General features: G+C 47.5%; 1 protein-coding gene and 1 long non-coding RNA gene across 3 annotated transcripts; one reads left to right on the top strand and one right to left on the bottom strand.

Moving 5' to 3' along the window:
• Nucleotides 1–1,576: 1,576 nt before the first annotated feature.
• IL31RA (interleukin 31 receptor A) lies at nucleotides 1,577–81,412 on the top strand. 2 transcript variants are annotated; one of them, XM_051853449.2, is made up of 15 exons: nucleotides 1,577–2,967; nucleotides 24,421–24,509; nucleotides 29,573–29,690; nucleotides 33,937–34,118; nucleotides 39,949–40,100; nucleotides 48,653–48,830; nucleotides 56,956–57,035; nucleotides 59,213–59,429; nucleotides 63,256–63,438; nucleotides 64,710–64,811; nucleotides 66,516–66,662; nucleotides 68,793–68,933; nucleotides 71,359–71,452; nucleotides 72,533–72,614; nucleotides 74,359–81,412. In XM_051853449.2, the coding sequence occupies exons 2-15, from the start codon at nucleotides 24,452–24,454 to the stop codon at nucleotides 74,815–74,817; spliced, it is 2,193 nt and encodes a 730-aa protein (XP_051709409.2). In that variant the 5' UTR covers nucleotides 1,577–2,967; nucleotides 24,421–24,451; the 3' UTR covers nucleotides 74,818–81,412. The 2 variants fall into 2 exon arrangements, with proteins under 2 accessions (XP_051709409.2, XP_017200213.3); XM_017344724.3 differs by having other exon boundaries at nucleotides 48,671–48,830.
• A 3,369-nt stretch (nucleotides 81,413–84,781) lies between these two features.
• Nucleotides 84,782–86,431, bottom strand: LOC138845197 (uncharacterized). Its single transcript, XR_011382049.1, has 2 exons — nucleotides 85,380–86,431; nucleotides 84,782–85,088 (listed from the first exon to the last, which is right to left on the bottom strand). It is a non-coding gene; the product is annotated as an uncharacterized lncRNA (long non-coding RNA).
• Between the last annotated feature and the right edge of the window lie 14,626 nt (nucleotides 86,432–101,057).

Raw genomic sequence — 101,057 nt, forward strand, 5'->3', positions numbered from 1 at the left:
TACACCCTGCTCCTCCTCATGGAACCTCCAAGTCCCCCTGTTCTCTGCACACAAGACTTGCGCAGTCATTAGGTGCAGATTTCTCTCTGACCTGGCAGCCCATCCAGTCAACAGAGATGCATTTGTTCCCTGAGACATCCACCTAGGCGTCTTGATCCTGGGAGTCTGCGAGTGCCTCACTGTCCTATGTGGTTGCCCAGCAACCTCCCAGTCAGTCTCAAAGTCAGTGGGAACTACAGATTGTTCCCTCCACTAAACTTTCTGGATCACATGGATACACAAGTGCCACTGGTCCAATGTTGCTCTCTCCGTGCCACTACATGACAGTAGTGCCAAGAAGATGGTCTCCCGTCTCAGCCAGGTGCTGTGCATGTGCACAGTCTTCTGCAGCTCCCACCCAAACCCAAAACGGCGCTTACCCTTTCTCAGGCAGTGGGCACTGTTGTGGGGAGGTTGTGATGAGATGGGCATGGCCTCTCTACTTCTACTGAGTCCACAGACAACCACTAGCAACCACCAGCTCCCAAGGCTGCAGTGCAGACTCAGGCCACGCTCTCCCTCTGGCTGAGTCACCACAGCTGCGGCAGTCTGGTATCGCCTCCGTCTCCAAGCTGCTGCAGTTGTGCACCGTGTTTGTGTTTGTGCTGCGCATCTGCACCCTCCACACATCCACGGCATTCCTCTTCCTCTTGTAGGATTTCCAGTGTGGTTTTCTCTCCAGTTCTCCCCTGAGAATGCACTTCCTACACTTTTGTTTTGCTGTTTATCCCTAGCCTAGCACAGTATGTCATTCCCTAGAGTGCCATTTTGGAATCTGCAATACAGAATCTGCATTTTTAAACATGCTCCCTCCAGGTTAATGCCCATGACTCACTAGGGGCCAAACTGTGAACTGCAAATGTCTGGAGCAAATTGGTTTCAGCTGTTGAAACAATGAAAGAACTCTGGCCTCAGAATCAGCCCTTAAGGCACTCAGATCTGGCTGAAAAGCCCATGAGAGTATTTGAGGCATGGAAAACGAAGACACTCTGGAAAAAAAAAAACCTATATGAAAGATCTCTGTGAGTGAGATCCCAGTGGAAAGAACAGGCCATCAAAGAAGGAGGTACCTTTCTCTGAAGGGAGGAGACAACTTCCACTTTGACTATGACATTGTCTAAATAAGATAAGAGTTGGTGAACTCAAAAGGCCTCCATAGCCTTGGCAACTCTTGACAAGAGCCTAGGGTGATTACTGATGCCATAAACAAGAGTGTCAATTTGTTAAGTCAACAACAGGAGTCACTGTGCACTTACTCCTCATGTAGGATCTCTGTCCTTAGTGTGCTGTACATTGTGATTTAATGCTATAACTAGTACTCAAACCGTATTTTTCACTTTGTGTTTCTATGTGGGTGCAAACTGTTGAAATCTTTACTTAATATATGCTAAATTGATCTTCTATATATAAAGAGAATCAAAAATGAATCTTGATGTGAATGGAAGGGGAGAGGGAGCGGGAGAGGGGAGGGTCACAGGAGGGAGGGAAGTTATGGAGGGGGGAGTCATTGTAATCCATAAGCTGTACTTTGGAAATTTATATTCATTAAATAAAAGTTAAAAAAAAACAATGAAAGAAAAAATGAGTAACTGCTATGTGTGTCCATGAGTTCTCAATGATGTCCTTTAGGTTAAATGATATAGAAAAGTCATTTGGTGGTTGTGAGCTGGCTTTAATATTATTAAAATGCAAGTAATATTTTCCAGTATGTTTCTTAAAGAAACACTGAACTTTTAAAAAAATTATTTGAAAGGCAGACAGAGAGCACTCCCATCTGAGGGTTTCCTTCCTAAATGCCCATAACAGTCAGGGCTAAGACAGGCTAATCCAGATCTCCCATGAGGGTGGTGGGGATCCATCTACTTGAGTCATCATCACCTTTTGCTTCCAAGGCTGTGCATTAGCAAAAAGCTACAATTGGGAGTAGAACCAGGACTCAAACTTCGGTACTCTAATATTGGATGTGGGCATCTCAAGTGATGTTTTAACCACTACACCAAACACCTGCCCAAAAAACATTTTTGAAGGTTAATTAATGGGGCTAATGCTTGAAAGGCTTGTAGAGTTTCCAGAAAATGTATACTGCATTAGTGCTTGGCACAATAACGTAATGGAGTCCACTTGTATTTCCTTGAAAAGTTGTTAATGTGATTCTGTTAAATTTCAGGAAAGATTTCAGAAAACCCACCTGAATTTACCTTATTGGAAATGTTGTTCTTTGTGAAGTGGGGTTATAAGCACAGAGGTTTTGGCATTTTCCTCTGTTGAGCCAGTGGAATTCCAGCACATTCTGCAATGAGCCTGTTGAGCTCCCATATCATGGAAATTGGAGTGTTGGTTCTTGAGAGTTAGGAATGACTGGATTTTAACTCTCCAGTATAAGAGAATTATTCTTTGAAAATAAACCAGATTTTAATAATCTAATAGATGTTATCTACCAGAATGTTTGTTTATAGGATCACAAGTATCTTTTAAGGATATTGTAATTGCTTAACAGCCAGTAATTTCAACTATGTTTTCACATATCCTTCTCAAATGACCTTTCTCAGCTCTTCAGAGAATTAAGCCTAATGCTCTAATGGTATTCGTTATACATACTATTTTTCATGATATTAGTGAATGTTATGCATCTATTTTGGTACTAATTATGTTCCACTCTTGGCAGAATCATATATTTTCTTAATTCTTTTCTGTGTGTAATGATTCAGATGAGAAACCTAGGTAAGAAAGCCTGCCATTTAGGCTTACGGACTTGTTAGAACTCTCATTATTCATTTCCAGATTGTTGCATTATTAGTTCCTGCTTTAATTTTTAAAATAGGAAGAGAGAAGGAGTTTATTGAAGCTGTGACACACATCATTTGCAATCCTCATTTGAACTCTACCTCCAAAACAGTCTGAACTACATCAAAGAGCTGACCTTCTCAGGTGAGTGCTGCAGAAATAGGAGGGGTTTGTTGCAAGACCTTCATTATATGTCTGCAACAGACAGCACTGGCCAGGCTGAAGCCAGGAGTCAAGGACCCAGGGACTTGAGCCATCATCTGCTACCTCCTAAGGAGTACACTAACAGGAAGCGAGAGCTTGGAGCAGAGCTGGAACTTAAACCCAGGCACTCTGATATTGCAGGCTACATCTTTTTTTTTTTTTTTTTTTTTTGGACAGGCAGAGTTAGACAGTGAGAGAGAGAGAGAGAGAGAGAGAAAGGTCCTCCTTCCGTTGGTTCACCCCCCAAATGGCTGCTACGGCCGGCGTGCTGCGTTGATCGGAAGCCAGGAACCAGGTGCTTCCTCCTGGTCTCCCATGCGGGTGCAGGGCCCAAGCACTTGGGCCATTCTCCACTGCCCTCCTGGGCCACAGCAGAGAGCTGGACTGGAAGAGAGGCAACCAGGACAGAATCCGGCGCCCCAACCGGGACTAGAACCCAGGGTACCGGCACCACAGGTGGAGGATTAGCCTAGTGAGCCGTGGTGCCGGCCATTGCAGGCTACATCTTGCCCACTTTGTCATATGCCTACCCATTTTCCTATTTTAGTAGATGTAGGCTGTAGGGAGAAAAGGCATTCATCTATAGATGTATCTACAGTCAACTCCATTCTTAATTCTGAAAGGACAAGCAGACAAATACTCCCTCTAGCCTGCCTCCCACCAATATCCTTTCTTCCTAGCCTTCCTTTCAGAGTTAAGCTATTTTCAAGAGACTTCCTTGGGACCGGTGTGGTGGAGCAATGAGTAAAGCTGCTGCTTGTGACGCTGGCATCCTATATGCTAGCCCTAGTTTGAGTTCTGACTGCTCTACTTCTCACCGAGCTTCCTGCTAATGCACCAGGAAAGACATTGGAAAATGGCCCAAGTAGTTGGACTCCTACCCCCTTATTTAAGAGACCAGGATGGAGTTCCTGGCTCTTGGCTTCGGTCTGGCCTGGCCCCTGCTGTTGCCAATCATTTGGGGAGTGAACCAACAGATTGGAAATTGTCCCATGTTTATTACTTCCTCTCTTTCTCCCTGTGACTCTGCCTTTCAAGTAGATTTTTCCCCCTAAGGGGACCTGCAGCTTTCGTTGCCTTACTTTCCATGTGCTCCTCTTGCTGCACCTTCTCACCAGCTGCCAAAAGGTCACTGTAGCTGGGTGTAAGAAAAAACCTTTCAAGCAGAAAATGTACTTACTTGAACAAGATTTATGATCAAGAATTTGGTTGTTTTGGTAACAGAGACAAAGGTATAGACTACGCAGGTTGGGCTGGCGCCGCGGCTCACTAGGCTAATCCTCCACCTAGAGGCGCCGGCACACCGGGTTCTAGTCCCGGTTGGGGCACTGGATTCTGTCCCGGTTGCCCCTCTTCCAGGCCAGCTCTCTGCTGTGGCCAGGGAGTGCAGTGGAGGATGGCCCAGGTGCTTGGGCCCTGCACCCCATGGGAGACCAGGAAAAGCACCTGGTTCCTGGCTCCTGCCATCGGATCAGCGCGGTGCGCCGGCCGCAGCGCGCCAGCCGCCGCGGCCATTGGAGGGTGAACCAATGGCAAAGGAAGACCTTTCTCTCTGTCTCTCTCTCTCACTGTCCACTCTGCCTGTCAGAAAAAAAAGACTACGCAGGTCAACAAGAAAATAGAAAACAAAAACCAGGAGAGAAAAAATAAAAACGAAGTCATTGTTCAAATACAAAGACTAAAATATGGCAAAATGTTGAGTAGTCATCAGTGTTTAGGAAAAGGTTCTTTACAGTGGGATTACATTTACTTTCCTATAAGTGCAAAACACTGTACCTAAAAATAGGTAAAAATCAATTGTGGCTGGCGCTGTGGCTCAATAGGCTAATCCTCCGCCTGCGGCACTGGCACACCGGGGTTTAGTCCCGGTTGGGGCACCAAATTCTGTCCTGGTTGCCCCTCTTCCAGGCCAGCTCTCTGCTGTGGCCTGGGAGTGCAGTGGAGGATGGCCCAAGTGCTTGGGCCCTGCACCCCATGGGAGACCAAGAGGAAGCACCTGGCTCCTGGCTTCGGATCAGCACTGTGTCCTGCGCCAGCACGCCGGCCGCGGTGGCCATTAGAGAGTGAACCAACGGAAGGAGGACCTTTCTCTCTGTCTCTCTCTCTCACTGTCCACTCTGCCTGTCAAAACAAAACAAAACAAAAGAATCAATTGTATTTTATTTAACTTGTAGCATCCAAAATATCACCATGTTAACATGTAATCAATATGAGACTTTTACATTCATTTGTATTAAGTCCTTAGAATCGTGTGTTTATTGGATTTCCAGCACACATCTCAATTTGGAATTACTGTACTTGTGTTGTTCAGCAGTCATTGGCAGCTGTAGCTATCCCATTGCAGACCACTGCTCCAGATGCCAGAAACACTAACAAGATTTAACACATCATTAGGTAGTAAATTGTCATTTTTCAAAACGTCACTACACAAATATACTAAAAAGTTTAAAGTTACTTGTAGACTTTCTGATTTTTGTTTCCTTGTCACCTTCATTCTCCTCCTTTCATCCCAGAATGTAAGCTCTGGGACACACGAACATGTAGAAGTCACGGAGAAGAGGAGGCCTGAGTGATGGTGACTGAAACCACACCACAGGGCAGGAAGAGAACCAGAGTGTGGTGTGCTGGAAATAGGGGTGTCTTGGAGCCAGCAGATGTCAGTTTACCAGGGCTAGCTGTTGCATTTTCAGGAATTTAGTGAGCTAGTTGCCAAGTATGGCACTAAAATTCTACATAAACTGAAATAAGTTGTTTTCAAAGCAAAAGTAATAGTCAAAACTCATCTCTTAGGGCTGCTGTTGTGGCATAGTGGGTAAAGCTGCTGCTGCCTGCAACACCAGTACCTCATATGGGTGTCAGTTCGAGTCCTGGCTGCTTCACTTCCCATATAGCTCCATGCTAATGTGCCTGGAAAAGCAACAGAAAATTACCCAAGTACTTGGGCTCCTGCACCCTCATGAGAGACCCCAAAAAAGCTTCTGGCTTTGCCTTGGCCCAGTCCTGGCTGTTGCAGCCATTTGGGAAGTGACCCAGCAGATGGAATATCTCTGTCTGTGTCTGTCTCTGTCTCTCTCTTTCTCTGTAACTCTTCCAAATAAATAAATTCTTAAAAAAAAACCTCATCACTTCATTATTTCCTGACACTGTACTCCTACCTGTGCCATTAGAGTTATTTGTGTCTTCCAGATCTGCCTGGTAGAAATCCTATACAATGTGCATACTGTGTACCTCTTTCCAACTCAGTAGTGTTAGATTGCTAGTATGAATTGGCCATGGTAGGAGTATTTTACACTACAGAAGTCAACATAAGCAACAAATCAGAGCTTTTAAATTTTTTCTTGGCAAAGCTGGTAAGACATTACCGTGGAGAGAGTGGGCAATTGGGTCGAATGCCGCTAAGTTGAACTTAGCAACAGGAGGCTAGGTGCTGGTAAACACCTGGCTGTTCCACACTTCTACCAGGAATATTTCTCATTCATTTTGCACACTGACTGCTCAGTGACATGCTCTGCTAGAACCTGTTAGCGTCTTTCTCTCGTAAGCTTCTGGGATTCAGTTCCCTTGGGGTGGAATTAATGGATTCCATTTCCCATAGCACTTTATACACACCTCTTTGACAGTACTTGCTATTTTTGCTTATAGCACTTGACACATTTTTTTCCCTGGGCAGGGATCCCTCTTGACTCAGTCTTGTTTCCACAGTGTCAAGTGCAGGACCTGACATGGAGGTATATTTGTAGAACTGAATTGAAAGCTGAGTTCTCTGAGTTCTCTTGTTGTCTCTCTTATCCTCCGACCGCAGCATTGCTTATCCAGTTGTCTGCATTACGCGTTCCAGCCTGTCTTGTCTACTACTGTACTCTGTCACATACAGATCTGCTCTGTGTCTTCTGCTGCTGCTGCTGTCACCTGTATCCCCCATTGCTGTTACTCCTGCCTTGGTAATCTTGTTACAGTGTTGTCTGCGATCCTGAAAAATCACAATGCAAAAAAAATTAGGATTTTATAAAACATTGCTTGATTCTGCAGGAAGTAATGTTTTTTTTAAATAGTTTTCAGAAAGAGAAATTTTTCTGGAATGTCTTAGGAAGAGATAGTGGCCAGTGATAGGAAATATCTTTCTCACTCCCTGTTAAGTTTGCTGTGGCAAACCTTGAACATTGGCAGTGAATGCCCTCCTTTTGGTATTTCACTTTTTGTCTCTTTTTATTTATTTATTTGACAGATAGAGTTAGACAGTGAGAGAGAGAAACAGAGGTCTTCCTTCCATTGGTTCACCCCCTAAATGGCCTCTACGGCTGGAGCGACACCGATCTGAAGCAGGAGCCAGGTGCTTCCTCCTGGTCTCCCATGGGGTGCAGGGCCCAAGCACTTGGGCCATCCTCCACTGCACTCCCAGGCCACAGCAGAGAGCTGGACTGGAAAAAGAGTAACTGGGACAGAATCCGGTGCCCATATGGGATGCCAGCACCACAAGTGGAGGATTAACCAAGTGAGCCACAGCGCCGGCCCCCTATTTTTTTTTATCTCTTTAAAAATTATTATTTGAAAAGCAGAGGGAGACAGAACTTGAACCTGCTGGTTCACTTCCTCAAATGCCTGCAATAACTGGGGTTGGGCCAGTCAGAAGCCAGGAGCCAGGAACAGCTCCCAAGTGGGTGACAGAAACCCAAGCATTTGAGCCATCACTTGTTGCTTCCCAGGCTGTGCCTGATCAGGAAGCTGGACTCAGAAGCGCTCCAGTATGGAATGTAGGTTCCCAAGGGGCAGCTTAACTGCTAGGCCCCTGCCCCTGCCCTTGCCCTCTCCTTTTTAAAGACTGAAGATGATATGCCACAGCTATGCATTTTGAGTTGTTGCAACTATTGATTTTCTGTTGGATCTGTGCACTTCTGACAGGGGAGTGTTGACTGGTGGATTTTCTTCTATTTCTCCAGCATTTCTTTCAGGGTTTGCCTCCTGTATTCTGATGTTCTGTTGTTCGGTACACACAAACCCAGGACTGTCATGCTTCCTTGAAGAATCCCTCCCTTTAGTGGTATACAATGCCCCTCCTTTCCTTGCTTTGAAGCCTCCTGTGTCTGAAATTAATGCAGTTATTCCTGCTTTCTTTTGATTAATGTTATCATGGCTTATCTGTCTCTGTCCCTTTACTTTTAACCTAAATGTGTCATTATATTTAAAATGGATTTCTTAAAGATGGCATATAGTTGGATCTTGGATTTTTAAATTTACTTGAACAATCCCTGTCTTAATTAAAGTTGGTTTAATTTTAGACCATTGACATTTAAAAAAAATTTGAGAAGCAGAGAGAGAAAGGTCTCTTATCTATTGGTTTACTCCTCCAAATGCCCTCAACAACTGAGGCTGGGCCAGGCCAAGCCAGGAGCCTGGAACTCAGTCTGAGTCTCCTGTGTGATAGGTAATGACCCAGCTTCTTCCGCTTCCTCCTAGGGTCTACATTAGCAGGAAGCAGGCATCGGGCACAGAGCAAAGCTTGAACCCAAGCACTCTGATATAGAAGTCTTAACTCCTGCACCAAATACCTGTACCCAGACTATTGACTTTACGTGACGGTTGATACAGTTGGAATAGTAGATACCATATTTATTAGTGTTTTATATTTTTTTGCCTTATTCTTAGCATCTATTCCAGTCCTCTATTCCTTCACTGCTGTGTGTGTGTGCGTGTGTTTTAAAGATTTATTTGAAAGGCAGAGTGAAAAAAAGAAAGGCAGAGTGACAGGTGGAGAGGGAGATAGAGAGATAGATCAATTGATTGATCTGTTTTCCATCCATTCATTCACTCCCCAAGTGGCTGCAATAGCCAGCGCTGGACCAGGCTAATAACAAGAACCAGGAACCCTATCTTGGTCTGTAACATGGGTGACAGGAAGCCAAGCATTTGGGCCACCATCCACTGCCTTCCCCCCAAGTGCATTAGCAGGAAGCTCGATCAGAAGTGGAGCAACTGTTACTTTAAATGGTGTTCCAATATGGGATGCTGGCATTGCAAGCAGTGGCTTAACCTTCTAAGCCACAATGCCAAACCCTGCTTATGTGTTTATTTTTTATTTTTTATTTTTTTTGACAGGCAGAGTGGACAGAGAGAGAGAGAGAGACAGAGAGAAAGGTCTTCCCTCTGCCGTTGGTTCACCCTCCAATGGCCACCGCGTCTGGCGCACTGCAGCCGGCGCACCGCGCTGATCCAATGGCAGGAGCCAGGTGCTTTTCCTGGTCTCCCATGGGGTGCAGGGCCCAAGCACCTGGGCCATCCTCCACTGCCTTCCCTGGCCACAGCAGAGAGCTGGCCTGGAAGAGGGGCAACCGGGACAGAATCCGGCGCCCTGACTGGGACTAGAACCCGGTGTGCCGGCGCCACAAGGCAGAGGATTAGCCTAGTGAGCCGCGGCACCGGCCGCTTATGTGGTTTTAATTGATCGTTTTGCACTATTCCATTTTCCCTTCTTAACAGGTAAGTGATTTTCAGGCACTCTGATTGGGTTGCAGGTGTCTTAACCCTGGACTGTGAAGTTCACAAGTACTTTTAAGTATTTTCATTTTTCTTTTCATCTCACAAGGTGGTGCAGGGTGGTTGGAGGCTGTAGCTCGCTATGTTGCCTCCCCCATTAGGTTAGGCTCTGGTAAAATAGTTTCTCTGAGTGCAGACTTGCTATGTTAAAAACTTTATGATGCTTCAAAAAGTAACTGATTTTGAATACCAGTACTTGGGGTTTACTCAAGCAGGTCACCCTCATACTTTCTGGATTAAAACCAAAATTTAGTTTGGGATGCTTTTACATTCATAGGAAAGTTGAAAGATAACTCGGAGAGTCCCTGAATATCCCTTTACTCTGCTCCCCATTAGTATCATCTTCATTTCCACGGTGTATTTGTCAAAGTTAAACTGGTAACTGGTCTGTCACTGCTAGCTGAACTGTGGACTTTACTTGAATTTCACTAGTTTTTACACTGATAGTTTCTTTCCATCCCAGGATCCAGTGCAGGGCACCATTTTCTGTGAGTCATCTTACCTTCCTCGTCCCCTTTGGTAGGTGATGGTTTCCGTCTTTCCTTGTTTTTCAACATCGTGATCCTCTTGCGTGCGCTGACCTGGCGTCCTGTGCCATGTCCCCCAGCGCGGCTTGTTTGGTGTGTTACTCATTATTAGTCCGGAGTTAGGGGTTCCGGGAAGGAACGCAACAGAGATGAAGTGCCTCTCTTGTCACATCCTTGTGACATCCCTGGTGATGCTAACCTTCATCAGGCAGTTCAGGTGGCATTTGCAGGCTTCTCCATTATGAAAAACAATGGTTTTTCACTTTCCCTGCGCAGTTCTTTGGAAATGAGTCACTATAGCTAGTCCTCTCTCAAGTGGGTGGATGCAGGGATTCTAAACACCACTTCCTGGAGAAAGGTATAACTACAGAAACCATTTAGAATTTTTCAGAAAGTAAAATTTGTATCTATTTCCATATTATTTATATCATTATGAACTAACATATTCATTTTATACTTTGGATTATAGCCTAGTACCCATTAATTGTTTAAATTGTTCCTTTTTTTTTTTTTTACAGGCAGAGTGGACAGTGAGAGAGAGAGAGAGAGACAGAGAGAAAGGTCTTCCTTTACCGTTGGTTCACCCCCCAATGGCCACTGCGGCCGGCGTGCTGCGGCCAGGACACAGTGCTGATCCGAAGCCAGGAGCCAGGTGCTTCTCCTGGTCTCCCATGCGGGTGCAGGGCCCAAGCACTTGGGCCATCCTCCACTGCACTACCCAGGCCACAGCAGAGAGCTGGACTGGAAGAGGAGAAACCGGGACTAGAACCTGGTGTGCCAGCGCCGCAAGCAGAGGATTAGCCTATTGAGCCGCGGCGCCGGCCCTAAATTGTTCCTTTTCTGGCCATTGGTTCCTGTGTCCTTTGACATGCCCTCTCCTTTGATTTTCTTAACATTTCCCTAATTTTTGATGCTACACGATATTCCAGGCACATCTTGTTTCTTTGCTTGAATCTATCGTTAGTCATCTTTCCAAGGAACTCCTTTTAACTTAATTAACAATTTTTCTGTAAGTATTGCCATAGTAACCATCTTTGGAGGTATATCTCTGGAAAACTTTGTGAATATTTATTTTAGATAAATGTCTAAAAGTGGAGTTCCTAGAAAAGTCTTGTAAAATTCTTCCACTGTTTTCACAAGGAGGTGCTGCCTCAGGGACCACAACCCAAAGACCATTTCAGATGGGAAATCCTCTGCAACCATCAGTCTGTCTCTCTCATAACTGACGACCCATCTGTGATTTCATAACTTCCAAAACAAGCAGTAAGGAAATTTTAAAAAGAAAGCAAAGGCCTCATCCAAACTCTCTCATCACCCCACCAACTAGAGGTTGCCCCTTGTGAGAAGAAGTGGTGGATCTGTCAGATTGAAAGTGACACTTCCTGTTTCCTTGGTTGGGAATAGTGTCTGCTAATTTATCATTAATTTACTTTTTAAATGTACTTGCACTTCATATAAAGGTAATACGTGTACCTAGTTTTCAAAAAAGGCACTCCAGGACTTAAAATGAAAAACAGTAACCCAGTGCTTCATCTTCCCATCACTAACTCTCTTCCCAGAAACAGTCACTTTCAGTTCTTTCAGCTTTTTTTCTAGAGTTTATTTCCTGATTTATAAAGAACATGTTTATGTTTATACTGTAATTTTTTGACTTCTTAATTTTAGACATTGTCGATTGACTTCTTTCTGTGGCAAATAAGGACTTAACTCTCTTATCCTTAACACAAATGGTCTTTCTTTCTTTTTATTTATTTGACAGGTAGAGTTATAGACAGTGAGAGAGACAGACAGAGAGAGAGGTCTTCCTTCTGTTGGTTCACTCCCCAGTTGGCAGCTACGGCCAGCGCTGCGCCGATTCTAAGCCAGGAGCCAGGTGCTTCTCCTGGTCTCCCATGCGGGTGCAGAGTGCATCCTCCGCTGCCTTCCCGGGCCACAGCAGACAGCTGGACTGGAAGAGGAGCAACCGGGGATAGAACCCGGTGCCCATATGGGATGCCAGTGCCGCAGGCAGAGGATTAAGCAGGGACATCACTGATCCTTCTCTGAGCTTTCCAAAGAACTACAAAACTTTTTAAGATCAACATCTGTCAAATCCATCTGGTCCACTTCCGTCCCAACTCACTGGAACTCTCCCTGCCTCAGCCAACTCACTCCTCTAAGCCTGCAGCACTGTTGTCATCGTGGGGTCTCCCAGGTCGTCATTCTGGGAACGGTCTCTCTCCTATTTGAAATCTCCCATCTTTTGGTGCCTAACATTCCCTTTCTTTTGGTTTATGCTATTTGTGTAGTGCACATTTTTTCACAGTGTCTTGAATAAAGTTGCCTGTGAGGTACATTTCTTGAAACTTTGTATGTTTAAAAATGCCTTTATTCTGTCCCCCTTTGTTGATTATTTCATGGGTAGCACATCCTGGGTTAAAAACAGTTTTCCAGTGGAGTTAGAAAGGCATCGATCCCTTGCATTCTCGCTCTGGTTTTGTTTTTGTTTTGAGAAACAAAACGAATCTTCCAGCCTGCAAACACGCTCTTCAATTCTGGTGAATTTTCTCATGTTCTCCCTCTCATGATTCCTTCCATGAAGTTCCTAGTTCTCTGTTCTCTGTTTCTAGTCTTGCTAACCGTCAGGTGTTGGCTTTTCTTCTGTTCTGTCTTGCCTTATGTAGCAAATTTCCTCAACTTTGTTTTCTAAACTTTAAATTTCAGCTCTTATACTTTTGATTTCTATGGGTTCTTGTACTCAGATTTTATGAGTACAATGTTTTTCTTATTATCTGAGGCTCAATAGTTTCTCTGAGTGTTTAAATCATAGTTTCTTAATTTAAAAAATTTGGCTTTCTGCATTACCTCTTTCCTGTTTTTTTTTTTTTTTTCTCCAACTGTTATTGGAGTGGGTGGGAGGACTTTTGTCCATTCGGCTTGTGGGGTTGGGCAGTCTATTTCCTTTTCAGATTTTCAACCACTTTTCCTATATTCATTTTTTAGAAGTACAGTTAATTCTCCCTGTTCTTGGTAATTATTTTCTGTAACATTGCAGCAGACAGTGAATTCACAAATTCTGGATCACTCTTTCTAGCTGATGTACAGTCTTAGGTTCCTGTGAGCCTCTGGTCATAACATTTCTGTCTGTCTGATGTGTTTCTGTTTAAATAATAATGTATATGGTAGGCTCATCAACATCAAACTCATGGCTGATCACCATAACTCAGACCTCAATAAAATTATTTAACACATATATTTTCTCCCTGAGGCATATCACACAGCCCTCTTTTAAAAAAATATTATTTATCTTAAAGCAGATTTTTAGAGTGAGAGGGGAAGACAGATTTTCCATCTGCTGATTCACTCCCCAAATGCCTACAATGGCCTGGGCTGGACCAAGTTGAAGCCAGAAGTCAGAAGATAGGAATGGCTGGCGCTGCGGCTCACTAGGCTAATCCTCCACCTGCAGCGCTGGCATCTTGGGTTCTAGCCCTGGTTGGGGCGCCGGATTCTGTCCCGGTTGCTCCTCTTCCAGGCCAGCTCTCTGCTGTGGCCCAGGAAGGCAGTGGAGGATGGCCCAAGTGCTTGGGCCCTGCACCTGCATGGGAGACCAGGAGAAGCACCTGGCTCCTGGCTTCGAAGCAGCGTAGCTCTGGCCATAGCAGCCATTTGGGGAGTGAACCAATGGAAGGAAGACCTTTCTCTCTGTCTCTCTATCTCACTAACTCTGCATATCCAAAAAAAAAAAAAAAAAAAAAAAGGAACTTCATTGTGTCTCCCATATGAATGGCAGGGGCCTAAGTGGCACATTAGCAGGAAGCTCAACCAGAAGTGGAGCAGCTGGGACTCGAACTGGTGCCTGCATGGGATGCCGGTGTCACAGGCTGCCTCCTACCCTGCTGTGCCACAAGGCCAGCCTGCACACAGCCTTCTTGTGTTTAGGAATATCAGAGAGAGAGCACTTCAGTGCAGCTGTGCTTGGGCCATTTGAAACAGAGAAATTACTATCAAAAGACTCAAAAACGCAAAAAAAACTTGATAGGAAGAACACTTGTGACACTTGTGCACAGTATGAGAAGTCATGCAGGTAAGCAGAGCGTGGCCTTGCTTGCCCTCAGCTGGGAGCGTGTGCATCAGGAAACGCAGGCTTGACCTCTGCATGTGCTGTGGGTAGTGATCTGGGGTTTACAAAGCTCACCACGTATAAAAGCTCACAAATAAGGAAACAGTGAGTGATGAGGGATAACGAAGGTCTGTTGTACTTAACTGATATCTCAAAGTCCTGAGCCGTAGGAGAGTCTGGCACAATGGTGCTTGCTTTTTTTTTTTTTTTTTTTTTTAGATTTATTTATTTGAAATGCACCCAGAGAGAGAGAGAGAATAAAAGAGAGAGAGAGAGGTTGGTCTTCTATCTATTGTTCATTCCCCAAATGCCCACAGCACCAAGAAAGATCTGGGCCAGGCCAAAGCCAGGAGGCTAGAACTCCATCCTGGTCTTCCATGTGGATAGCAGGGGCTGAAGGGCCTGGACCACCATCCACTGCCTTTCCAGGGTGAGCTTTAGCAGAAGTTGGATTGGGTACTGAGTTCTGGAGACTTGGAACCATGTGGGATGCTGGCGTTGCCGTTGCCACTTAACCCGCTGCACCGCAGCACCAGCTCCTGTGCCTGCTTTGCTGTTGGCATCGCTTTTAGGGATTTTTAGGTTTGAGGTCTCTTTTCTTTACCAGTTCAGTTACCACTTGATTCACTTCTCACATTGCAAAAATATGCTGCCTTCTCTTACTTGCTGTTTCCTGGTCCCACTTGTTTCATTTTCTGGTTCTATACCTTTGCTCCACCTTACTCTATTGTTCATGAATTTTCTCAATGAGCACGGACGAGCATAAAGGCTCGACTGGCCTTGTCCTAACCAGAATTCTGTATGCTACACAGCACCTCAGTCAGGTGCTATACATATAATCCATGGTGCTAAGTATTGGTTGAGTAAATTAAGTGCTTATTATTACACTAATGTTTAGCTCTCCCATATGGTGCATTATAATGGGGTTAAAATATCTCATAGTCTGCTATGTAAAAGACTACATCTCTCTCCCCCTCAGATCTAGGGGAACATTGCCTGGGGAAGATGGGGAATGGGTGTAGTTTAGGTGGCATTTCTTTCCGGGGTGCCTTACTCACTTCCCTTGTCTACTTCTCTGTGATTTTGTCAGTTTGGAAAAGGATGACAAAGTGTGTTACTCAAAGGGATCCCAGAAGCTTCTTGTTTAGCCCATTGATTCACAGGAGACAGTCAGCCTGCCTTGTTCTCTTCCTGTTTTCCTCACCTTACTCTGAGTAGGTTTCTCAGTTGTTTTGTTTTGGCTCTTGTTTCCTTATATGTAAAATATAAATAAAAATACTGGTGCCATAGGATTGCTGGGATGATTAAATGAGATAATTGAAGTTCTTAGTACTATCCTGGGCAGAGTAAGAACTCCACATGTTGTTAACTCTCAGTATTATTAGTGGCTAAGCTGGAACTCCTGACTCTCAGTTAAACATGTGTCCCTTTAGACAGAAACAACAGCTACAGACCTCTCTTCAAATTAGCTACCAGGGCCGGCGCCGTGGGATAGCGGGTAAAGCCACCGCCTGCAGTGCCGGCGTCTCTCATGAGCTCTGGTATGAGTCTCAGCTGCTCCACTCTGATTCAGCTCTTTGCTATGGCCTGCGAAAGCAGTGGAAGATGGCCCAAGTCCTTGGACCCCTGCAAACACATGGGAGCTCAGAAGAAGCTCCTGGCTTCGGATCGGTGCAGCTCCGGCCGTTGCGGCTAATTGGGGAGTGACCCAGCAGATGAAAGACCTCTCTCTATCTGCCTCTCCTTCTCTCTATCTGTGTAACTCTGATTTGTAAATAAATGAATAAATCTTTGAAAAAAACAGATTAGCTACCATCATTTTCTGTCCCTCTTCTCCTTCCTTTTAAAAAGCTACTTGCATGTTGGCAAACTTCTCTTTTCATCCTTTTTCACATTTTAAGGATTTCCTCAAAAGAGAACTTTTGGTTTTGGCCTTTTCTTTTGATGGATCATGGTCCTTTTGGATGATGTATTCCTGTAAACGTGAGTGGCCTACCAGGAGCAGATGATTATTTATTTAGTTTTAGTTACAATAATGCAATTCATTTCCCAGCATCAGTGGGCAAGTACTATCTTGGCTTGGGCTGGGCTTAAAAGCAAAGGGAAAGCCCTCAGTCAACAAGAGAGGAAACACACACCCTTGTGATGATAAATTAAAGCCCGGATCTCCCTCCCTGTCCCTACTGGTGCTGAAGGGGACAGAGCTTTGAACCAGCTGGACTTCTGTGACTGCCACCTGCTACCTGACGGTGAGTGCCCACTTCCCGAGAAGCGGGGTAACCCAAACCTTCCCTCCCCGCCATGCAAGGATCTTTGTTCTGTTTTTATTTTTCAATGAAATTATGGATCTGAACGTATGACATGAATTGCTCCCTCATTCGCCTGAGTCTTGTAATCTTTTGGCAGAAAATATCTTAAAATATTTAAAAATATTTCTCTGGGCCAGAGAAAATTATCTCTGGGAGACGGAGAGAGAATCTCTGTGTGCAGCAATGCTTCCTGGCAGGAGAGCTGGAGGAGAGTAAATCCCTATTAGCTGCTGCATGACTTTAGTAGAAAGAACCTAGGCTTTGGCATGAGACAGCTGTGAGTTTCAAACTCATTTATGCCCCTTACAAACTACTGTTTGTGAATGCTTTAGGTGCTATCTGCATGCCTCAGTCTTCCTGTCTGTAGAATGGGGATCTGTGGAGGGACCAGATATCATCTGTGTGCCATAGTTAGCACTCCATAGGCTCCCCCGTGATAGCAGGATTGCATTTCTGCCAAAATTGGGTGTCTTTGACTTACGAAGATGCAGTTTCATGTGATTCAGTCCAAGATATAAAATATTACAAGTATCAACCTACATGTGTGAATAAATATTAAAAATCTGCCCCAAATACCTCAAAGGTGACAAGGATCAGGAGAGAGAACATATATGAAAGTGCTTTGTAAATCTAGGGCTGTTCCCACGCCTTCTACTATGATTACTGCAGGCTTGTTTTAAGTCAACATTTAAAAGAAAACGAGACCAGGAGAGCCTTTTATTAGATCAATAAAAATAGAGTTGTCCACCAAATTCTGCTCCGCGGGATGCAGTGAGGGACTGAGTGGGATTCAGGAGCTTGCTGCTTACTTCCAATCGTACGGGATTCAGTTTTCCAAGAATGGGCAGAGAAGAGGGAGTGAATTCTAGGTTTGGCACTTGGGCCTTAAGTTCAAGTACCTGTAGGCTCCTTTTTAAAAAAGATTGTACAGGAAGAGTGATGGGGCAGGGGAAGACAGAGAAAGATCTTCCATCTGGCTCGTTCCTTAAATAGCTGCGAAGTCAGGTTGCTTTAGGCTGAAACCCAGAGTGCCATCCAGGTCTCCCACGTGGGTGCAGGGGCCCAAGCACTTGGGCCATCACCTGCTGCCTTCCCAGGCACATTAGCAGGGAGCTGGATCAGAAGAGGAGCAGCAGGCACTCAAATCAGTGCTCAGATATGGGATGCCGGCATTGCAGGTGGCGGCTTAACCTTCTGTGTCACAACACCAGCCACATCTGTAGACTCTGAACACTGGGAGCAGGGAAGCAAGCAGCAGCCTCCCTCAGTGTCTCAGAATTCCTCACTGAACAGTAGGATTGGGGTTACAGTTTTACTGTACAGTGCCTGGCACCGGCTGGGTATCAGTAACTATTCTTAGTGGAGGCATGAATGGATGCATAAATGAATGAAAGTAGGGCCAACCCTGGGAAAATCACGAGGGCACATTTTGTGCAAGTGATACTGGATCATGCTCAGCCTCCCGGTGCAGCCTGGAGCGGAAGCTGACTTGCTGAAGAGCAGCCAGTGGATTGTCAGTGTAACAGCACTGCTCAGAGGAAGAGCAGCCACTCTCAATTGCCCTTGTGGTCATTTGAGCTAGGAAGGGAGAGCCAGGAATCCCCTGACCTGCTGCAGTTCCTGCCATCTGCTGGCAGAGGCCGGAGTTCCCTGTTTTGCTTCCTCTCCCTTGTTTGGTTTCTGGCCTCCACTGGGTAGCCGGTGATGACTGCTGGGATTTGTTTCCTGGCCTTCTACTCCTCTTTAAAGGCAGGGCACCACTGGTTACTTATGTAGCATCATTGTATGATACGATTCTTTTAAAAATTTATTTGAAAGGCAGAGTGATGCGTACCCACACACAGATCTTCCACTGGTTCACTCTCAGCTGGTCACAACTGCCCAGGTCTGGGCCAGGCTGAAACTAAGAGTCAGGAATTACATCCTGGTCTCCCATAAGGTGGTAGGGTCCCAGATTCTTGGGCCAACTTCTGCTACCTTCTCAGCTGCATTACCAGGAAGCTGGATCAGAAGTGGAACCCTGGGACTCCAACCAACACTCTAATATGAGATGCCAGTGTTGCAAGTGGTGGCTTACCTCACTGTGCCGCAACACCAGCCCCGTGGAGAGTCTTTAAAAATATCTTTATTTGAAAGGGGAAGAGAGAGAGTGAGTTCCATCTGCTGATTGACTCCCCAAATGCCTGCAACAGCCAGGGCTGGGCCAGGCCAGAGCCAGGAGACTAGAACTCATTCTGGGTCTTCCATGGGAGTGGCGGGGATCCACCCACTTGAGCCATCATTTGCTATCTCCCAGGGTGTGTATTAGCAGGAAGTTGAACTTAGAAATGAAACGCAGGTGTCGCAAGTGGTATTTTAACTGCTGTGCCACCATATCTACCCCCGCTCTCAGAGTCCTTTAGTCCAGCGTGGCATTCTCTCAGTATTGTTTGAGAATCCTGGGACGGCGCTAAATGCTGTATTCAATTTCAGTCCCACCAATGTGAGACGGCATATTTCTAGGACTTGACCGCTCTTGAAATTCAGTTACTCACAGCTGCCGTATTTCAACAGTCAAGGCTGCTCTGACCCAGGGATGCAGGGAGTGATTTATGATCTACCCCCCACTGACACCAAGCGCTCTGCAGATTTTTGGGGGGATTTCCTGCGGCCCAGATTTGAAGAGGCTGATTCAGCTCGTTTAAGCCTTCAAGATACCCATATCATGAAATGCATGAGAACCAGCCTTTCTCACGGCTGGAAGGCTCCGGGCCTTTCCTGCCAGGCTAGTCATCGAAGAACACTGCAATCAGAGCCGCAGTGGGGGAGGGTTTGGGTTTTGAGGTGCCTTTCGCCAAGCCTGCGGCGAGGCACTGTGGCTGCCCTGGAGGAGTGTTCAGCTCCAGTGACAAGAAATGCATCATTTCCTCCCATCCGTGGTGCTGGGGACAACTGCTGGCGTCTCGTCTTTTAAACCATCTGTGTTCTGCATTCTAAGCTGACCTCTCTGTTCTGTCCCAAAGTCTTCCATTTAGGACATAATTAGTTGAGTGGCTTCTTGGAACTAAATAAGAATTATTTTCCAGATCCAATGCTCTGAGATCACACTCAGGTTTCTTTGGCTGGGAGTTTCCAGTGAACTCAGCCCTTCGATGGCCCATTTGCCCAAGCACAGATTACTGGGGTCACCTCTGTGCGCAGGTTTTTTTCAGGCAGAATTCAGCTGGACTCACTCATCAGCTTCTGGGAGGCACCTTCCACGGGTTTGCATTCTTTTCCAGCAAGCAGCTGTTTTTGAGGTGGTTCCCCGGAGGGGAGAGGGAAAAGGGAAAAGCCCCTGGAGGATGGGCACACTGGTGGGGGGTCGGGGGATCATTACAGGGGCAACACTTGTTGGCTCCCCTCAATCATTAGCTCCTTTCCTTCAAGGCCCTGCATGCTCACTGCACTGGTATCATTATGGCACTTCCCATGTGATACTGGACATCATTTTTTGAAAGATTGTTTACTTGAAGGGAAGAGTTACACACACACACACACACACACACACACACGGAGAGAGAGGGAGAGAGAGAGAGAAGGAGGGAGGGAGAGAGAAGGAGGGAGGGAAAGAGGGAGGTAGGGAGAGAGGGAGAGAGAATGAAGGAGGGAGGGAGAGAGAAGGAGGGAGGGAGAGAGAGGGAGGGAGAGAGGGAGAGAGAGAGAGAAGGAGGGAGGGAGAGAGGGAGGTAGGGAGAGAGGGAGAGAGAATGAAGGAGGGAGGGAGAGAGAGGGAGGGGAGAGGGAGAGAGACAGAAAATGAGGGAGGGAGAGAGAGGGAGAGGGAGGGAGGGAGAGAGAGGGAAGGAGAGGGAGGGAGAGAGGGAGAGAAAGAGAGAAGGAGGGAGGGAAAGAGGCAGAGAGAGAGAAGGAGGGAGGAAGAGAGAGGGAGGGAGAGAGGGAGGGAGGGAGAGAGAGAAGGAGGGAGGAAGAGAGAGGGAGGGAGGGAGAGAGGGAGAGAGAAGGAGGGAGAGGGAGGGAGGGAGAGAGGGGGAGAGAGAGGGAGAGAAGGAGGGAGAGAGGGAGAGAGAAGGAGGGAGAGGGAGGGAGGGAGAGAGGGAGAGAGAAGGAGGGAGAGGGAGGGAGGGAGAGAAGGGGAGAGAGAGGGAGAGAAGGAGGGAGAGAGGGAGAGAGAAGGAGGGAGAGGGAGGGAGGGAGAGAGGGAGAGAGAAGGAGGGAGAGGGAGGGAGGGAAAGAGGGGGAGAGAGAGGGAGAGAAGGAGGGAGAGAGAGAGAGAGAAGGAGGGAGGGAGGGAGGGAGGGAGATCCTTCCCCATGTGGCTCAGTAGCAGTAACAGTCCGGACTGGGCCAGGCCAAAGCCATAGGCCTGGGACTCCATCTGGTTCTCCCATGTAGCTGGCAGGGGCTTAAGCACTTGGGCCATCCTTCTCTGCTGGGACCCTAACTGGCTTTCTGGTGAGGGACACAGGTGTCATAGACAGTGGCTTAGTCACTGTACCACAACACTTGTCCCATTGGCCATGCTTGTGTCTCTGCAAGGAGACCAGTGATTCTCAACCCCTTTCCTGCTCAGACCCACTTGAAGAATATGACATGGGAGTCATCAGAGACAGTAGCTCCTTCTGGTATTTGTACTTTGTGAAAGCACTGCTGTCATCCTCCCTGTCCTTTGCCATTTCCCCGTGTTAAAAGCCACCCAACTAGAATGAGCTCTTTGAAGTCAGAAACGGCTCCTTTTGTTGCCCATGTGCCCCCTGTGCCCCAGCCCGGGGCTGGCACAGTGCTGAATGACTGAGGGGCTGCTTGCAGTCACCACGTAATTTGTAGGCCAGGGCCAGACTCAGCCTCTTTCTAGAAAGCACACTTCAGCTGCTGCAGGGTTCCCAGCTTTGACTCTGGATAGGATTTAGTACTATTGACTTTATTTTCTTTTTAAAATTTCACCAATATTCTTATCATAAAGAAATCAAGAAATAATTATTAACTTAAAATACTTGTATATTATTTTATTCAATATTTAACATAAGATTTAAAATAGAAAACTACTTGTCATAACTTTACCCTTTGTATACCTAATTGTTCATTTATTCATTTATTGAGACCACCAACATCTTTTTGAAATTATGTATTTATTGGGCTGGCACTGTGATGTAGTGGGTAAAGCCACCACCTGCACGTCCAGAATCCATATGGGCTCTGGTTCGAGTCCCGGCTGCTCCACTTCTGATCCAGCTCTCTGCTATGGTCTGGGAAAGCAGTGGAAGATGGCCCAAGTACTTGGGCCCCTGAACCTGTGTGGGAGACCTGGAAGAAGCTCCTGGCTCCTGGCTTCAGATTGGCACAGTTCTGGCCATTGCAGCCAACTGTGGAATGAACCAGAGGATGGAAGACTCTCTCTCTCTCTCTCTCTCTCTCTGTAACTCTGACTTTCAAATAAATCTTTTAAAAATTATGTATTTATATTTTTTCATTTGAGAGAGAAAGAGCAATCTCACATCTGCCAGTTCACTACCCAAGTGCCCTCAACAGCTGGGGATGGACCAGGCTGATGCCAGAAGCCTGGACCTCAATTAAGGTCTCCCACATGGGTGACAGGAACACAAATATTGAGCCCCCTGGGGTGCTCATTAGCGGGAAGCTGGAATTGGAAGCAGAGCCAGGACTCCAATCCAGGTGCTCTAGTACAGTATTTTAACCACACCAAATGCCTGCCCCAGCGTCCTGGTTTTATAGAATCTTCACAGTTGGACTCCCTTTCTTTCCAATGTGCTCTTGGGACTCATAAATAACATGAACTAATAAAGCCAGAGGCACCTCTTCTGCCTAAGAGATGGAGAAAATTAAGACAACTTCTTGAATAATTGTACACAGAAGAGTGCTATTAGTATTACGATTGATTTTTAAAGACACACAGTCTTTGTCAAAAAATGTTTTTCCTTTTATGTTTTATACTCATTTAAGTCAAAGCAGCTATTTTTATAACTTTTATTTAATGAATATAAATTTCCAAAGTACGACTTATGGATTACAATGGCTTCCCCCCCATAACGTCCCTCCCACCCGCAACCTTCCCCTTTCCCACTGCCTCTCCCCTTCCATTCACATCAAGATTAATTTTCGATTCTCTTAATATACAGAAGATCAGCTTAGTATACATTAAGTAAGGATTTCAACAGTTTGCTCCCACACAGAAACATAAAGTGAAAAATAATAGATGATTTTTTTAATGATGATGAAATCAGATCAGACCTATTGTCATGTTTAATCCCAGTGAGAGTCCAGTTGGGAATTGATAATTTCTTTTTTTTTTTTTTTTTACAGAAGATCAGTTTAGTATGCATTAAGTAAAGATTTCAACAGTTTGCACCCCCATAGAAACACAAAGTGAAATATACTGTTTGAGTACTCGTTATAGCATTAAATCTCAATGTACAGCACATTAAGGACAGAGATCCTACATGAGGAGTAAGTGCACAGTGACTCCTGTTGTTGACTTTACAAATTGACACTCCTGTCTATGGCATCAGTAATCTCCCTATGCTCCAGTCATGAGTTTCCAAGGCTATGGAAGCCCTCTGAGTTCTCCGACTCTTATCTTGTTTAGACAAGGTCATAGTCAAAGTGGAGGTTCTCTCCTCCCTTCAGAGAAAGGTACCTCCTTCTTTGAAGACCTGTTCTTTCCACTGGGATCTCACTCGCAGAGATCTTTTTGCCAGAGTGTCTTGGCTTTCCATGCCTGAAATACTCTCATGGGCTTTTCAGCCAGATCTGAATGGCTTTAGGGCTGATTCTGAGGCCAGAGTGCTATTTAGGACATCTGCCATTCTATGAGTCTGAAAGCAGCTATTTTTTGATGAAAAGCCTACTGCTACTGAGTACTGGGAGGCACGAAGCTTGCTGTGGGGTAGCCGGGCTGTCATTGTTTCCTGGTGGCCTTTGCATTGTTACAGTCCCAGATTCTCTGTGTGCTTTTTCTACCTTAGGCCTTTTTCAATGAGTTAGTTCCAGTTGCTTTGTCTATGAAAAAATGTTATCCATCCAGAAATGCTGCATGTCAATTTTTCCAAGATGATTTATTTTGTCAAGTGTTCTCCCCCCCACCCCGCTTTCTGTCAAATGAAAATGTAGCATCATTTACTTTTTCCTGAAATGAGTTATTGCTTTTACTCCTACACTCTCCCACTCTCTGTGTCGCCTGGGATGAGATGAGGGGTCAGCAGTGTTTCTGCTCTGATTAGCAATCACATTCCTTAAGCGCTGCCCTCAATGCTAAGTCTTCAAGGAAGAAGGAGAGGAGCTCTACCTCTGGATGCTCCCTGCAGGATGGGAAGCCGACAGGTGGACTTCCAGGCACCCTCCTGTGTGACGGATGTGACAGGTGACACTGTGGCACAGACAACGAGCAGTGGAGCTGGGGCACCAGGGAGAGACTGACCACTCACGTCCATGTGGGAATTCAGAGGAGCTTAGCCTTGCATGAGTCTAGAAAATGATTCACTTTCCAGAAAAGGAAGAGAAGAGCATTACTGGCCTGTACAGAACATGGGGAAGGGAAATAGTGTGGTGTGAACCTGCGAGTTGTTCCATTTGGCTGGCCTGCTCAGAGGCAGAGGCAGTGGTCAGGGGATGGCCTCAGATCCTACACACTCATGGTACTTTCTTTCTGGACGATATTCTTGGTGGTCAGTACCCTTCCTATGTTAAACAGAGACTGGATTATGGACAAGAGGAGAGTGTACTGTAATAGCACATCTTTAAAATGCTGACTGGGGTTGATGGAGTAGTCATGAAGGGACCTGTATGATAGTAACCAACAAAATACAGTTCAGTAAAATAGGACCCTTCCTTACCCGTTCTCCCACCAAATCCCCAGAATCTGTTTGGCACTGGAGTAGGGTTGTGGAAAAGCACTGGAAAACTGACTCCTGGCCCGTGACACTTGCAGGTCTCTCCAAGCTTCCTGAGTCAACCTGGGGATGATGTGGACCTGGGCACTGTGGATGCTCCCTTTTCTCTGCAAATGCAGCCTGGCAGGTAGGGCAGCCTGGGCTCTTTGATGAATAATGTGTTCTTACTGCCTCCAGCAGGACACTGCAGCGTGAGGGGACACCTGGGCAGTGGGCATTCACAGATGGGTGTGGTAGGCGGTTTGTGAACACCTGGAGTGTGTGTGTGTGTGTGTGTGTGTGTATTCATGGGTGTTCATGTATACTCTTGCATATGTAAATTTGGTAAGATGACCTATCATATTTTTCAAAAGGCTGTATGATCACCAAAGGCTTTTCTTCATAGTTTGTGTTAATTTCTGTGGTCTCATATGACAAACACATGTAAATGCAAAAATATATAGTTTCACAGTTTCCCGTAAATTCCAAGGATTTAAGAAGAGACGATGAAACACAGTATTTCTGTAGTGTTCCGACTCGAGACTATGAGCCTGCCATCTCTGCAATACCTTGCAGGTCCAAGATTCCTTAATTCAGTCATGTTTTATAGTAAACAAAATGCGAAACCATAGGATAAGTAGGGGGCTGGGCACTGGGAAGGCAGAGAAGGCATCATGTTAGCTTGCTTGGGTCAGCACAACAAAAGTCCACAGACGGAAAAGCTTAAACAGCAGAAAGTCATCGTCTCACAGTTTTGGAGCCTGGAGGTCTAGTCCTCTCTGTCTCTTCACATGGCCATCCCTCTGTACCCACTCGCCCCTGCTGTTTCTCCTTCTGGTAAGGACTCAGGTTGGATTAGGACCCAATCTAATGGCCCCTTCTTTTTTTTCCCACAGTTTGGTCATTTTACTAAATGACATTAAATAGTCTTAAGTTTCAACTACTAAGCAACAGTTAATGGTGGAAACACAGATAATATACTGTCATACTTGAATGCTTGTCTTCAAAAACACAATTCCAGTCCTTATATATATTGGAAAACAACCTTAAAGGAAGAAGTGGCATCTTTCTACAGCACTTAAGATGCTCAATACAACACTGAAAAGCAGTATAACAGAAACAAAGGCAAGGTCTACACAGCTAACAGCTGCCTCGTAACTTCCTCGCCTGTTTAAGGGGCCTGTCTCTGGCTAGAGTCCTGTTCTGAGCTATTGGGGGTTAAAGCTTTAACATATGAGTGATGGGGGGTGGGCACAACTTAGCCCATAGGTCATCAAGAGGGCAGTCATGACCCAGGGATAGTGAGAAAGTCTCTAAGACCTGTGTCCCGGGATGGCCTGCGTGGCAACCCCTGGGGCACACCTGCGGCACTCAGGACTCTCATGGGCTTATGGACAACACTGCAGGCGGGCCTGTGGCTAGACCCATCATGGAGTCTCTCCCAGTCAGCCTCAAATCAACGGCTCTGCTTATGTGTATCCCGGCTCCTGTGGGGCCACCTGTTCCGCAGTTCGTCTTTTTCTATTACCTCTCTGTGGTTTTCTTGCCTCATTCTACACCATGTCCTACAAAAGTGGCTCTAGTTTCCACTGCATTTCCCATCTAAAATATCCTTCCCTTGCCCGCTCAGCTATGCTTTTCCTCTATTTCCAAATAGTTTTTAAAACACTAGCTTCTGAACACCTCCAGAGTGGTATGAGCACAGAAAGGAGACCGGGATTTTGCAGCTTTGGAAAACGCCCTCCTATGTATGGGAAATTCTCAGATAAGCAAGAACCCTCTTCTAATCTTTCTTAAAATGTTTTCCCTAATAATTCTAGAAATAGGGAATATTGTAATGGGTTTTTCATTTTTTTTTCTGCTTTTGAGAGTGTGGAAAAAAGTAGATAGGAACAAGTGACAACTTTAGCCTCAAGTTTTCCACTTTTTAAAAAATAGAAATCTCATTTTTGAACAATTTTCAATTAACAGAAAAAGTGTGAGAGTGCTGCTGAGTTTCTCTATGCCCCATATCCCCTTTCCTCCATGGGTGACATCTTACCCTACCCCAGTACCTTTCCCAAGATTAAAGGATTGATAGTGACACATTACTATTGATTATATTTAAGACTTTATGTATTTTCTTAGGTTTTCTGGTAATGACTTCTTTTGATTCCAGCATCCAATTCAGGGTGACATAAATGTCATGTCTCCCTACCGTCTTTAAGTCTGCGACAGTTTCTCCATCTTTCCTTATTTGTAATGACCCTGACAGTGTTGAGTATTGGCCAGTATTCCTGGATTTGGGGGTGGAAAATGGTGCCCTTCATTGCTCTGTCACAACTTTACACAATGGTTGGGACAGTCTTCTGGTGGGAAATTTAATCAAACTTAACATAGGCACACTGGCTGCCAATACGGGGAAAGACAGGGCAGCAGATGCGGAGGTCTTACCCAGTAGGCTTTAGCAGGTCCAGTGTGGAAAACCTCCAGAAAGCTGAACTGGAAACAGTAAAGTAAAACAATGAAGTAGAATGATTGTATAAGACCAAGAATATTCTGAAGAGACAGGGAAATGACTCTTGTTTCTTTGTTCTGTAGCTAAGAATCAACTTTGAATCTTGCTAAGACTGAGTGCAATGAGTATTAGTGAAGATTGGGGGATGGGTTACTACTGTATGATTATTTGTAAGAACATAATCAAAGGACTAAAGTCAGAGTTATGTGTATGCACACACACATTTGCCAATATCATGCTGTTAGAATACCACAGTTATACAAGTATTGGCATATATTAATACCATGCGAATACACATACTCATCTATCCTAACACACACCCTACACACCATTTTCCCCAATCCCCCACCTTCTTGCACACACCACAGATACAGTATACACTACAGACACCATACACAGCACACTTACACGTACACACTGCCATTATCTATTAGCTGATTGGTATGGAAGTCATTCTTGGGACATCATTGGCTGACCCTTAGTTCACCTTCCTGTGGGGTTTTGCATGCTGCCTGCCCTTGGCAATGTGAAGTACTGGGTCTGTTAATATTCTACTTATTGACCCAAAGAATCCTCAGGGAGAATTTCCAACTGTGTGGGCCCTTTGAGGAATATGTGCATGCTGTAGCCTCTAATCTCTGTGCGGTATGTGGTATTATTTGGATCAAGTCCGCTAGACTTTGGCCTTCTTAAGCATTTAGACTTGGCGATCACCCACTTTGTCATGATTTTTAGCACTCAGATAGCCAACATAGAAAGTCTTTAACTAAAATGCTGACTTATGACACAAGAATAGCAAGGCTCAAGTGCAGGAGTTGGAGGAAGGCAGCTCTTTTGGAAATAACTCGAAATGTGGATACAGCCTGGAGGCTTCTAGCTCTCCCTATCTCCCTTGTTATCTTCCTCAGGGGCTCCTCTACCCAGGTGGACAATGCCCATCTCATAGACCAAGTATATGAAAACAAAGGCACAGGTTTGGAGTCTTGAAAATAAAAAATGTCCTTCCTGTTATGAGGTCATACCACCGGCAGAGTTGAAATGTGGACAGCATTATCCAGATGTTCAGAGAAACACAGTATCCTTATTTTCTGTGATCAGCCTGATTGATGTGAGAAGTCTCCTCTCCGCTGGAAGGGCAGACGTGGCAAAGCAGGGCAGGCAGGGAGCAGCATTTAGACTTGTTACGTTGTCTTACTTTCTTCTGTTTTAGCCTCTTTGGGGTAGAAGCTCACTATTCCCAAGTCCCTGGCTCCCTCTCTGCTCCTCCTTAAGATGGTGCCCGGGTTTATGTGACGTCAAGGACTTGAGCAGGGCTCTTGGATCCCTGGGAATAAGTCATGTGTTGCCCTGTGGTCTTCCCTGGACATTCTGGTGTGCTCCAACCCCTCAGCTATGACTGCTGGGGGACGAACTGGCTTCCCTGGGCTTTGGGGCAGCATGCTGGCCCCTACTCCTGAAGTTCTGTAGCCCTCTGTGTATGGGATCTTCTCCCTCCTGGTCAAGTCCAGTCTCACAGTTTTGTCCCTACCCCACACCTTCAGGCAGACAGAAATTTCAGGATACCTGTATGCTACACTCACCTGTAATGGGGCTCACTGCAGAGCAACCTCAGGGCGACCTCCTGGCAGTTCGGACTCCCTGCCATACTGGAGCTGGTGCTGGGTGGCACATGAGGCTTCTGATGAAAGGCTTGCAACCCCCAAGTTCACCAGCTGAGACAGACTACAGCATGGCGGCTCTGTCACCCTCGTTGGCATGTTTGTCCCCCTCTGTCAAGAACACTGACACCTGGGTTCTTTGCCCAACTTTCCGTTCATTCCCTAGTCCTGCCCCATCATCCATATTTCACCTGCTAGAAGTGAGGAGTTTGTTCTTGCTGCCGCTCTGGTAAGGACTTCTGGGAAATATGTAAGGAGAACTTAAACTGCCTTCCTGTCTCACAAATACCTGTGTCTTAAGACTGTGGTCTCACCAAGGCTCAGAAAGAGAAGTTAGCTTGAACCTCAGAACTGAATAATGCCCTCAGTCTAAAACTGATATTATTTCTTAACTTTGTGTGTGTGTGCATGTGTGTATGTGTGTGTACGTGTGTGTGTGCATGTGTGTGTATGTGCATGTGTGTGTGTACATGTGTGTGTGTGTGTGTGTGTAAGAACCTCTTGGTCTTTTGGTGAAGCCTGTGGAACACTTAAAGTAAACATCTGCGTGGATCTGGGGAGCCACCTTCTGTTCAGACCCTCAGGATGGGGAACTATTGGCAGCAATATTTTTAAGATATAAAAATACAACTGAAAGTGCTTCCCAGATTTCCTCTGTTATACGATCTTCTGGGAAAAGAAAATTGCTGATGCGTAAGATTGAAGTATGAGATAGTTCAGGATTTTCTACTTTTCTTTCCCACTCAAGTCGTTTACTACCATTTTGTCTAGAATGATTCTATCATTTGATGCTTTACTTAGGAGTTCGCTATACTTAACATTTCTCTGGTAGTCCAGTTATTTTTGCCATCCAAATATTGATTTTGAGTAAGAATGTAAAAAGTGTTTTTGAAAAAGTGGAAATCTGGCTCTTCAAAGGGAATGATTAAAGAAATGGAGTAGGAATCTTTCCATGAATTAGGAAAACACACCCAGCAACTAACCAATAAATATGGCTTTTGATGAGCCTATATTCATTAAAATGTTTAATGTGACAATGTTTTGTGATTTTTTTAGCTCTGCCAGCTAAGCCTGAGAACATTTCTTGTGTCTACTACTATATGAAAAATTTAACTTGCACATGGAGTCCAGAGAGAGAAATCAACCACACCAACTACACAGTTACGAGAATGTAGTAAGTAGGAGAGCTTTTGTGTTATCAGGGGAGACAGAGGGAGGAGGCAAAGGTTCTGGACTCTTTCTGGAGTCAAAGCACTCATAGGGTAAAACAACCTCAGTTACATCTTGTGAGTAAACACTGGGTGGACTTTGGCTACCTGCAGCCATACTGAGAGGGTCTGCAGCTACCGAGAATGGGAGACGTGGCCACGCTGTACCTGCCTCCCAGAGCTGCCTGATCGGCCGGAGCGGTGCCCATAAGCACACTGGAGGATACTGTGTTCAACTCCATCCCTCTTCCTTCCAGGATGAGTTATCAAAACTGTTCATTCTTCCTGGATACAGACTTTGCAGGGCCATGAACTCAGAACTAAGAGGCGACTTACTTCAATCTGTTTTGGATTTGCCATGTAACCCAGGTCACAAAGTCTTCCACCAGGACAGATTCCCAAATTTTCCTCACTGCTGCAAGCATGCTTTCTTCTTCTTCTTTTTTTTTTTTTGGTTCAAAAAAATGTGTATTTATTTTGAAATTTTTAAAATATTTATCCATTCATTTGAAGAGTTACAGAGAGAGAGACAGAGGTCTTCCATCTGCTGGTTCACGCCACAGATGGTCGTGATGGCCAGGGCTTGGCCAGACTGAAGGCAGAAGCCAGGAGCTTCTTCCGGGTCTCCCACATGGGTTCAGGAGCCAAGTACTCAGGCCATCCTCTACTGCTTTCCCAGGCCATTAGCAGGGAGCTGGATCAGAAGTGGAGCAGCTGGGACTAGAACTGGTGTCCATATGGAATGCTGGCACTGCAAGTGGTGGGTTTACCTACTACGTCACAACACTAGCCTTGCAAGCATCTCTTTTTTGTTCTCTTTCTATTAAAATAAAAAAAAATCACAACTTTAAAAGTGTAAATGTAATGAAAAGTTAAATGTTTTATTGTAAGTTTTCTTTTTGAAAATTTGAAAATCACTCGTGGAATCCATCACTTCTTTCTTGTTCCCCTAGAAATAAGGAGCCCAGGCTGGGAACCAGGGTCAAATGATCTTTTGTTTTTCTGTTTGAAAAAAGGAGTCTATTGTCTCAATTTTTTTGTTTTAAACACAAGGTATCATGTTGTAAAGGAAGTCCACTTTGTTTGACAGTGAGAGAAAGGGAAAACGCACACAATATTCTTTGCAGCATGGATTACTGGGCATCAGCTGCTTTAAAATAGGGGTCAGCAAGCATTCTGTGCAGGACAAGACATTAGATAGTTTAGGTTTAGAAGAAGGTCAGTCAGAACTATTCATTCTAACTGCTCTAGATACTCTGGAAACCAATGGGCAATGTAACAAAACCTTATTTATTGACACTGAAACTTGAGTTTCATAGAATTTTCACATGCCACAAAGTATTTATCTTCTTTTTACTTGTATATTTTTAGCCATTTAGCAACATAAAAATAATTTTTAGCCTGTGGACCACTCAAAATAGAGATGGACTATATTTTACTCGCTGGCTAAAGGCCACTCACTCCTGTTTTGGAGAATAAGAATGATAAAGTTCCAATAACCCCCTGTCCAAGTGACTTTAACTCTCAGACTTACTGGTCTAGCCCCAGTGTTGACCAGGAATTTTTTTTAAGATTTATTTTATTTACTTGAAAGAGTTACAGAGACAGAAAGAGAAATGGAGAAAGGTCTTCCATCCACTGGTTCACTCCTCAAATGGCTGCAACAGCTGGAGATGGGCCGATCTGAAGCCAGGAGCCAGGAAATTCTTCCAGATCTCCCACATGCGTTCAGAGGCCCAAAGACTTGGCCCATCCTCCACTGCTTTCCCAGGTGCTGGGAGATGGATTGGAAGTGGAGCAGCCAGGACTTGAACTGGTGGCCATATGGGATGTCAGCACTACAGGCCAGGGCTTTAACCTACAGCCTACTGTGCTACAGTGCTGGCCCCAGTTATAAAATTATCAGTAGAATGAAAACCAGAAACCTTGGTAGGTGTACCCCTATTTCCTCTTACATAGGGATATTTTCACTGCTCCCATCTCTTCTGTGGCTCAGCTGGCCGTGTAGACTGGAAACCTACTGGGTGTGTCTGCCCTGGGGTCACCAGGCCTGCTGTTTTCTAGGACTCCTGCACTGCTGACAATGAGTTTGTGAGTTTATTGCCAAGAACATCTCCTCTAAGCAACATGGAAGGATTTCTCTGTAGTCGGCTCCGAGAGCGCGTTACGCTGGGTCAGTTGGTATAAGTGAAAACCTATAGGGACCCAGAACAATAATTTTCTGTTAGGGGAAGAAAAGGAGGAGTTGTGGATGCCTTCTTGAAGGTGGTAGTGTTTGAGCTGAGACTTAGAAGAGACGAAGAGGTGTGGAAATGGGGGGAGGGGGTCTCTCAAAGGCTACAGCATGAATAGCTGCAGAAATGGGACCAATACCAGAAATAGCACCCAACACTTAGCACTAGGAGCCTGACGTTTGTATTAGCTCATTTCATTCTCATGGCAGATCCATGTGCTAGGCATGTTTCCACCTTGATTTTGCAGCTGAGAGAACTAAGGCACAGAGAAGTTAAGGGACTGTCTCAGGTCACCTGGCTAATAGGGGCAGAGCCAGGAATTAAAGCTCGTCTTCTCCCAGAGCTCATGTTTGTAACCGTGACACACTGCTAACCGTGTAATAGCCTGTGACAGCCCTTGAACTTCTCTCAAGATCCCATGATTTCCGGTGCTCCCTCTCCCCATGCCTGCTATCACTGTCGCCTTGCAGACAGTGTTCCCAGCCTATTCCATCTCCTCCATAATCCTCAGGGCCCCATGGTCTCTAGCTGTGCCTGCCCATCTGATTCCTGCTAATATGAGCACTTGTTTCATTAAGTTACAGCTTAATAGCTTCATCTATCTATCATCTATCTGTTTTAATGAGTTTTCTGAATATATACCAATAATAAAATATTCAACCTGAAAAATATAAAGAATGCAAAATATCCCTCCAAGTCCCACCCAAAAAGGTAATAATTTTAAAATGTTGATGAAGGTCTCTCCAGATGTTGCTATAAATAGGTATATACGTGTTACATATATGTTTATATAACTGTGATCATTCTGTATATGATGTGTACATTAGTGTGCTTTTCATTACTGCTATAAGATACCCAAGGTAGGCTAACTTGACAAATAAAAGGCATTTATGGAGTTCATAGGTTTGGAAGCTGGAAAGTCCTAGATTGGGGAACCCCACAGGTTTAGACTCTGGTGTCATCATTGGGTGTTCATGCCAAGTATGGGAGATTATTATTACCAAGCAGGAAGCCAGAGTGAGTGTGGTCCCACAGTCCCTTCTGAGGGCACACTCCCCATTACCTAAGGATCTTCCACTAGACCTTATCTCTTTAAGGGCCTGCCACCAAACTGAGGACCAAGCCCCAACATTTGGGAGATAAACCATGGCCAAACCATAGCAGTAGGCATCTTGCTTCCTTCACCAACAATAGAGCCTGAACATCTTCCTGTGTCAATAAATACAGATGTATTCAAAAACATCATTTGAAATCCTATTTATGTATGTACTATCCTTTATTTTAGTATTCTTTATTATTTAAAAGTTTTTAAAAAGACTTATTTATTTGAAAGAGTTACAGAGAGAAAAGGAGAGAGAGAGAGAGAGAGAGAGAGAGAGGTCTTCCATCCACTGGTTCACTCTTCAGTTGGCCACAATGGCCGGAGCTGAGCTGATCAGAAGCCAGGAGTCAGGAGCTGCTTCTGGGTCTTCCACATGGGTACAGGGCCATCCTCTGTTGCTTTCCCAGGCATAGTAGCAGGAAACTGGATTGGAAGTGGAGCAGCCAGGACTCCAACTGGGATATCGGTGCTGCAGGACAAGGCTTTAACCCACTGCACCACAGTGCCAGACCCCGTCATTTTTAAATTTGAACATTTCTTTTTTTATCTTTTACTTTTTTAGAGAAAAAATTTACAAGGCTAGACTCTGGAATTTTTAGGGGATTGTTCATTGTTTTTTTCTTGCCAGTAAGAAATCCATTGCCAATGTAGCTTTTAATGGGCTTACAGGCAGGGGTGGGGAGAGGGCCATAGCAACTTAGGGAGTCATGGAGGAGGTAATTTTTACTGACATTTGGAGAAAAGGGCAATCAGATTCTGGACTATACAGTTCTCAAGATAAATCCAGAGTGAAACTAGCAAATACTGCTTGACATATTGAGTGTGGCTATGTTTCCAAACTGTTGTACTCATGTTGGATTGCTTTTTCCTTCAAAGCACATATGCAAAGAAAAAGGAGACTTGCAGGACCAACAGTTCTGCAAGTGAAAATCGGCCTTCGTGTTCTTTCTTTCCTCCAAAAGTGACAAATACAGATTATTTTACTGTTGAAGTGGAAGCAGAAAATGCAGACGGTATAGTGAAATCTTATGTGACAGAGTGGCACACAGACACCATAGGTAAGTGCTATTTAATATTAGAATATGCTCTTTACTGAAGAATTACTGCCTTTTAAAAAAAGAGACATCTATGGATTCAAGTATAGACTCAAACTCCAGCATATAATAGGTGCACATTTTGAATACATAGAAAATTTGTCATCTTAACAAAGGAAGCAAAGGAGGAAAGAAGAGAAGAGGGAGGGAGGAGAGAAGAATTGACCAAATAAGAGAAAATGAATGAGAAGCAAGACTTATCTTGCTGACTGCGATTTCCTCTTGCAATTTGTATCACAAATTGTACTTAAAGGAAGAAAAAGCTCCCCCAACCCAAATCATCACTGTTCTTGAAGGAAACAAATAAAAAAAATTTTAAAAATTGTTTCACTAATTCTATTTTGACCTTTTAAATTCTTCCAAAAATTTACTTCACCATATATATGTGTGTATATATATATTTAAGATTTATTTATTTATTTATTTATTTATTTGAAAGAGCATCAGAGAGAGAGAGAAGAGATCTTTCATCTGCAAGTTCATTTCTCTAATGGTTGCAATAGTCAAAGTTAGGCCAGGCTGAAGCCAGGAGCCAGGAGCCAGGAGCCAGGAACTGCTTCTGGGTCTTCTTCATGGGTGGCAGGAATCCAAGCAATTGGCCCATCTCTGCTGTCTTCCCAGGCACATTAACAGGAAGCTGGATCAGAAGCAGAGAAGCAGGAATTGAACAGTTGCTCTGATCTAGGACACTGCCTTCATAAGCAGCAGTTTAAGCCAGTATGCCACAATGCCAGACCCCAACATATAATTTTTTTTAATGATTTTATTTACTTATTTGAGAGGCAGAGTTACAGAGAGAGGGAGAAACAGAGAGAAAGGTCTTCCATCCACTAGTTTTTTTTTTTTTAACTCAGTTTTCATCCAGCCTGTTTTTTTTTAAATCCGAATAACTTTTATTTAATGAATATAAATTTCCAAAGTACAGAATATGGATTACAATGGCTTCCCCCCAATAACGTCCCTCCAACCCGCAACCCTCCCCTTATCCACTCCCTCTCCCCTTCCATTCACATCAAGATTCATTTTCGATTCTCTTTATATACAGAAGATCAGTTTAGCATACATTAAGTAAAGATTTCAACAGTTTGCTCCCACACAGAAACATAAAGTGAAAAATACTGTTTGAGTACTAGTTATAGCATTAAATCTCAATGTACAGCACATTAAGGACAGAGATCCTACATGAGGAGTAAGTGCACAGTGACTCCTGTTGTTGACTTAACAAATTGACACTCTTGTTTATGGCATCAGTAATCACCCTAGGCTCTTGTCATGAGCTGCCAAGGCTATGGAAGCCCCCTGAGTTCACTGACTCTGATCATATTTAGACAAGGCCATGGTCAAAGTGGAAGTTGTCTCCTCCCTTCAGAGAAAGGTACCTCCTTCTTTGATGACCCATTCTTTTCACTGGGATCTCACTCGAGGAGATCTTTCATTTAGGTTTTTTTTTTTTTTTTTTCCCCAGAGTGTCTTGGCTTTCCATGCCTGAAATACTCTCATGTGCATTTCAGCCAGATCTGCATGCCTTAAGGGCTGATTATGAGGCCAGAGTGCTGTTGGGACATTTGCCATTCTATGGGTCTGCTGTGTATCTCACTTCCCATGTTGGATCATTCTCTCCCCTTTTTGATTCTATCAGCTAGTATTTGCAGACACTATTCTTGTTGATGTGATCCCTTTGGTTCTTAGTCCTATCGTTGTGATCAATTGTGAACAGAAATTGATCACTGGGACTAGTGAGATGGCATTGGTACATGCCACCTCGATGGGATTGAATTGGAATCCCCTGGTATGTTTCTAACTCTACCGTTTGAGGTAAGTCAGCTTGAGCACGTCCCGAATTGCACATCTCTTCCCTCTCTTATTCCCACTCTTATATTTAACAGCGATCACTTTTCAGTTAAGTTTCAGCACTTAAGAAGAATTGTGTATTGATTACAGTATTCAACCAAAAGTATTAAGTAGAACAAACAAAAAAAATACTAAGAGGGATAACATATTAAGCTGCTCATCAACAGTCAGGGTGAGGGCTGATCAAGTCACCATTTCTCCTAGTGTTCATTTCACTTTAACAGGTTTCCTTTTTGGTGCTCAGTTAGTTGTCACCTATCAGGGAGAACATGTGGTATTTGTCCCTTTGGGATTGGCTTATTTCACTCAGCATAATGTTTTCCAAATTCCTAACAGGGATCACTTTTCAGTTAAAATTTAAACACCTAAGAATAATTGTGTGTTAATTACAGAGTTCAACCAACGGTACTAGAACAAAAAAAAGTACTAAAATGGATAAAGTATTACATTGTACATCAACCGTCAGGACAAGAGCTGATCAAGTCACTGTTTCTCATAGTGTCCATTTCACTTCAACAAGTTTCCCCTTTGGTGCTCAGTTAGTTGTCGCCAATCAGGGAGAACATTTTTAAATAATAATAATTTTTAAATAATAGTTTTAGTGAGTTGTAATTCACACATATAAAGCTCACCTTTTTTTTTTTTTTGGACAGGCAGAGTTAGACAGTGAGAGAGAGACAGAGAGAAAGGTCTCCCTTCTGTTGGTTCACCCCCCAAATGGCCGCCACGGCCGGCGCTGCGCCCATCCGAAGCCAGGAGCCAGGTGCTTCCTCCTGGTCTCCCATGCGGGTGCAGGGCCCAAGCACCTGGGCCATCCTCCACCGCACTCCCGGGCCACAGCAGAGAGCTGGCCTGGAAGAAGGGCAACTGGGACAGAATCTGGCACCCCGACCGGGACTAGAACCTGGGGTGCCGGCGCTGCAGGTGGAAGATTAGCCTAGTGAACTGCGGCGCCAGCCTAAAGCTCACTTAAAAAATATAAAATTTTATGGTTTTCAAAATCATTTTCACAAATTTGGGCAAACATCACCAGTGTCTAATTCCAAACATTCTCACAGCTTCATGGAGACTCTGCACGTCCATTAGTGATCAGTCTCTAGTTATTCTTCACTCTTCCCCCAACTCCTGGAAACCACTGATCTATTTTCTGCCCATATAGATTTGCCTATTGGGGACTTTTCATGTAAACGTAAGGATACAATATACAGCCTTTTGCATCTTCCTTTCTTTTTTTTTTTTTTTTTTTTTTTTGACAGGCAGAGTGGACAGTGAGAGAGAGAGAGACAGAGACAGAGAGAAAGGTCTTCCTTTTTTCGTTGGTTCACCCCACAGTGGCCGCTGTGGCCAGCACGCTATGGCTAGTGCACTGCACTGATCTGAAGCCAGGAGCCAGGTGCTTCTCCTGGTCTCCCCTGGGGTGCAGGGCCCAAGCACTTGGGCCATCCTCCACTGCACTCCCGGGCCACAGCAGAGAGCTGGACAGGAATAGGGGCAACCGGGACAGAATCCGGAGCCCCAACCGGGTCTAGAACCCAAGGTGCCAGCGCCGCAGGCGGAGGATTAGCCTAGTGAGCCACGGCGCCAGCCTCTTCCTTCTTTCATTTAGCATAATATTTTCAAAGTTCACTCATGTTACAACATGAATTAGGATTTCCTTCCTTTCTACGGCTGCAAATACTATTCCACAGGGTTGCTCTAGCTCATTTCGTTAGCCCAGACATGAGTTGATTGACGTCTGGGTTATTTCTACTTCTTGATTATTGTGATGTTTGCTGCTTTGAAAAATTGTATACAAAGTTTTGTGTGGACGTAAGTTTCAGTTCTCTTAGCTAGACATTGAAACTGCTGAATTACATGGTAACACTATGTTTTACTTTTTGAGTTCCTAATCTTTCACAAAATAGCTGCACCATTTAACATTCCTAGAAGCAATTTGCAAAGATCCTAATTCCTCCAGGTCCTCACCGATACTTGTCGTTGTCTGTCTGTTTTATTATAGCCATCTTAGTGGGTCTGCACTGGTGTCCGTCTCATTTGTGGTTCTGATTTTCATTACGCAGTGACTAAGATGTTGAGCTTCTAGCATGTGCTTTTCGGTCGTTTGTATATCTCCATGGAGAAATTTTCATTCACATCCTTTGCCCAATTTTAATTGACTTGTCTTTTTAGTGTTGAGTTTTAGGAGTTCTTTATATATTCACAGTAAAAGTTCTTTATAAGATATATGACTTGCAAGTATGTTCTCCCTTTCTGTGAATTGTCTTTTTAATTTATCGATGTTGTTCTTTCAAACAGGAAAACAAATGATTTTGATAACATCAGTTTTGTTTAAAAGATATGCAAGGAGCTGGTGTTGTGGCGCAACAGGTTAAGCCACTGTCTATGATGCTGGTGTCTCATGTACGCGCCAGTTTGAGTCCCAGCTGCTTGGCTTCTGATCCAGCTTCCTGCTGATGAGCCTGGGAAAGCAGCAATAGATGGCCCAATTACTATGGCCTCTGCCACTCAGGTGGAAGACCTGGATGGAGTCCTGGGTTCCTAGCCTTGGCCTGTACCAGCTTTGACCTATGTAGCTGTTTGGAGGATTGAACCAGCAGATGGGGTATCTCTGTCTCTTCCTCTCTGTCACTCTGCCTTTCAAACTAACAAATCTTTAAAAAAAAATAAAATAAAATGATGGAGCCAGTGCTGTGGTGTGGTAGGTTAAGCTTCTGCCTGCAGCACTGGCATCTAGTATGAGTGCTGGTTCATGTCCTGGCTGCTCCTCTTCCAATCCAGCTTTCTACTATGGCCTGGGAAAGCAGTGGAAGTTGGCCCAAGTGTTTGGGCTCCTGCACCCACGTGGGAGACCCAGAAGAAGCTCCTGGACCAGCTCCAGCTGTTGTAGGCATTTAGGGAGTGAAACAGAGGATGAAAGACCTAACTCTCTGTCTCTGTCTGTTACTCTACTCTCCAATAAATAAATAAATAAATCTTTTAAAAAAATATGCAACTATATACACAGAAAATAGCCTGGAGGGAAATACACCAAAATGTTAGTAGGTTTATCTCTGGTTGATGGTTTATAGATTATTTTAAGTTTTTCTTTGTGTTTTTTCTGTAGTATAAATTTTTTCTATAATGACCAGATACTAATCCTATAACCAGAAGAACAGCTATTTTCTTTTCCTTTTTAAAAAAATTATTTATTTGAAAGTCAGAGTTACAGAGAGGGAGAGAGAGAGAGAGAGGAAGAGAGAAGTCTTCCATCCGCTGGTTCATTCCCCAATTGGCTGCAATGGCTGGAGCTGCACCGATCTGAAGCCAGGAGCCAGGAGCTTCTTCTGGATCTCCCACACAGGTGCAGGGGCCCAAGGATTTGGGCCATCTTCTACTGCATTCCCAGGCCATAGCAGAGAGCTAGATCAGAAGTGGAACAGCTTGGACTTGAACCCGCGACCATATGGGATGCTGGCACTGCAGGCAGTGGCTTTACCTGCTACGCCACAAGAGCAGCTATTTTCAATGAAAGCAATTTGGGTTTAGAATGTTTGCAGTGTGCAAAGTAAATCAGACATTTTTTTCTAGTGAGTAGTTCTTCATCTAGGATCAACGCAAGGCAGGCCTGGGAGAGGGGAGCAGAGAAGGGCCACAGCCAGTTTCTGCTGCCGTGGTTTCCTTTTACCACCCTCTGCCTGGCACAGGATACTACAAGGTGAATGTGCAGAGAAGTTGCAGAAATCTGTCCTCATTTTATGGGACGTTGCTTGTGGGGAGGTGGGTGAAGTGGCATCCCCTTTGCACTGCCTTCCTGCTTCTGTCTGCATTGAGCAAGCCTAACACGTGCACTGTGTCTCCTTTCCAGGCTTCGTTTGTCTTTCGTGTTTTTCCAAAGTTGGGTGGATGTTATTAGCATTTGCTCATCTTTTTGTGAATATGAAAACCGTACAATTTTTATTTTCAGTGAAAACTGAACCACCTGAGATTTTGAGTGTGAAACCAGTTTTGGGCGTCAAACGAATGCTTCAAGTAAAATGGAAAGCACCTGCACAGGCTCCCGAACCACCCAATTTCTTATACAGACTTCGCTTCTGGGCCATCAATAGTACAAGTCGGGTAAGTTGTGCCATGAAAATGTTGTTAGAGGACCCGAGGAAGAGACTCATTAACAGCTGTCTTCGCGCAGGAATGGCCTTTTCACTTTGTACTTTGAAAACGCAAGAGAGATGATCAGGAGAACTTTGCCCCCCAGCTTCCCATTCAGACCCTCTAGAGAGGAAAGAACAGGGTTCTACCATAGGCGTTCTGCATCCTGAGCCCAGGGATGGGGTGATGACTGGGGTTGGCTGTCACAGAGTCTGTGGTCTGACCATTTTCTTTATTTTCTTTTTGTGAAGTAGAAGACACATTTACAGAAGCAAGCAAACCCTAACTATTGCATGTAACACTTTGTCATGAAGCCAGCACTGGTGCACAAACCACCTGCTTAGCTTTTCCAAGGATTGCCTCTCTTCTCCTCGGAGCTAGCTACTATCCTGATTTTCATGGGAACCACTTCTTTGCTTTTCATATAATTTCACCACTTAAGACTGCATCTATGAAAAATGATAGTTTCAGGGACTATGCTCCTGTTCCTTGGCCAAGGAAGTTCCCAGCAGAAATAGAATCCATATATTTTGTATTTGTGTGTATGTGTGTGTATGTTTGGCTTTTTCTCTCAATAGTGTGCTTTGAAGACTCATTCATGTTTAAAATTTTTTGAAGGATTTATTTATTTGAAAGGCAGAGTTAGAGAGAAAGATGGAGTTAGAGAGAAAGATGGAGATAAAGATGTCTTCACCCACTAGCTCACTCCCCAAATGGCTGCAACAACGGGGGCTGGGCCAAGCTGAAGCCAGAAGCTTCATTCGGGTCTCCCATCATGGGTGACAGGGACTCAAGCACCTGGAACACCCTCTGTTGCTCCCTCAGGTACATCAGTGGGAAGCTGGATCAGAAGTGGAGCACCCAGCACTCAGACCAAACCAGTGCTCATATGGGATGGTGGGGGCTTTACCCACCGTGCCACAATGCCAGCCCCAAGATTCATTCATGTTATATAGGGCTATAGTTTATACATCTTGATTGCTGTATAGTAATCCATGACTTTAATTTGCATTTACTTGAGTTTTAATGAGATTTTCATGTGCTTACTGGACATTTGGATTCCTTCTTTCTGAAGTACTGATTTAAATCCTTCACATTTTTTTTTCTATTGGGTAGTCTGATTTTTTATTTGACATATAGGCATTTCTTTTGTATTCTATTTATGTACTTTTATACAATTTACTTTTATTTTATCTGAGAGGCAGAGAGACTAGAGAGAGACAGAGATCTACTTGCTGGTCTCTCCTCTAGCCTGCAAATGCTTGCAACAGGTGGTGCTGGCCAATTAGTTTCTTGAACTGCCTCCCAGAGTTCTCATTAGTAGAAAGCTGGAGACAGGAGCTAGATCTGCGAATTGTACTCAGGCACTCTGGCGTGGGTTGCAGTTGTCTTAACCACTAAGCAGAATGCCTGTTCCCAAACTCTCCTTTGCGTGTGGCTATGTAAGCAAGTTTCTGCGAGTATACCTAACTACCATGGCATTCATTCAGCCATTTTCCTCTTGCCCAGGGGGAACCATGAGATTCTTCCCCTCGCTGGCACCCACAGGCACTGTGCCCTTTGCACTCTCTCCTCCTCTAGAGCTCTTTCAGAAAAGAATATGTGTCAAGTTTCATTGGTCATTGGATTTTGGCCACTTCTTTCAGTTTCCTTTCTAAACAGCAGTGGGACCATTGTCTTAGAACCAGACTCGTAGAGCATTGGACTCCTTGATTTGTAAGTAAGGGGACCCCTAAGCCAGGCAGTTCCCTGCATAGCACAAGCTCCCCTCCCCTCATATCGTACACGATGGTCTCCGTGAACCAGCGGGACTTCTGGGGTGATCTCCTGGCAAGCAGCCCTTGACTCCTTCTCCGTGTCTGGGCCCAGAGCCAATGCAGGCTCTGGTGTAGGACTCGACAAGAAAACGAAAGTGACTGAAGTTGCTAGACCATGCACAACACTAACAGAGGGCAGCAGGTGTGAACTGCTCCGGCTCGAGGCGTTCTGCACCCGCCTCTTTGACAAGACCTCTGTGTCTATACCCATCTTTTCCTCCTTCCTGCTCTCCTCCAGGATGTGAGTTGGAGGTGGCATGTGCAGCCCCTCACCCTCCTTTCTAGATCCAGCTAAGCTCAACTTAACTTACTCCAACCTTCTGACAGTGGCTCCCACTGTTGATGGAGAAATGTCCAAGTGGTTGACCCTCCGAGACCTGAGCCTCCCAACCCTTCCATCATCTTTTGTCTCACCCCTGGCTCTCTTGTAAATCGGAGTCGCATCGCTTACATCCTGCTTCGTTGTTACTCAGTGCCTCTGCTCCTTTCCCCCCACATTCGTATTTCAGGACTCGGGCCCGAATCTTTTCCTTCTGAGGCCCTGCGCGAGGTGCCCCTCCTCTGTGTGTTTCTGTCATTGCACTTAGCAATGAACACATTTATACTGATCTCTTCCCCTAGTTAAACCAAGTCTCTCAAGTGCAGGGACCTTGGTTTTATCTTCGTGTTCCCTTTGCCTGCCACAAGTCTGTGTTCAATAAGTGTTTGTTTAACTAAACTAAGCCACGTAAAACTTACCCTAAAATTCTAACACACTGATGCAACAAGACCTGTTCTTGTATGAGCTATAGAGTCCTTTCTTGTACCCCAAACTGTTAATTCTTGGAAACTCTCCTGTAAATGAAGCATTGCTGTCCCCAGTTTCATAGATCAGGAAACTGCGGTGTAGAGAGCTTCAGTGACCTGTCAGAGATCACGAAGTTTTTAAGTGGCAAACCTAAGCTCTAAGTTTTTTGATTCTAAATTTATCCTTCTTGTGAGTGTGCCTTCAGCAACCTCCAAACCTTCCTGGAGCTCTGGTCTAAAGGGTTTAAACTTTAATTTTTTTTATTTATTTGACAGGTAGAGTTATAGACAGTGAGAGAGAGACAAAGAGAAAGGTCTTCCTTCCGTTGGCTCACCCCTCAAATGGCCACAACGGCTGGTGCTGTGCCCATCTGAAACCAGGAGCCAGGTGCTTCCTCCTGGTCTCCCATGCAGGTGCAGGGGCCCAAGCACTTAGGCTTTCCTCCATTGCCCTCCCAGGCCACAGCAGAGAGCTGGACTGGAAGAGGAGCAACCGGAACTAGAACCCGGTACCCATATGGGATGCCGGTGCCGCAGGCAGAGGATTAACCAAGTGAGCCATGGCGCTGGCCCCTCAAGGGTTTATACTTAAAAAAAAAGATTCATTTATTTACTTGAAAGGTAGAGTTTATTTATTGAAATTTATTTATTTATTTACTTGAAAGGTAGATTTATTTATTTACTTGAAAGGTAGAGTTACGCACACACACAGAGAGAGAGAGAGAGAGAGAGAGGGAGAGAGAGAGAGAGAGAGATTTTTCACCCACTGGTTCATTCCCCAAATGACCATGAGCCTGGAACTCCTCCTGTGTCTCCCAGCTGGTGCAGGGCCCTAAGCACTTGGGCCATTCTCCATGCTTTCCCAGGCACAGTAGCAAGGGGCTGAAGTGAAAGTGGAGCAGCCAGAACCTGCGCTGGTGCCCGTATGGGAAGCCAGCAAAGCAGGTGGCTGCACTCATGAACCACAATGCTGGCCCCAGAGAGTTTGCACTTCCACATATAATGAAACCATGTGAACATTCTAGAAAGGGGTCCCCAGAGTGTTTTAAGAATTTGATTCACTTCTGATTCACCCCTGAAGGCACTTTGGATGAGCTAACATCTGGCACAGAGCGTAGATTGTTGGTCTCGACCCCAGTGCAGCCTACTAGTGTTTCTAGGACTGCACTGCCTGTGATGAGGTGGGGCACTTTTCCTCTCAGCCTGCCTGTGAAGGAGCTTCAGATCCCGGATCGTGGAGGGCTAACAGCACCTTGGCGAGAAGAAAGCGGAGGAAAAGGAGTAGGCACTTCAGTCGAAAGACCAAGTAGCTTTCCCTGGTGTCCTCTGAGGCTGGCGTGGGGAGAACAGGCTTGCAGGAATGCACTGGAGAGAGCTTTTGGAGCCAGAGCACAGCCGTGAGAACACCAGGCATGTGCTGAGGGTGAGAGCCAAGCGGCAGGAAAATTTAACAAGGTTTCTTAGCAAGGAAATTATGCATTTTACAAAACATGAAAAGTCAAATAGAAGCCAAATAGAAGTTGTGTGGTGCCTGCGGATAGTTTTTATTTTGCATTACTTAGGGAGGATGCCATGTGGTTGGGCTTCTCCCGATAGTCTTAATCCTGCTCCAGCTGGGCCCATAACAAATGACAAATTGTCCCAAGTTATGCGCTCATAACTCCTGACAGCTGCCACAGTGTCGCCAGGGCCATCAGGAAAAGGACACTCGGGGAATCTGGAGTTTAGCAGTGAGCCTGCATGGTCTCTGATCCTACCTCCTTGCTCCAGGCGCTCACTGGGCTGGGAGTCCACGCGTGGCCGGGATCCTCAGCTGTCTGCCTTTACTGTGTTTCCTCCTTTTGCTTGATTTCCTTTAAGTCTGGGAGCTGAAAACGAGGTACCACTTTTCCCACCTGTTACATACATGTAAGGAATGTCCAGACTTCCTTCTCTCCCAGAGTTCTGTGGGCCTACCAACACAACGGACATGCCTGTCAGTGTGGTTTACTTTTCTGAAGCAGTTAAATACTTGAGTTTAGCAACAGTGACTGCTCAGACAGAAATAGCTAAATGCTGGGGCTGGCACTGTGGCACCAGGAAGTTAAGCCGCTGTGGGGAGCAAACCGGACTAGACTGAGTTACTGGAATTAAGACTTATTCTATGCATCTGCTCTCCCACAATATGGCACTGGGAGAGAAGTAAACAGCTTCCACACAGCTGCCTCCAGTTCAACCAATTAACTGTAGGACTTGCTCCTGATTGGAGAGCAGCGTACTCGGCGTGTGGGCAGCCGGGTTAGGATTGGCGGAGGAGGACTATAAAGGAGGAGAGAGACGGCATGCACCGGGAACATCTATGGGGAACATCTAAGGGAACCCGTGCAGCCCCCGAGAAAGCCGGCCGGCGGTGTGCCGCTCCCCTGCGGAAGTGGGGAATGTGGCAGGGGGAACTGCCCTTCCACGGAGGTGGAAGGGATAGTAGCCAACCCGGGAAGAACCAGCAGCAAACCCGGGGAGGGCTGAGCAGACGAAAGAACAGCGCAGGGTCCTGTGTCGTTCCTCCACGAAGAGGGGGAGCGACATAATGGTGCCGTGACTCGGATAGGAAACCTAGCTCGGATAGGAAACTTAGGAGGGAAGAAATGACTCGGATTAGGAAACCTAGGTCGGATAGCAAACTTAAGAGGGAAGAAACGGGAAGAACTGGGAAAATACCGGAGAGAGAGACTAGCAAACAGCCTAGGGAAAAGCCGGACGAAAAGGGTGCCGGAAGAAGCTATTGAAAGCCTAGGCATAGACTCAGATACGGACTACGGGGGGAAGCTGGGAGAAATCTCTAAGGTCGAAAGCGAAAGTGAAAGCTAGAACAAACAGACTCGGATACGGACTGTGGGGAGAGGCCAGGAGAAATGAGGGAGGAATATCGTTGGAGGAAAGTTTGGGGAAACATACCGGGTAGAGAAAAATGTTAGGGAAATTGAAGCCGCGGGGGGCAGGCCAAGGCGGAAACGGAAGCCACTTTGGGATTCTCAAGTTAGCCCGGGAATAGGGGGCGAAAAGTTGAAACCAGAAGCTGAAACGTGAGCCTGGTTGGGATCCGTCTGATTAGCCCTGGGAGCAAAGGACGGGAAGCCAAACCGTGGGGCGGAGACGTATGCTGGGTTGAATTCGCCAGGCTAGCCCGGGGAACTTAGATTGAATGCTAGTGGCGGACACGTAAGCTACGCTGTGTTACTCGCGGAAGCCGCCGCGTGCAGAGAGAGCACGGGGCGTGAATAGATAGGGAACGGGGCTGGAGCGAGGCCGTGGTGCAGACGCGAAGGGCGTGGAGACCGCGGAGCGCGCGAAGCCAAGCCGCGCAAAGCTGGGAAGCTGCGCAGATGAAAGAGGCGCGGGCTGAAGCGGCTCAGAGCCGGAAAGCTGCCGAGAAGTAGCCTCGGGGCGGGCAGCGGGAAGCTGCAGGGATAAGAGAAACAGAAGTTTAGAAGTAAAGTGAGAGAAATAGGAATGTTGGCAGACAGAAGTAAAATGGGAGAAATAGGAATGCCCGGAGATAGAGAAATAGAGAAAAATAAGGCCTCCCCTCAACATGGCAATGAGAAAGCTTGGATTCGGTCTGCCTGATTAAGTGAGGCGATGAGCACGATGAGCACCTGCGGCGGCTAGCAGCTTATGCGCCGCAGGTCACCGAAGACAGGCACGAATTAACATCAGTAAGGCCTCCCCACAAAAAGGCAATGAGAAGGCTTGGATTCGGTTTGCCTGATAGAGCTTGTAAGCCCCTGCAGGCAGAGCAGAGCATGCGCTGCAGGGCACCGAACACAGGCATGCATCAGTGCCTAAAAACCTCCTCACAACATGGCGAAGAGAGGACCCGGATTCGGTTTTCCTGATTGATAGGACTTGTAAGAGCCTGTGGCAACTCTAGCAAGTAGAGCAGAGTGTGTGCCGCGGGACACCGAAGACAGGCGCGTATCAACGCCAAAAAATAAAAAGAAAGGGGGATCTGTGGGGAGCAAACCGGACTAGACTGAGTTACTGGAATTAAGACTTATTCTATGCATCTGCTCTCCCACAATATGGCACTGGGAGAGAAGTAAACAGCTTCCACACAGCTGCCTCCAGTTCAACCAATTAACTGTAGGACTTGCTCCTGATTGGAGAGCAGCGTACTCGGCGTGTGGGCAGCCGGGTTAGGATTGGCGGAGGAGGACTATAAAGGAGGAGAGAGACGGCATGCACCGGGAACATCTATGGGGAACATCTAAGGGAACCTGTGCAGCCCCCGAGAAAGCCGGCCGGCGGTGTGCCGCTCCCCTGCGGAAGTGGGGAATGTGGCAGGGGGAACTGCCCTTCCACGGAGGTGGAAGGGATAGTAGCCAACCCGGGAAGAACCAGCAGCAAACCCGGGGAGGGCTGAGCAGACGAAAGAACAGTGCAGGGTCCTGTGTCGTTCCTCCACGAAGAGGGGGAGCGACAAGCCGCCACCTGGGATGCCTGCATCCCACATTGGAGTGCAGCTTTGAGTCATGGCTACTCTGCTTCAGTTCCTTGCTAATGTGCCTGGAACTTGATGGATAATGGCCCAAGCACTTGAGTTCCTGTCACCCATGCGGGAGACCTGGATGGAGTTCCTGGCTCCTGACTTCAGCTGGCCAAGTCCCAGGCGTGGCAGCCATCTGGGGTGTGAACCAGCAGATGGAAGATTTGTCTCTGTTTCCCTCTCTCTCTCTCTCACTCTGCCTTTCAAAAATATCTTTAAAAAATACAACAAAATAGCATCAAAGCTTCTATTAAGAAACACTCTCATTTTGTTCATGAGAAACTGACATCAAGAGAGAGGAATTGATTTAGTTACTTTTACCCTCCAGGAGAGAACGTCAAGGTGAATTTGTACATTCAAGCTCTCAAAACTTGTATTCTTCTCTCTTTTCTTCTTTTTTTTCCCTTTTCTTTCTTCCCTTCCCTTTTTCTTTTCTTTTTTTCCTTCTTCCCTCCCCTCTTCCTTCCCTCCTTTCATAAATTAGGGGTGGGAATTTTTTTTTTTAAAAAAAGGCTTATTTCTTTATTTGAAAGGCAGAGTGATAGAGAGGGGAGGTGAAAGGGAGAGCTCTTCCATCTATTGGTTCATTCCCCGAATGGCCTCAATGGCTAGGTTTGTACCAGGCCAAAACCAGGAGCTGGGAACTCCATTCTGGTCTCCCACATGAGTGGCAGGTGCCCAAGCCCTTGAGCCATCTTCCACTGCCTTCCCGTCTGCATTAGCAGGGAGCTGGATCAGAAGGGGGACATCCAGCCCTGGAACTGATGCTCCAACACAGGATGCTGGTGCCACTTTTGGCTTAACCGTCTATGGCACAATGCTGGCCCCTGTTGCACAAGCCTCCAGACAGGAAATGGAAGGGAGATGGTGTGGTTCATGGGATGATTTACACTCATTCAGGCACAAATTGTCCCCAGGCGGTGTGGAGGTTTACTCATGAAAATCATCTGTTTTAAAATGTGAGACATAGAGTAGCTAATTCTAAAACGGTCAGTAAGTAGGCGTTTGGCTCTCAAGTTGTGGCTTGAGATGCCCATGTTATGTATCAGAGAGCCTGGTTTGAATTCCTGCTCCTTTGCTTCCATTTCAGCTTCCTGCTAGTGCATGTCCTGGGAGGCAGCAGGTGCCAGCTCGAGTACTTGGGTCTCTGCCTTCCATGTGGGAGACCCGGGTGGAGTTCTGGACTCCTGGCTTCAGCTTGCCTCAACCCTGGCTGTGGCTGGCATTTGGAGAGCAAAGCAGCAGATGGGATATTTCTGTGGGCAACTTCTCTGTGTGTGTCTCACTACCTTTCAAATAAAAAAATATATACTCAAAATAAGATGGCAAGAGAGCATTGAGGGGCGAAAAGGGAAAAGGGAAGGCTGCCAAGTGCTGTCTCTGCCTCCTCTCAGGGCTGTCTCGTCTTGCAGAAGAGACTGCAATTCCCCAGCAACTATGTAGACTATGCCTACAACCTCACAGGACTGCAGGCGTCTACGGAGTATGTCGTGAATCTGCAGTGTATGGTCAGAGAGTCAAAGTTCTGGAGCGACTTGAGCCGAGAAGAAAGGGGAGTAACGGAGGCGGAAGGTAAGTGGCCCAGTTGATTCCGTGTTCTGCCAGCCCTGGTGCGTGGCTGCCTCAGCCTCGGCCTGGGAGGTTTCATCACGTGCTAGGCTTAGACGTGTGGGGCCCTGAGAACCCAGGCCTGCGGAGGCTGCACGTTCCCTCCCCGTACACAGCCACCTGAGCCCTGGAGTGAGCTGTGCTCGTCTGATCGTGTTGGCTGCCTTAGAGCTTTGTATCCAAAGGCAGAGGATTGAGGTTCTTACTCTGAATGTGAAGTGGCATCATTGGGTTTAAAGGTATCCAGTGACAGCGTAAAGGCCGACTCCTGTAGACCCTGGAACTACTACTAAAAAGGTAAAAGTGTAAGAAACAAAACGAAAATGTCATGTGGGGTTAAGTATTGGGCCTTGTGGGTAAGACATTGGTTAGGATGTCCACCCATGTCACAAAACATGGGTTCAATTTATTTTTTTAATTTGAGAGAGAGAGTTACAGAGAGAGAGGAAGAGGCAGAAAGAAAGTCTTCCATCTGCTGGTTTATTCCCCAAATGGCCACAACGGCTAGAGCTGGGCCAATCCAGAGCCAGGAGCCAGGAGCTTCTTCTGGGTCTCCCACATGGGTGCAGGGGCCCAAACACTTGAGCCATCTTCCGCTGCTTTCCCAGGCCACAGCAGAGAGCTGGATCGGAAGTGGGGCAGCTGAGACACAAACCAGCACCCATATGGGATGCTGGTGCCCCAGGTGGAGGCTCAGCCTACTATGCCACAGCACCAGCCCCAGCTCCTTTTTTTACTTTTTAAGATTTATTTTTATTTATTTGAAAGGTAGAATTATACACACACACACACACACACACACACACACACAGATCTTCCTTCTGCTGGTTCATTCCCCCAGATGGCTGTAACAGCTGGAGTTGGGCTGATCCGAAGCCAAGAGCCAGGAGTTTTTGTGGAACTCCCACGAGGGTGCAGGGTCCCAAGCACTTGGGTCATCCTCTGCTGCTTTTCCCAAGCACATTAGCAGGGAGCTGGATCCAAAGAAGAGAAGCCAGGAGTCAAGCAGGCAATCAGATGGGATGCTGGCACTGCAGGAGGCAGCTTTACTGGCTACACCACGGTGCCAGCCCCATGGGTTCAACTTTCAATTCTAGCTCCCTGCTAATGCAGATCCTGGGAGGTGGTTGTGATGGCTCAAGTAATTGGGTTCCTGCCACCTGTATGGGAGACCTGGATTGAGTTTCTGGCTCTCAGCTTGAGCTCCAGCCCAGCCCCTGCCATTGCAGGCATTTGGGAAATAGAAGCTCTCTTTTCCTCTTTCTCTGTCTCTCTACCTCTCAACAACAGCAACAACAAAGTCACATGATTCATGACAGTGAAGGTAAGAGACAGGAACTGCACACTGATCGAATGCTCACCATTCACCATGCGTCAGGGACGCCTTTCAAGATTGCTGCTCGCTTGGCTTCGGGCGCCGGGCTGGGCTTCAGCCCCTGCCTGGCTCTGGAGCGGCTCTGGGCAAGGCAGCCTCACTGTTTATTCCCCTTTTCCAGATTAGAATGTAATTTATAAAACTGAGTTTGTAGAACCTGCTTTTTAGTGCTATTTCAAATATTAAAGGGAACAATGTGTTTAGCCCATGATGAGCCCTCACTAAATGTCAGACTTGCTTTCCTTGTTATTCGTCCTGCTACCGTTAGTGTCCGTCCTCCGACAAGCCCTATAAAGTATGTATGAAGCCATGCCTATCCGTGAGACGAGGCGGTGGAGCTTCAGAGCTGTGAACAAATGGCTCAGGGACCCTTAGCACACGTTACTACTCACAAGAGCATTGCCCAGCGCTGGCCCCGAGAGATGACTGATGAGCATTTTATGAACACATTTGCTGTTGATAGCTGCCCCAACAAATCATGACATGTGGCTCAGAGCAACACAGATTTATTTTCTTATACTTCTGGAGATCAGAAGTCCAAAATCTATTTCACCAGGCTGAGGCTAAGGTGCTGATGGGCTGTTTCCATCCAGGGGCCTGCAAACAGAGCGCGTTCCCTTACCTGGTCTAGCCTCTGGTGTTTGCCTGTGTTCCTTGGCTGATTGCCTGTCCCTCATCGCTCCAACCTCCACTTCCATCATCACCTTTTGTTCCTCTTTGGTCAAATCTCCCCCTGCCTCCCTCTGTGACAACATTTCAGGCTGCCTGGATAGCTCGGGATGGTGTCCCCCTCAGCCCCATCTGCAATGTCTCTTTTGCCAATAAGGCAACATTACAGTGCCCAGGGATTAGGACCGGAACCATATTCCAACCCAACACAAGGAATGAGTGACTAATTAGGAGACTACTTGGCAATGTCCACACATGGTTTTCTGAAACATGGACAAGAAATGCAAACAGCTGACCCTTCCTGCATGCCTTTGAGGCTTCACCCGTTATGTTTTGTGAGAGACATGAGTTTTAGATCACGAATTCTCCCACAGCCCTTCACATTCCGTCTCACAGCCAAGTCCCACACTGGGCTCAATTTCCATGCTCCCTGGTCCATATGGTAACTTATTCTTCCAGATCCTGGTTCAGTTTCTCATGAGACCAGGCTGGTGTTAACACATGCTTGCCACCTTCTCACAAATGCTCTGCTGTGGGGAACCAACTTGATGCCTTCCGGACTGCCTGCCGGAGCTGTTCACGCTTAGCATGGACGACCCCTTGGTGGAGGCAGTTACCGAACCCGGGATTCATGCAGCAGATGGGGAGCTGGCCAGGCGGCCACTGACGGCCTTCTCACCTGAGGTTCTGCCTTCACATACCGTGCTGGAGCAGGGTAGGAAAGGGCCACAGAAAAGTCGAAGTCACAATGCGCTCCGTGCTTAGAATCGTGCCTTCCATGTGATAAGGTCTATCTGCATCTGAAATAAATAAAACCACACGGATAGTTAAAATAAAGCTGGTCAAGATGTGAGTTTCCTGTAAACTGTTCATGAAAATTATGTGACTTGGGAGCACATTTTTTTCTGTATTCAGTTTTTTAAATTTATTTTTTAAAGAATATGAATTTCATAAGTACAACTTCAGAAATATAGCTATTCTTCCCACCATATCAGCCCGCCCACCCACACTCCCACCCCTCCTCGAGGCTCCTCTCTCTCCCTCTGCCAATCCCATTTTCTATTAAAATTCATTTTCAATTAACTTTGTACACAGAAGACCAAGTCTATACTAAGTAAAGATTTCAATAATTGGCCAACGCTGCAGCTCACTAGGCTAATCCTCCGCCTGCGGCACCAGCACCCCGGGTTCTAGTCCCATTTGGGGTGCCAGTTCTGTCCCGGTTGCTCCTCTTCCAGTCCAGCTCTCTGCTGTGTGGCCCGGGAAGGCAGTGGAGGATGGCCCAAGTGCTTGGGCCCTGCACCTGCGTGGGAGACCAGGAGGAAGCACCTGGCTCCTGGCTTCGGATGGACGCGGTGTGCCGGCCGTGGCTGCCATTTGGGGGTGAACCAATGGAAGGAAGGCCTTTCTCTCTCTCTCTCTCTCTCTCTCTCTCACTGTCTAACACTGCCTGTAAAAAAAAAAAAAAGATCTCAATAATTTACACACACACAAATTGTTTGAGAACTGGTTTTAGAGTTAACTCTCAATACAACTCATTGAGGACAGAGGTCCTGTATGGGGAGTCAGTGCGCAGTGACTCCTGTTAATTTAACTATTAACACTCTTATGTATGATGTCAGTGATCACCCAAGGCTCTTGACATGAGCTGCCTAGGCTATGGAAGCCTTTTGAATCCACAAACTCCATTAGTATTTGGACAAGGCCATAAGCAAATTGGAAGTTCTCTCTCCCTTTAGAGAAAAGTACCTCTTTCTTTGCTGGCCCCTTTCCACTGGGGTCTGGGAGCACATTCACATTCTGCAGACATCATCTCAAAGGGCCAGCAAAGACAAACATAAAAGTTTACAAATATCAAAGAGCACACAAATGGCACAGTAAATGACCTAGAGGTCATAATCTATTGGAATTGTCAGTTTGTATTTTCTTTCATAGCTGAGATCCCTTGTAAAATATTAGAATGAAATTCATATGGTTTCATCCAGCCAATTCTCCCCTTCCTCTGCTACAGCGCTGAACAGGTGACAGGAGAAGCAGCACCCGTCAGGTGCCACACCTGAGGCCAACTCTTATTTCTGGCCTGTCACTGCCCTTTTCTGCTGCCACTGTGGCTCAGTCTGCAGCTTCCTTAGCTAATTACAGCCAGAGACTCCCTGATGTCACTCTTCTCAGCTGTTTTGCTGTCAGAAACAGAATTTTCTATTTCATCTGATTTATTACTTCTAAGAGCTTGGCTAAAATTAATCAGCAAAGCCCTAGCCGCTGGTGTTCTGTGCCTTTGATAATTAAACCAAACCAACCCTGACTTACCAAAGGCACCACTAGAGAACTCCAGCCTTTGTTTGTACTCGTTTTTCTCTATCCCAGCTAAAAATGCACATTCCTACTTGCATAAAATACTAGTTTCCCCTTTTCCAATTCACAAACCATTTGTTTCCCTATTTCACAAAGAAATGCCAGTTAACACACCCCAACTCGTGCCTTTCTAATTGCTTGAAAACTTACAACCTATTTTCTTCTGGATTTCAACATCCTGATGACCACGGTTATTCACCTACATGTAAGCATGTGACTATTTGTCTACTACATGCGCTATAATTCATTTCAAATCCTGGCTTTGTTACTTAAAAGCTTATGATATCAGGCAGTTGCTTAATCTCTCTGCTTCAGAAATAGGGATGGGGCTGGCATTGTGGCATAGGGGGTTAAGCTGCCGCCTACAACACTGGCATCCCATATGGGTACTGGTTTGAGTCCTGGTTGCTCCACTTTTGATCCTGCACCCTGATAATGCACCTGGGAAAACAGCAGAAGATGGACCTACAAGTACTTAGGCTCCTGCAGCAATGTGGGAGACCAGTATGAAGTTACTGGCTCCTAGCTTTGGCTTAGCCCACCTGTTAAGGCCATCTGGGCAAGTAATCCAACAGTTGGAAGATCTCTCTGTCTCTCCCTCTCTCTGTAAATCTAGCTTTCAAATAAATAATTTTTTTCTTTTTATATTTTTTAAAATTTCATTTTTTTTTATTTTTATTATTTACTTGAGAGTTAGACAGTGAGAGATAGAGAGAGAGAGAGAAAGGTCTTCTTTTTGCTGGTTCACCCCCCAAATGGTTGTTACAGATGGCGCGCTGCGCCGATCCGAAGCCAAGAGCCAGGTGCTTCCTCCTGGTCTCCCATGCGGGTGCAGGGCCCAAGCACTTGGGCCATCCTCCACTGCCTTCCTGGGCCACAGCAGAGAGCTGGACTGGAAGAGGAGCAACCGAGACTAGAACCATGCGCCCATATGGGATGCTGGCACTGCAGGTGGTGGCTTTACCTGCTATGCCACAGCTCTGGCCCCTCACTTACTTTTAGTCACATGTCTAGAATGATTGATTATCTAACTAGCAGCTTATTTTTACCTATATATATATATATCTATCCTTGAGATGAATATTTTGGCCTGGATTATGATGAATACTTTGTACATTTTCCCCCTCTCACTCTCAATATTACAATTTCTGTGTTTGCCTTTCCACATGATTGGAACAGGTAGATGCTGCAAGTTAGAAACAGAATGAGGCCAGCGCCGTGGCTCACTAGGCTAATCCTCTGCCTTGTGGCGCCGGCACACCAGGTTCTAGTCCCGGTCGGGGCACCGGATTCTGTCCCGGTTGCCCCTATTCCAGGCCAGCTCTCTGCTGTGGCCAGGGAGTGCAGTGGAGGATGGCCCAGGTGCTTGGGCCCTGCACCCCATGGGAGACCAGGAGAAGCACCTGGCTCCTGCCATCGGATCAGCGCTGTGCGCCGGCCGCAGCGGCCATTGGAGGGTGAACCAATAGCAAAAGGAAGACCTTTCTCTCTGTCTCTCTCTCTCACTGTCCACTCTGCCTGTAAAAAATAAAAAAAAAAGAAAGAAAGAAAGAAAAAGAAACAGAATGAGAGTCCCTCCAATTCCATGGGTTAGCTTTGGAGCCCTGACAATTTTAGAGCCCTGTGCTAAGATTGTGTTCTGGGAGAGACTTTGCCTCACATTACTCTGGTTTGTCTGAACCCCTAGCTAGGAATGCTGCCTACTGGCAATTCTGTCTTCTGGTTCAGTAAATCAGAAGCATTTCCTTAGGGAAATCAGAGAACTCCTGGCAGAGCTTGGAAGGTAACAACTCAGTGGCGTTCAATGCAGCCATATGTAAAGGCTGAACAGTTCCAATCTTTAAAAGTTGAATCACCATAGATCTCACTGGGAGATCGTGGGCCCAACGGCTATATTGTGCTGCCTACATTTTGGCTTTTGCAAGAGTAATTGTAGAAATGTGGTCCTTTATTGGAGACCACACAGTTACTGACTTAACTTTTTCCATATTATAAGGCTGTCTTTAGTTGGAGTTCAGTAATTTCACTATAAGATACCCAGTCACCTAAAAAAAATTTTTTTTTGACAGGCAGAGTGGACAGTGAGAGAGAGACAGAGAGAAAGGTCTTCCTTTTGCCGTTGGTTCACCCCCCGATGGCTGCTGCAGCCAGCACACTGCACTGATCTGAAGCCAAGAGCCAGGTACTTCTCCTGGTCTCCCATTGGGTGCAGGGCCCAAGCACTTGGGCCATCCTCCACTGCACTCCCAGGCCACAGCAGAGAGTTGGATTGGAAGAGGAGCAACTGGGACAGAATCCGGCACCCTGACTGGGACTAGAACCTGGTGTGCCAGCGCCGCAAGGTGGAGGATTAGCCTATTGAGCCACGGCGCTGGCCAAGCCACCTAAAATTTTAAAGGTCCCTGAAGATAACCTCTTAGTCCCAAGACACTTCAAGGTTGGCCTCCGTGGTGGATCCCATTCACTGTGCACCTAATAACAACTTGCAATTTCCTTCAGAAAGGATTCAAGGGCAACAATTGCCACCCCAGTTAGGGACATTTCCTTTCTTCTCCAAATCACAGACCACTAGCCCTCTGGATGGTTCTTGAGAAATCTCTGTTTTCCTCTCCTGGGTCATTCTTCAACCAGCAGCTCAGCATCTTGACATTTGAAGTACATGTCAGAGTATTCAACCGTAGCTTGCCAGTGAACCATCCTTTGCCAAACTTGCTTGTGGCATGTTATATGAGACATAGTCCAGAGATTCAGGGAAATGCAGCTCCCTTGCTTTTATGAGTTTTCTCCCAGCATGGTTAGATAATCAGAAAGCTGTACAGCTGGACTGTGTTGTCCTAGACTACATCGTTTCCTCAAGAGAGGCATGAGTCAGGACTTAGGCCCTTGGGTTTGATGGAAAACAACCATGAGAAACGTATGTATGCAATGTTTCTGTGCTTGGGCTCAGCTGGGATTACAGATGTTGGCCTTTATGTTATCCTAGGTTCTTTTTGACAGGATACACATGATAAATTCCATTTATGAATTCAGTGTTCACAGTCAGAACTTGGTTGCCTCTTCTTATGAATTTCTATGTTTCCTGTTTATTGGACCATGAGAAATAGGCAACTCAATATGATTCTTCCTTACTTTTCCTGTAATTAAGCAAGCATTAAACTTAGAGCTCGGGAAGAAACCTAGTACAGATCATTTTCCTGTTCCCTTCTTATTTATTTTTTCTTGTATTTTATAACATTATAAGTGCAGTTTCCTCTCTCTCTGGAAGTAGACATGTTATAAATTATACTCATGTGTACACATATCTCCTTAACTGTTATCAGTGCAATTCTAAGCTTTCCTGTAGATAGAGGTTATATCTTAGAGAATGTGGAATGATCACATTTCAATCTAGATTTGGGTAATAGATTGTATTCAGTGGAGTCTGTTGTACTTTTAGCTTATATTAAGTCATCAGACCCAGGAGCAGCTTTCTTTCTTACCCTTGGTTGATTCCAATCCTTCAGCCATAAAACGAGGACCCTGTTAGTGATGACAAGGCTGCTATTCCTCCCCTGTCTCCCGTAGTCCTCCTTGATCTCAAGCAAATCCTCCCCGGCCCCATAGTCCAAGCAGGTAGCCCAGCCAACTCCCCTATCTCTTGTTGCAACTCCCTGTCCTCTGAGTTCAGCACCTCGCTCTCGTTCCTTACAGCTCCATACGGCCTGGAACTGTGGCGGGTCCTGAGACCAGCTGAGGCAGATGGAAAAAGGCCAGTGCGGCTGCTGTGGAAGGTGACCTCGTCGGGGTTATTGTTTCTTTCAGTTTTTGTTTTTTCCTGTTTAAAAACCTTTCGTCTCTTACCTCTCTGAATGCTGTGATTCATGAAATTTTGCCTCCTGAATTTCCTTCCCTAGAGGCTTTATGATGCCCCACGTCTCACAGTGGCTGTCCAGCTCAGCAGAGTTCACAGGTCGCCTTGTAGAGGGCTCCAGTGCACATTAGAGACTCCTTCTTCTTTGGTCTGAGGCTCTGACACTTGGGGCAGGTTCAAAGTCCAAGTGCAGCAGGTGCCATGTCCTTCTCAATGAAACCATCCCCGTCCCCACCAGAAGGCAACGTAAGACTGCAGCTCCAACTCCACGTCTAGGAGGAGCACTGGCTGGGGACAGATCACCAGTGTGTCATGTCCTTGGGCCATTGCCAATGGACATGTCACCTGTGTCCTGCTGAGTACTGGGGTATGGATATGCAAAGACAAATGGTCTTTCCTGGAGTGTGGGCCTGGGAGTGAGGAACAAGGAGAAGGCAGGTGGGTGATGTTGGGAAGAGGAGATGGGAAAAGAAAGTGGGAAAGGACAGAAAAGGAGGAGGAAGAGGGAATAAACAGGGAAGGAAAAGGGCAACTAGAGAAAGCAACCTAGGAGAGAAATACCAGGGAGGTGAGGAGAAAGAAGGGCAGGCAGAGAGGCCTGAGATGCGAAACGCCTTCGTGTGTCTCCAGAATTCGTAGGAAAGCCCAGGTGAGTTTAACGCATTCTGAAAATGGAGACATCGCTCTGCTTTCCTGTGTGGAATTAAATCCCCAGGATTTAGGGTTGGAGCACCCTCTTGCCCTTGCCTCTCTGCCTTCAACCCCCCTCCCCCGGGCTAGGGGACACCCTCAAGTTGCAGAGGCTGTGGCTTGGGGAAGTACAGCTAGTAGAGTTGGGAAGTCTTTGCAAATCAATCCCAAGTGCTATGCTTTCTTCTCCTTTATCAAGAAAGAAACCGATGACTTAGGAGACGAAAGGACAAATGACATTACACACGTGTGGTTTTAGCTACATAGCAGCGGCTAGGGGTCATGCAAAATAGTTGAGATGGACTTCAGTGTCCTCCTCCTTCTTTTCTCCTGTGGATTGACTTTCTTTTTGCCTCAGAGGAGAGTTTTCAAAGAATTTAAGTTGGTTTTTAAAAAAAAGGTCCTAAAATTCTGTAAAATTGGAGTGTTCATTGCATGACTCTGAATATACCGAAAACCATTGAATTGCAGACCTTAAAATTTTATGGAATATGAATTATATCCCAAAAAAAGCTGCTTTTTTAAAAAGAGAATGGGTTGTCTCGAGAGAGAAAGATCCTAGTCACCAGGGAGGAGCCAGTGTATCTGTTAGGCCATGGCTGGCGTCAAGGACAAAGTGACTCCTAAAACCCTGTCTGACCTTACATTTAGTCATTCTGCTCCACCTCCGCGCATGATTACTAACAGAAAGTAAACGACTGGGAAGCCCTAAATTCTTGGGAACTACTCAACACGTTGACACTCAGGCGACACATTTTGTTAGTGAGCCAAGGTTCAACTCTGAAAACAAGAATTTGGCTGGGAGCCCTGGGAGTTCCACTTTAGATAGGGAAGCCCTCAATGTTTTATTCATCTCAGCTCTTAGTCCTCTGCCAGGCCGGGAGTGCTTAGTGCTGTGAAGTTGGCTTCCTCCCTAGGGAGGAGTGATGTGGCGATAACAGACACAGGTGTGGGTATTATCTAATCCTTGGAGGCCTCTAGGCAAGAGATGACCCACGGAGAGACCAGACTTGGGATACAAGCAAAGGGGCAGTGTTTCCAGCTTTTTCTTCTCTGCCCATGTGGGATAGATTGAAAGATACAGCCAGAAGGTACCAGGGTGGTTTACTTTCTCTGATTTAGGCATCCACCTGATTGAGCCTCACGGAGTTGGCTTACGAAAAGGTTTGATACCAAGGAACCATCGAGTAAATCCATCGCTGGCACTTGGAGGGTTACCAGCACAGCATCCTGGAGAAGGATGACTCGTTTGCAGTTTAGCATCTATTGATTAACATTACCCCTACAACCCACCCATCCCCACCGCACTACACTGTATCAGTGCCTCTCTCTTCTCAATCTCTCTATCTCCCTCTCTCTCTCTTCCTTTTTTTTTGGGGGGGGGGGTGACAATAAATTTTATTTCAGAAAGCAAGAGGAGCCCCAGTCCTGGAGGAAACACTTTTCTACAACATTCAGTACACTCCGGAAAACAATCCTAACCTCACAGAGACAGAGAACACCACGGACCAGCAGTTCAAACTGCGTCTGGGCGGCGAGACCTATCGGGTGACTGTGAGGTCTTACAATTCTCTTGGGCCTTCCCCAGAGGCCAAGCTGAGGATCCCAGCTATCCGTGAAAAGCGTAAGTAGGATAAAAACTTCCTCCTAGGGGCCTGGCCCCATTCAGTTGGCCAAGGAGCAGTCCACATCCTCTCAAGGGTACCTGTTTCTCTGAATCAAAACAAAGCAAAGAAAATGGAATGAGGACATTTTAGATTGGTGCTGAGCGGGACAGAATCTGTTGGTAATTAATGAGCCTATTGACAAAGTCCTTTTGGAACAAAGCCTGTGTTAAAAGTCAGAAACTTCCTGACTCATAGAATCCAAAGTCATAGGCCTAGAAGTTCTATGTGCAGCAGCTTTATCTGTCTGGTCTCAGTGGGTGTGAAGTGGGTTGAGTTAGATAAAACTGGCCTTAGGACTGAAGCTTTTTTTTGAACTGGTTTCTCCACAAAGGGTATTGCCCACATCCCCAGCCTTAGCTTAATGTTCTCTTTCTAATTTTCTTCCTTTTCCCCCTCCCTTGTGACTGCTGAGTTAGGAAGAATTTGGTTATGTTTGTCAATAAATTGTTCATTATACTTTTTAAAGTAAGATTTATTTATGTATTTGAAAGAATTGCAGAGAGAGAGAGGAAACAGAGAGAGAAAGAGGTCTTTCATCCTCTGGCTTACTCTCCAAATGGCTATAATGGCCAGGGCTGGGCCAGGCCAAAGCCAGGAGTCAGGAGCTTCATTGGGGTGTCCCACATGGGTGCCGGGGCCCAAGCACTTGGGCTGCCCTCTGCTGCTTTCCCAGGAGCGTTAGCAGGCAGCTGGATCAGAAGTGGAGCAGCTGGACTCAAAACTGGGATGCTGGCACTGCAGAGTACACTTTACCCTGTACACCACAGTGCTGGCCCCATTCATGACACTTTGATTAAGTAGTTTTTAACATTTTATTGCTCCCAAGCAAATTCTTTATATCATGATTTGGAATAAAATTCCTTCTTTGATTCTTATTGAAGGAATTGCAAGTAATAGATTTCCTTTTCCTGCTTTATTTTTTTCTCTATCTCATTTAGTACTAGCTTTCATTTAATATATTTTATCATTTATTTTGTAACAGTTTTCTTCCTCAGTAGGATGCATGTTGTGTGAGAGTTGGGATTTCTGTTTTTCTCTTAAAAAATTTATTTGAGAGGCAGAGAGAGAGAGAGAGAAATAGAGAGAGAGAAGATATTTTCTATCCACTGGTTCTCTTCTCAAATGCTTTCAATGGCCAGGGCTGGGACAGGTCAAAGCCAGGATCTAGGAACACAATCCAGGTTTCCCACGTGAGTGGCAGGGACTCAATTACTTGAGCCATCACTACTGCCCCCCAAGGTCTGCATTAGGAACAAGCTGCAATCAGGAGTCACAGCTGGGTATTTAACCCAGGTACTCTGACATGGGATGCAGGCATCTTAGCTGGTATCTTAACCAACAGGCCAAATGTCTCCCCTTTCTCTTCTCTTTTAGAATCTACATCCCAGTACATCCCAGCCTTGATTGTTGTGACTATTTGGGGGAATAAACCAATAGATGGAGATCTCTTTCTCTCTCTCTCTTCCCTCTGTCTCTCCCTCCCCACCCCTTTCTCTGATGCTCTGTCTTTCAAATAAATAAATAAATCTTCTAAAAAGATACCTTTTTATTTATTAGTTGGAGAGAGACAGAGAGAAATCTTTTTTCCTCTGGTTCACTCTCCAAAAGCACACAAAAACCAGGGCTGGGCCAGGTCAAAGCCAGGAGCCAGGTACTCCATCTGCGTCTTCCATGCTGGTGTCAGGGGCCCATGTAACTGAGCCATCATCCACTGCCTCCTAGGGTGCACGTTGGCAGGGAGCTGACTCAGAAGCAGAGTCGGTATTCAAGCTCAGGTACTCTCAAGGCAATGTGGGCATCCTAACTGGTGGCTTACCCTGCTGCCCCACAATACCCACCCCATCACAAAGTACATTAGCTTTTACTGCCATTTTACCATGCCAGAATTTTACCATACCAGATTTTGTTTAATAAAGTAGAAGGCACTGGAGAGTAGTTATAATAGTAATATTTAATGTAAAGCTATCATTAAGTATAATTATCATATATTATCTACTGATATGTATTAAGCATAACATAGCTTATCTCATTTAAACTTTGGAATGACCTGTAATAGATATGGTTTGATCCATCTTACAGATGATGAGGAGTTCAGGAAAGCTTGGTCATTTGTCCAGGGTCTCCCTGGTGGGATTTCAGTCAAGGTCTGCAGGATTCCAAACTGGTGCGATACTTTATTCAGAACCTTTAGTAACACCAGTAACCTTGGTGTTACTAAAATGAGTTAGAATTCTAGCCACAGATGCTGTGTGGTGCTGAGCTGGGCTTAGTCACGCCCGAGGGCCTCTGGGTTCCTATCCTCAGCGTGAGGGATTGGAACAGACAAGCCTGCAGGACCCCTGAACGTCTGTGTTCTGGGAGTCCGCTCAGCCACTGAGCTGAGAGAAGACCTGAGGAGGAGGGCGGGACAGAGTCAGGACAGAATCCAGCGTGGGCCAGGACAGCTGGCCACAGGCAAGCGCACCAACCCTTGAGAACTCTCTCTGATAGACCCAAAGTGACTGGGCTCCTACTATTGCAAGAAATTCATGGCGTGCACAGTCAGCGCCCCCGGCCCCCTCTCCAGGAAGGGTCAGCATTTGCCACCATTGTGGGGGACGGGCTGTATGGGAGGTGACTGCTCGCAGAGTCCTCAGTGAATGACGAAGGACCCGGCAGTAAGTCTCACTCCACAGCTGCTGGCTTGGGCGCTTCTCTGCAGCACCGTTCCCCTTGGAGGGGTGGCTCGGGGCTTCCTGCAACCTTTTTCTTGCCCCTCGAGGGCTCCTCAGTCCCTGGGGCCCAGCCCGTGCTTCAAGCCCTGCTCCTCCAGCTCCTCTGGGCTCCGGGCGGGCGTGGTGGGAGGAGAATGTAGGGTTGGGTCCCAGCGCTGACTTGTCTCCAGGCCAGGGTTTGTGAGCAAGTCATTTATGAAGAATGTGCCTGCAGGGAGAGCAGGAAAGGAACCAGAGGGAAGAGGCCAGGCGAGGGGAAGGCGCGGTCTCCTCCTGCTCAGGCTGCGGGGGCAGAGCACCAGCTGCGCGTCTTGGAGCAGCAGACGCGTGGCGCCTCGGCATTCTGGAGGTTGGGAGTCTGAGATCCGGGTGCCCGCTGAGCCTTGCTTCCTTCGCAGCCTCCAGGGGAGGCCCCCCCCCTCCTCTTCCAGCTTCCTGGTATTCCCAGGCTCCAAGCAGCTCCAATAATACCCATTTCCGCCTTGGCTTTCACACAGCACCTCCCTGAGTGTCTGCTTCTGTCTCCAAATCCCTCTTGACTTACAAGGACACCCCAGGGTCCGGCTCAGGGCCCATCACCTGAACTCACTCCATCTGCGGCAGGCCTGCTTCCAGATAAGGCCCATTCTGTAGTCCCTGGGGGGCAGGGTTCAAATCCCTAACAGGTGCCCTCCGAGATAAGGGGGCGGTGGTTCCTGAAGGGGCACGCTGGAGTGAAGTTGGGTCTTGATTCATTGTCTGAGCTTTGCTTTCCTTTGGACCTGCAGCGTCACCTGTGGAAGGTCAGTCTTCTTAGTCATCAGCTCTCTTATGAGCTCTGTTTCTGGAAACGGGTCAATTCTGGGGCAGCAAAGAAGGTGCAAAAGCCATCAAAGGCCTCGGGTGTAGAAAAGGGATTTACAATACAAGGCTGCAAACTGCACCAGCAGGGGCGGCTACAGGGGGGGTCTTGAAGTTTGCCTGTTTTACAGTTTGGGCAATGAACAGATGCCAGTGTGCTTGGTGCACCATGGGGGGGGGGGCGGGATGAGTTGGGCGGCCATGATGCAATATTTTTCTCTCCTTTCAGCATTTCAGTGCATCGAGGGCATGCAGGCCAGGCTGGCTCAGGGCCTGCTGGTGGTGGAGTGGCAGAGCTGCAACCTGGAGGTGGACGCCTGGATGGTTGAGTGGGTCCCAGATTTGGACTCAGAACTTTCTGCCTTGTCCTGGGAATCTGTGTCTGGGGCCAAGAAGTGGACAATCCAGCAAGGTAGCCAGTGTGGGACCCCCCCCCCCCAGTGCCCTCTGCGCAGGCTTTGGTTTCCTGCTCACCAGGGCTGCCAGCTGAAAATGTGGTGGGTAGCACTTGAGGAGCTCCCACAAGCACAGCGAAGGGACACGCTTCTTGGCATGTCCTGGGCAAAGCTGGCACACAAAGCTGTGGGTATCAGACCAGGAGTCTGGGTGTCACCAGGTGGGAAACACCGTGCAGCACCCACCTTCAGAGAGCCCTTCCTGCATATCTTGAGCATCCTGGGACAACACCAGGGTTGGATCCCATCTGTCCTACCTAGGACACTCGCTTTGGGTCTGGTTGCCCATTTAAGAGCGAGGCCTTTTCCCCAGCTGTTGATACATGGAGTAGCCTTTATATGAAAGTCCCTGCCCAAGTGAGACACATGGAGAAGGCCTCCATCCTGTCCTTCCCACTCAAGGCTGAATAGCAGCATTTTGTGTTTTTTTTGTTTGTTTGTTTGTTTTTTGGTTTTTTTTGGTTTGTTTTTTGACAGGCAGAGTGGACAGTGAGAGAGAGAGACAGAGAGAAAGGAGAGAAAGGTCTTCCTTTTGCCGTTGGTTCACCCTCCAATGGCCGCCACGGCCAGCAGCGCTGCGGCCGGCACACCACACTGATCCGATGGCAGGAGCCAGGTGCTTCTCCTGGTCTCCCATGGGGTGCAGGGCCCAAGCACTTGGGCCATCCTCCACTGCACTCCCTGGCCACAGCAGAGAGATGGCCTGGAAGAGGGGCAACCGGGACAGAATCCGGTGCCCCGACCGGGACTAGAACCTGGGGTGCCAGCGCCCCTAGGCGGAGGATTAGCCTAGTGAGCCGGCACTGGCCAAGCGTTCTTATTAAGAACTGAGCATGCGCAGGGAGGTGGGCCGGCCCTGGGGCTAGGACCCATGGGGTCTGAGTTCTCCAGAGCTGTTGACAGAAGGGCTGAGTTTTTCTCTGCGGGGCCCCCAAATCATACGATAAAATCCGTGAAGCAGAAGGGACTGGATCTCTTCCTTCTCTCTTCCTGGGTGGCGCTGTCATTTTGCCAGAGTGGTGCAGGATTTGATTCTAAGAATGAATCAGGACATCTTAGGCCAAGAGTTGATGTAGAAACCACCCAGCCCAAGCTTGTTTCCCGGAGGAGGAAAGTGCAAAGAAGGGGAGCGTCATCCACGCATCTTAGGCCACGGCTCTGAGTGCAGCGTTCTTTTTACTCTGCCATGCTCTGCATTTATGCTGTTTTCTTCCTTTTTTTTTTCCAGATAAGTTAAAACCTTTGTGGTGCTATAACATCTCTGTGTATCCAGTGTTGCAAGACGAAGTGGGCAAGCCATATTCTATCCAGGCTTATGCCAAAGAAGGCAGTACGTACAGACAAGGCTGGGAGGAGGGGAAGACCAGGGCCCACACAACATTCAGCTAGGGCTGTGAATGCCTGTCACTCATTCATGGTTGCCATGGACACGTTTGTGCTGCACCTTCATCTTGTAGGAATCGATATGAATTTGACTCAGTTATGGTCAGGTTGTAGATGCACTGAATTTCAAAGCAAGGGTGGCTGGGTGGGTAGACTTGGGGATCATTTAACAAAGATCAACTCAGGGGGATGGACTTTTGGTGCAGTGGCTGAGTTGCCACTTAGAACTCTTGCATCCCATACCAGAGGGTGTGGGCTGCAGGCCCGGCTCCACATCCAGTCCAGCATCCTCTTAATGGGGACCCTAGGAGACAGTAAGTGGTGGCTCAGGTAGTTAGCTCCCTGCCACCCACATGGGACACCTGGATTGAGTTCCACATTCCTAGCTGTGGCCTGGCCCAGCCATGGCGGTTGTGGATATTTGGGTGCTTAAACCAGGACATGGAAGTGCGCGCGCTTGCTCTCTCTCTCTCTCTCTCTCTCTCTCTCAAGATGTATTTATTTGGGGCTGGCGCTGTGGCATAGCAGATTAAAGCCCTGGCCTGAAGCACTGGCATCCCATATGGGCACCGGTTCAAGGCCCAGCTGTTCCTCTTCTGATCAGCTCTCTGCAATGGCCTGGGATAGCAATGGAAGATGGCCCAAGTCCTTTGGCCCCTGCACCCACATGGGAGATCCGGAAGAAGCTCCTGGTTCCTGGCTTCGGATTGGCACAGCTCCAACCATTGTGGCCATCTAGGGAGTGAACCAGCGGATAGAAGACCTCTCTCTCTGTCTCTACCTCTCTCTCTAACTCTGCCTTTCAAATAAATAAAATAAATAAAATATTTCAAATAATAAAATATTATTTGAAAGGCAGAGTTATAGAGAGGCAAAGAGAGAGAGAGAGAGAGACAGAGAGAGGTCTTGCATCTGCTGATTCACTCCCCAAATGGTGGCAACAGCTATACCTGGCTTTCTCACACAGGTATAGGGGCCCAAACACTTGGGCCAGCTCCCACTGCTTTCCCAGGCCATTAGCAGAGAGAAGGATCAGAAGTGAGGCAGCCGGGACTCAAACCAGCACCCATATGGGATGCTGGCACTGCAGGCGGTGGCTTTACCCGCTATGCCACAGCGCCAGCCCCTCTCTATCTCTCTTTATGTTTCTCTCTGACTTTCAATGAAAATAAAATTAAACATAAATATAAACATAAATAAACAAACAAATTTTTAAAATATCAACCAAAGGAGTTACAGAGTTCATCCTAAACAGGACATATTAAAACATTAAGTTTAATTGTGTGGCAATAAGCGGTGCCTTGCTCGTCCGCCCTCTCTGCCTCTTTGGAAGCTAACGTGTCTTAGATTCAACACTGGGGATCAGCTCCTGTTGTGCAAAGGCAGCTTATGACTGTGGAAGAGCTGGGTGCCACACAGAGCAAGAGGTCTGTAAAAAACACTCTTCCTCCGGTCGGACAGCACCTCTCTTCCTCTGTTTAGCATGGGTGACAGCGGAAAATAATCATCCCAAAGAAGCGCATTCACCCGTGCCCTGCTCGGCCCTCACCTCCAGCACCACGGTTTTGCTCGAGTCCTAGCAGAGCCCTTGCGGGGAAGACCCGCTGTGGCGAGGTTCAGTGCTGATCACTTGTCTCTCTGTAATCTCAAGTTCCATCGAAAGGACCCGTGACCAAGGTGGAGAACATTGGTCTGAAGACAGCCAGAATCACATGGAAAGAAATTCCCATGAGGGAGAGAAATGGTTTCATCAACAACTACACCATATTTTACCAAGCTGAAGATGGAAGAGAATTCTGTGAGTGTGTCTGTAATCACGTTTTTAAAAACCTGCCGCCCCGGGGAGAAGCTGGGTGTAGCCCTGTCACAGGGGCTAGGGACCTGCGGCCTTGCACTTGCACTCGGCGTCTGTGAATGCCTCTGAAAGTGGCGCCAGGAGCACTCACCTCTTATTTTTTGGTGGGGGGTAGATGAGAGTCAGGTGACAGTATGTGAGGGACTGTGGCAGTGGGAGGAGTTGGTGCCGTTAGTCCTGGTCCGGCTCTAGACAGGTGGCCTACCTGTGAGCCCCTGAAGCTTATTCCCGGGGGGCCTGGCTTGAAGAGTGCAGGGGCACACAGCCGCACCAGCAGCACCCACCCTAGCACGGGGCCCCTGACTGACTCCAAGCCAGCCTTTTAGCTTCAGCCCATGGCGCCTTCTGACGTCCTAAATTCTGGGCTGTGTTTACATTCCCATTTAGGCTAATTTTTTTTTTTTATGGTCAGACACACATAAACTTTATCACTGGAAACATTTAAAAATGTACATTTGAGTGGCAGTACAGTCAAAGGGTTGGGCATCCACTGCCACTCTATTGCCAGAACTTCTCTATTTCCACAGAAATAGAAGCCCTCTACCCATAATTCCCCTCATCCTACAGCCCTGGGCCCCTACCAAGGTGCTTTTTGCCCCTGTCTGGATTCCCTCTCCTCAATACTTCACATAAGTATAACCATACGACACGTGGCTTTTGTGTCTGGCGACCTGCACTTAGGAGGATGCTTTCACAGTTCACCACACAGTGGCATCAATTAGCACTTCTCCTTGTCATGGCTGAATAATGTTCCACAGCATGGAGAAGCCATGCTTTCTTTATCCATTCTTCAGTTGATGAGCCTCTGGGTTGTTTCAACCCGGTGGCAGTAATGACTATGCTTCTGTGAACGTCAGCATACAGATGCCTGTTTGAGTCTGTGCTTTCCTTTCTTTGGGAAATCTGCCCTAGAGTGATCTGCTGGATCGTAGAGTTGCTCTAGTGAAACTCACTGAGGAGCGTCTGTTTCCCAGTGACCATGCCACCAGCTACAGTGCAAGAGGGCTCCAGTTTCTCTACTTTCAGGCCAGCAGTTGTTGTTTTTCATTTTTATAAAAATTATAGTTAGTAGATGTGAAGTGATATCTCATTCTTTATATTTACCTAATGTAGATATAATGTATAATTTATAATAGTGCTATTGAGCATCTGTTTATGTACTTAGCCAATTGTATATTATTTTTGGAGAAATGTCTCTTTAATTTCCTTGCCTTTCAAAACTTACTGATTTTGCAGCTGGCACTGTAGTGTAGAGTTAAGCTGCTGCCTGCAGTGTTGGCATTCATTCCATGTGGGCACCAATTCAAGTCCTGGCTGCTCTAACTTCTGACCCAACTCTCTGCCAATGCACCTGGGAAAGCAACAGAAGGTAGGCCCCTACACACACGAGAGACCCAGAAGAAGCTCCTGGCTGCTGGCTTTGGCCTGGCCCAGCTCTGGCCATTGGAAAGTGAACTAGCAGATAGAAGATTTCTCTCTCTCTCTCTCTAACTCTTTCAAATAAAATAAATGTTTTAAAAATTACTTATTTAAAACATTATTTGAGAGGCTGCTTCGCTCCTCACATGGCCACAACAGCCATGTCTGAGCCAGGCTAAAGCCAAGAACCAAAAACTCCATCTGGCTCCCCGACATGCGTGGAAGGGGCCAAAGTCCTTGGTGCATTAGCAGGAAGCTGGGTTGGAACTGGAGTAGCTAGAACTCGAACCAGCATTGCAGGTGATGGCTTCACCTGCTATGCCTTTTTGACTGACAATAACAGTTGTACATATTTTGGGGGATAGTATGGTATTTCCTTAGCACATTGAGGTGACTAGTTCATAATAACCTGTCATATACTTTATAAGCACATAGAAGAGAGGAATTTGCAAGTTGCAAATGTCAGGTAATGATGCAGAGAGAGAAACATAGCCCTGACATGGTCAGTACACTCGGTACATGTCAGAGATAAGGGTTAGAGTGTGAGGTGGTCACGCATGGAGGTGCTGGGCCCCGTGCTCTTACTTTGGTGCTACTCAACATAACTTCCAGCCCATGTGGCTGTGATGTTTGACTTTTGTGTTTTTCCTTTAGCCAAGACCGTCAACTCAAGCATTCTTCAGTATGACTTGGAGTCCTTGACACGGAAGACTTCCTATGCTGTCCGGGTTATGGCCAGTACCAGTGCTGGGGGACACAATGGGACCACAATAAACTTCAAGACGTTGTCGATTAGTGAGTCTTTCCTTGAAGCCCTGAGTACCTCTTGCTGGTATTTACCTTAGGCCAATCAGAAATGACCACTGCCAAAAGCAGGCAGAAGCCAAATGCAAGGACAGGTACCTAAGGGAGAAGACTTTCCGGAAGGCAGATGGGTGAAAGAGAGGAGGGAGGACAGGAAAACTGACAGCTAAATTTAGAAAAGGTCTTTATGGATGGGCCAAATCAGCTTACAGAGGAGGGATCAAGTTAACACCAACTGTAGTCTCAACATCAAGCCAGCTCCCACTTCAAGGCTGTCCCCAAGTTCACAGGCACCAGTTTCTGTATGTCAGAGGCTACTGTACAATAGGACCATGGAGGAAAACCTTGGCTGAAAAGACCAGTGACACATAGGAAGGGACTTCCCTTTGTTCAAGGAGTTTTTTGAGGAAAAAGATATATGTTTGATTTACCAGCACTTATGTTAAGAAATAGAGAGCAAGAAAGATTGAATAGGTAAACAAATAAGGTAAAATGTAACACAGTGTCATCCATGGCCAGTGAAGGGGGAGAAGATGCAAAAGAGGAGAGAGAGGAAGGAAAAAGAAGGAAGGAGAGTGGGAGAAATAGCTTGATTTTGCCAAGTCCTTGAGTGGCAGAGAGACTATTTTTTAAGGATGTACTAAAACTGTTTTAAAGACAGAACAACCTTTTAGATAAACAGTTTGGAACACTGCCAGGTTTTGCAATAACTGGTACAAACTAAAAGTTGTCTGCTTGGGGTATTCTTGAAAGCTCTTACAACATTTTTAAAGAAAATAGCAGTGTGGTTCCGGAAAACATGACTAGAGTATTACTATCTTTGGAAAACATGTTCCGTTTTTTGAACTAACGTTGCTGTTCTAGAACTATTTGATGTCGCTGTTTAAGTGTACAAATTGCATCAATGGATGGAACTTTCTCCAAGAGTCATATCTGAAGCAAGACCCTGCCTTGGAGCCTGGCAGTCTCCAGGCCTGGTCTGCAGATTGCAGATCCCCCTGCTGCTGTCTCGGATCCTCTGTAATGCATTGATTTGTGGCAGCCACATTTTTAAGCCCTGGATCCTGTGCTTGAAACCCACCGACCACTTTGTTCTATTCTTTTTTTTTTTAAAGATTTATTTATTTATTTGGAAGGAGTTACAGACAGAGAGAGGGAGAGAGAGAGAGAGAGAGGTCTTCCATCTGCTGGTTCACTCCCTAAACGTCTGCAATGGCCAGAGCTGGGCCGATCCAAAGCCAGGAGCTTCCTCTGGGTCTCCCACATGCATGCAGGGGCCCAAGCACTTAGGCCATCTTCTGCTGCTTTTCCAGGCCATAGCAGGGTCCAGGATCAGAAGTAGAGCAGCCAGGACTCGAACCGGCACCTATATGTAATGCCAGTGTTTGTGTGGAGGCTTAACCTACTATGCCACAGCGCCAGCCCGGACTTCATCCTATTTTAAATAAAACCAGGCCGGCGCCGCGGCTCACTAGGCTAATCCTCCACCTTGTGGTGCCGGCACACCGGGTTCTAGTTCCAGTCGGGGTGCTGGATTCTGTCCCGGTTGCCCCTCTTCCAGGCCAGCTCTCTGCTGTGGCCAGGGAGTGCAGTGGAGGATGGCCCAGGTCCTTGGGCCCTGCACCCCATGGGAGATCAGGATAAGTACCTGGCTCCTGCCTTCGGATCAGTGCGGTGCGCCGGCCGCAATGCGCGGGCCGCGGCGGCCATTGGAGGGTGAATCAACGGCAAAGGAAGACCTTTCTCTCTGTCTCTCTCTCACTGTCCACTCCGCCTGTCAATAAATAAATAAATAAATAAATAAATAAAACCCAAACTCTTTCCTGCAGCTTTCAGGGTCCTTCTTCGTCTGAACCAACCCCATTTTTTGCTACTTTCTGCCTCGGTTTGTGTTCCTTAACTTGCTCCTGCCTCAGAGCCTTGCCCTCTCCCTAGTTCAGCCTGGCTGGCTCCCTTTCTCAGCTCAAATTTCACTTCTCCCTGGCTGCCCAATCTAAGGCTGCTGCCCTCCCTCCCGCCTCGCCCTAGGGACTCTGCACCTCCTTACCCATTTCAATCTGAAATAATCTTATGTATTGCCTGAACCTCCTCCCAGAATACAAACTCCCCAAGAGTGGGGATCTTACAGTCCTTGCTGATGGCTGTTGGGTTTTTCACGCAGGGTAGTGCTCCAGTTATTCACTGGATGAATGAAGTTGGAAGATGGCCCTGGGAGCACAACATCTATCCATGGCATGAGGGAGATGGGGGACCACTCACCTCAGGGTTTTGTTTTTAATGGAAAAGAATTGAATTGAATGGGAAGAAAAGTTAGAAATGTGTGGCTGAAGCTGCTAGAAGAAAAAGTGAATCTCTGATATTTGTCAAGAAAGCAAGGAAATCAACTTACCACTGGCTTCTTCTCCTTTTCCCAAAGATGTCCTTGAGATTGTCCTTATAACGTCTCTGGTTGGAGGAAGCCTCCTCCTTCTCTTCATCCTGACTGTGGCCTACGGTCTCAAGAAGCCCAAGTGAGTTTCTGCAGGAACAGCAGGTGCCTGGAGAAGTGTGACGGGGTGGAAGGCATCCCAGGCACATGGTAGGAGGGGGGCTCTCCCCTCCGAAGGGGGTGCTCATTCATTTGTGAACTCCATACGCCTTTGCTGAGATGATGGAAGCCACACTCCAGTTCATTAGATTCTGACCATGCAAGAGGTCTTTCACCCTCACTTAGCTCCACGGTCCAGGTCTAGGCCTTGTAGAGGCCGGGGTGTCCAGCTGCCCACAGATGAACCTGCTGCACTTGCTATCCAGGACTCGAGTTAGAGAAAAGGTCCCTTTCTTGCAAAGTCTTGAGGGGTCCCTGTCATCAGCAAGAGGCAGAGCAGGGACTGAACCATGTCACACGCCTTGGCTCCTTGCTTGTGGGGTGGTGTTGGATGGCCAGCTGCAGGGGCCTTTGTCCTACCTGCCCTGGCCAGCGTGGGGAAAGAAGCTTGTCTTTGGGGTCTTGTGTTTCATGCTGCCCTCACGGTCCTTCCCTAGCAGAACTCTCTGTCCAAATGGGCCCCTTCCCCACTGGGCAGCTGCACTTAGGTAATGGTCACGCTAATGTCATCCTCAGTGACCAAGTGTTGGTTGTCACCAGGTCATCAGCACAAATTCGTGTCCATTAGGCACTTGACTCTTCCTCTTTAGCATGCATTAGGACCAGGCCCCTCCCCAGGGCTTCTGATTCCTTGGTTCTGGGGTGAAGGCCATGAGTGACCTCCAGGTCATGCTGTAGTTGCTCGTGACAGCCACCCCTTTGGAAATCACAGAGCAGTAACTTAGCTTGTAAGCTTAGGATGTGACCCTCCTGGGCAATACGTGGTGGCACCATTTCCAACAGCAGGACCAGGTTGGAGACACAGGGGCAGGAGAGAAAGGATGGGGCTGGCTTTGCCTGGGGTGAGATCTCCTCCCCTTACATCTGCAGAGGGCTTGGTGGGAGCTTGCCCTCATCTGATAGGGAGCTACACAATTCCCTTCAGCAAAGCCCCACTGTTCAGGCTCCGCCATGCAGTGTCTAAAAATGCTTCTTGGACTCACTTTGTATTATCTCTTATTAGCAAACTGACTCACTTGTGTTGGCCCGATGTTCCCAACCCTGCTGAAAGTAGTTTAGCTACGTGGCGTGGACATAATTTCAAGGTAAACACTCCAGTTGTTGTCATGCAAACCACTGAGCTGGGTGGGAGCCGACAAGGGTGGCTGGAGAAGGAGAAGTGTTCTGGGCTGAGCTTTGCTCAGGCCTCACAGAAAGAGAACTCAAGATTTAAAAGTCCTGGGGGAGCAGCTAGCTGGGCAAATGGAATCATCCTTCCTGGAATGACTTTGGCCTTGTGCTTTGGACCAGAGGAAAGAGCTTCACCAGGCTCATGAGGCCCCATTATGTTGCCAGCATGGAACTGGTCCTAAAGGAGAAAAGAGGATACTGACCTCACCCTTACTGACTTGACTGTGTAGTTAGCAAGAGAGAAGGCCTGGCTAGAAGAACTGAGGTCAGTTAAGCATCAGCAAGGGTGTTAGCCTAGTGGTTAAGATGCTGTTAGGACACAGTGTCCCACAATGAAGCATGGGGGCGGTCAGTTACCGGCTCCAGCTCCCAATTCCAGCTTCCTGTTTTTTTCAGACCCTGGGAGGCAGTGGTGAAAGCTCAAGTGGTTGGGTCCCTGCCACCTACATGGGACAACTGGATTGGGTCCCTGGCTCCAGCCCCAGCCCAGCCTTGGCAGTCGTGGGCATATGGGGAGCAAAATAGCAGGTGGAAGAGCCAAGCTTTATTTAACAAGTATTGGGGTTTTCTAGTGAATTATCCGTAGCAGAAACCCTCCTTTTTCATTAAGTTTTGAAATTGAAAACTGTGATGAAATTTTTAAGAATTAATTTATTGTTAAAATAGAGATAAGCTAAATATAAACTTGAATTCTTATTATCGAAAGGCTGTATCATAAGAGAGAGGGAGAGAAAGGTCTTTAAAAAAAGATTTATTTATTTATTTGAAAGGCAGAGTTACAGAGAGAGAAATAGAGAGAGATCTTCCATCTGCCAGTTCACTCCCCAAAGGTTGCGACGGCCAGGCTTGGGCCAGACCAAAGCCCAGAACCAGGAGCTCCATCAGTCTCCCATATGGGTGGCAGGAACCCAAGCAGTTGGACCATCATCCCCTGCTTCCTTCCGGGTGAATCAGCAGGAAGCTGGATCAGAGGTGCGGAGTAGCCGGGACTTAGCTGGGACTCCAAGCCCAGGCGTTCAGATGGAGAATGTGGGCATCTGAATGTCTGCCCGGCCTGCTGCCCCACACTGACCCCCAGAGGTCTTCGTGAACATGGACATTCTGTTCGGAGCACCTGCTCTCGACTTCCTCTTCCCTGTCAGTGTGGGATTACCTACTTACTCTCCTCATCACGTGTGACTTCAAAGAGTAAACGGAATCAGAGGCAGCGTTGTCTGATGACTACAATGCTTTTTGAATAGGCTGTAGGTCGGCCCTCCATAGCGAGCGCTTATTAATCGCCCACCGTATGCCAGCCTCTCATCCAGGCCCTGGGGGTCTATAGATGACAGAGACGCCGCCGCTGCATGAGGCCACCTTTGATTTCCTGGCGATGCTGGACACGCTGTCTTTGTGACCGATTTACTCTCTGATTTTGGTGCTTCCAGCACAAGTGGGGTTTTGTGAACACGTGATTGGGGGTAGCATTGTACCTCTGGAAGAGGAAGGTCTTGCAATGTGGAGTGCTTACCTCGGGAAACAGGCTGCCTGCTCCGGGCCTGGGAGGAACGAGGGGCGGCTCAGGAGTGCGGCGCTTGGTGCCCCAAGCCCAAGGAGCTAAGGCTGACAGCAGGGGTAGCCCCGAAATGACCATGTGGGACATCTTCTCTTCTCTTCCAGGGTGAGCGAAATCTGAAGGAGTTGGATGACGCTGGGAACACAGAAGACAGGATCCTAAAATCATGTTCTGCCCCCAGCGACCTGATCGACAAATTGGTGGTGAACTTTGAGAATTTTCTGGAAGATGTTTCCACAGGGGAAGCCGGAAAGGGTTGGGAAAGCATTTGGGGAGGGGAAAAGAACGAATATGTGACCCCCCCCTCCAGGCGTGACTGCCCCCCAGGGAGGGGTGTCCAGGGGGCCCTGCCTCTGACTGAGCCTCTTCCTGCTGGGCTGACCCAGCACCTGCTTCCCACAACGCGGGGAGGGGGCTGCTCCGAGGCCCCAGGGCAGCCCCTGCCCTCCGGCCCGGGTCTCGGGGAGGACGACGCGCCGACTCTGTATTTGAAAAATTCAGTGACAACCAGGGAATTTCTCGTGTCTGAAGTCCTTCCGGACCACACCGAGAGACAAGCATAAATGCCGCGTGGCGGGAGGCCTCTAAGGCCCAGCGTGGGTGCCCCTGGCCCGGACGGGGGACGGGCCGCAGGCAGGAAGCCCGTCCCTGGCCCTCCCCGCCCTGCCCTGCCCTGCCCTGCCCTGCCCGGCGGCCTCCCCCGGCCCTGAGCCTGGCGGGCACGGCTGGGAGTGGGTGCTGCAAGATGTCGGGTTGGTGACAGGCCAGAGAACTCTCTGGAGGAAGCGCGATGCCATCTTCTCTTGGTTTGAAAGGGGCCCAGCTCTGAGCCCTGCGGTGGACACTCCGGACTCTCCTCTGGAGCTGGGCCCCGGGCGCCATCTTTGCCGAGCTCCAGGGGGACCGTGTCCCCGGACAGTCCGGGAGCCTGTGCTGTGGGCTTCCTCTGCGAGAGGAGCCCAGCTGGGGCCGCTTCCGAAGTCCTCGCGTCAGGCCTGTCTGGGTGACGCCTTTCAGGGAGAGGGCGGGGCCCCAGATGGCTCGGCCCCTCTCCCGTCGCGGCAGCTGGGGACATCTCTGGGGCAGTTCCCACGGCCACCCCAGCCCTCTCGCGGATTCCTTCTTTACCCCTCTGCTCGCTCTCCTGGCCACCCCTGCCTATCTCCTGCTTCTCCACTTCCTTTTTCTGGTCTGTTTCCTTTCCGTTTCCCTCCCTGGCCCCGTCAGCCTCTTTGGTCACTTTCCCTGTTCGCTTTGGCTCCCTCGGGGCATGGGACCCTACCCCTGCATTCAGATGGCCCCTGCGGGGGTCTCAGGGAAGCCAGCATTTCCTGCCCGGAGCGGGAGCCCCAGGTCCCCGGGCCCCACGCCCAGCTGTCCTGAGCACTCACAGGACCTGGGGCCTCCATGCTCGGAAGCCGCTGGTGCCTTCCTCTCCCGGATCGGTCACCAGCTGGTCCCATGCAGAGCCCGGCTGTGCTTGCTGTTTGCTGTCAAAGCGCGAGTGTGGACGCAAGCAGGATGACTGTGATTTAGCCTGTTCAGTGGAAACTGATAACATCCCCTGGAAGGTTTTCTGGGGCTCTGGGGACTGCGCAGACTGCAAGGTCAGTGCCCTGTTGGTGGCCTTCCTTTACAGTAGTAGAAAATTCTAGAAGAATGGCCGAGAAGCCATCCACGTGTTTAAAGACTGTCATTTCTTTCTGGTGTTTTCGGAAGCGGCAGTTTGCAAGCACCAAGGAAGGGGTGGTTGGGAGAGGCAAGAGATGGGAGATGGGAGAGGGCAGGCCTCTGGGGGGATCGCTCCTCCCTGGGTGTGGGCAGGTCTGTGCCGGGCTTCCCAGCATGCCCCTGGTCGCAGCTGCTGTGCCATGGGTCTGCAAACTTGGGCCCTTGGCCTGAACCCCACTCCGGTTTTTTGTGGGGCCATGCGTTAAAAAATAGTGTTGACCTTGGTAAGTGGAGGGGAAGGAAAGCAGATGAAGAGTAGTATTTGGTGGCAGTGAGAAGCAGCTGAGGGTCACTTTTCAGCGTCCACAAATGCAGCTTCATCGGAACACTTCCGTGCCCACCACTTACACATCAGCCACGGCTGCCTTGCCTCCCCAGACTCCCCAGCGCCTGAAACAGTCGCGCCTGGCCCTGGGTAGAAAGTCTGAGGATGCCAGGTGGGAGGCTCTGCCCGCAGCGTGTTTTACCTTTGAATCAGCTGCTCATTAAAAATCAATGCAGGATGTGCATTGATTCTTAATTCCCACGTAATGGGAACTGCCCCAGGGAGCACTCCCTGGCGCCCCCAGGCCTCCTGACTTCCTGCCCGAGCCCACAGCTAAGCTGGGGGCTGCCTTTACTCCACAGCAGTGGTTCTCAGCCAGGGCCTGGGCACCTTCACCCACACCCTGCAGGCCTCAGGCACTTGGCAATGCGAGAACACGGCTTTGACGGCCAGGACTGGGAGGCACTAGCGGCATCTAGTGGGTGGAGGCCGGCACTGCTGTCCTGAGCAACCTTCCCGGGGAATTACCCGGCTCCTAGCAACAGCTGTGCCCAGTGGGAAATCCCAGCGTGAACCTGCCTGTGCCTGCAGACCCACAGCCTTCGCCTGCTGGCTCAGCGCCCTGGAGAGCTTGCCGTGTCCCTGTTGTTTTATCATTAATTTTGATTTGGGCTTAACTCTAAAACAATCCCGGGAGCTCGGAATACCCATCATTTACTTCATTCTTAGTTCATTCTTGATACGAACTGTGTGCACCTGTGTGCCCTTGCACCTAACTGCAAGTCATCCTGTGAACCTGCTGGGCTCTCCCTTTTCTTTCCGCTGTAATTTCATATGGAAAATCTTGCATGGACGTTGAGCGCATGCTGAAGTGTGTCCGCTGCCAGAAGCCCAGGGTGTGCCTGTGTATTCTGCTTTGCTCTGGTCTCTTCAGCGGGTAGGCTTGTTCTGTGCGTCCTCCCAGTTTGGAGAGCAGCTGCGCTACGCTTCTCCTCTCACCTCTGTCCTAGCTCCTTGGGGCTGAAAGTGGAGTTTCCGAGTCAGAGTTCTGTGGTCATTGTCACACCTGGCATGACTGCCATTCAGAAAAAGGGCTGGGCTGTAGGACTTACCCTGCCAGAGGAGTCCGGGGTGCCCCCTGTGCTTCTCCATTGAGAACCAGCTGCTCACCGCTGCACACCTGATTCTGCTTTCTGTCGATGGTTACAGAAACGTCATCGACGAGGTGTGGTTGTAATCAAGGTGTGCCGCATTGTTGGTGCCTTGGGGGGTCTCAGGAAGAGGAGCGGGTGCTGCAGGCCATTAGCAGTCCCCGTCTCCTCTACAGCTGTAACGGGACTCTGGGGTCAGTGGGTACAGAAGTGATGGCTCCAGAAGCACAGAGAATCCCCATCCATGTTAGAGAGCTAGGACCTTGATGGCCCTCTGCCTACAAGACACCGGCCCCGTGCTATGACGGTCGTGGGAGAGGCAAGGGGAGAATTTGATGAGGGGCAGAACTGCGGTCAGCAAAGGCTCCCGTGGCTGCTCAGGGCAAGCCTGCTGCGTGTCCTACTGATTGCATTCTCAGCGATGGAATTCCCTTGTCCAGCCCAGCTTCCTTATCCATGTGGACTAAAATGCCAGGGAGGTGTCATGAGGCCTGGGCTTTGAAACAGAAATCAGAACGTGTCACCCTGGAAGGATGCGCAGAGTATTCTGGCCGGTCATAGCGATCAGGGAGATGGAACCGGTGCCTGCAAGAGGGCTTCTGTCTGTGGGCTAGAAACGCTGTCGTGTCCACAGGTTGGTCATCCGCTAGTGTAAGACGTGGTGCATGTACATGGAGCGAGAAAGCCTGGATTTTATGTGGGACTAGCTTTAAAACGCCTCTGATACATGCATTCGTATCATCCTTCAGACAATAAAGCTGTAATACCATTTTTGTATAATGCTATTCTGTTTTTTTTTTTTTTAAGATTTATTTACTTACTTGACAGAGTCACCAAGAAAGAGGGAGAGAGAGAGATGGAGATCTTCATCTGCTGGTTCACTCCCCAAATGATCACAATAGCCAGGGCAGGGCCAGGCTAAAGCCAGGAGCCTGTAACTCCATCTGGGTCTCCCACATAGGTGGCAGGGGCATAAGCACTTGGGCCGTCTTTTGCTGTTTTCCCAGGTGCATTAACAGGGAGCTGAATAAGAAGTAGAGCAGGCAGGACTCAAACTTGCACTCATATGGGATGCCTGTATCTGCAAGTAGCAGCTTAACCTGCTGTGGCGCAATGCTGGTCCCTATTCCTCTGTTTTAAAGTTTTACCTGCTCAGGGGCATGCGTTTCTTGGAGAAGTCACGATGTTGCTTGGGACTCCTGCATCCCATTTCAGAGTGCCTGGGTTCAAGACCTGTCTCTGCTCCCAATTCCAGATTCCTGCTGATGTGCACCCGAGGAGGCAGCAGGTGACGACGCAAGGACACCTGGGAGACATTTGGAGCTGGTGTTCCCGGCTCCTGGCTCTGAGCCTGGCCCATACAGGCGTTAGCGGAGTAAACCAGTGAGTGGGAGATCTCTGTTTCTCTGCCTTTCGAATGAATACAAAGTTAACACAAATGCAACCATGTTAGGGCCCAAGGACCCTGGTGGCAGCAGGTGGCCAGCACTCAGCAGGTCATCGGAGCAGGCTTCACCTCAAGGTTGCCCCTTCTTCCTGTTCTGCTCCTCTTGGCAGTGCCTCCAAACCCCTCCAGGCTCTGGGAGCTCCCCCGGGTCTCCCCTTGTGGCTCTCAGCAGATGGCATCACCCCCATGCATCTCTCCTGTCCTGCCCAGGTCAGACTGCTGGGGTGGCCTCACAGCGGAAGGCAGCCCGGCTCTCCCCTGGGCTGCAAAGCCCATCAGCACCTTGACCTTGCCTGCAGCTCCAATTTCCCCCTCTCCAGCGAGTCCTCCTCATGTGTCTCCAGCTGCCCCTGGCTGCCGGCTGGGCCAGGCTGTGAGGCTGCAGCTCCATGAAACTGAAGTCTTTATTTTTTTTCCTTTTTTTGGGAGTGACCGCAGTGCACTGCTGTAACTCTCTAGACATAGAGAAAGCAAGCACTTGAAAGCAGACAAATTTGAGATGGGACAAGGACTCTAGGTGCCCAGATAAAAAGCAAACAGCTGCCACTGGTCCAGGAGACGCCGTGGAGCGAGGTCACACGCAGGGCCCCGGGCCCCACTCTGCACGTGACTAGCATTATCAAGGGCCAACACTCACCTGCACCGTTTCTGTGCCCGGCCCTGTGCTCACCACCCAGGAATCATCACAACGGTGCTATGAGGTAGGCAGAACTGTGTGATGACAGCAAGGAAACAGCTCAGAGAGATTAGGAGACTTGGCCAAGCTTCTGTGACCGGAAGTGGTGGGTTGGGCCCAGGCCTTCTCACTCTCCCGTCTATTCTGCCTCTGCTCGGCACTGACCGGTGAGCTGGGCCAGAGAGAGAGAGCAAAAGGGCAGAGGGGGGCCCTTCCAGATCTCTTCTCGGTGGGCTGTGCAGACCCATCCCTCCCCCCTGGGGGTCCACCATGACCTTGGGATTGGTTTTAGAGCAAGAGGATTTGAGAGAGTGAGGCCAGAAGGGTGGACGGGGCACAGCATTTACGCTTGCAGCGCCTGGAATAAGTGACAGGAGACAGACAACCCAGGGGCCCAGAGCTGCAGGAGGGGTGTGAGACAGCTGCAGAAGCTAGGAAGGTCCCTTGAGAGCACAGGATGTGAGGTCCGGTGCAGGGCACCAGGAGCCATGGGGAAGGATGCACTCCCACGCTCCATGGACAGAGTTACATGTGGGACCCTACTCTCCCCACGAGTCCTCCCTTCCCACTCCTCTCTGCTCTTCTGCGTGTGTTTCTTTGAACCCTCTTGGCTGACCTGCCCGTGAGCTGCAGAGTTCCTCATGCTCTCTCTGTCCACGGCCAGCCTCAGCTGCGTCTACAGTGTTCTCCGTCTCCATCAACCTCCCCGGATGTACTTGTCGGGGCTGCTCACTGGAAACCTCCCCTGAGGATGAACAGGTCCAAGGCCAACCCTCTGCTTCTCCTGCGCCATGCTGCAGCTCTTTACTCTTCTGCTAGCCTAAGCTGGACGGCTGGAGCCAGTGAGACCCTCCTCCCTGCGCACCAGCATCTGATGGGTTGCTGCCTCTGACCCGGACCAAGAGCCACAAAGGCCAGGGCTGGGCCTGGCTGAAGCCAGGAGCCTGGAACTCCATCCAGTGTCCCACGTGGGTGGAAGGGACCCAGGTACTCTGGCCATCTTCCAGCTTCAATGTCCCCCTGCTTTCCCAGATGCATTAGCAGTGAGCTGGATCAGAAGTGGAGCGGCCAGGACTCAAACCAGGCACCCCTATGGGATGCTGGCCACAACGCCGGCCCCCTGACCTGAGTCCTTGAGTAGCACCTTCATTGGCCTCCCTGCCTTCAGTTCCGCCTCCCACCTGCCAGACCCTCCTGCTTGCCACTCGCAGAGGGATGTCTCTGGCCCACTCCCCCACTCCCTGTGACTCGCAGGGAAAATCTGAAGTCCTTACATGATGGCAGGCAGGGTTTGCTGCCCATGTGCTACCCTTTGAAGGTGTTGGGAGGCCCACGTTCCTTCCCACAGGCCTTCCTGGAGGAAAATTTTCCGGCCTTTTCAGCTTCTAGAGAATTCCTTCCTTGGCTTGCCCTTCCTTAATGTAGGAAGCCAGCAGTCCGCATCTGTGTTTTTTTTTTTTTTTTTGACAGGCAGAGTGGACAGTGAGAGAGAGAGACAGAGAGAAAGGTCTTCCTTTGCCGTTGGTTCACCCTCCAATGGCCGCTGCGGCTGGCGCGCTGCGGCTGGTGCACCGCGCTGATCCGATGGCAGGAGCCAGGAGCCTGGTGCTTTTCCTGGTCTCCCATGGGGTGCAGGGCCCAAGCACCTGGGCCATCCTCCACTGCACTCCCTGGCCACAGCAGAGAGCTGGCCTGGAAGAGGGGCAACCGGGACAGAATCCGGCGCCCCGACCGGAACTAGAACCCGGTGTGCCGGCGCCGCTAGGCGGAGGATTAGCCTAGTGAGCCGCGGCGCCGGCCCATCTGTTGGTTCTTATCTGCTTGCTGAGGCTGGGCTTAGCCTGGGGCCTTGAAGCACATCATTAAGATGTGTGAGAAGCCATGTGTGTCCACCTCTCAGTGCTCCTGGCCCCGGACCAGCCTCGTGTGAGGTCAGAAGCCAGTGGGGACTGGACAGCAACGGAGCTCAGAAATGAGCCAGAAGCCATCCTACTGCTGGCCAGGCTGCTGGGGAAACCCAGCCTGGACCATGGCCTGAGGGCCTTCACAGCGCCCCCAGCGTGAGACCCACCAGGTCACCAGCCCAGCCGGGGTCCCGCAGGCCTTGAGAGCAGGGAGTGAGTGCCCAGGGTCAGCCCTCGGAGCATCTGGGCGGCCTGGACCCACGAGGACTGGAAGAACAAGCCCCGGGGGGCAAGAGGGAAGCAAGGGGGAGCAGGGGGCGGTTAAGTGAGCCTGCATCTGGTTCAGGGCTCCAGAGGGCTCAGGAGCAGTGCAGTGCACAGGAAAGGTCAAAGCCGGGGCTCGGCGTGCGGCAGGAGCCGCTTCATCCTGCAAGCCTTCCCGGAGGACTGCACGCCGAGGGCGCGCACCACAGGCCCGAGGACCTTCTGCGATAAGGACACATACTCAGACACTGAGTCGCACTTTTGCCCCGTGACTCGTGACTCGCCATGCTAGGGATCTCTTGCCCCTCCCAAGGTCTGTCCTGTCAGCTGGCTCTTTTGTCCTCCAGGAAAAAACGAGTTCCAGGAAAAGCACTCAGCTGGCTGCACGGTGACTTCCCTCCTGATGGGACCATAACAGCTCCTGGGATTGTTCCAGAACCCTTCGTACATAGCCCAGGGGAGACTGCTCCGGCCAGGGGCATCTTCTCCTGCAGCCAAAGCAGGGTTTTCTGCCGTGGACCACACTTTTCTCACTTTTCAGATCCCAAGACCCTCACTATCTCTCTCCCACCAAAACTCAAAAGCTAAAAACAAACAAAACTCCAAAACACAGGGCTGGCGTTGTGACCCAGCGAGTTGGGCTGGCGCTTATGGCCCTGGCATCGCATATCGGAGAGAAACCTGCTGGTTCCAGTCCCACTTCCTGCTTGGTGCGCTGGGAAAGGCAGAAGATGATGGCTCAAGGACTTGGGTCCCTGCCGCCCACTGGGGTGACCTGGATGGAATTTCAGGCTCCTGGGTTCAGCCCGGCCAAGCCCTGGCTGTTGTGGCCATTTGGGGAGTGAGCCAGCAGATGGAAGATCTCTCTCTCTCTTCCTCTCTGTTGCTCTGCCTTCAAATTTAATTAATTGATTTTACCAAAAAACCTAAAAAGAGCAATCCTCCAAAAATGCAACAAAATTTTAAAAAATAGTAATTCTCAGGGCTCCTGCTGCGAGGTGGTCATCCTGCATGCCCTGCTACCTGCTTGGCTGGGAGAAGTGCCTGTGCACACCCAGGGCTGGTGCGGGTCTCTTATGTGGTCCCTGGGGCGGCGGGATGGTTCATGGCATGTGGGGCAATCAGAACCATGGGGCACAACCTGGGACTTGTGCTCCACAGGGCAGAGCCACCCTCGTGGGGTGTAAACCTGGGGGGTGAATACAAGCATCCTCCCACTCCCACCCTCCCACTCCCACTTGGCTGGCTCCCAGCCTTGGGGGGTGGCGAGCAAGGGGCTGCAGGGAGGAAGTGAGTGAGGGTTAACTGTCAGTGATGTTTGCGCAGTTCCCCTAGCTCTTCCCAGCCACGCCCTCCTGGGATCAGGGCGTGGGCCCAAGGACAAACCGGCTTTGTCACTTGCAAGTCACCACGCACCCCAGCAACACGGCCGTCTCCCTAGGGCTTTCCACCTGCTTCTCCCGCCTGCAGCAGCGGCACCTGCCAGCTCCTGACTCTGGGGCAGAGCGGCCACTGGCTGCAGTCAGGGTGGCCCTGTAGGACTGGGAGCTGGGGCAGCCCTACAGTGCAGCTCCTGGCCCCGCCCATCTCTGGGAGTTGGATCTTGAATCCTTGAATGTGGAGTATCCAGATGCCCCCAGCCAACTGTGCCCTGTGACTCTGCCCTCAGGGAGCCCCTTCCTGCTGGGGCACACGCTGGGGACCTAGGGGTGCCCCTTGCTCCTTGTCTCCTCTGCATTCTTGGTTCCCAGGTCCATCCCATGAGTCTCTGGGACCCCTCCCACTTCCCACAATGCTCCTCTGACCCCAGCGGCTCCCTCAGTGCACCGGGGCACGCCAGAGAATTAACGCAGGACCAGCCAGACTCCTTGCTTCGCTGCATGGCTGATGTGGCCACGTTAACCTGTCTCACCCTGGAGCCAGGTGGGTGCGGGGCCCAGAGTTCAGGGCTTGCTCTGTCGCGTCTCCAAAGGTGTCCTCGGCCCTAAATACAGCCTGCCCCACCCTCCCAAGGGGCGCTGATGTGCGCCTCCCAGCAGACCAGAGCCTGGATAGCAGGCTCGGCCAAGGCTGCTGTGTCTGTCCCTGTCGGAGTCTGGGCTCCAGCCAGCGCCCTGGATGTCCTGGAGGAGCTGCAGAGCGGGGGGCGTCGGGCTGGTCTGAGGAGCGTGGCCTGGGTGGGGGACGTCGGCCCGGCTGAAAGCTCTCCTGAGAGTGCTTCCAGACGGCATTTCCACACCCCGCACTAGGTCTTTGGCCGTAAACATTTAGGAAGGATTGTATGTTTTGTCTTCGAAATTATTTGTCTGTAGGTAACTTTTTTGTGCTTTATCAACAAGCACCGTGCCATCTTTAAGGATTCTTGTGCATTGTGAAAATATATATATATATATAAATTCTAATCTGGTTTGCAAATTGTTTACAACTGCAACCACATTTTAGTAAATTCTAAAACAATGAAGCTGACCTTATGTTTTCTACCCATTTAATTCAACATTCTGCAGTTTCGAGGTTGCAATTTTCTTTTTCTCTGGCCGTTGCCAGTTACTGTTGTCTGCAGGTCAGCTGTATTTTGTAGGGCCCAGAAACACTCCCGGGCCTCAGCGCCTGCCTCGCAGGTGCCAGGTACGTAGGTGGTCTCCTTGGAAACCACTGTGGAGACCAACATCATGTAAAACAGTTCCCGGAGCTAAAGGAGGGGCGACGCTTCGCTGCGGTTTTCTTGGAGGCAGGCTGGGTCCAGTTCAGGGCGCGGGGCTCAGCTGTGTTTGGCTGGAGACGCAGGGAGGCACCTGCGGTGTGCACTGACCCAGCTGTTCCATATTGCCAAGGGCAGCAGGCAGGAAACTGGACGTGAGATGCGATGCAGGATCAGGGGATCCCAAGAGGCCCTTTCGCAGGGTCTGGTGAGTCTGGCACTTTATTTCTGCCTCCGCCCGCCGCCTGGGACCCTGCTATGTGTACCTTGCCAGTCACCAGAGAGAAAACCCCACCATATGGGCACAATTCTGAAGGCTGTATTTATACAGGGGTGGGGGTGGGGAGGATGTCTTAGGCGAAGCGCCCCAAAATCAAAGCCCAAAGACAAGTTCAGGTGGAGCTCTTTTATTAAGGGCGCATGCCCGGGAGAAACTGATACGGGAGAAGCTTCTTGGGAAGGGAGGAAGCCGAGGGAGGGTGGGCTTTCGCGGTGCGGCAGGCAAACCTGGGCTGCTCGGCGGCGCTGAGGACGCTGGAGGTGAGACCGAAGGTGTTCCATTATCCTCACGGGCCAGCCCTGCAATCGGCGCGCCGATATTGAAAGTACAGCATTGGCGTTTGGAGCAGGAGCGTTGGGATTGGACCTCGGCTCCCTCCTCCTCTGTGCTCCGGCATGAGTTCCTCACCTCTCTTTACCTGTAGAATGCGGGTGGGAGGAGCAGTGTCACTGTTGATGACGAGAGGCGATTACATGAAGCCATGTTAAGAAATGGTGCTGAAATAATACGTAGTGCCTAGTAACCACCCAGGGCATGACAGCCAGGCTTAATCATCATCAAGGCCCATCCTTGGGCCTCCAAATCCCATCCTTCCCCCTGGGTGACGTTGCCTTGTCTGTCTCTGGTGGGGTCTCTGCAATGGGGGCGGCCCTGGGGGGTGTCTGGGCCTGAGGCCCGTGCTGTCCCGCCCCCTCCCCCTGCCGCTCGCCTTGGTACCGGCCGCAGGGGAGGAGGGATCGGTCCAGGCTGCATGGAGGCATTCCAGAACCTCCTTCGAGGCGTGCAGTCGAGCGCAGGGTCCTGGGGAGGCCTGGCAGGTGGTGCTGGTGGAACGCAGAGAGGAGCAAGGGAGATCACTGGGCGGGGGGATTGTCCACAGTGAACCTAAAAGAGAAATTGGGCTGCTTCTCGGCGCTCTGCCGTCATTGCTTGCCCAGGGGTGGCCTTGCTGGCTTCCCCTGGCCAGCGCAAGCCTGGGGCCCACAGCCCAAAGCGGTGCTCGCTCTCCAGTCTTCGCTGTGGGTTCTAGGTACCTCACTTGTCCCACCCTCGCCCCAGCTCTGTCTCTGAACCCCTGTCAGTCTCACCCACTCTGCTTCTTGCTACAAACTGTCCCTAGCTTGTGGTGGTCTGGCTTACGTGATTTTTCAACTTCACGATGGTGTGGAAGGAAAAGGCGTGCAGAAGAATCCATACTTCGAATCTGAGCTTGCCCTGCACTTGTGGTATTGTGAGGTGACCCCCTCTTGCGAGGCTGGGCAGTGGCAGCCGCTGTGGCTCCCAGCTGCCTCTGCTGTCACCAAGGGGAACAGGGGTGCTCTTCAGGGCTGTGTTGCTGAGTTAGGATGTTGGGTAGATGAGCTGTGATGAATGCATTTCAAAGTTAGGATATGCTGGCCGGCGCCGCGGCTCACTAGGCTAATCCTCCGCCTAGCGGCGCCGGCACACCGGGTTCTAGTCCCGGTCGGGGCGCTGGATTCTGTCCCGGTTGCCCCTCTTCCAGGCCAGCCCTCTGCTGTGGCCCGGGAGTGCAGTGGAGGATGGCCCAGGTGCTTGGGCCCTGCACCCCATGGGAGACCAGGAAAAGCACCTGGCTCCTGGCTCCTGCCATCGGATCAGCGCGGTGCGCCGGCCGCAGCGCGCCAGCCGCGGCGGCCATTGGAGGGTGAACCAACGGCAAAGGAAGACCTTTCTCTCTGTCTCTCTCTCTCACTGTCCACTCTGCCTGTCAAAAAAAAAAAAAAAAAAAAAAAAAAAAAAAGTTAGGATATGCTGCGATGGGGTCGTTGGTGACTTCGGGTTCATCTGCACCCCCTGTGTGCTGAGGGAGGGCCCGAGGAGACCCCTGACGTCACCAGATCGTGACCCTTTGTTTATCAGGGAATCAGAAGAAGATCTGACACCTGCTGTGTTGTTTGCACAAAGCCTCCTTGCTTGGGAACAGGGCTGGTTTGCTTTCCATGGTTTTATAGGAGAGAGAAACCTGCTCTTCAGGTTTCTTCAAATGTAGTACAAAGAAGTGGTTGATGACTCTCTTGAACTGCTTCAATTGAGACCAGAGGTCTATGATTAGGTATTCTTTTTGAAAGGAGAGAGAAGGGGGGGGGGAGGGAGGGGGAGACAGGGGCATCTGCTGCCTCCCAGGGTGCATATTGGCAGGAAGCTGGACACAGAAACAGAGCTGGGATTTGAACCTAGGTACTCTGGTATGGGATGTGGCATCCTAACCTAGATCTATGATCTCGTATCACCCTGGGCATCCTGTTTCTGCCCTGGAAGTAGAAAAAGTCTAGGGTTAACTGCCCAGTGACTGCAGATTGCAGGTAAATCCACCTTGTCTATGCTGAGACTAGTAGACACGGGACCGCTGGGGGCGTCCTGCATTACCTAGGGATATCACACCTTTGGCAAAGGCCTGGAAAACAAGTGGGATGGACTAGACCAGTTGTTTATAATCTTTAAGCACAGTATGAAGTACTTTTTTTTTTTTTACAAATTTTTTGAAAATTCATTTTTTCTATCATTTTTCTACTCATTCTTTGAAGTATTTTTATTAATAAGCCTATCTATAGTTAACATGCTCTTGTTTTTCTAATAAAAATTAACTATTAAATAGAAAAGCAAATAAATAAATAGGGGTGGGCATTGTGTGTAATGGGTTAAAGCACCAATTGGGACACTCATACTCTGTATCAGAATTCCTGGCAGGAGTCCCAGGTACTCTGCCTCCTACCCAGCTCCCTGCTAACTTGCCTGGGAAGGCAGCATATGATGGCCCAAATACTTGGGCCTCCACTACACTCAAGGGAGACTCATGTGGAGTTCCAGGCTCCTGGCTTTGAACTGGGGCAGCCTCGGCTGTTACAGGCTTTCAGGGAATAAACCAGTGGGCCACAGTGCGCTCACTTATTTTCCAGACGAGGAGACTGAGGCTCAGAGATTTTGCTTGGCTCATCCAGTGTCCCACAGTGTGGTGGAATGAGAAGGCCATGCCAAGATGGCCACTGGGACATGCTCAGGCTGACTTACCTCAAATGGTAGAGTTAGAAACATACCAGGGGATTCAAATTCAATCCCATCAAGGTGGCATGTACCAATGCCATCTCACTAGTCCCAGTGATCAATTTCTGTTCACAATTGATCATAATGATAGGACTAAGAACCAAAGGGATCACATAAACAAGAATAGTGTCTGCAAATACTAGCTGATAGAATAAAAAAGGGAGAGAATGATCCAACATGGGAAGTGAGATACACAGCAGACCCATAGAATGGCAGATGTCCTAAACAGCACTCTGGCCTCAGAATCAGCCCTTAAGGCATGTGGATCTGGCTGAAAAGCCCATGAGAGTATTTCAGGCATGGAAAGCCAAGACACTCTGGGGAAAAAAAAAAAAACCAAAAATCCTAAATGAAAGATCTCCGCGAGTGAGATCCCAGTGGAAAGAATGGGTCATCAAAGAAGGAGGTACCTTTCTCTGAAGGGAGGAGAGAACTTCCACTTTGACCATGGCCTTGTCTAAATATGATCAGAGTCAGTGAACTGAGGGGGCTTCCATAGCCTTGGCAGCTCATGACAAGAGCCTAGGGTGATTACTGATGCCATAAACAAGAGTGTCAATTTGTTAAGTCAACAACAGGAGTCGCTGTGCACTTACTCCTCATGTAGGATTTCTGTCCTTAGTGTGCTGTACATTGTGATTTAATGCTATAACTAGTACTCAAACAGTATTTTTCACTTTATGTTTCTGTGTGGGAGCAAACTGTTGAAATCTTTACTTAATGTATGCTAAACTGATCTTCTGTATATAAAGAGAATTGAAAATGAATCTTGATGTGAATGGAAGGGGAGAGGGAGTGGGAAAGGGGAGGGTTGCGGGTGGGAGGGACGTTATGGGGGGGAAGCCATTGTAATCCATAAGCTGTACTTTGGAAATTTATATTCATTAAATAAAAGTTTTTTTTTTTTTTTAAAAAAGATGGCCACTGGCAAGTGAGCCTCAGTTACTCAGGAATGGCTTTGAATCTCACCTGGCAACAGAGCCTGCCTGGAAACAGGCTGTGATTGGATGGCTTTGGAAACCACATGGCAAACAGAGTCTGCCTGGAAACAGGCTGTGATTGGTTAGGGCATAGACTGCCCCTTGACCGGATTGGCTGCCTTGGCTATTTAAGCCATTGTACCAACTGAAATGAATGAGCCTGTGGGCTGCTCACCTCTGGCCCACTTTCACCTGACTCCCGGGGTCTGTGTGGTGACTCCGCACCTCTTGCCCCCACCACGCTCCTCTCAGAACGAATCCACCTCAACATAAAAGAAAAACATCAAAGATAACCACAGGGACTTTCTATAATAGGTTATATTTTAAAGAACTAATCATGCCATGTGACTTTGACTCCTTTCTATGAGCCTGTATTGGGCCTTGTTTGTTGCCCATCTTGTATCTACTGCCTCCTTTCTCTTTGCCATGTAAAGTAGATTTTCATCTAAACATCTGCTCATTCTACAGAGTCCTTGTACATTCTTGAACATGGAGTTGTCCCCATCTGCTGAGCTGGTTCTTTTTTTTTTTTTTTTTTCCTTTTTCTTTTCAGGTAGGCATTTTATAAAATGCATTATACAATGGTTAGTTTTGAGGTAGGTTGTAGTCTAGGTAGTATATTTTCCCCCCAAGAATCCTTTTTTTTTTTTTTAAGGAATACAAACTTCATGCATTTCCTAAGTACAACTTTAGGGATATAGTGATTCTTCCCACCATACCTGCCATCCCACCCTCCCACCCACATTCTCGCCTCTCCTCCTCCTCCCTCTCCCATTCCCAGTCCCATTCTCCACAAGGATACATTTTTAAATAACTTTATACACAGAAGACCAACTCTATACTAAGTAAAGAGTTCAACAATTTGCATGGAAAAAAAATTGTGCCTCAACAGTTGAGACAAGGTCTGTTCAAAGTCATTGGATCTTGAAGTTAATTTCACTACTACTACTACTTCTTCTTCTTCTTCCTCTTCTTCTTCTTCTTCTTTTTTTTTTTTTAGAAACTTTAAAGACGCACCCAAGAATGATACACCTTTTGTAGGCACTTGGACATAATTATAATACAACTGTCTGAGGACAGAAGTCCTGCATGGGAAGTTAGTGCACAGTGATACCTGTTTAACACTCTATGTATGATGTCAGTGATCACCTGAGGCTCTTGACATGAGCTGCCTAGGCTATGGAAGCCTTTTGAATCCACAAATTCCATCAGTATTTAGACAAGGCCACAAGCAAAGTGGAAGTTCTCTCCTCCCTTCAGAGAAAAGTACCTCCTTCTTTGATGATCACTTCTTTGTACTGGGGTCTCACCCATTGAGGTCCTTCCTGTAGAACATTTTTTTACCACAGTGTCTTGGCTTTCCATGCCTGAAATGTTCTGATGGGCTTTTCAGCCAGACTAGAATGCTTTAAGGGCTGATTCTAAGGAAAGAGTACTATTTAAAGCAATTGTCATTCTATGAGACTGCTGCGTGGACTGCTTCCCATGTTGGAGCATTCACTCCTTTTTAATTCTATTATTATCACCAGAAACATAATCCTATCCATATGCTCACTTTAACACTTAACATGGTATTTTTACCATCCAGCCTAAGGGGATTTGGGATCCCATGGCAAGTTTTTAAACTGTACCATTAGAAGTAGGTCCATAGGAATGTATGCAGAACTATACAGCTTTACAAATTCAAAATTACAATTTTAGGAACATGGTGATTATTCTAACTGTTCCCCCCCACATTCCCACTCCTTATCTTATTCCCTTTCTTATTTTTCACGGAGATCTATTTTCAATTGACTTTATACACATATGTTTAACTCTACGTTAGGTAAGGAGTTCAACAAACACATGAAAAAGCTGTTCCTTAACAGTCAAAGGCTGTTCAAGTTATTGCTTCTCAAAGTGTCAATTTTACTTCTACAGATTTCCTTTTAAGGGCTCTATGAGTTATCACAGGTCAGGGAGAACATATGGTATTTGTCCCTTTGGGACTGGCTTATTTCACTAAGTATGATGTTATCCAGATTCATCCGTTTTGTTGCAAATGGCTGGATTTCATTTTTTTTATTGTTGTGTAGTATTCCATGGTGTACATATCCCATAATTTCTTCTTTCAGTCTTCAGTTGATGGGCATTTGGGTTGATTCCATGTCTTAGCTATTGTGAATTGAACTGCAGTAAACATGGGTGTGCAGATAAGTCTTTTATTTGCTGATTTCATTTCCCTAGGGTAAGTTCCCAGGAGTGGGATGGCTGGGTCATATGCTGGGTCTATATTCAGATTTCTGAGGTATCTCCAAACTTATTTTCATAGTGGTTTTAGGAGTTTTCCTTCCCACCAATGGTGGATTAGGGTACCTTTTCCCCTAAAACCTCACCAGCATTTGTTTATTTAATTCTGTATGAAAGCCATTTTAACTGGGATGAGGTGAAGCCTCATTGTGGTTTTGATTTGCATTTCTCTGATGGCTACTGATCCTGAGTATTTTTTCTCATGTGTCTATTGGCCATTTGGATTTCCTCTTTTGAAAAACGTCTATTTAAGTCCTTTGCCCATTTCTTCACTTTGTTTTGTTGTTGTGGAGTTTCTTGATCTACTTAGATATTCTGATTATTAATCCTTTATCAGTTGCATAATTTGCAAATAATTCTCCCATTCTGTTGGTTGCCGCTTCAGTTTCCTGAGTGTTTTCCTTTGCAAAAAAGCTTCTGTAGCTTCTCAATTTGATAGAATCCCATTGGTGATTTTGGCTTTGATTGTTTGTGCCTCTCGGGTCTTTTCCAAGAACTCTTTGCCTGTGCCAAAGTCATGCAGAGTTTTCCCAGTGTTCTTTAATAATTTGATAGTATCGAGTGGTAGACTTAGGTCTTTAATCCATTTGGAGTGGACTTTTGTGTAAGGTGTTAGGATAGGGATTTTGCATGTGGAGATCCAATTTTCCCAGCACCATTTGTTGACGAGACTATCCTTGCTCCAGAGATTGGTTTTAGCTCCTTTGTCAAATACAAGTTGGTTATAGATGCTTGGATTGATTTAGGTGATTCTATTCTGCTCCTTTGGTCTATCCATCTGTTTTTATACCAGTACCAGGCTGTTTTGATGATAACTACCTGTAGTATGTCTCAAAATCTGGCATTGTGATGCCTCCGGCTTTGTTTATGTTGTATGAAATTGCTTTACCTATTCAAGGTCTCCGCTGTTTCCAAATGAATTTCAGCATACTTTTTTTTTCTAAGAATGTCCTTGGTATTTAGATTGGTATCACATTGAATCTGTAGATTGCTTTTGAAGGAATGGACATTTTGATGATATTGATTCTTCCAATCAATGAACATAGAAGATTTTTCCTTTTTTTTGTATTGTTTCCTTCTTTTAATGTTTTATAATTCTCATCATAGAGATCTTTGACATCCTTGGTTAAATTTATTCCAAGGTATTTGATTATTTGTAGTTATTGTGAATGGATTGACCTTAGAAATTCTTTCTGAGCTGTGGCATTATCTGTGAATACAAAGGCTATTGATTTTTGTGTATTGATTTTATATCCTGCTACTTTACCAAACTCTTCTATCAGTTCCAATGGTCTCTCGGTGGAGTCTTTTGGATCCCTTATATGTAGAATCATCTCATTTGCAAATAGGGATAGTTCGACTTCCTCCTTCCCAATTTGTATCCCTTGATTTTTTTTTTTTTGCCTAATGGTTCTAGATATAGCTTCCAGGACTATGTTGAACAGCAATGGTGAGTATGGGCATCCTTATCTGGTGCCAGATCTCAGTTGGAAACCTTCCAACTATTCTCCACACAATAGGATGCTAGCTGTGGGTTTGTCATAGATTGCCTTGATTGTGTTGAGGAATGTTCCTTCTATACCCAATTGGCTTAGAGTTTTCATCATGAAAAGGTGTTGTATTTTATTAAATGTTTTATCTTAACTATTTAGATATTCATATGGTTTCTGTTTTCAATTTGTTAATCTGATGTATCACATTGATTTATTTGTGAATTTTGAACCATCCTTGCTTGTGAGGGATAAATCTTACTTGGTCCAGGTGAATGATCTTTCTGATGTGTTGTTGGATTTGATTGGCTAGAATTTTGTTGAGGATTTTTATGTCGATGTTTATGAAGGAAATTGGTCTGTAGTTCTCTTTCTCTATTTCATCTTTCTCAGGTTTAGCAATTAAGGTGATGCTGGCTTCATAGAATTTGGGAGGATTCCCTCCCTTTCAATTGTTTTGAATAACTTAAGAAGAATTGGAGTTAGTTCTTTAAACATCTGGTGGAATTCAGCAGTGAAGCCATCCAGTCCTGGACTTTACTGTGTTGGGAGGGTCTTTATAACTGATTCAATTTCCATCTTTGTAGTATGTCTGTTTGTGTTTTCTATGTCTTCTTGGCTCAATTTAGATAGATTATATGTGTCCATGAATCTATCCATTTCTTCCAGGTTTCCCAGTTTGTTGGCATGCAGGTCTTTCTAGTAATTTCTGATGATTCTTTTTATTTCTGTGGTGTCTGTTGTTACATTTCCTTTTTCATCTCTAATATTAACTTGGGCCTTCTCTCTCCTTTTTTTCAGTTGGGCCAATGGTGTGTCAATTTTGTTTATTTAAAAAAAAAAAAACCAGCTCTTTGTTTTGCTGCTAATTTGTATTCTTTTTTTAAATTCAATTTTGCTATTTTTTTCTCTAATTATTTCTTTTCTCCTACTAGTTTTGGGTTTGGTTTGCTGTTTTTCTAGATCATTGAGATCCATAGATAGCTCATTTATTTGGTGCTTTTCCAATTTTCTGACGTAGGCACCTATTGCTATAAGCTTTCTTCTTAACACTGCTTTTGCTGTATCCCATAAGTTTTGATATATTGTGTTGTCATCTTCATTTGTTTCCAAAAAATTTTTTCTCTTTTGATTGCTTCTATGACCCACTGTTCATATGGGAGCATGTTGTTCAATTTCCATGTGTTTGCATATGTTCTAGAGATTCCTGAGTTGCTGATTTCCAGCTTCATTGCATTGTGGTCTGAGAAGATGCATGTTATGACTTTGATTTTTTTTTAATTTGCTGAGACTTGCTTTATGGCCTAGTATGTGTTCAATCCTAGAGAAAGTTCCATGCACTGCTGAGAAGAATGTGTATTCTGCAACTGTAGGATGAAAAGTTCTGTAGATATCTGTTAGGTCCATTTGGTCTATAGTGTCAATTAACTCTGCTGTTTCCTTGCTGATTTTCTGTCTGGTTGATCTGTCCATTAAGGAAAGTGGGGTATTGAAGTCCCTTATTACTATTGTATTGAAGTCTAAGTCTCCCTTTAAATCCCTTAACATTTCTTTTAAATAGCAGTGTGTCCTGTAATTAGATTCATATACATTTATAATAGTCACAGCTTCCTGTTGAATTGCATGGTGCCCTTCTTTTTCTCTCTGGACAGTTTTTGTGTTATAGTCAAGTTTTTCTGATATTAAGATGGCTACACCAGCTCTTTTTTGGCTTCTGTTAGCACAGAATATCTTTTTCCATCCTTTCACTTTCAGTCTGTATGCATCATTGTTGGTCAGAAGTGTTTCTTGTAGGCAAAAAATAGAAGGGTTTTGTTTTTTAATCCATTCAGCCAGTCTGTGTCTTTTAACTGGGGAGTCGAGGCCATTTACATTCAAGGTGACTATTGATAAGTAATTGCTCTGCTATTTTTCCAAAAATATTCCTATTTTTATTTTAAATTTCCTTTGAACATTTACTGAGAAATTTTCTTACTTTATCTTCTTTTGTAGTGATGACCATGTTTCTGTGTTTCTGGGTGCAGCATGTCCTTAGCATCTTTTGTTGGGCTGGATGGGTGGTGACAAATTCTTTCAATTTCTGTTTGTTATGGAAGGTCTTTTTTCACCTTCGGTCATAAATAAGAGCTTTTCAGGGTATAGTATTCTGAGTTGACAGTTTTTTTCTCTTAAGTCTTGGAAAATATCTCACCATTCTGTCCTAGCCTGTAGGGTTTCTGATGAGAAGTCTGCTGTGAGTCTAATTGGAGAACTTCTGAAAGTAATCTGGTGTTTCACGTACATTTTAGAATCTTTTCTTTATGTTTCACTGTGGTGAGTATGATTATAGTGTGTTGTGAAAATCTTTTCTGGTCATAATTATTACTTGTTCAATGTGCTTACTGTACTTGGATGTCCCTCCCTTTCTCCAAATTAGGAAGTTTGCTATTATTATTTCACTAAAAAGGACTTCTAATCCTTTCTCTTTCCACACTTTTAGGAACTCCCAGAATCCATATGTTGGGTCATTTGATGGTATCTTGTAGATTCCCAACAGTTTTAGTTTTCTAATTTCCTCTTTTCTATGGTTTGACTGTATAATTTCCTGTGCTTTTTCTTCTAAGTCTGATATTCTTCCTCTGCTTCACTGATTCTGTTGTTAAGGCTCTGCACTGCAGTTTTCATTTGTTCTATTGAATTCTTCATTTCTAAGTCTTCAATTTGATTTCTCTTTAAGATCTCAATTTCTTAGGAGAAATTTTCTTTCATGTCATGTATGGATTTCACGAGTTCTTGTATTTGCTTCTGATTACTTCTAAGTAATCCCATGATCAATTTTTTGAATTCCATTTTTGGCATTTCTTCAATCTCATCATCTTCATAATCTAGTATTGAGGTGCTGTGTTCTTTTGGGGGTATCATGTTGAATTCTTGTTTCTTGAATTGGTGCACTTATTTGGCATTTTGGAGATACTCCTTGTTTTTTTTTTTTCTTTGTTTTTTGGCTGTTACAGCTTTTATCTTTGGACTATGCCTCTGTAGATAAGTAGTGTCTGCTTTCGGGGAATAGCTAGAGGCGTGTGGTGGGAGTGGCCAGGGAGCTCTGTTTAGTGCTACAGGGTGAAGGGCATGTCTGAGATGACACACCCAGGTTTGGTGTAGTAAATTTTTCTTTTTTAATTAGAAGAGAGGTTTCTTCTTGTCTGTTGGCATAGACTCAGCTGGGCTCCTCTCCTCAAAGGAGACCAGTGCCTGTGCCCTGGCCCCAGTGGGTATATTATTTGCTCTGCCACAAGGGCCACCCAAAGGATCTGTTCAGTCCTCAGTGTAAGCTTGGATTCCCCAGCAATCTCTGGCCAGGTAACCAGGGAGCACTGAGTGTGTGGCGCCTCCCACAGTGACTTCCCAATGTCCCAGCCACACCCTGCATCCTCCCACACAGCCTCAGCGTTTTCACAGTCAGTCCTGGCACACAAGCCTCTCACAGTCATAAGCACCCAGCCCTGCTATTTTCCCCACCAGACTCAGGAGTCTCTGCCTTTTGGTTGCTGGGCACAGACATGAGCTGGTGTAGATGTTATGTATGTCCAAAATGGCACCTGCTCTCTGTCAGCTTGTTACAGGACACCTTTGCAGGATGATCAGGGAGAGAGAAAACATGCCACTCCCTTTGTTTTTTTTAATCCTCTAGTTTGGCAGGTACACTATTCCCCACGGGGCTCCAAACTGGATTTCCTCTAAGCTATTCCTGCAGCTTTTTCGCTAGGGGCCTAGGCTGCTGCAGTCTGGTCTCACTTTGCTCTCCAATGCTGGTGCAGAGGTTCTGAGATGGTGGGGTCCTAAGTTTTGTGCATCTTCGCCCTCCATGTAGGTACTGTGTTCCTCCAATTTAGGTAGAGTTTCTTCTTCTGTAGAGTTACCACACCAACTCTTCTTCCTAACTCTTCCCTGAGACTCCCCTATTTATTTTTTATGATAAAATGTAATACTCTTATGGGATTCAGTATAGTATTTCAACACATGTATTCAGTATACACTGATAAAATCAGGTAATCAACCAGCTTTCCACTTACAAAGTTTCTCGTATTACCGGTTTTCTCTTTGAAAATGAAATTCTGTTTGAGAAAGACCCAGTCACCAAAATGACCCCCACTCAATGTTAATGTTTAATTTGGAGGGGCATGCGGACCTCACCAGAAGAAATCAGAGCCAAAGGCATTGAATGAGGATTTAGCAACTGGGGTCAGTGCTGTGACGCAGCGGGCTAAGCTGTCACTTGCAACACCAGATTCCCATATCAGAGCCTTTCTGATCCAGTTCCCACTAATGTGCCTGGGAAGGCAGTGGAAAATGGCCCACATGCTTGTGGGGAACCAGGAAAAAGTTCCTGGCTCCTGGCTTCAACCTGACCCAGACCTGATGATTGTGGCCATTTTGGGAGTGACCCAGCAGATAAAGGTGCCCTATCTATCCCTTGCTCTCTCCTTTATTCCCTCCCTCCCTCCCTTCCTCCCCCCTTATCCCCTCATCCCTTTCTTCCCTTCCCCCCTCCCTCCTTCTTTCCCTTTCTTTCTGTAACTTTGGCTTTCAAATAAATAAGTCTTTAAAAAAATTTCATAATTGCTCCCGGGGTATGAGCCCAGTATTAAAGATGTGAGATGCCAGTGTTTTAAAGACATCTACAAAAGCAAAATGCTGAGCAGTTGCACTAATGAGCTGAGAGGCAGAGGCGTTTGTAAGGCAGCTGAGGGAAAGTATGTGCACGTGATAAAGTGTATGAACGGTGCGCAGATAACCGGGAAAAGGCCCCAATGTAAGTGCAGGCGAGGAGCTCCATACAAGTATTGCATGAGGCACCTGTGGGAGAAGCAACATTCCAAACGCCTGCATTACTCTGCAGCATCTGACTGAAAATGTGTCACGCAAGTAGCTATTTAGTCAATGTCTCTAAAGCTTACACACGTAAGATGTCCAAAACCTTTTCTTTAGGTTCTTCTCATGGAGGAGTTAGGGAATTATTTTATTATTTTTAATTCATTTAAGGGGCACAGAGAGAGTTCATGCAAGTGCTGCCCCAGCTGCCGGGCCACTTCCCAAATGCCCTCAGCAGCCAGGATGGGGCCTCTGAGTTGATGCCAGGAACGTGCCTTGGGTCTCCCACGTGGGTGGCAGCAACCTAGTCACCTGAGCAATGAACCCCGCCTCCCAGGGTCTGCGTTAGCAGGAAGCTGGAGTCGGGAGCTGCAGTTGGAGATTGAACCCAGGTACTCTGAGGGGACGGGAGCACCTGAGCTGTGAGGCAAACCCCAGCCCCAGGAATCACTCTGTGCTTGGGCCTGCAGAGAACCTGTAGCCTTGTTTGTGAGGCCTGACCTACCGGCCCTTTCTGAAGTGTTTCTTTACGGTTAAGCCTGATGCTAGCATTTGCTCATCTTCCTCTCCAGAAATACCCTCCGTGGGACAGGGCTGCCTTCTTTTTGCTCTCATGAACCCCACATCAGTGTTTTCTCCTGAGCTGCTGGGGAGTCCACAGGCTTGTCCTCTTCCCACCTCGCTCTCCTTGTCTCTGCAATGAGAGGTTTGGACTAGGTGACTTTTAAGTAGCCACACTGCCCTTGGTTTTCTCTACGTGTTTGCTGTTGGACTTTGCTGAAAGCATGATTTCCATTTTTAAAATGAGATTTTTTGAGAGGCAGAGTTACAGACAGAGGGAGGGAGGGAGGGGGACAGAGAGGGAGGGAGGGAGGGAGGGATGGAGGGAGGGAGAGAGAGAGAGAGAGAGAGAGAGAGAGAGAGAGAGAGAGAGATATCTTCCATCTGCTGGTTCACTCCCCAAAAGGCTGTAATGACTAGAGCCGGGCTGATCTGAAGCCAGGAGTCAGGAGCTTCATCCAGGTCTCCCAGTGTGGGAGCAGGGGCTCAAGGACGTGGGCCATCTTCCACAGAGAAGACGGGGAAGGGGAGATATTGTCCATCATGTTGGTTCACTCCCCAAATGGCCACACCAGCCAGGGCTGGGCCAGGCCGAAGCCAGGAGCTTCTTCCCGGTCTCCCACGTGGAAGTAGGGGCTCAAGCACTTCGATCATCTTCTGCTGCTTTCCTAGGCCATTAGCAGGGAGCCGGATAGGAAGTGGGGCAGCCAAGACTTGAACTGGTGCCCGTATGGGATGCCGGCACTGCAGGCAGTAGCTTACACTTCTGTACCACAGCAATGGCCCCGATTTGGGCTTTCTTTTCCCCTCAGTTTTTACCCTTGGGGTGAGGATCACAGCTTCATTTTGCAGGGGCAGGTAGCACACTTCTGACTGCCTCGGGCATTGTGTGTGCCATTCTGGGTTCAAAGAGACCTGAGACAAAAAACATTAAAAACCATACACACCAGAAAAATGAAGGCAAACCTGGTCTATCTACTCATCCATTCATCTCTTCATAAAAACAAGCTTTACCAAACACCTGTTACACACCAGCACAATGCCGGGTGCCAGGGACTTGGGGTGACCACCACCCTCCAGGTAGGGGTCACTGCTAGGTGAGAGGAGGACTAACTTCGGCCATCGGCCTGGCCTCAGGACACAGGGGATGCTAACTGGGGGCTGGGTGGGGGAAGGAGAATGGAAGGGCTCCCTGATGGAGGATCTGTTTGGGTTGGTGAACATGTAAGAATTTTCCAGCTAAACAGGGGTTGGAATCTGGAGAACATATTAGAGGAAATCCTGTGTACAGGCCAGGAGGGTAAAGATACTCGGTGTGTTAGGGACCTATCACATGCGGGTGGCGGGCGAGGAGGCTGGAAGGCGCCACAGCAGGCCCTACAGCGAAAGAAAGCCAGTGTGGGGAGTGTGGCCAGTGCAGCAGCCCACGAAGGCTCAGTGCTGCCACCCAGTGGAGATGCAGGAGAGGACAAGAGCACTGAAAGCCTGGGAGGGCCCAGAGCCTTACAGGCCTGGGAAAGTCTGAACACTCAGGAAAGGTGTCTGCCCCCAGGTCCTTCTGTACTGGCTGAAATGAGCCGGATTCTACCAATGGAGGATCCTCTCTTGTGGCTGAAATCCGAGTCCCGTGGAAGCATGTCCATGAGATAGAGACCTAACTCTTTCAGATGCTGCCGCCCATGATAAGAATGTCTGTGCTAGTCAGGGAGGGAAGATCTTTTGTTGGTTGAGATGGAGTGCCTGGCTTAGAGTCCACCCTCTGCTTAGGATCGAGCTTCCTGCTAATCCATTCTCAGAGGCAGGAGTGATGGCTCAAGTGCGGGGCTCCTGCCACCTAAGGTCTCTGCTGAAAGCAGGTAGGTTGTTTCGTGTGCCAAACGGTATGGACGTAGGGGTCAGGTTCCAGTTGGTATTATACTCTGCTTGTCTGCCATGACCCTGGGCAAGTTAGCCAACTCCTCACAGCCAGTCTGTAAGATGTTGCTGCTGTTAACCTCATACACTTCTAAGGACTTGCTGACTTGGGAAAACACTCTAGGTGGTGCCTGCACTAGCATGCAGCCACCCATCCCAGCAGGTGAGAAGTGATGTGAGCTTGCCTGGGAGAGGAGCAGCCAACTGACTCCACCCATGTGTTAGGAACTTACTGAGAGCAGGGGGCTGGCGAGGAGGCTGCAGGAGGTTGGATGCACTAGGGAACCTCGGAGGTCCTCTCCTAGGCTCCAGCACTAGCTGTAACCCTGGCCAATGTCAGTACAGACTAAGCCAGTGGTAAGCTCCATGTTGCGGCCCATAACAGAGTGGCTGCCTCTTTGTCCTTGGACTGCTTGTGTTGTCAGAATCACAGGGCTTTTTAGTATCTTTTCACTCACTTAAGAACATGCTCTCCCTCCCAATACTTACAGAACCAGTTCCAGAGAAATTTACATTCATTCAAAAGCTGTCACTGGTCCACCTGCTTTTGCTGGCCATCCCAAAACTGCAAGGGTATTATCTTAATTTCCTGCTGGGCAGGACTCACATTTATACACGTTGCCATTTACTCATGCCTATTACGAAGAGGCCTTCAGCAAAGCAGTTCGGACTGAAGTGTAAGGTCCCCGAACTGGTCTCACCCAGTGCTGGCTCAGATTCTGGGGTGGGGGGCAGCTTCTGACGGCTTATCTGGCTACTCTGCTTGAAACAGCTGTCTGTAGTCAACAGGCATTTACATGGTATGTGTGTGTGTAGAAGTCCCACTAAGAAAGTTCTAGAATTGTAAATGACAATTCTAGTTGTCCTTTTCTGATGAGTAAATGGTATGACCATAGTCACAAGGAATAATGTACAATCAGGTTTGACTGGCTGACTCTAGATGTATAAATTTTGACAACTGTGCCTCTGTTTAAAACCTTTAGCAGTTGGGAGGAAATAAGTAATTAAATGTTTAATTTAAAATTTGAATGTATTTTTTTCTGCCTCAATAGACAATTTTTAAAAATTCATTTACTTGAAAGGCAGAGTGAAACAGATCTTCCTTCTGCTGCTTCATTTCCCCAAATGAAACAGCTGGGCCAGGCCAAAGCCAGGAACCTGGAAGTCCATGGTCTCTAAGGTGGGTGGCAGGGGCCCAAGCAGCTGGGTCATCATCTGCTGCATCAGCAGAGCGGCCAG

This window comes from Oryctolagus cuniculus, chromosome 14, assembly GCF_964237555.1.
Source record: "Oryctolagus cuniculus chromosome 14, mOryCun1.1, whole genome shotgun sequence".
Lineage (NCBI taxonomy): Eukaryota > Metazoa > Chordata > Mammalia > Lagomorpha > Leporidae > Oryctolagus > Oryctolagus cuniculus.

Coding starts and splice junctions, on each gene's coding strand:
- IL31RA (XM_051853449.2), top strand. CDS start 24,452: ATGATGTGGACCTGGGCACTGTGGATGCTCCCTTTTCTCTGCAAATGC. Junction 57,036..59,212: donor CAGTGCGGCTGCTGTGGAAG/GTGACCTCGTCG, acceptor ATTTTATTTCAG/AAAGCAAGAGGAGCCCCAGT. Junction 59,430..63,255: donor CCCAGCTATCCGTGAAAAGC/GTAAGTAGGATA, acceptor CTCTCCTTTCAG/CATTTCAGTGCATCGAGGGC.